Genomic DNA, 144179 nt, shown 5'->3' on the forward strand with positions numbered 1-144179 from the left:
CACAGGAGAGCCACACAATTGTGGGGATATAGATATGGACGTCGAAGAAGGTAGGATAAAGGATGTACCTTTAACAACAGCTGAGGAGATCCTTTTTGTAGATGGTTCACGCAAATATGTGGAAGGATCACCCTGGACAGGGTGGGCAGTAGTAAATGACAAATTAGAGACAGTAAGGTCAGGAAAGGTTGACGGAGGTCTATCCGCGCAAGTGGCAGAACTAGTGGCACTCACACAGGCACTAGAGTTATCTGAAGGCAAAACGGTAAACATATATACAGATAGCCGATACGCGTTCGGAGTCATACATGACTATATGACAACATGGGGTAGAAGAGGGTTCATAACCACGGGAGGAACTCCTATTAAACACCAACAAAGAATTGAGGCATTGTTGAGAGCTAGCGAGAAACCTTGAAAAGCCGCAGTAATCAGAATTAAAACGCACCAGAAAGAACCAGGAAGAGATAACACGGACAGGTTAAATTTAAAAGGGAACCAAGCCGCAGATAGAGCAGCACAGTTAGCCTTAGCACAAGAGACAGTTGGCGAGCTGTCAATAGCAGCAATAGAACAGACAGGAGACTAAATAGATATTCGGGACTTACATGAGGATACCTCGAAAGAGGAAAAGGAGAAGTGGGAAGCACAGGGAGTGGTCAAAGGGACTGATAACGTTTGGAGACGGGAAGATAAGGTAATAGCACCAGAGTGCATACATGCGGGTAGAGAGGCCATGATAACTAGTATAGGAAAGGAATGGTGGTGGAAAGGAATGGGAAGAGATATAGCCCGACGCTGTCACCGATGCGTGACGTGCATGCAACACAACCCTGGTCGACCCATGAAAATTAATATGGGACACCAGCCGAGACCAAAGGGACCCTGGGAACATCTGCAAATAGATTTCACAGGGCCACTACCATGGCAAAACCTATTATAGAACATAGAACAGTACAGCACAGAACAGGCCCTTCGGCCCACGATGTTGTGCCGACCTTCATCTGAAACCAAGATCAAGCTATCCCACTCCCTACCATCCTGGTGTGCTCCATGTGCCTATCCAATAACCGCTTAAATGTTCCTAAAGTGTCTGACTCCACTATCACTGCAGGCAGTCCATTCCACACCCCAACCACTCTCTGCGTGAAGAACCTACCTCTGACATCCTTCCTATATCTCCCACCATGAACCCTATAGTTATGCCCCCTTGTAATAGCTCCATCCACCCGAGGAAATAGTCTTTGAACGTTCACTCGATCTATCCCCTTCATCATTTTATAAACCTCTATTAAGTCTCCCCTCAATCTCCTCCGCTCCAGAGAGAACAGCCCCAGCTCCCTCAACCTTTCCTCGTAAGACGGACACTCCAAACCAGGCAGCATCCTGGTAAATCTCCTCTGCACTCTTTCCAGCGCTTCCACATCCTTCTTATAGTGAGGTGACCAGAACTGCACGCAATATTCCAAATATTGTCTGGTTATTATAGACTAGTTTACCAGGTGGGTAGAAGCGTTCCCTACTACAAATTGTACTGCTACCATGGTGGCTAGAATATTGGCAGAAGAGGTAATCCCTAGATGGGGAGTACCCCTACAAATCGATTCAGACCAAGAGAGGCACTTCACTGGAAATGTGGTAAAAATAGTGTGCCAATTGATGGGGATGAAACAAAAATTCCACATCCCTTACCACCCACAGAGTTCTGGAATGGTGGAACGTATGAATAGAACACTTAAGAATGAACTGGCTAAAGCCATACAAACATCGGGAAAAATGTGGACAGAGGTATTGCCCACTATACTAATAAGGCTAAGAGCTACCACAAACCGGACAACTGGATTAACCCCTTATGAACTAATGACAGGACGGGCGATGCAATTACCAGAAAGCATCATAACAGGTGGGACCGATGTAGGTCCATTAAAAGATAAAATCAGGAGATATGTTTTGGAAGTAAGCGCCCAACTAAAAGAGATGCGCAAATTGGTAAAAGACAATCAAGAAAAAAGAGATGCACAGAGAGAGCTTGAAATGCTCCCTGACGTCCCAACAGCGGGAAGTCACGTCCTAGTAAAAACATTACCTGACAAACCAGGTTTGCACCAAAATGGAATGGGCCATATGAAGTTATAATTAGTGGAGACACCTGTGCCTGTATAGGCATAAGAGGGAAAGGTATATGGAAACATTGGACCCAGCTGAAATTACACAAAGAAATACATGAATGAATGAATTGACCGGATTGCTTTCTTCAACACAGGCAAAGACTGCAAGCAAGAGCAACTGGCGCGTTTGGGTTGACAGTATAACTTTTGTAAATTGTATAACCTACAGTATTAGGATTGATACTTGCTCGTTGCGGATATGTATATAATCGCGTCTGTAACTGTATTACTTTGCGTTGTTGCGACTGTAAATTTGACTGGATTGGAGGATAACCTATTTTACAAAGCCCATATACACTTACATGGGAATCGAACTGTATGTTACCCGTTAGCACAACCGGTAGAAGCCCTATTTGTAGCCGCCCCTGGGTGGACCCCTCATGACTTATATACAGTAGATACATCAGATGCACCCTGTAAGGGACAAATTGGCAAATATAAAAGAGGTATACAGGGGAGATGTGTGGAACTTGTAAATCCCACAGATCCTGTGTGCAGGGGGCTCCAACAGGTGGGAGGAAGGGCTTGCTCAGACAATGCAAGCTATCCGCTTTGTTTTATGGGGCAGGGATGGGGATGTGCCTATGCCTTGGTCCCCAAGAATGATCCCTGCGTGCAGACAGTTTGTCCGTCAGCATTGTCGGGTTAATAAGGGTCAGTTTACTTGCACTTGTGATGAACAGAAATGCCTGAATGTAACCGCGGGAAGACAGCTCATTTGTGGACAGTGTAATGGGACTCATGCAAGCTCAGCCAAATGGACATACCCATTTGATACTTACCAGGTGGTGGGATCAAATGGGGAGTCAAGTAAACTGAGCAATTGGCAGTATAAACAAACTCATAATCGGGACACTAAATGCTACTGGGCTAAGAAGGGATATGTGTTCCTCTTCAATTGTACTTACACAACAGAAACACCAAACCTCCCAAACCTTTTTGCAGTAGGAACAATAGGACCACTCACTGTTCCATGCCCTCAGAAGGGGCATATCCGAAGGACAATAGTGACCCGGGCTATCAGCAAAGAATTCTGCGCTGATTGGGAAACCCCGGGCACAATGGGATCATCACTGGGATACGGGTGGGGGGGGGGGGGGGGGGGGGGGGCAGCAGGAGTAATTAGTGCAAAAAACAGGAATCATATTGTTTGTGGACTAACAGTCCTGGGAAACAGCACTTCAAAAGCACTGGAGGCTGTCAACCAAGAAATGGCTGAACTGAGATTATACGCACAGCAGACACGATATGCAGTGGACTACCAGTTAGCACAACAAGGGGGAGTGTGTACAATCATAGGCAACAATGTCACAGATGAATCCTATAACATTACCCAAGTCATCAATAACATCAGAGAACAACTTGATAACTTCAGACAGGGACCGAAGAAAGGAAGTAGCTGGCTGGAATGGCTAGTGGGTGGATCCTGGGGTTCTTATTTATTGCATGGATTGGTCATACTCATTTCAATTGTAATTGTCTGTTGCCTAATTGTTGGATGCCTTAATGCCTGTTTTAAACTAATGATAACACGAATTGTGCCAGGAACCAGTTTAACCATCAAGGAAAAATACATGATGGAAATCCCTGAAGATGCCAGAAGAGGCAAAGGAGGAAAGAAGATCGACCTCTACATGTGAAGATGCAGCTGTTGGTCTGGGGATAATTAAAATCATAATCCTGACCAAAAAGGTGGAGTGTAGTGGGGAAATTAAAGAAACGGTTACCTGGCACACAAAATGGTTACCTGGGAAGAGACATTAAACAGACACTGGCTTTTAGCACAGTCATTTAAAGTTAAAACATGCAGTAACCGAAATGCTGCAGGAAGCTAGTCAGAGCTTGAGGCACTTTAAAGATAAGGGCAGACCCAGAAACAATAAGACTGATAAGATCAGCCACAGATGGGAACATAAATACATAAATGCAACAAAACCAATCACTGAATGTATAGATCGAAACCAGTCATTGATAGAGGAAATGTACCCATTCTATGAACAATGCTATGTTAACTGCCCATGTCTGTACCTGTCTGATTGTAACGATGTGTTCACTATCGATCACCATGATCTGTCTACTCAACTATAATGATGTGTTAAACGGCTAATGTCCGGACTACCTATTGCCTGAAAGGTATAAAAATGATCAACTGCTGTTATATGATTGAGAAGGTCGCTGCCAAGTACTGCGGAGTACCAGTGCTTTCTCCCGAAGCTTCGTATCCGAAATAAAACTGTGTTATTGAACCTCCAGTCTGACTCCAATGGTAAATTTCCCACAACAGCTGCAACTCCATGTAAGAATGTCCGTTATATTGTTAAAGACCGATGTAAGATGTGTACTTCCAGTCTCCAGACTTCACTTCTTATTGTTATCATTGTCGGTCACTTTTTCAGGCAATGTTAAACTATGAATCCACTTCGGCCTGCATGCTGATTGCATCCTCATGTCAACAGTGGTGCCGTAGGCCCCCTATTTCACTGCTTCTGAGCCTTTGCTAGGTAAATGAAACATGTCACTTATTTGTTCCAGCCTCTTGTTTGCTCTGCTTTACTGCTTGTCAGCCAGATAATTTTTTTTTTTAAATGGTCCATTTTCTTACTGAACCCTACTACTTTCAATTTTAGGCAGTCCTCAATTCTCCTGGGATTTGAAAGATACTCTGGAGATCAGGTTAACGAATTAATGTTAATGTATTACTGTGTTATTGATATTCATCCGTGGTTTAATTAGCTGATCCCTGAAGTGATAGGGGCTCCTACAAAATGCATGAGCAGCTCGAATGGGAAAATTGATTGTGGTTCAAGTTGAAGATTGCAAACCAGCACCCCCTGCTGGAAGTGTAGAGACATGACCAATATTGACTGTGATGGCTCTTGGGGTCAAATAGCCTGCCAACAGTCATCATCATGACACCTGCTTGCATCATGACCAACCATTTCACAATGGGACAGGCATCAAAAGGCACCCGGCTCCCAAGTCCTTGCAACTATCTTCCAGCAAAGAGTCCCCAGGTGAGAATAACTGAAGAGGAAGTTGGCCAGAAAGAAAAGTTAAACAAAGGATTACAGATCTAACTCCAATTTATTTTTCAGGACTTTAGCAATGCCAGTATTGTACAATGTCTGTTGCAAAAGCAAAGGGTGTCAATGGGGTTGCATAAGTACATGGGACCTGAGCAAACCCATTCATAGTTTTATTTACATTTTGAGAGACAACCCTGTCTTTCAGCCTCAATGGCTATTGTAAATAAATTAAAGCAAATAAGCTTGCAGGCAAAGCCTATATTTTCTCAAATTTATTGACTAGGAAAATATATTATTGACAAGGATAATAGTATCTGACTATATGTCTCTTGGTTTGGTTTATCAAAGCTGTCAACAGGGTATTTGTTTTCCGTGATAGAATCTGTTAAGTGGCTGCATGACATACACTGATTTAGATTTGGGCCGAGATGAACATTTCCTCTCAGTGAGTACATTGTTACAGCAGGTTAAAGGTTACTGAACTGTGCTTGTTGGCTGTATTTTAAGATTGGTAAGGTAGTCAGTAGGTGTCAGTGGTCATGACCAGGTAATGAAAATTTCTGGTGACAAAAATGTTTTCAGTGAGGGGTCATCGCAAAGTTAATTTCTGCCATCTTTTCCCCACTCTAAATTCGACATTTGAATAGACTAGTGTGTGTGCGGGAAGGCTACGATTAATTTATTGGGTAACATAGCTGTTCAACCTAATAGATTTCAAAACAAAAAAGAACAGGAATGTCTTTGTCAATTGCTCAAAGTTACATTTAATGTATGCAGATATATTTCTGCTATATATTTCCTCAAACTATTAAAGTGAAGGATAAAAAGATAAATTATGAATGCTAAAAATCAGAAAATGATCTGAATCACACCAGAAATTTACCTTTCCAAGGTCTTGTCTGATTTCCGATGTATTTTCATTACTTTCTCCATTTATTAAAAGATAAAAACTGTTGTTGTAACTATTTCTGGATGAATGTTCACATTAAATTTCACTGCTTGTTACTTTAATAGAGGCATTTATTTTATATTTGTTAGTGTCTCCATTAATTCACCAGTGGAGAAGGCATCTAACATAGCCAAAAGATGATTTTTAACCGATAAGGTTTATAACAATTTCACAAAGCAGCAAGTCACTCTGGCCTAGAAACTGGCATATGCCCGAATAAAGTGGCCCAAGGAAATTAAGAGTTTAGGCCTCTTCAACATACTGAGCTGAAAGTGAAAGCCGCCAAAGTCCCAGAGGACCATAGTTTGCTCTTCCCATTTATGAGAGCGCTGACTGGTGGTGATTTAACCTGAGGGTCTCCACTCCTCAGGCAAGGGGCACAGTTGAGAAGGTGGGGCCTTCATGAATAACCTCAGTTGGTACAGGAATTGAACACACGCTGTTGGTTTTGCTCCGCATCATGGACCAACCGTCCAGCCAACTGAGCTAACTAACCACCCCAATGAGCTAGGGCACGGGTTGCATCTCCACAGGCACCAAAGCACTCTTGCTCCTCTTTGCTCTCTTGAAAGGGATTTTTTAAAAATAAAATCACTTGCCTTTTATTGGTGCTGAAGATTCCTGCCTCATTCATCATCAACGTTTAAAAAGGAGTCCTTTAATAGGTTTAAGGACTGTAACTTAAATCTCCAAATATCCTTTTGCGTTAGGCATCCACCAGGTTTACTCAGAAATAAATGTGTCACAATTTTAGCAGAGACCAATATCTGTGGAGATTAGGTGCAAGTTTTTACCCCTGCATGTTTGTTCATAAACCACTTTCGTTCTTTCAGCTGATAGCTATATAGTAAGATTAATTTTATAAATGAGCACTCCTGGCAGGGAGCCTCACCTGCCAGGACCACATGTCAGGCATTGTACATGTGTTCTCTACAATTTTTCACCTATGGATATTCCTTTGATGTTATTCTTGTACTTACTAGACCAAGTCATAGTTTACAAGTTGTGGCCTGACCAGACCACTGTGGCCTCAGATTTATTTTACATTAATACACCATAATGTTTGTGCTATCACTCACAGATCTTTTTCAATCTGTCTCTACAATTCAATTCATATTAATACAAATCAATTCAACACCATTCATTAGCAAGGAAGTAGGAGCTTGGAACTTCTTTGTCACTGGGATTGCGACCATCTGTTCAATTACTTCTATTCCTTCCCATCTTTCCATTGCTCACCACCCCATAAACTCCCATCTGGCCTAGCAAAGAACCCACACTCTCTTCAGCAACTACTCCATACCCTCTGAACTCATGTTGTCTATGAGGCCCAACTCCTAGTTAGTTCTCGCCTCTTCCCCATCTACATGTTGTCCCTCTGCACATCTGCAGATTCTGAATCACCATCCACATGTATGCTGATGACAGCTAACTCCATCTCTCCTCTACTTCCTCTCAACTTCTCCACCATCCCTGCATCTTTAGATCATTTGCCCGATTGCCAATCTTGGTACTGCAATTTCTTTCAGTTAAATATTGGGAAAACTGAAACCATGGTTTTCAGCCGACCACAAACTTGATGTTCTTCCTAATTCCATACCCGAGTCAGGCTAAACCTGACAGAACACACCCCATCCACCATCTTAAACTTTCACTCCTTCCATCACCGGTGCACCATGATACACCAATGCGTACCATCTGCAAGACGCACTGTAGCAATTTGCCAAGCCTTCTTTGACAACATCTTCCAAAGCAGCAACTTTCATTTCCTCTGCATCAGAAAGATCACCCACTCCATCTCTGTAGCACTGCCCACATCCATACCTGGAACATTGTCTACCACGGCTCCTACCTCAGCTCTTGTGCTGCTGAAACCTCATCCATTCACTTGTCATCTTCAAACTCAACTATCCCTATGCCATTCTGGCCTGCCTCCGTCATAAGCATAAACGCATCCAAAACTCCGCTGTTTGTATCCTATCCTGCATTATCCCTTCACCCTGTTCTGACCTACATAGCTCTTGTCCATTCAACATGTTAAATTTAAAATTCTCCTGTTTAGTGTTAATATGTATTAATGATGTTGATACCATGTTTAAGACATTTCATCCCCTTGCCCTTCCTCATCCCAAATCTCTTATAGCTTAACACACCCTCCAAAGAATCCTTTAACTCTGACCTTGTATCTCACATTCCTTCAGTCATCATTAATGGCTATCTACTAAGTCCGAAGCATTGGCATTTCTTCCTTATACTCTTCTGCCTCCCCACCCTTATGACCCTTGTTAAAACCGAGTAATTTCAGGAAACTTTTGACCACCCCTCCTTGTATCTCATACTTTAACTCAATGTCTATTCTGACTACGGCGCTGTGCAAAACTTTCAGACAGTTATTTATGGTGAAATGGTTATATAATTGCAAATCGTTGTTGATCCTCTTAAAAAGCATGATCCTACTTTAACTTGCAATGTTCTTGCACCTACATGAAACAAATTTCAACTATTACAATGCTGCCCACTTGAAAATTTGTTCCATATTCTTGCAACTCATTGGATATTTTATTAGACTTGTTTGTCCCACCCGGAGACTGATTATCATTTATAAATCTGATCAATTTGCATTGTATTACCAAATCCAGGTCACTGGAAATAGTAAGAGCCCCATAACTCATCTCCAAGTCACTTTGCTTCAGGTGTCTTCCAAACTAGCATTGCTCTGCTACCGAGGACCTATTGAAATTTGGACATTCGTAACAATGAGACTTTCTCAAATGGCAAACACTACAAGTGGGTTATAACCTTGAACATACTGCTACCCATCTGCTATTTTCTGCCCAACCAGGGAAACCCACTGAATTGATACATCCCCTATCATTTTGGGTACTTCCACAAAAATATTGCCACGAGCAGTACAATATGTACTTCTTTCTGATTCAAACGGAACAAAATATTCAAAACCTATACTGTATGCACAAACTAAAAATTAATGTCATAATGAGCATGTCACTAAAAAACCTAAAGCCCTGGGGCCTCCTTCACCCCACATGCAATAACAGCCTGCAGCAAAATCCAATACTTACCTTGGTTTTGAGTCGGGAATTACAGTTCACGGTAAGATTTGGGTCTTCTGCGCATATGCCAGCAGGGAAATAGTCGCACAAGTGTGGTTAGTGGATTTTATGTTCTTCAGGCCAGGAACCAAGGAAAAATACAAGTGAAATGGCTCAAAACTGCAATTCCGGTAACCTGAAACAAAGCGCCATTCCTGAGGAAGTGTCTCAGGGAGCAGGACAAGGGAAGGACAGGGAGAGGGTCCCAAACCACGGAGAGGGTCCCAAACCAGGTATTGGGGCAGACAGAGGTGCCAGAAGAAAGTGATCAGTGACAGATGCCATTGAGTCAACATAAACAACAGAAGCAGAGATAAAGGCTCCAAGTTAAAGGAAGAGCTGCAGGGAGCAAACTTGAAGCAAAGTGGGCTTGAGAGAAGCCCAGAAGATCTGAGCCAGTAGCCTAAGATTGTCACTCCATGGAGTAGTGCTGTTTCGCTTGACACAGCCAAAAACCTCAAAGTGTGCTTGGAAGGTGAAGCTTGAGTGTACTCAGAAATCCAGGAGGAAGGAAACTCGGAAGGAGCGATTGAAACACTGGAGGTGGGTCCTTGTTGAAGCTGTCCGAGTGGGAGTGACACTTGAAGAGAATTCCAAGGCGGGTTCTTCAAATGTGGAGAATGGAAACCCTCATGAGAAAAACAAGAGACCTGTTGGCTCATAATGTGACAAATGGGTGGGATGTTGAAAAATCCATAGAAACTGTTTTGGTCTTATTTGTCATTTACTTTGGAGTTATTTTATATGTGTCTGTAGAGATACTGCTTGGGCAAAAGGAAGAGTGAATATTGGAATCATCTTCTTGTGTTTGTATTGAGAAATTTTCCAACCTTTTTGTCTTGTGTAATATAATTCATTTTTCTTATTTAATAAATGTTTTATTCTGTGTGTTAAAAGTTCATCAGCAGACTCCTGTGAACTTTTTTTCAGTTACTTGCCTCCATGGTTTCTTAAAAAAAACAAAGTTAGGATCTATCAAGCCAGGTTTCACTCTGGGATCTGACTTGTCCACTATTAACATCAACTGAGATTGTAACAATGGCCTGAAGGATTCCAACATGAAATGTTATATTTTCATGTGGCACATGTTCTGTTACTTCTCTTCAGTTACAAATAAATTTTATAAATTGTCACAGTACTGCCCATTGTGCAGCAAATCTCTTAAAATGAGGACACAAAGAACCTTAAGCATGGGAAAAGGCTATCTGGCCCAGCAAGACTGCTTCATTTTAGTTGCAAACAATCACATCTTCCTGCAGGTATGAAAGATGTTTCCTGCACCAATAATCTTATCAAGGTCTTTGTTCAAAATAACCAAGCATTAGTCACCCTCAGGCTTAACTTTCCAGCATCTTGATGGGTCGCCTAATGTCTTCAAACCATGTGGTGTATAAATACCAAAACCCACTGTCCACATACCATCCAATATAAGGTATTTATCAGGTAATGTCCTAGCCCTCACTGCTTTTCATTTGTTTCCTATCACCAACATAATTGGCTGAATTTTGCCATTTTTTGGTAAAGTGTGAGGGAAAAGCAGTGTGTAGCTCACCGGCTTTTGCCACCATATTTTCAAACACTTTGCCAAAAAAAGAAAAGGTGGCACGTCCCATGATGTCACACTGTTGGAGGGGGTTCTGATGAGCCCACCCCACCAGCAACTACAGCTCCCAAAGGGCAGCCCAAAGTAAAAAGAATAATTAAAATAGAAAACAAACAAGGACCCCATTGAAATGAGATCCTCCTCCCAACCACTCCCCCCTTGCCACTGCCAGGGGTGCAGTGCCAGGGAAAGTGTCAGGCTACTTCCCAGGCATGACCCTCTTACTCTGGGAGCTGCATTTATCTATGAGAAGCCCCTGTAAGTATATGATAATGTATTATAATGGTGCTCCTGTAATTGCATGGCAGGATCCCCAATATTCTTGCTAGTCCCCCCTGATACTGAGGGGCAATTTAACATGGCCAATCCACCTAACAAACACATCTTTGGACTATTGTTATGTTACTGGTGTGGGGCAGGGACAATTGAGTAGGGAAATCCCACTGGTGTGGGAAAGCCATTTTGGGACTGTGCCCCTGCTGCCAATCCTGCCCACCAAATACTGGGGGGCTCACAACTGCTGCTCTTCTGAAGGTTAGACTGCAATGTGTTTCACCCCATTAAACTTAACGCCATCATTGATGGAAATGCCTTTAGCCATTATGGCAGAGCAACATTCTGTTATTTCCTTCCTAAACCTTCTGCCTTGCTCAGACTCCCAGATCTTCAAAAAGCTTCAGTACCTAATTTTCAATTACATCTTTGGTTACCTCGCCCATCTTCTCTCAATATCATCTTGATATTCAATCTATCCCCTTTGTGAAGTGTTTTAGGTTGTTTCATAAGACCTTATTGCTGTTCCTTTAATATTGTTTGATTTAACAAATATTATGGTAAAAGTACTACATACGCAAAAACAATTAAGAGTCATGCAGTTTCCATACACTACAGTAAAATATTGCAAACATTATGCATTTTCAATATAACTTTGCCGTCATCGAACAGGTTGCAAATATCAGTTCCTAAATAAGTTTGTTAATTAGTTCAAATGAACTTACACCTACCCACACAGCTTTCCAAGCTTAAGTGAATTGTGCACTGTAATTTTATAATTCAATGGGAAATCCTTTTTGGCATTCACAATTCATCATGCAAAAACTGAAACTAGTCGTGGATCTAAGCTGAAAATAGACAATTAACCATTTAAGGAAGCAAGTGAAATCAGTAAGTCCTTCCTACACAGACTTTCTTTACAGTTCACGATGAAAAATTCTTCCATTCATTCCCTCTCCACTCGACTTGGTTAATTATTTCTTTTGTATTATCTGCGTTTTTAAAAAAAACCTTATCTGCCATTCTGTCAGTTTGTAACCAGGACTTATCTTCTATGAGGTCACCTGACCAAAAGAGCCAATCAAATATTTAGAACAGTCCCTTATTCCTCTGATTAACCCCCATCATGATCTGGCCTGTGCAGTTTACTGCAGCACTGACACACATCCTGATCAGAGTTCAGTAACAAGCATACCATCTTAGTTTTCCAACTCATTTGATTTCTTTTTAATAGAAAGATTTTTAAAAAACTAGACCAGAGCCAAAACTGTTTGGAGTGAATTCTCTGAAAGGAGTAATGTCTGGTAGTTCTTCTTTGGTTGCTCCCTGCAGTTCCATCAAGCAAACTGCTCCAGATACATGTAAGTATTTTCAAACATTTATTAAGGTTTGATGTGTTACATAGAAGACTTGAAACATTAGAGTTCTGGTTAAATAAACAAGTTTGTGATACTGCACTCTGAGATTATAAAATCGTGTTTTGGTAGCAGATTATCTTTGAATTACAGAACATTTTATACTCAAGTATGTCAAAGTTTATGAAAAGTAGAACTGAATTTTGGAATAGTAGGATGTCTGGGACGGTGACAAACATAGAGATTATTCATTTTTAAGCCATTATCATGATAGTAAACATATTTTATAAAGATACTCCAGGAACATTGCCAGTCCAAGTATAGACAAAAATAAATAAAATTAAACCTGAATGATCTATTTCAATCTTACCTGGCAAGATAAGTAGTGGCAAAATGTAAGATACTTTGATTCTGAAAGTGAACTTTGGAAAGAAATGGATCATTAATAGAAAGATTGAAAGAACCAGCTATGCTTTTGGAAGCAGACATAATGTTGTCAAAATGTTAGATTTGAGAACTGTGTCACATAATACATAATAGACTCACAAATTCATACTGTACAAATCATCTCATTTACAAAGAAATGTAGTTTTCACTATTGTACAGTTTAGTTTAAGTGACACTATGGAACTTGGAAGAATTAAATTTGCTTTGCATGTTTAAAATTGTTCCAAAAGTTTCTTTAATATTGTCCTTATAAAAATATATATAGTTATGCAGACATAAACAATGCCAATGAAGTTTTAACACGGCTTTGGACATGTTTCAAATGTCTTTTGTTTAAAACTCCAACTTTTAGAATGCTCAGGCACTTTGTATTAATATGCAAATAGTACATGTTTGCCACTTGCTTGTTTTTTTAAGAAGGAAAATTACATTGCAATAGCAGTAGCAAAAATGAATCAATAGAAAACACATTCTTGAAAAAAGGATTAACAGTGTACATTTTTAGAGAACTATATGTACAGCACCAATAAATAACATACTTTAAACATAGTTGTCACAAGTCAACTTTGTTATAAATATACTGTTTCAAAAGAGTACTTAAAATAATTATAAATAGGTAAGCAGATAATCAAATGCTTTTAACCTGCTACAGATATTCAAATAAGTAAAAAGGACAAATGTAAGTGATCACCATTTGTTTTACATGAGCTCAGAAACAGATTAAATTATGTAATATATTGCCAAATTACTTTATTATGGAGGTCCAAGGAATTTATACTTGTTGAACTCATGCATTTTTCAGGACATTTTTGTATTTGCTTTAAAGAAACCATTTACAATGTTGATTTGAGAGGTTCTGTTATTTGTCATGCACAACCAGATATATCAGAGTTAACAACTCAAGAAAGTAGTTTTAAAAGATGAATGCCCTCTATGCTTCACAATATGTTTATTGTTTACAAATATTTCTTAAAGTAGAAATGCTTGTTCTGGGTTAATGGAGCCTCAAGTTACAACATTTCAAGGATATTGGGGTGGTTGTGATTAAATTTGAACTCCCAAAGGTATTGTTTACATTGAATCTTTTTATTGAAGAGGTGGGGAGGGTTATTTGTTGTGCATGTTCAACATAACACATCATACCTCATAAATTGTGTTTGGAAATAATAAATCTTAAGTTTGATCAAAATGCATCTCCTTATTGTGAGATTGAATATCTCTGTATTACACGTATAATCAGTAGAAGAGTATCTATTAGATGCCTCATATTCTACCCAAACTTTACATCTTTATTCAAATAGATGTATTCAATACTGAAGAAAATGTCAGTATTTAATTTTGCAGCACATATTTTCCAAATACAGTTGTATTAAACTATTCTCAAATTATTATAAACACTTACATGCATATTCATGTTTATTTAAAATTTAATTTTGTGGGAGACCAACACAGGGAGGAGCGATCAGTGTCTTTCTAACATAGTAGGAAATGCACAGTGGATTACTGTTATGTAAGAAGTGTACTAAAAATATTAGCAGTAGTTATGCAATGAGATTCTGTTAGCGACTGGTCCTGTGCAAAGCTCTCACATCTCTATTACGTGCTTGGTTTTAAAAAAAAGACTTCAAACATATTTTGACAGTCAATTTTTAAACAGAATTGGAAAGATAACTGCACAGAAATTTCTGACCAGGCTTTGTATTCTCTGAGGGAAATAATTTAACTATAATTTGTGAATGAATTACCACTGAGCTACATTGACATGAGAATGCTGCACTTAATGTACTGTAGCAACTGAGCTGATTAACATTTCAGAGTTCACTGGGATAAAAGATTTTTGGTTTCCCAGCTGCAACTACATCAGTGTCCCTTGTTTATCCTGTTTATAAAATTACATCAATAACAGGATTTTCAACAAATAAATATATGTTTATTTAAAAGTTAATGCTAATAGTTACATTTCATGAAATTAGTTTGCTAAAAGTTTTGTGATCATTTTAAAATATATACAAATATTATATAAATACAGCATTACTACGTTATCCTACTCAGAGCTGTGAACCAATTGTTGTGAAATGCACATTTCCTTTTTCAAAAGATTTGTTGTATGAAGAGCTTTGAAGTTTGACTGAAATGTGATTATTTTTATTTCCATTACCTTTTTTGATATACAGGAAAGTTTGAAATGTGGAGGAGTCCCTGCTTACATGTGTAGTCATTGTCTTTTCAACCACCCTCTGTTACCAACATGTATTAAGTGAATGATTTTGCAAAAAGATTAACTAAAATTATTAGCAAATATTCTGATAAATCCCTTAATCTGTTTGAAGCAGCAGTTTAAGTTTGTCTCAAGGATATTTGAAAACATTCTATACTAAGCTGTCCCTTCTCTACTAATGATGCACCTAGAGTAATTACTGATCATGTTCATATTATCAAACATGAGTTCAAAATTACCTGGTTGAAGATTATGTCCAATGTATTGCTGGTTCTGGCTCTTCTTAATTCTTTCAAAAATACCTAAAATAAATAGTAACTCTTATTTTTTTTAAATATAAAAGATAATGCATTAGGGATGAGAACAACAACAGCTGTTGGAATGTTGCAGTGGCAACATTCATGTTTCTGTGCTGATGATCTAACTCGATGCTTGTAGTTCTGGGGGACAGAGATGGGAGACAAAGGCAGACAGAAGAAGAGAGGCCACTGAGACAGAATCAGAAGTGAAATGAAAACAGCATCCAGATACTTCAGGAATAAAGCCAAAAGATAGAGCAGGACAAAGCTCAGGATATTACAGAGCCAGCAAAATAGAAAAATGTAAATAAAGACACAATAGATGAACTGAAAGAAAGTCAAAAATAAAGAGAAATAAAACAAAGCGAAGAAAATAAAAGTAATGGAAAAAATAGATAAGGAATTAAAAGGCAGAAGCAACAAAAGAACACAATAAACGTTTTTTTAAAACAGAGCGATAGCTAAATATATTGTAAGCAAAGGGAGAAATGAAAGAGTGAATCTCAGGAAGAAAGCAGATTCATGAGAAGAAAGAAACACGAGAGGGAAGAAATTAAAAAGTATCATCACAGAAAGGTATAAATTACTTGACAGCCACAGACTTGTTTATTAAATATTTCAAGAATTTTAAAATGTATTTGCCTTATTACCCCCTCATCAATCATAGGACCATTAACACAGCATTTAATGAATAATAGATAACAACCTTACAGTTCTGTTGACTTTAAAAAACTTGTCATTTTCATGAACTAGCATTGAAAGTTGAAAATCTGTGAAATTCTTTACAAAAAAGTGTTTGCTAGGTATCAAGATAAATGCCAAGCACAACTAAGAGTATAAAACAAAAATTATAATCTTATACCTAAATTGTAATATCTACTGACTGTGACCAATCCTGGGGATTAGCTGCACATTCAGGATCAGTGGTATTCTTTTAGCAATATCAAAAGACATCATTTGTACCGTGTTGTAAATGTCATTACAAATCATTGGTGATGTCAAAAACAAGACTCAGAGGTCAAACCACCCTCAAAGAACTAACCAGTTCTTCTTTAAGAAAACTCCAAGGAAAGAAAGCCATTTTAAAACTTAATTTAAATGTTCACATGTGAAATCATCAGAATAATTAGTTTAGAAACTAGTCTTGTTCTTCCCATCCACTATTCTCCATCAATCCACAGCCCTTACTTCAATATGAAATTGGTCCTCCTCGTGTTTTTTTTAAATTTCCAAATCATTCTAGAATTCAGATTTTAAAATAATCAGGAAATAAAAACGGTATCAGTAAAAGTGGCTATGAAACTATCAGATTGTCATAAAAATCCAACCAGTTTACATGTGCGTTAGGGAAGAAAATTGCTGTCCTTATGGAGTCTGGATCATGTGAGGTTTGATCCATATCAATCTCGTTGACTCCTAGTCGCCTTCTAAACGGCAAGACATTCAGCAGTATCAAAATAGAAGACCTATTCCAAATTTGTCAGAGCAACTAGTGACAGGCAATGTTCAAAATGAAAGGCATATTCCCACTTTCTGAGAGCAACTAGTGACAGGCAATTAATGTTGGCCTTGCCACATCCCAAGAACCAACCCCTGGTGTGATTTTCTTTTTATGCTGTGCTTGAGTGTGGGCCATTGGAGAATAAAATGCATGTCTACTTACTCAACTGTAGCAAGGAATAAATGTCAGGAACAATGTCACAGTGACCACCTGAGCGCAAGGTACAAGAAATAAATACTATTTAAAGCCACTACACTTCATTTCTAAGAATTCAAAGCCCGCCTGACGCTCAGCTCAGATATTGAGCGCTCAATCAGAGCCAGCTGGCAGTCGGTCGCGAGCTGCACGCTGATTGGCCCCCAAATGTATCAGTGAGCGCGGCCGGGGAGAAACCTGGCGCCTGATTGGTGCATGGGGCTGTCAGTCACGGCGGCAGCCATCCAATCAGGACGGAGAGGGGGAAGGGAAGGCACCCACTCTGAACCTCTTACCTGTGGGCGCGTGAAGGCAACCTGGGCAAGTTTCAGCGGCGGCATCAGCCCAAGGTCCAACCTCAGCCACATTGTGGACCGGCGGGGTGGGGGGGTAGCTGTCTGTCTTCAGTCAGCCTAAAGGTCTCAGTAAGGTGGATTGGTCACTATGTAGGGGGATCAGGTAGCAGAACATGTTGGGGGTAAATTAGATCTAAGCGCGAATCTTCCTTCCCAATGCCGTCAGAGAGAAATCTATCCTTTAAAAGTGAAAAAAAAATCTCCTAACTGCAGACACAGTTTAAACCAAGTCACTCCCCCGGAAATGTTTTAGTTTCTTACCAGAGACTTAAAGTTACTGAGGGAAGCAGCCTGAATGAGTCCTTCTGAAACATCACATTTAATATTTAATCTCTTGTGCACAATGACCCCAATTAGCCGCCAGGTTTCCCTATTTCCTTGTTTTAAAAAATCCAAATAGGGTTTCAAGTGAATTCTTGTCTTGATAAGGGCGCTTCTTACTTCAGAATGAACAATCCTTCCACATTTAATTCTCTAGAATAACAATACTGCTTAAAATGTAATGGTTTAAACGATAGCTGGTGTCAGTGTGGTTATACATGTGTCTCGCTGCGGTGGCTGCCTGATGCACGGGAACATTTTTGACAGGTTGTAAATCGACGCGATCCTGGTCTGAGAAATGCCATTGAACTGTTCCAAGCGAGCACAGAAACTGCACGTACAGTCAGCTGGTTAGCGAAGTTTTCTGTACGGATTTGTGTAGCTGATCTTGGTTTTAATAAAGTGGTTTTTTAAAAATTCAGACAGATCTTTATTCACGGCTTGGTGCTGACTTCAGGCAGTGTAGTGTTTGTTGTGTGTGGATTTCTGAATTGAACAGGTGTCTCTGAAGCCGAACGTAAAAGGCGTCAGCTTTACTTCTCCAGTGAGTTGCTCGGGATTTCGCGGGACGAAATTAAATTTTGACATAGTTTTCGAAAAAATATCCCACAATAATGTGGGGTTCACTCATGGTATTTACCAACTTTCTGTGTAGAATTGCCCTGCAATTGTAAAATACACAGAAGGATTTTGAGTTAATGAAATGCCATCAGATTAATTTCGGGACAATTTTCTGTCAAACTCCTGATATTTACAAAATGTTGCATTGATCCAAATGATTATTTTAGTTATTGATTACTGAGGAACGTTTCGGAGCAACGGAGCACAGTCAACTTATTTTGCTTCAGCTTTCGGATCCATTTCCATCTTCGTGTTTTAATATATTGCAATAAATTCCAAGTGTAACCTGTTATTTGCCCTCGATTTACTTTTTGGCCTGATTTTTCTGATCTAATCTATTTGACGCGATTGCCTGTCGCTTCATTCTAATCACCTTTCTTTTACTATGCTGCAGTAATTCCTATTAATAAACAGTGCTGGTGCCCGTTACACCACCAAACCATGTAACCCGTGTGAATGTAACCCACTCACTCATGTTGCATCCCAATTACTCCGTCTTTTCATCCAAAACAAAGAGAAGGGGGTGGGGGGAATATCTCTCATTTTGTTTCCAGCTACATGATTTCAACGTGTAAATGTGTAATGAATGTAGTATTCGAAATAAACTTCCGTTTCAATTTCTTTCCATTCTATCGATGAATAAGTTAATTCGGCGAAAGGTTGCACTTGTAACAGGGTCTTGGGTAAATTGTCCAGTTGCAGCATCTTTCGTTTCTAAAGATAAATGCTGATCCCAAAGCATAGTACTGACTGAAGCTCACCCATGACTGTGTTAAAATTACCCCGTTCAAAAAAAAGATAAATACGAAGACAATGAATTAAATACTCTACTTTGTCCAAAATGTTGTCTTGAATTTCGACGCTTTACTTAACGTTGCAGGGGTGCAATAATTAAGCATTAATATTTAGGAAGAGAATTGGCCTTACAATTCTTAGCATGTTCAAAGACTAAAGTAATGGAGTATCCGCGACCTTATTTTATCCGTGTTATTAATAATCGGAGCGAAATGGTTTATTTAGAACCGAACCGCTATTATTTTCGGGAACACCAGGGTAAATATTAAACGAGTATCATTCCAACACTGAATTTAGGTTGTTCCTTAAATGTATGGTATTAGGCCAGGTATTAACCCTGACACTAATTATAGTCAATAATATGAGCCCAGGCTCAGGCTTACTGGCATATATTTTCAATGGGTTCATTATAGGAATAGGTACATGGCGCTCAACGCTTCTCGTAAGACTCGCGCGTTCCATTATTAATTATAGGAGAAACACGGCTCATTAACCGAATATTGTCCGACACGGGCGATTACTTTTCTTGATAATTGGGGGAAGGATATAATTCAACTTTTTTTTCCAGAGGAGTAGTTAACTAGTAAGAATAAACCAAATCACCTCTCAGTTTCCAAAAAAAAACAATTTGGAGGAGGTTTTCGCCGTCTTTGCATCTTGCTATGTTCTGAATTTCGGGTTCTTCCGCATGGTTTGACTTTTTTTTGGCGTTTGTCTTCCTGATCAATTCCAGCCTGTATTTTAGTGTGAGTTTTTCAGAGCCTCAACTCCCTTTTTCATCCAGTGCACGGTCTCCTCCTCCGTCCCAGGATAAGCAGAACATCAACATTTTAACAGGTTTTAGCATCTATTATTGTTAGTTGCTTCGTTGCTGGACAGAATGGAGTTTGTATTAACGATTTTATTGAGTGGTTACTGATTTAATTAATGTATATCGCATTAAGAATGTATTGAATGCAAGTGCCACTCCATAGGCATCAATCTATTAATAGTTTGTGGAAAGCTAAAGGAGAACGCGATTCTATCACAATATTTGTTGATGTTAAAGACATCTTTTACAAACAATGCTGTGGAACGCGCTGATTTTTTAATTTAAAATAAAATAAAATTAAGTCTCATTTGCTTAATGATTAAGATATTTGAATTTAACTTTGTGTTATCGCTTTATAAATGTGAGATGGAGAGTACTCCTGAGGAAATGTACACAACTCCCCCCCCCCCAATAATCATTTGTTATCGATGCTTCGATAGGAGCATTTCTCGGTTACGTCTGTGGGCTGGTCAGCGTCTCCATGGCAAACTGATGTGTGATTTGTGAGCTTTCTATAAATTACAGTCTTCGGCAGCGTCAGAAGCAAAAAGGCATTTCTTAAAATCCAGTTACCTCTGAACTTCGGTCATATCGGGGACCACCCGGCTTTGACCCCCTTGTGTGTGTGTGTGTGTGTGACAATTGTAGCAAAAAAAAATCACTGCCGAACCTAATTTTTATTCCTTCTGTTCAGCCCGTCAATTCAAGGTGATGGACTACGTTTATGATGATGATCTGGATGAACTGTGTCCAGTTTGTGGAGATAAAGTATCCGGTTATCATTATGGTCTACTGACCTGTGAAAGTTGCAAGGTGAGTTTAAACGGGCGCGCTGTTGGAATTCGGAAGGTACTTTCAATCGCGATTTTGGGTTATTTCACAAACTCTTACTCAAGTTATATCATCATTTCAGACCCAGCAAACGGCTGGAGGAATGAGGGAAACCCTATTAATAAAGTTAATCAATAAATAATAGAATAATAAATTAATAAAACGATAAACAAAGGTGCAAAGAGATACCAAGGGGGTTGTTATTGGCGCGGATTTCTTGGTGGGGAATGCCTGGGCAGAAATGTAGATGATCGATTTGCGTTCCGCTTTGCTGCATGCTGTACCGGGGTTCATTTCTCTCTGCGTTAAATAACTTTCAAACTTCTCTCCCTTAGGGATTTTTCAAGAGGACCGTTCAGAATAGCAAGCGCTACACTTGCACCGAGAATCAGAACTGCAAAATAGACAAAACACAAAGGAAGAGATGTCCATATTGCCGTTTTCAGAAATGTTTGACAGTGGGGATGAGGTTAGAAGGTAAGATATACAATCATAGAATCCCTACAATGCAGACGGAGACCATTTGGCCCATCGAGTCTGCACCGACCACAATCCCACCCGGGCCCTATCCCCTTAACCCCATCTATTTACTCTGCGAATCCCCCTAATACTAAGGGGCAATTTAGCATGGACAATTAACCTCAGGTGTGCAATTTTTAAAAATGTTGTTTGAAGTGATTTAATTTAAATATCTGAATGAGCTTCTTCACCAGTGAATAATGTTTGGGTGCGTATTTGAAAGCAGGTTTAAGTTAAGGTGACAGTTATATACAGGGACTTGCCAGCGACGCTCACATCACATGAAAGACTTTTTTTGGCAATAATATATTGAAAGGTGTATCAAATAGAGGGTAGATTTTTTAAAACTTAAAACGCCTTTAGTGAGATAAGATTTGATCGCATTCACATTAGCTGAAATAATATGACATAAATATATTCAAATACAGATGATATCAACCAGATTTCTCCTCAATACTCACTAGTCGGAGGCTCGATTTTCCCGCGGATTGGTCGATTTTAATGAATTGGAGATCTGAAAGAATTTATTCCCATGTACATTAATGGATTGGTGTATTCTATTAGCGAGGCTCTTTGCGAATATTTACAATGGAACCTTCTGGCCTGATCTAGTAGGCCTTTCGGAGAGTATGAATGGAAATGATGAGTAAGGTGTCGCAGATGTTCAATGTAGGCGTCCAGAGATAGACTTCAGTATTTTTATATTGTGTTGTAAAATGGAAATTTTATATGATCCAGAAATGCACACCGTGGCTGGAGTTGTCCAACCGAGCTGAGTTAGGATCAATGTTTGATTCACTTGTATACTTTCCAGGAAGTTCCTCTTCAAAATGTATTATTAATTGTTTGCATGCAGTTTGGGGGGTGCGGAGTGTTAATTGTCTGTTCACTACGAGAGAAAATGTGAGACTGTGTGGATGGACAGTGAGATGAACAAATTGGCAATAGGCTCCAGGTCATCAGAAAAAGACTGAATGTAGACATTTTCTGACATGTATTTTAAGAATTCCACGATTGAAATTCAAATGCAAATGAAGCAGCTCCTAGAAAAAACAACTTGGAGATTTCTTAAAATTAAACTTAAATGGGGCAATTAAAATAACACCATGTTCAGAGAAAATTGAATTTTGTCCTTTGTTATAATAAATCACTCAACAGCAAAAGTATTGAACTTGTTATATCACATTTCATTTTAAAAACAAGTGGTTTAATGTTTATGACACTAGAATATAGAAAAGTCAAGAATCCCTACTTGTGAAAAAATATGCATATTATATAGTGTTGAATCACATACTTGACTATTTTAAAAATAATTAAGATTTGACTAGCTATGGAGAATTCAGGGAAGTATTTTTGAGTAGTGTTGATATATTTGTAGTTTTACTGAAGTGATATGCCAGTGATAATGTGAATTGCTGAAACTGAATTTACATTGGCACCAATTAAAGTTTTAAAACAGGCCATTTTTCTTGTTAGGTTAGGTTGTGACTGGTTTGATCTATTTTCCCTGTGGTTTTTGAAGGTCACTATCTATATCATCTCTGATGACCCCAAGCATGTAAAGCATACAGACTGCTCTAAATAAACTCACTTTGGAAAACATACTGCAAGACTTTACTATACTCTGGACATATTTGACTTACCAATTGGTGGCCCACTACGTTTTATTTGAATTTTCTGTGCTTCCTGTAACCTCCGAGGACAAATTTCAGAGACATTTGTGCTCATTACAGTAGCTCCATCTGCATTCAAACCAGGACAGGAAACTGAGAAACAACTCAAACCTGTGATGGCAAGTTGATGGAAATGCTTTTCTAGAAGGTTGTGATGCAATTAGTCAGCGGCATTAGTTCATCTCAAAGTGCAATTTTACTTTTGTGAAAAACTATCCTCTATGTAAGAATGTTAATATTCCACGTGGCTGGTGACTGTGTCTGAAACACAGGTACATAGGTGATATTTGGAACCATTTTATAGCAGTGAAGTTACATGTCAGATGTTACTCTTAAGATATTGAAGGGAGTATGAAGTCTTTAGCTATGAATAAGGCAGGGTGTTTAACAATCTACCTGCTCAAGATTGTATGGATAATATAGCTGTGATTTCCTTAAATTTTTATTTGGTAGATACTGCTCCCCTTTGATATTCTACATTTCTTTGTAGAAAAACATAGCAATGTATCTAGATCGCTTAATTTCTCTACTTTGGGTTCAATTTTAGCACTGTGTCATTGCTTGGATCACAAAAGCAACACACATCAATTTTAGCAATGATTAAAGAAAAGCAGCTAACTTGTTAGTGTGAGTGAGTCGAGAATTTCAAGTAATTCTAGATGTATTTAATTTGTCATGCAAAGTGGCCACAGTAAGAGTCAACAAACTGAGGGACACAGATTGTTACTAATGTTTTAATGAAATTAACAGCAAGGAGAGGATTCATGCTCCTTGAAATGACACTAAGATTTTGCATAAATAATTGCAGAAAGTTCAAATCTAGGGTATATTATAATTAAATTGAGAAAATGCAGCCCTGGTTAAACTTGTAAAGAGCTGGCGTGATGTTGCAGGCAGTGGAGAACTTTCCCCTAGTGCAGAAAATCATGGAATTGATGCAATGTGGGGGTGCAGTTGAAATGATCCACTGAGAAACTCATTTTGCCTTATTGAATTGGACTTTGTATCAATCCTTTATCAAGTTGCATCAATAGTGGCTGTTGATCTGCCTGAACTGACAGTATTCCTTCTTGCAGCCAGGGGGACTGAGTATGGTGATGGAAGGCCTCTGAATAGGAGAAAGTGAAAGATGATAGGGCTATAAAAAACAGTATTGAAAAGCAATTCTGATCATGTATTGTAAATGCAGACTCGCATTTAAATTTGCACACTTTATTGTAAATTACAGTCTCACTTCCCCCTTTTACAAAGACAAAGTGTTATTAAATGATACAGAAGTACAAAACATTGTCAGGCACGCTTAGAAGGACATTTAATACATTCGTAACATAAACTGGGATATTTCAGTTATTTCTGGCCCTGGGAAGTACTGAACAGAGTCCTTGGAATTAGTGAAAGGAAAACATCATTCATTTCAGCCAGGGATTCAGAGAGGCATCTGTGACCTAATGGCATGAAACATTCTGACCTTGCTTTGTGTTTTATGACATTGGATGACATATCTTTCTTTAGTCAGATATAAGTTGTTGAATTGCTGAAATTAACCTAATCAATCGTTTTAGCTCTTTACCAGCACTAGATTTCATTGTAATTAACAAACAATGTATTTTGTTGAACTAATGTCACAGCATGAGAAAGAAAAAGGATTCAGTTTTAAGGCAAGTATTTCTGTTCTAAATAATCAATATCTTGCTGATATTGATAATGTTTTACTTTCAATCTCCAACTTCAGTACAAATGAAAATCACAGGGTTTATCTTGATGGTTCTGTAAGTATATCTGTTGAAGTCAGTGGTGAAAAGAGCAGTGGACCTGTTGATGCGTTGCAGTTTAGGAGACTGACATAGAGAGTGTGATTAAGTGTAAGTTGGGGTGAGATAGAGGCATGGGTAGGTGCTATTATAGAACTGGGATTAGGTGACTTTGGTGATGGAGGTGGTTGCTGGGTTTGAATCACTGTTCAGGATAGAATAGGACAGTGACAGTTTTACAATATTCGATTTCACCTGAAGAAGATGAATCGGGGCTATGGCGGGAAATTTCTGACAGGAACTGAACAGGATCCACAGGGTAAAAACTTGACAATTCATCACCAATCAGACAAATAGATGTTTGGTAGTACAGAATTTGAGTGTTGCTGAAGAAAGAGACATGTTTTGTTGAAGCTTTTCATTTTGCACTCATCAGGACAATTCACAAGAATACAAATCCAAGGGTGACAACAAATTTATACTGTATGAGATGAGAGTGCTGATTGGTTGGCAAGTGCACTCTGATTGGTAGGGGCGTTGCCACAGATAACGCACCAGTAGATAGTGACTGACGGATAATTTAAACCAGGCAGCTTGACTCTGGTCAAAGCATTGCCCTGAGGAATGAACCTGCAAATGGTTGTCACTTAAATGGGTGCAATGTGTGTTCTTTGTCTGCAAAGAACAGACAAATGCACCACACTGAGAGCTGGACTGATGATCTTAAATTGGTTATCAGTGTAATTCTTAGCATACTGAGGATTATTTAGCAAATGTTGTCCAATCACAGAATCAAATCTAATGTTGGGGGTTGCGTTTTGAGTTTTGCAAGCATGGGCTGGTTGAATACAGTCTGTACCTTGCCTGTTGTGAACAATCTACCAATTTTTGGGATGTACGGCCTACATAACGAGCATCGCACTCACGCTGAAAGTGACATATCACATTCCCCATTTGTGTGTTAAGCAGAATGTCTCTTTGGCTTGACAGCAGCATCCTGTTAGTGTGAATACCATTCATGTGGCATGAAACAGCTCTTCACCTGTTGCTCAAGTCTTTGAAATACCTTGTCCTTGCAGGATAATCTGAGGTAGGCTGGGCACTTTTCAGCACCAATGAGTTAAACAATGAAAAGCCTCAACAACAAAAAGTCCTTTTTTTTTCAGCATTACTATTTAGACAGTGTCACTAAAAGGGTTCCTGAGTTTGACTGCAGTACAGATTGGCTAAATTCACATTAATGACAAAGGTGTGCTTTTCTCAGATCATCACTATGGTTGGATGGCATGGTGGAAATGTATCCCCCGCAAAGGAATCATACAGAGGGAATCTATTCACCACGAGCAGTATAAACCTTTATAAAACACTGGTTACGCCTCAGCTGTGGAGTGCTGTGTTTAATTCCAGGCAGCGCACTTCAGAAAGGGTGCCAACGCCTTGGAGAAGTGCAGAAGAGATTTATTATCAAGGTGACAGGTAATAGGCACTTCAATTATATGGAGAGACTGGAAAAGCTGGGATTGGTCTCTTTAGTGAAGAGATAGTCAAGAGCAAATTCAATGGAAGTGGCAGACGGCATGGTAACCAGAGGAGACAGATTTGTGATTGGTGAAGGAACTAAAGGTGACATGAGGAAACATTTTTTTTACAAAACCAGTTGTTATCTGGAATGCACTGACTAAAAGGTAGAAGCAGACTCATTAAGATTCGAAAATAAATTGGATAAATACTTGAAGAGAGAAAATTACTGGGAAAACGGAAAGAGCAGGAAGTGAGATTATTTGGATAACTCTATTAATAGCCAATAGATGCACGATCGGCCAAATGGTATTCTTCCCTGCTACGCTGTTTCATTCAATGAAACTATGATTACTGAGACAGTATAGAGGGAATCTATGCATCTGCTGGATTATGGGATAATAATCAATTCACAGCCTGCATTATCGGAATAGTATAGAATTAATCATTTTTCATCTTTGCGTGTTTGGGAAAGTATAGAGTGAATTTATTCACACCTTGCTTTATTGGAAAAATATAATGGTATTGGGCACAATCTAGCGGCTTCGTTTGCCATGGCACAAATCCCGTTATGGCCATTAAATCCCCCGAGAGGGCTAAGATTGGGTTTGTGCTGGTGAGATCTTGATTTGAGATCTTCCCCGTCCCCAGCCGGTGATGGGCTCAGGTTTATCCCCACCTGATTTCCATGAATTTAAATATATTTCAATATAATTAAAGGGCTTGATGTTGTAACGTCTGCCCACAATGTATCCTCCCCCACTCCCGGCTGCAATGAACACATCCTCCCCACCGCGTGATATCACGTCGGCGCGGATCACTACTTGTTTTCAAAAGCAAAAACCTGTTGTGATGACCACACCGGGGGTCTGGAGGTGCCTGGAGGCCCTAGGACTTAAGGGACAAAGCTAGGCAGTGGGCACTGCCAAGTGGGCACATGAAGAGGGCAGTCCCAAGGGACTCTGGCATGGGGGTAGCCCTCCTCCATTGGGGGGGTAGGTTCCCCTTGTCTGTGGTGGGGGGTGAGAGAGAGCCCCAACGACTGCCAGGGGGTGGGTGCCCCAGTGGGAGGGCGCCCACTGGTGGGAATCTATTCACCCTTCAACTAACTTACGTTTTGTTCTTAATAGATATAAAATCGGGAAATATTGTCTCAGCAGCACGGTTCCACCTCAGTGCTGAGTGTAAAAATGGCCGAACAAAAAGAATACAAATCCATGGGGCTCTCCTGTTTTTCTGCAATTTCTGTGGCTTTCCAATAGCTTCATATCCATGAGCCTGTTGCTAAAAATTAAATAATGAAGAAATAACATTTTTAAAATATATTTTGAGAACACGACCAGATTTATTCACAATTACATTTCATGATTGATCAGAATGCAGTTTTGAATCCCAAACATGAGATATAAATACAAGGTTTGTTTGTTGCCAGCTAGATGTTTGACATGCAAAACCATCAGTTGCCAAACCAAATAACTGAGAATTCACATAAGCAAGGCTTCACTTAGCCTGACAAAGGGTAAATACTCATTGAGACACCAAAGCTTGTAGAATGTAGGCTCAGGTTGGCAAGTCTTCAATCAGTGATTGATTTAGGTTTAATTTCTCATCACCAGGCAGATAGCTTGTGACTGACTTGACTCCAAACAGTTCATGCTTACTTTGCCTCATGAGCAGCAAAACTATTGGTCATTAGATAACTGTCATTTCAGACCTCAGTTGATGGACAATAGGCATGAAGAACATACCACACTAAAAAAATGTGTGCAGTCACTGTTATGTTCTTGACCATATTCAGGATATGAATACCTCACCCATTGAACAGTGTTTTACTATTTGGAGGTGGAGCTACAGAATTAATTGCTTATCTTTCTGTTATTAAATCAAGGTAGTCACAATGAGTCTTGGAGAAATGTTTGCACAATTTGCCTTCATGCAACTATTTCCAAGCTAGTCATCTAACTTCACCACAGTTAGAAGAAACCACAAACAATAGCATGCATTATGTCACAATGATATTCTAGATTCAACAATCAAATAGTGCATATGAGACTTGGGCATCACCGTTAACTTAAAACATGGAAGGAGCTTTGGCAAAGTTACATACCACTGTGAGGTTGACTCCATCTTTCAGGTACAAAATTATTCTGGTTTTACTGTTGTAAAATAAAAACACGTTATCAATACATACAATTAAATTATACTATACTTATGCAGAATAATTTATTAGTGAAATATGAGAAATGTGTAATTATGCAATATATGTGTAAAATCTACAGTATTACATAGATCAAATATACAAAACATTAAAAAACTGTATAAAGGCTACACTTTGTACTTTCAAAATGTACCATAATAAACATTTTGTACAGCTGATCAAATTCTGTTACACTGTAGAAGTGTGTAAAACATTACACATAAACCCAGACTGTTGTTGAGGCCAACAATAATTTTAATATTAGTTTTAGTCTTGTTTCTGGACCTCAAATTTTAACATTATTTGATTATAAACCCACCCATGACCCTCACTACTGACCCTGGTAATTATTTGCAGGGTATAAGATATGACAGCCATCCGAGAGTAAGGGATGCAAGAACTCCTCAGTTCTGGGAACTCAGTTCCTCAGTCCACAGAACCTTAAAAATGGCAGCATAGGTGGAAAAGGTGGTGAAGAAAGCATATGGCACGCTTGCCTTCATCAGATGGGACATTGAGTATAAAAGTTGGCAAATTATGTTACAGTTGTATAAAACGTTGGTTAGGCTACATTTGGAATACTGTGTGCAATTCTGGTCACCACACTACCAGAAGGAAGTGGAGGTTTCGGAGTGCAGAAAAGGTTTACCTGGTATGGAGGGTATTAGCTATGAGGAGAGATTGAATAAACTGGGATTGTTCTCCCCGGAAAAACAGAGACTAAGGGGCAAACTGATAGAAGTTTACAAAATTATGAGAGGTATAGAAAGGTAGAATAGTTGGAAGCTTTTTCCCAGGGCAGAAATGATAATTACAAGGGGGCACAAGTTCAAGATAAGGGGGGAAAGGTTCAGTGGAGATGTGTGGGGGAAGTCTTTTGCACAGAGGGTGGTGGGGGCCTGGAATGCACTGCCAAGTGAGGTGGTTGAGGCAGTTACATTAGCCACATTTAAGACTTATCTTAACAGGCATATGAACAAATGGGGAATAGAGCGATATAAGCGGTTGGTTAGATAGGTAAACGTGACCGTTGGAGGGTCGAAGGGTCTGTTCCTGTGCTGTACTGTTCTTTGTTCCTTGTTCCTGGCATCAGAAATCCATGGCTGATCATCCCTACTGCTGTACCACTGGACTTGTAAAGGGCTTACCAAGACCTGCAAAATCCCTGATATGTCCGAGCAGGAATGCACTGATGTTTGTTTCCATAACCTTAAGTTTTGGACTAATCCTATTCTAGATTTATGATCCCAAACATTAAGCATATTTTAGTCTGGGGAAAACATTTAAACAAACATTCAGTTTTCATTTTTAGTATTCTAGTCCTTGTAAGATTATCTTCCAGAATGTGTACTTCAAATACAAGTATAAGAGCTGAAATATAAGTATAAGAGCTTTTAGAAGTATATAAAAAGGAAGAGCAGTTAAAGTAAATGTTGGTCCCTTAGAAGCAGAGGCAGGAAATAATTTCATGAGAACTAAGGAAATAGCAGAGGCATTGAACAAGTATTTTGTGCTTGTCTTCGCAGTAGAGGACACAAGTTTATTATCAGAAATAAAGGGTAACCGAGAGGCTAAAAAAATGACGAAATTAGAGTAATTAATAACGGTAAAGAAAAAGTATTGGAGCAACTCGAGGAACTGAAATCCAACAAATCCCTGGGACCAGATGGCCAGCACACTAGGGTTCTGATAAAGATAACTGTAGAGATGCTGAAAGTGCGAGCAATGATTTTTCCAAAATTTCTAAAAATTAGAAATGTTCCCATCAGAATGGAAGTTGTTATAAATGTAACACAATCTTTCATGAAAGGAGGGGGAGAGAAAACAGGAAACCCAGGCCAGTTAGTCTAACATCTGTGAAACTATTATTAAAGAAAGCTTAACAATGAACCTAGAAATATATAGCATGATTAGAATAAGTCAACATGGTTTTACAAAAGGGATATCCTGTTTGATGTATTTATTAGAATTCTTTGAGGATGTAAACAGTAGGGTAGATAAGGGGAACCAGTAAATGTAGTATACCTGGGTTTTTAATTCTTTAATTGGATGTGGGCAACACTGGGTAGGCTAGCATTGGTGGTTCATCTCTAACTGTCCTTGAAAAGATGATGGTAAGCTGCTGTCTTGAGCTGGTGCATTCCATGTGGTGTGGTTAGATGCAAGTGCTGTCAGGAAGGGAGTTCCAGGATTTTGTCCCAGCAGCAGTGAAGGAATGATATAATTTCAAGTCCGCATGGTGTGTGACTTGGGGCCCGATTTTACCATTTTCATTCTAAGTGCTGAATCTGGGCGCAATTCAAATCCCACTTGGAAATCTGCTTTCAGGCGCCCCCATTAGCACTTAGCCTGAAAACAAAATCGCGTGTCTTAATGGTGCTGTGGGCGGGGCTTAGTGTGCCCGAAACAATCGGAGCTCTGAACTATGCATGCACAGTTAGAAAAAAAATTGAAAATCGTGCCACTGTCACATCGCTCCCGGGCTGCAAAAAGCAGATAAAGCGGCCCGAGAGCGATAGCCCCCACAGACATCATCCCCACCCTTACAACATAACTGTCCCCCTTACCCACGCACACCCTCCGCTACCCAGACCGATTGCAACACCCTGCCCCCTTTCTCCCCCACCAATTGCCCACAGAATGGCAGCAGACCCTCCTGCCCCCCGCACCACCCCCACCACCCCCCGAGATCCATCTGGCCTCCCCCACCCCCGAGAATGATCAGGCTCCCCCACCCCACCCCCAGAGAAAGTTCGGGCCTCCCTCCCCCACCAGACAACGATCGGGCCCTCCCTCCTCCCCACCAGAGAATGATTGGGCCTCTTCCCCCACCCCCGCACCAGAAATACATCTGACCCGCCTCCTCCTCCGCCACCCCTCCCCCCAACCAGAAAATGATCGGGCCTCCCTTCTTCCCGCCCCCCCCCCCCACCTCATCAGAGAATGGTCTGAAGGTTCATTGAATTGGTCCTGGGGATTATCCTCTGAGAGACACTCAGGGGTTTAAAAGAATGAGAGATAACCTCATTGAAACATATAGGCTGGAATTCTCCAGCCTTTCACTCTGACGGGATTCTCTGGTCCTGCTGTAGTGAACGGAGATTTGGCTGAGCACCAAATTCTCTGTCCTCATTTGCAGCCATGGAAGGGCATGAACGGCCGGAGAATTCCGGCCATAATATTCTGAAGGGGTTTGATACGGAAGTGCTGGGAGGTTGTTTCCTCTGGTCGCGGAATCTAAAACACAAGGGGCACAGTCTCAGGAAAAGGGGCCAATCATTTAGGACTTGGATGGAAAGGAATAACTTCACTCAGAGTTGTTAATTTTGGAACCCCCAGATTGTTGTGGATACTCCACTGTTGAACATATTTAAAGCTCAAATAGATTTTTAGGATATCAGGGGATGTGTGGAGTGGGTGAGAGAAGCTTTGACTGCATTGAATGGTGGAGCAGACTTGATGGGCCAGATTCCTGCTGCTGTTTTCTGTGCTCTTCTTTCTTATTATGATTGTTATTTCACATATCAACCAGCTCAAAAAAATCTTTAAATTATGATTGACAGGGACCTGAATGGATAGAATGAATTTAGGGAATTGAATTTCCTTTCCCCTTTCCATTTCAGTACAAGTCAGGTGGAATGTACCTGAAGTTCACTCTGTCAAGATGGACCTCAATCTACCTATTCCTCTGGTCAGGCATGGTCACAATGTTCCCCTAGGGCAGAAACATCATTGGAAATGTATTTACTTAAATGTCCTGGCACAATGGTAATGATTGTCAGCTTCAGGCCCTATGGGTGCTGTCCATAAACAGCTGCTTGAGAGTTCCAATGCTTCTATCGTTGCTATCTCTACTTACCTATTTAGCATTGGAGCAGCTCTCCTGCAGCCTTTCCTTGACTTTTCCAATCTGGGCATAATCTCCATGGTTCACTTTTAATGAGACCTGCTTAAAGGAAGGGAGATAGGAAATTAATCTGGGATTTGAGCATTAAACAATAGTCTTAACAGCAACAAGGCATAGTTATCCTGAAGGGTATTGTTCAATTTCAAACAATTCGAATCTTAAATCACATCCAATCAGAGATGCTATTGCTTAAAATAACTGTTCAAATCAAGTACTTCACAAATTATAATTGTAATTGTCACTGAACTAGTAATCCAGAGACCCAGGTAAATGCTTTGGGGACCCATGTTCCTGGAACCCCGGGACACATAGGAAACATCAAAAATAGAAGCAGGAGTAGGCCATTCAGCCCTTCGAGTCTGCTCCGCCATTCACTTTGATCATGGCTGATCATTAAATTCAATATCCTGATCCCCCTTCCCCCCATATCCCTTGATCCCTTTAGCCCCAAGAGCTATATCTAATTTCTTCTTGAAATCACATAATGTTTTGGCCTCAACTATTTTGTGTGACAGTGAATTCCACAGATTCACGACTCTCTGGGTGAAGAAATTTCTCCTCACCTCAGTTATAAAAGGTTTACCCCTTATCCTCAAACTACGACCCCTAGTTCTGGGCTCCCCCACAATCGGGAACATTCTTTCTGAATCTACCCTGTCTAACCTTGTTAGAATTTTATAAATTTCTATTAGGATTGTATTCATGAGAGGGGATCTAACACATTTTATTCACTAATGCCCTTTAGGGACGGAAATTTGCTGTCCTTACCTGGTCTGGCCTACATGTGACTCACAGCAATGTAGTTGACTCAAATGTCTTCTGCAATGGCCAAACAAGCCACTCAGTTATATCAAAATGGCTAGAAAGTCGACAAAGAGTAAAACCAGACAGTCCACCCAGCATCGACTTTGCCATTGTTGTTTCCAGTGCCTAACCCAGCCCTGCCGACCCTGCATAGTTCTCCATACTAACATCTGGGGCTTGTGCCAAATTTGGGAGAGCTACCTCACAGACTAGTCAAGCAACAGCCTGACATAGTCACACTCACAGAGTCATACCTTACAGATAATGTCCCAGATACCACCATCACCATCCCTGGGTATGTCCTGTCCCACTGGCAAGATAGACCCAGCAGAGGTGATAGCACAGTGGCATTCAGTCAGGAATGAGTTACCTTGGGAGTCCTCAACATTGATCCCAGACCCCATCATGTTTCATGGCATCAGGTCAACCTTGGGCAAATTTACTTCCTGCCAATGAGCACATATCACTCCCCCTCTCAACTGATGAATCCGTATCCCTCCATGTTGAACGCTACTTGGCAGAAGCACTGACGGTGGCCAGGGAGTAGACTGTATTCTGGGTGAGGGACTTCAATGTTCATCACCACGAGTGGTTTGGTAGCACCACTACTAACTGAGATGGTTGAGTCCTGAAGGACATTGCTGCTAAAGGGGTCTGCAGCAGGTGGTGAGGGAACCAATGAGGGACAAACATACTTGACCTCATCCTCACTAATCTGCCTGTTGTAGATGCTTCTGTCCATGATAGTATCGGTAGGAGTGACCACCGCACAGTCCTTGTACAGACTAAATCTCATCTTCACATTGAAGATATCCTGCATCATGTCCTGTGGCACTACTCCCGTACTAAATGGGATAAATTTCAAACCAATCTCTCAATTCAAAACTCGGCATCCCTGAGGTGCTGGGAACCATCAGCAGCAGCAGAATTGTACTCACCACAATCTGTAACCTTGTGGCTTGGCATATCCCCCACTCTACCAAGCCAGGGGATCGACCTTAGTTCAATGAAGAGTGCAGGAGGACATGACAAGAGCAGCATGAGGCATAACAGGGCAAATCCAACCGAGCTAATTACCACCCCATCAGTCCACTCTTGGTCATTAACATAGTAATAGGAGTCATCAACTGTGCTCTCAAGTGGCATTTGCTTAACAATAACCTGCTCATTGACTCTCAGTTTGGATTCCATCGAGGTCACTCAGCTACTGCCCTTATTACAGGCTTAGTTCAAACATGGACAAAAGAGCTAAACTCCAGGGGTGAGCTGAATGTGACTACCCTTGAAATCAAAGCAGCATTTGACTGAGTGTGGCATCAAGGAGCCTGAGCAAATTCTACGACACAACTCTGAGGAACTCCTGTGATAATATCCAGGAACTGAGATAATGGGAATTGGGGGAAAACTCTTTGCTAGTTGGAACCATGCCTCGCACAAAGGAAAATGGTTGTGGTTGTTGGAAGTCAATCATCTTAGTTCCAGGACACAACCACAGGTGATCCTTGGGTAGTGACCTAGGCCTAATGATTTTTAATTGCTTCATCAATGACTTTCCTTCCACAATAAGGTCAGAAATGCAGATGTTCACTGATGATTGCACAATGTTCAGCACTTTCATGACTCCTCAGATACTGACTCCTCAGAACTGGGGTTATCATTTGACCAGAAATTGAGCTGGGCCAGCCAAATAAATACTGTGGCTACAAGAACAGAGTAAGAAGTGGCCAGAGGCTAGGATTCCTGTGGCGAGTAACTCACCTCCTGACTCCTCAAAAACTTGTCCACCATCTACAAGTCAGGAGTGTGGTGGAATACTCTCCACTTCCCTGGATGAGTATAGCTCTAACAACACTCAAGAAGCTTGACAGCACTCAGGACAAAGCAGTCTGCTTGATTGGCACTCCATCCACAAACATTCACTCCCTCCATCCCTGATGCACAGTCGCTGCAGTATGGTATGTACCATTTACAAGATGCACTACAGGAGCTCATCAAAGCTCCTTTGATAGCAACTTCCAAACCCAGGAGTGCTACCATCTAGAAAAAGGACAGCAGATGCTTGGGAACACCACCACCTGGAAGTTCCCCTGCAAGCCACATACCCTCTTGATTTGGAAATATATCGCTGTTTCTTCACCGTCGCTGGGCCAAAATCTTGGAACACCTTCCCTAACAGCACTGTGGGTGCACCTACACCTCATGAACTGCAGCGGTTCAGGAAGGCAGCTCATCACCACCGTCTCGAGGGCAATTAGGGAAGGGCAATAAATGTTGGCTTAGCCAGTGAAGTCCACATCCCTTAAACGAATTAAAAAATAATTATATTAAATATTAGGAAAATGCTGCGGATAGTGAATAATGCCACAAAGTGGGCTCTAGGAGATAATGGTGGCCATATTTCTCCCTTTGCTTTTTAAACATAACACCCTATTCAAGGAACAGCTACGTCACCACCAGAAGCACAAGTTGGAAAACAGAGAAGGTCTCCAAGTTTTGTCAATCTACATCATTTGTTTCACAATCTATAATCTAAAAATGATTTGTTAGAAGACAAATTTCCGAGCAATAGGTTGTGAGAATCTTCAAAATTTCACCTGATCTTGAAAGATCTATGCCACAGTTCCAGATGTTTGGTAAGTTTATATTCTGGTCTCCTCCTCCATACAATCAGCCAGTACTGAAAAACAAAATGAAAAAGTACCATGCAGCAATGATATTTGCAGAATAGTATATGCAGCAGCCACAGTTATATTGCATCTATGCTGCAATTATTTTTCAATGGCATCTACAGCTGTCTCCAATCCCAGGCCACATGTGATCAGTTTTGGCACTGGTCCTCCTGTCCTTAACATTTCCGAGGCTCCGATAAGATTCCAGCCGAACCGTTGAATCCTCCAATGAGCAGCAATCATTGTATTGCAGCTGTGAGAAAGAATCTCCCAGAAAGAGAGTCCACATTCTATAGATAAATGAAGGGAAGACTTTTTTACACATCACAATGTCCTAAGTAGGGCGGAGATAACTCATACTTTTCTGAGGTTCTCTCCAAACAGAGAAGATCCCAGCCACAGCAGGCAGATTCCAGCCTTCCTAAGGCCACAATCCCAAATATCCGAGAGCCTCCGAGAGGATGTCATGTACCAGTGAAACAGGTCATGGATGATGTTCATCCCACTGTGATCTGGTTGAAATCAGATACGTGTTGATTTGTTTCTTCATATTTGTATGATACAGTGGGCAGAGCAAGGATAACAGAACAGATGTGCTCTCTAATCAAGCTACTCACAGCATATTTTCATGACCAGTAACCCTCCCCCATGCAACTCTGGACTGTAGCCATTCAGAGCTATGTTGAGGCATATCTGTGCCTTTCTAGTTGGAACGGACATCCATGTCCCTTGTGTCTGAAATGACCTCTTTACAGGTCTACCAAGCAAAATATTACTCGATGATGCTCTCAAATCTGAAGATATGTAAGAGAAATACGTTAGAGCTTTCCTCAAGTCTGATTAACATGGTTTACTTTAGTTATTTTGTGTAGAATATTCATTAAAATGTTTAAATAGGTGCATAATGAAAATTATTCAGGCAAACAGTTATGTGAATAAGTAGTTACATATGTCTTATTTCCCTGTAGAGTAAGATTTTATATACCTGTATTACATATATATAATGTACACTCACTGTCATCTTATGTTTGCCTAATCCATGTCCTCTTACTGATTCTGTAAACCCAGTGGACTGAGCTCTGCAGGATGCCATTAAACACAATCCCTGTGTCCACATTAGGATTGCCATTTGAGGAATATTAAGGATTAGCACCAAAACTGCACATGGTATTTCAAATGTGGCCTCATGCAGTATCTATACGAGGTTCTACCAGGCCAAGTTGTGAAACTCTGGTGCCTAGTTCAATTGATCAGCCTATTTGCCTATGAATTAATTCTATCCTTGCTCAATTCGAACAATAGCCCCTGGGTAGTCATCAGGAGTGTCATCGACCTTGCACAGCACCAAGGCCACTTGTGACAACCTGTAACTTGTTGGCGAGGATCTCCAAACTGGAGATTGAACTTTGGATGTTCGTGGTTTAGATGACTCAGTCCCATGACAGAAAATCATCTTTACCCACTAAACCATTGGGAGATCTGGTTCAATAATTAATTTCGATTGAAATCTTATGGGCTCATCATGCAAGACACTTGATTAACCTTATTGCTGTTGAATAGACTGAGACCCAGACCTGACAGAGCAATATTCCTTCAAATAGCAGTAAGAAATATCAGAGGCATCAGAATGTGGTTATCAAATGTTATGCCAGTCACATGATCTGCTCTCGACCGTGAATGCACAATACAAACTCTTTTCATTACATTAACAAGGAGCAGCATAATTTAAAGATCCTTAGCTTGTTCATGTCAATTTATTTTGTGTTGGCCAACTAATGTTGTTCCTTATGCATTGTTCCATATTCTAATGTTTTTAGAATTGGTAAGTGGATATGTTTGTGTAACTCATTAGAAGTCATCAAAAGTAATTGAAATTGGAAAGAGTTTTCAAATCCAAAATTGGATTAGGTGATTTCTATTTGTTGCAATTAGGAAAAGGACAAACATTCATTTGCTTTTTTTTGTGAATTCATGTTAATTCAATGTCTAAGAATCGTACTCCTCAGCTCCTGGAATTATTGAACATTAAATCAAATGATACAATCATTAGATTCAATAATCTTAGAATCCCTACGGTACAGAAGGAGGCCCTTCAGCCCATCGAGTCTGTACCGACCACAATCCCACCCAGGCCTTATTCCTGTAACCCCACACATTTATCCTGCTAATCTCTCTGACACTAGTGTCAATTTAGCATGGACAATCAATCTAACCCACACATCTTTGGACTGTGGGAGGAAACCAGAGCACCCTGAGGAAACCCACGCAGACACAGGGAGAAAGTGCAAACTCCACAGAGACAGTGAGCCGAGGCCAGAATTGAACCTGGGACCCTGGTGCTGTGAAGCAGCAGTGCTAACCACTGTGCCATCGCGCCGTGCATGATGATGATGATGGTAATAACTTATGAACTGGAGCCTTTGCAATGTTCTGTTGTGTATACAATGCGACACCAAACAAATCCCTGGAGACCATTACTGCACCCAGTGATCTTCAATCTTTATCTAACATCCAGACAATATTCATTTCCATGTCTTCGTGGGGGTCCCTATTTACTTATATCAGATGATCTATTAACATGGTTTATCAATGAAATAACCTCTGGCCACACAATCCAATTGCTGTTTTATGATAGGTCCATCTGCATATCAAACAATATAACTCAAAGAAGTTGCTCACTCAGCATTTTGTTGCAAATCACATATGGAAAAAATCTTAAAGAGAAAAAGAAACAAAATAAGAACGTTCAGAAGCTTTGCCAAAAAAAGTTGAAAGGTTGAAAAAGTCAGTTTATCTTAGTTCTAGGGGAAAACAGTGATATTTTTCTCTTTTTGATACTAATTTTCCTTCATCCCTACTCAGAGATTACTTGATGAATTTAGTAATAAATATTTGCATGTCAAACAATTTCATAAAGTTTTGTTGACTCCTGAACTTGTGAATCTTTGAAGATTCATGCCTGGTGTACTCCTAATATCATGTGTTTGAAATAGTGTACTATCCTAATTCTTTCTGCCCAGATTGAGTTGATGAGTATTCTTTTTGCTTTCTTAACTAGCTGTCCGTGCGGACAGAATGAGAGGAGGAAGAAACAAATTTGGACCAATGTACAAGCGGGACCGAGCCTTAAAACAGCAAAAGAAAGCCCTGATACGAGCAAATGGCTTTAAGCTAGAGACTGTTCCTCAAATGGTGTCATCGGGACAGACTGACTATCCACATTCAACTGCCATGCATAATATACATTCTGTGTCCAAAGGCATGCCACCGAACCCAGCCACTTTACCAGCTACAGATTATGACAGAAACCTATATGGAGCGTCATCAATCGGCATGTCTGTGCCAAACCATGGAGCACTGCCAAACTATCAGTACACATCGTTTCATAACCGGACAATCAAGTCTGAATACCCAGACCACTACGCAAATTCACCAGAATCTCTGGCTGGCTATCCCTATCCAGACACCTATCAATCCAATTCTCCTACAGTCCCACAGCTGATTCTAGAGCTCTTACGGTGTGAACCTGATGAACTTCAAGTCCAAACTAAGATTTTGACATATCTACAACAGGAACAGGCCAATAGGGGAAAACATGAAAAGCTTAGCACATTTGGCCTCATGTGCAAAATGGCTGACCAGACCCTCTTTTCCATAGTTGAATGGGCACGCAGTTGTATATTCTTCAGAGAACTTAAGGTAAGACAATCTTCAACTTGATTAGTGTAAGTTGTTGCTGAGGAAGTAATCAATCATGCTATTTTGCACTTGACTAATTATATTGAGTACTGTTTCTTACATTTTCTACATTTACTGATTCTTTTACCAGCAAATATTATACAACAGGGTTCCAGTTGGCAGGGCTGTATCACCCCCTATATTGATAACTGCTGTTCACAGTTCTCCAATATCATGCCAGCGGATGGCATGATTTGATCGGAGTCAGACTGTGTCAATTATCCTGTCACAGATATGAAAAGGTTGTCTTCCTGCAGTCTCATTCGACCTTTTACAGAGGTTGGAGTGGCAGCCATTTGGGACAATGGTTCCAACTCACAGGTTTCTGACTAAAGGTCAGATACTGAACCACCTAAGCAGCTGGGCCACCTGCAAGTTTTCTCGAACATGATGATGTTTAAGTGTTCTGCAACTGAAAACTTTGTGCTTCATTTGAGATAATGACTGAACCAGTTTTGAATGTTTGCTTCTTTTCTTATTTCATTCAGGAAATGATTATCATTGAATCCTAAATATTCCTTAAAGTACCATTTGGCCTTCTGGAAAAACAAATAATTTTAAAACCATTGGGCACCTATGTAAAATATACAAAGAAGTGGACTTTAAAAGCAAGATGTGTTTTTAGCATCAAAATTTAACAGATCATGTATTAAAATACTTTATATTCTTTATATGCTTGGAAAATATACTTTTGATTCTTGGAAAATATACTACAAATCAAAGTGTTTTGGCTATTCTGGTATCCTCTTACTGATTGAAGAGATTTTCTTGTTCATAGAAATTGAAGTGTGGAATCATCACTTTCATTTAATGAGTTAACCAGGTCAGCCAAGATCTACTAATGGTTCCATTTTCGATCATTTCTTTTATTTTATTTAGATGACTATTTGAAAAACTATTTCAGGTCACTTTTTGTGTAACTTGGAAAATGAGTTGCCAAGCTGCCAAGAGGCATGGGAATGAAGACATTAGCTGATATTTATTTGCAAATGTGAAGAATCAGATTTAGAGATCGTCATTACAGCAGAATAATAAAAGATACAAACTGATATCTCAAAGCAAATATCTGGCATTTCCAAAAAGGTAGTGTCATTATTTCAATACGTTCCAATACATAATAAGATACTTTGAACACTTTTAGCCTTGGTACATGCTATCTAAAAATTGGTTTCGGCTTAAATTCTTAGAAACTGAAACTGGTAGTTGTTATTGATAGATACAGCAGTGTAGTGACTGTTGTTCTATAGTTTGTTTACTTTTCTGAGTCCATACCGTGGCTTAACTAATCAAGCACAGTGAGCATCCATAGTAAACAGACCCACATAATTGAACACTACAGTAATTGTGTTACTGGATTACTTTCCAGAGGCTTGAACTAATAACTCAGAGAGTCAAATATCATCACACAGATTTGAACTGAGTTGTAAACAACTTGAATTTTTGTTTAAAATCCGTAAAAACGAGGGCATGGTTATGATGGGCCAAATTACTTCCCACTGTGCTGTAACCCATGCAGACACAGGGAGAACATGTAAACTTCACACAGACAGTCACCTGAAGTAGTGTTAACCACTTTGCCACCCTAACAAGATCAAACAAGATTTGACACTAAGCCACAAGGAGATATTAAGACAGATGACCAAAACTTGGTCAAAGGGATAGGGCTATGGGAGGTTACAGAGGTAGGGAGAGATGAGGCCACTCAAGGATTTGAAAGCAAGGATGATAATGATAAAATTGAGGCACAGCCAGACAGGAATCCACTCCAGGTTAGCGAACAGGACATTATGTAACTTTGGGTACAAGTGGCAGCATTTTAAAAGGTTGAGTTTATGGAGGGTGGTAAGGTGAGAGACCAGCCAGGACAGCATTGAAATTGTCAAATCTGCAGGTGACAAAGGCGTGGATGAGAGTTTCAGCAGCAGATGAGCTGAGGCACTGTGAGGACAGATGTCATTATGGAGATGGATGTAAAGAAGCTACTTCTATAGTTTAAGTAGTGGTAGCCTTCAGTTCTTAAACTGAAGGCTACCACTACTTTCCTTAAGCAATTAAGGACTGGTAATAGATGCACGCCTTAAGGTGATGCCACATCTCAAGAATAAATATTTAACAAAAAAAGGAACCCAACTAATTCAGCAGGCAAGAGGGGATTTTCAAAGTTTCATTTGTGATTTAAATTGGTTAAAGTTTGACTAACCTAATGCACACGACTCCATTTGTTCAACGCTGCCGAAAATCCCTGTCACTTTTCCCACTGTCAAGACATTCTACCTTATTTTCTGCTAAATGTAAAAATAACTACAACAGGTGAATCAGACAGACTTCCTACCCTTTTTCTAATTCCCAAATGACGACTTCTTCCTAATGTTAGCTCTTTGGCTCAAATGCTAGCCATCACTGCTCCCATCTTCCCCACAGCATCAAAATAATTATGTTCCATGGCACAATATATTTCATTTAAGAATGTTGCTCTGATCATGTTGAATCTTCTCTGATGCTCACACCGTGGTTTTCTGGTATCTGATATGCTGGGCTTGTTAATGCTCTATAAGCCGGTTCTTCCACATCTTCACCACTTAGGATTCCCCACGAACGTGCCAAACTTTCACGACAGGCTGCTCACCATTGTAGAGCTAATAAGTTTTAAAAACATTCCTTCACGTTTGTCCTGTGTGGTTATCACGGCAAGATAGTAAAAGGAAATCTGACTGAAATTAGATTACTTTAGAGAAATGAACCCAAATTGTCCTTGTAGCTTTCTTCATTGTTTGTTTCCTGGCAATACTCTGAATGTGGCAATTGTTGCAGGTAAATTCATTTAACAGCAGCTGGCTGGAAGTTAATGTATTGCTGGGGCAAATCATTGAGATTGTTACAAAGTCTAAAGTGGAGACAACGAAGCTGAAGAACAATCAAAGTGACAAAATAATCTTACCTATCTCCTTTTGGATAATGATTTAAAATACATCACTTGTCAAAGGATAGGCATCGATGCAATAACTAGTGGTGTGAAGCATGGTGTCAAGTGAAAAACGTAATTGAAAGATGTCATATTGAGAAATTATAGTTGAGAAAATTCTATCTGCGATCTTTGGGAGAAAATCAATACTGTCATATAAGGGCCACATTAGCAGTGGACAGAGCAGGCAAGGTCACCTCCATGTTTGTCAGATTCTACTTGCAGCTCAAGTTGTTGCCATCTTTCATCAAACCTCTTGATAAAGAACTATAGCTGGAAATTTAATCTTGGCAGCTGTGGAAATTCGCTTTAAAATAAATAACTCCAACATAAACAACGGTGACAGGACGTAATATTTTTACAATGGACTTTTGTAGAGATGCCCTATTTAAGAAGCGATATGATTGTGCAAAGTTAATTTTGGTAACTAGGTAAGTGAGATAATCTAAACAATGGTGAAACTAGGCTCTGTACTCCATTTCCCCTATTCTACTTGACTGTTGCACTGTGATAACCATATTTCAATGCCTCTGTTTCCTGAATTAAAATGAGCACCTACTCTTTTAGGGGAATCTCAACTAAAATAAAATACTTAAGTGTATCCTGTACTGTGCAAAAGATAACTCAGCATTTTATTCTTCCAGTAAGTTGTTTTTGCAGCGGGAAAATGTTGTAACATTAGGCGTGATGTGACTCGTGGGAACGGCGCCCATTTTCGCGTCCATTCCCATTTTACCAAGAATAAAAATTTGGCACAATCAGGAGCCTGCCCAGAATGGGCACAATGTCAATTTGCATTCATCATAATGTAATTAGTGAGCTTCACTCCCAATCGTCCCAGCTCACCTGCCTTAACCACCTCGTTCACTGCAGCCGGATCGGTCAGGAAAGCACCTCATGTATAAAAGTCGCATTCAAGTACTTGAGCAGTGATGGTGAACGAAGAGGTAAGTCTCTGTGTTCAAACTGCTCCGACTTGCTCAGCGGGGTTGTTTTGTGGCAGCTATGTTGTGTTTCAGCTGGGCGGGCTGCAAGTGTGCGGGTGATGGGGGACTGTTGTTGTTGTTTACAGGGTCCAACCTCAGACTCTCAGCACGGACCCGGGTCAGAGCGCTGACTCTGGGTCCTAGTGCTGGCAGCAGCAAGCACTGTTGCAGATGGGGGATGGGCTGGAAACTCTCTGAAGGGGCAGTACTGCAGCGACAGGACTTGTCAAGCAGCGCTGTCTGTGGCCAATACTGCATGGGTTCTGGGTGTGTGTTTGTGAGGGGGAATGGAGGGGGCTATGTTGCCATTCTGGGACCTGTGGGGTGGTGTGGGGATTGTGTTGCTGGCGGTCAATGGGGGTATGGCGAGTGTATGTTGCTGGTGCACTGTGGGATGGGGGAATGGAGGGTCTGTGTTGCCGGGGCAGGGGTGAGCAGAGTTCTTTAACCTCTCCGTCTGTCTCTCCCCTTCTCTAAATGCCCCCTCAGATTCATGAGATGGCTTTTGCGATGCAACCCATTGATCTTGCTGTTCTTTTGGTTGCTGCTGGAGCTGAGGAGGAGGAGCAGGAGGGTGAATTGCAGACAAAGGAGGCCCAGGCCTTACCGCTCGCAGGAGGAGAGGGAGATGGCCACCGGATGCAGGATGTGGCCACCATTCACCCCGAGAGGGGTGGTGAGCAGGAGAAGGAGGGAGTGGAGACCCCAGCAGTTCCGCACATGAGTGTCCTTTGAGCAACTGTTGGACATCGCGTGCCGCTGACAGCTCCAGAAGGAGACAGTGCGACACCTGTGCCATTTGCTGCAGGACCTGGCACCTCAGAGGAGGGGGAGGGGGAAGGGGGGGCACCCACTCCCGGTGGTTGTGAAAGTGACAGCCGCCTTAAACATTTATGCCACTGGGTCCCTTCAGACCACCAGTGGAGGCCTCTGTGGCATTTCCCAACCATCCGTCCACAAGTGTGTGAAGGGGGTCACAGATGCCCTGTATGCCCAGGCTGGCCAGTAGATCAAATTTGACCTGGACCAGGCCCAGCAGGAAGCCCGGGCTGCAGGATTTGCAGCCATCACGGGGATGCCAAATGTGCAGGGGGCTATAGACTGCACCCACGTCACCCTCAAGGCCCCGGTGAAGAATCCAGGAAGATTTATGAACAGAAAGGGCTTCTACTCAATAAATGTGCAGTTGGTGTGTGACTATCAACTGGATATCATGCACGTCTGCGCCAGACACCCCTGCAGCATGCATGACAACTTCATATTGAGGAGCTCCAATTAGGTATGGTGATGAAAAAATGTTGGTCAAACCAGTAAAGTGATTTGAGCAAACATTTTAAGATTGCTCTAGATTATGTAATGTTTCTATGCTGCAGCATTCTATGATGCTATGGCTTTATGTCACATGGACTTACCACGGTGGTTGGTTTTCATGCTGTCTTGTGTCAGGAAAACCCAACAATGATTCAGGCGTAGGTTTGTCCATGTGAATCCTTGCAAGACATTCATTTGCTGGAATTTTACCGCCTCATCCGCCCGAGGCTCGTAAGATCCCGCCCAAGGCCAATGGAGAATGCTGTTTTGCGAGCCTCACCTGCCCCGATTCTGGGGCAGGCATGCCAGAAAAATTCCGGCCATAATCTTCAAAAAGATATCAAGAGAGACAGTGTGTGGAAAATGAGCCACATTGTTCTAGTCAAATCGGGAAAACCAGAGGCCCAGTCAATTCGGAATACAATTGTATGGACGTGCGATGGATTATTCTCCCTTCATGTTAAACTAGATGAAGAGTTTTATTTCAGGGTAAACAGCAAAAAAACTCTTCAAACTTTCTTCTGTTACTAAGTTGTCAGCCTGTCTAAGAAAGGCCATTGAGGTAGAACGTGGAAAGCGAAAATTACATTGAGGCAATATTGAGATTTGAATTCTGTTACATCTTTGCGTTGGCTGCATGTAACACTAATTCATGATGAGTTTAATGCTATCACTGCCTGCAGTATGTTTGATGCCAATATGCCATTACTCTCTGTCTCTTAACTTACCAATCATACCAAATAACTCTTTGGTGGTAGTTTTATACTGGATAGATATAGCTTTATGTAGGTTGTTATTTAGTTATTTTCATTATTTTATGCATAGTGACTTGTAAGGGTAGGTATTGAGTGCAGCTTTGACTTTGCATATTCTTCAAGCCTGGCGTTGTGGCTGGGATGTTACAGATCCATTATGTTGCAACATGTTGAAAAGCCACAGCTGTAAACCGGTATGTGGCAAATATCCCTCTTGGATATTGGCTTCATGTGAGGCAATAATGCAAAGATTCTCACTTCAAACCATCCAGAATGAATAAATTGTTTCTTATTTTATCAGTCAAGGTAATTGAGGAAACAGAGGTCTTGCCAGACATAAAATATTGTAAACATAATTTGTTTTCCTTATGACGGAAGTTGAAGTAACCGAATGAAACCTTGCTGAATTCTGGGGTTAAATATCAGATATATTGTTCAAGGTGATTGTCAAAACATTCTCATTATCAAACCAGCCATCTAAATACTGTGGCTACAAGAGCACGGGCTGGGAATTCTGCAGTGAGTATCTCACCTCCTGACTCCCCAAAACCTGTCCACCATCTACAAGGTATAAGTCAGGAGGGTGATGGAATACACTCCATTTGCCTGGACAATGGCAGTTCCAACAACAAGAAGCTCGGTACCATCCATGACAAAGCAACCCGCTTTATTGGCATCTCTTCCTGCACCTTTAGCATTAATTTCCTCCATCACTGACACACAATGGCAGCAGCGTGTACTATCTACAAGATGCACTGTAGCAACTCATCAAGGTCTCTTTAACAACCCTTGCTGCGTAAAAATCATAGAATCATAGAAACCCTACAGTGCAGAAGGAGGCCATTCGGCCCATCGAGTCTGCACCGACCACAATCCCACCCAGGCCCTACCCCCACATTTTTACCCGCTAATCCCTCTAACCTATGCATCCCAGGACTCTAAGGGGCAATTTTTTTTTAACCTGGCCAATCAACCTAACCCGCACATCTTTGGACAACCCTTCTCGGTTGGGGGCAGGCTCCCCTTGTGTCTGTGAGGCGGAGTCTGCTGTATCTTTTGGGGCGTTGGTCCCCCATGTGTGTGTGTGTGTGGGGGTTGTTGCTGAGTTGGCTATTGGATACTGGGGCATCCTCGGAACTCTCTTCCAAACAGTGCCATGTGGGTGTATCTACACCACGCGGACTGCAGCAGGGAGGTGGCTCACCACCACCACCTTATAAAGGATGGGCAATAAATGCTGCCCTAGCCAACAACACCAAAATCAGCGTGAATATGGCTCACCCTTTGATATAAAATCACTTTTTTGTTACCATCTCATTTGCTCTGAGATGACAAGATGGCTTAGTGGAAGAATATCTAAATCTGCTTTCTACCTCATTTTTATATTTGTATGTTACATTTGAGCTGTGATTTTGTGCCCATGTTCATCATATGGCAAAATATCGCGAGATTTAAAAAGAGTATCTTGCCAGCGTGAATTTGTTTTTTGAATCCTCCCACAACCCATTGGTGACATTGCAAGATTCCTGCCCAGGAAGGTCAGGAACCTCATTTCAATACATTTAAATAGAATCAGTGAGCTTCCCCGCTGTATCGCCTTCCCACACATTAGGATTTTGTCACATCAGTGAGGTTTACCACTGCTTTTTAAAAACGGGAACCAGGCGAATGGAACCCGCCAGGGACACAAAGGTAAGTTTAGCCCCTAGGGGGAGAGGGACATGCCACGGCAGTACCCTGGCATTCCCCCTGGGTCAGGAGGCAGTGCCAGTGGTGGCACTCTAGTGGGTGGGTCCCCCTTCTCGGTTGGGGGCAGGCTCCCCTTGTGTCTGTGAGGCGGAGTCTGCTGTATCTTTTGGGGCGTTGGTCCCCCATGTGTGTGTGTGTGTGTGGGGGGGGGTTGTTGCTGAGTTGGCTATTGGATACTGGGGCATCCTTTAAAAATGGGGCCCTGATCTTGGGATTCCCGGGTGCCGATTTTTATTTTCCAGCCCCGCCTTGCCAGCGTGACAGCCTGAGCTGCAGCTCCAGATTTATTCTGCACAGAATGCTGGATTATCTGGAGCGTAAAGCCTTAGAGCTGCACACCAGTTTCCTTGCATCAGCTGGCACTCTGCGTAGAGAATGGAAAATGTCTCTCTTGGTTTTTTAAGTTTAACAATTCTCACTTGTTTGCCTCAACTAATTCTAGGAAATTAGCTTAAATCCTTGAGGATTGCATTCAGTTTGGTTCACTCTAACCTGAATCTAACTTGATCTGCTCAATTGATCTGCATTGCTTGAAGCAGTTGCCATGTGATCCGCCTATCACCCGAAGGATAAAGCTCTTATAATCAAAAGGTAAAACATTTGAAAAGCTTACACTGAAGCTTTAACCAGCAAACTGTTTTTTTTTTGGCTTGACAGTATTTCTGTCTTTATAGACTTCATAGAATCTGCAGTGTGGAAGGAGGCCATTTAGCCCACTAAATCTGCACCGACAACAATCCCACCCAGGCCGTATCCCCGTAACCCCACATATTTACCTTCCTAATCCCCCTGACACCAAGGGGCAATTTAGCATGGCCAATCAACCTAATCCGCACATCTTTGGAGTGTGGGAGGAAACCAGAGCACCCGGAGGAAACCCACACAGTCACCCGAGGCCGGGATTGAACCCGGGTCACTGGCGCTGTGAGGCAGCAGTGCTAACTACTGATTTGATTTATTATTGTCCCAGGTATTAGTATAGAGTGAAAAGTATTTTTTTCTTGCGCGCTATACAGACAAAGCATACCGTTCATAGAGAAGGAAACGAGACAGTGCAGAATGTAGTGCCACCATGTGTCTTTTTCCTGTTGGTAAAAAAATTAGTGCAGTTATCAAAATGTTTTCTGCCCAGTGTGTATCTTGTCACATTCGGATAGTATTTTTATCTGCATGATTCAATGCCTTTTAAAAATTCTTCCCTATATTTTTTGACAGCCTGTGGTAGTATGGCCCCATTTTAAAATATATTCTTTGCAGTCAATTTTTGATAGTGCCTTTCTCAACCCTGTGACCTGTGTTTAAAGACAATCAATCCTGGTCTCATTCTCTATTGACAAGTTAGCAATCAAGCTTTAGGAGCACTCGAGAGCAGTCCAGTTGAACAAATGGTCACACAAAGTAATTTGTTTTAAAAATAGGAAATAAATGCAGTTTAACATAGCATGTAGTCGAGGGTGGGGACAGAATGAACTCACTCACGGATTTAGGCATAATTCCTATCTAGTGAACCCCCTATGCTGAGATTAAAAGAATGTTTACTTCCTGCCATTCTACTTAAACATTTTCAAGGATGTTTGATAGGCACATAAATTCTGTACCTTGTGATCTTTATTCCACACATAAAGGTGAGGCAGATTGGAATCTTAGGTTATCCTCACGAATGAAGCAGCTACTGTAATTTTTAAAAATTGTGTTTTTTTTTCATTATAGTCTTATAGATCACTAAGCTTCAGAGAAAGGAATGGATCTTATATTGGGCTTTACCTTGCTGTAAAAATAATGGTTGTATTAACAGCACACACTGTTATGAGTTTGCAAGTCAGAGTTACAAATCTTCAGAATTCACAGTTGATTCACGTCACTCCGTTGCTTGCCCAGTCTCCCCATTGCCTTTAAGAACTTGCTTATTAATTGTCCATTAAATTTGCTGCAGGAAGTTAAATCTGGCATCCGCATAAAGACATTTTTAATAATGAGGTATTACCAATCAATCTCTTCAGCCCAGAAAGGGAACAATTTAAATTCTGGAGTCTCATTCCTTCAGTTTAAAAATTGTTCTCGGAGATTTTTCAAAAATTATACATTTTTAAATTTTTCGTACTTTTTCTAAAAAAATTTTCTCTCTCCTAGTCCATTCTTTTTCTTCTCTTTATTTCTCTTTTCTTTGCCCAATTCAGGAATTCAGATAAAATCCAGCAATTTAATGTTCACAGATTAATTGGGTTACGATAATAAATTTTGATCTGGACCAAGGGCTTTATTTTTTTTGAGTTTGATTAGTTACTGTAATCCATCCCCTTTTTATTTTAAATGTATTTATCTCATTATTCATCTCATCATTCAATATCATATCTATCTGTTCTATCTCACTGGTAATTATTTAACATAGTATTTCAGCCATCTCTCTGTGGTGTTCTCATGTCCATTCCTTAATAGTTCAGTTCCCATCACAGCCTTGTTTTTTTCAATTCAAGTGCCTGTAAAATATTTTGCTATTTTTGTTTTATGTGCCTTGATAATTTAATTTCATAGTTCCTCTTTGTCCTCCCAATTTTTTTTTTCTCCTAATGTCTTTGTATTTTCTTTCATCATGCACTCCTCTGCTGTTTGTCTGCCTAACATCTGCCTCTTTCCTGAACCTCAGTTGTTTTCATATGATATTCATTCATGGAGTTCTGGCAACTACTGTTTATTTTGTTCTTTCCTTTCAGGGGAATATATTTTTCCTGCACTCTATCAAACATCATTTTGAATGTTTTCCATTGTTGTTCTGTATCACTGTTTCTCTATATTGTTGTCCATTTTGTTTTACCAAGTTCTATTCTCAGCCTCTCAAAATCAGCATTCTCCAATCTATTAACTTGTTTTCATTATACTTAGGTCCTTCTCTAACATCATCTTAAAGAATATTATCTTATGATCACTATTGCCTAGAGGTTCCCCTCATTTTACTACTTGCCTGTTCTGCCTCATTCCCTTTACCAGATCCAGTAGCGAATCTTCCCTTCTTATTGGGCTAGAAAGGAGTGTTGTACACGTGACTCCATTCCCCCTTACTCTTTTGGCCAATTAATATCAGAATAATTGAAATTCCCCAATATTATTCTATGACCACAATTATACACGCCTCCCCCCCCCAGGGTTTTCTTTTAGCCATCCCAACCATGCAATGATTCTACGCTGGGATGGATAAGGCCTGTGACAGGAAGACCAACCTTGCCCCAGTTGAGGCCCTTAAGTGGCCAATTAGTGGACACTTAAGGGCCATTTCCCATCAAGCCTCAGTTTTTAGGCTGCTGGAAGGATTGAACTTCTCAGTGTGGGAAGCCTGAAAATGTACAGACTTACATCTCAGGCAGGAAGTGGGGGTGAGCGGTAAGAGCTACCATCAGAAGTCAGATGCTCCCATAAAGCCTCTGGACCTGCCAGGAAGCGAGACCCCCCCCCCCCCCCCCCCCCAACACCTGAAAAATTCAGGCCCATGTTTTTTTTTACCTAATTCCTTAATTCATCGGCATATTTCTCCTGCCCCCTCATGGGTGGTCTGTATACTACACCTTTATAGTGCGATGGATTATAGTCATAGAGTCATAGAGGTTTACAGCATGGAACAGGCCCTTCAGCCCAACTTGTCCATGCCGCCCTTTTTTAAAACCCCTAAACTAATCCCAATTGCCCACATTTGGCTCATATCCCTCGATACCCATCGTACCCATGTAACTGTCTAAATGCTTTTTAAAAGAAAATTGTACCCGCCTCTACTACTACCTCTGGCAGCTTGTTCCAGACACTCACCACCCTCTGTGTGAAACAATTGCCCCTCTGGACACTTTTGTATCTCTCCTCTCTCATCTTAAACCTATGCCCTCTAGTTTTAGACTCCCCTACCTTTGGGAAAAGATATTGACTACCTACCTTGTCTATACCCCTCATTATTTTATAGACCTTTATAAGGTCACCCCTCAGCCTCCTACGCTCCAGAGAAAAGAGTCCCAGTCTATCCAGCCTCTCCTTATAACTCAATCCATCAAGTCCCGGTAGCATCCTAGTAAATCTTTTCTGCACTCTTTCTAGTTTAATAATATCCTTTCTATAATAGGGTGACCAGAATTGCACACAGTATTCCAAGTGTGACCATATCAATGTCTTGTACAACTTCAACAAGACGTCCCAACTCCTGTATTCGATGTTCTGACCGATGAAACCAAGCATGCCGAATGCCTTCTTCACCACTCTGTCCACCTGTGACTCAATTTTCAAGGAGCTATGAACATGTACTCCCAGATCTCTTTGTTCTGTAACTCTCCCCAACACCCTACCATTAACTGAGTAAGTCCTGCCCTGGTTCAATCTACCAAAATGCATCACCTCGCATTTGTCTAAATTAAACCCCATCTGCCATTCGTCAGCCCACTGGCCCAATTGATCAATATCCCGCTGCAATTGGAGATAACCTTCCTCACTGTCCACCATGCCACCAATCTTGGTGTCATCTGCAAACTTACTAACCATGCCCCCTATATTCTCATCCAAATCATTAATATAAATGACAAATAACAGTGGGCCCTGTCACTGGTCACAGGCTTCCAGTTTGAAAAGCAACTCTCCATAACCACCCTCAGAAGCCAATTTTGTATCCATTTAGATACCTCACCCTGGATCCTGTGAGATTTAACTTTATGCAACAACCGATCATGCGGTACCTTGTCAAAGGCCTTGTTAAAGTCCATGTAGACAACATCAACTGCACTGCCCTCATCTACCTTCTTGCTTACCCCTTCAAAAAACTCAATTAGCATATTAGATGGGTTTAGTGATGTTTCACAAGTGGGCAACAGGGTAAATGCATCGTTGTGTGTGGTCAGGAAGGTCACAGATTTGATCCTAAGTTAGCTGGTCTGGATGGAGTATTGGATTGTGCCTTGACTAAAAGGCAAACAGACACTCTGCTGTGAGGATGTTGGTTGAGCACAGATTGGTCTCAGTGATAGCTCTCCTTGGACTGAGCATGGACTAAGTCCCACTGTTGGTGCTCACAGGTTAAGAATGGAAGAGACTGCAGGAATCCATAGAAGTGTGGTGGCACGGTGGCATAATGGTTAGCACTGCTGCCTCACAGCACCAGGGACCCGGGTTTGATTCCCGGCTTGGGTCACTGCCTGTGTGGAGTTTGCACGTTCTCCCCATGTCTGCATGGGTTTCCTCTGGGTGCTCCGGCTTCCTCCCACTCTCCAAAGATATGCAACTCAGGTGGATTGGCCGTGCTGAATTGTACTTAGTGTAAGGGGAACTAGCTCGGGTAAATACATGGGGTTATGGGGATAGGGTCTGGGTGGGATTGTGGTCGGTGTAGACTTGATGGACTAAATGGCCTCCTTCTGCACTGTACGATTCTATGATACTGCAGCAGAAGTAGCTGAACCTGAACTACGCCAGGACTAACGAAGCAGGAATGGAACTACTCCAATAGGAGTAACTAGCCCAGATAGAAATACTCCAGAAGTAATTAATCAGGAGTAGGACTACTGCAGCAGAAGCAACCAACTCGGAATGAAACTATTCAGATTGGAACTACACCAGGAGTAACTAACCCTGAGTTTGATGCTCCAGCAAGAGTAATAAATCTGGAGTGGAGGACCGGTAGCAGGAGTAACTCACCCAGTGCGGAACTCCTGCAACATGACCCACTGTCTTCAGCAGAGTTGGAGAGGAAATAGGATTTAAATTATCAACCTGAGATAAAATGATTGAATTTGCTTTAACTGATGTGTTTTTTTCTGTGTTTTTGATAGGAAATTATTAAAATTGGTTTAAATGCACAAGGAACTGATTTTCACAGACCTGGAGTACATAATAATCCTAGTCAGAGTGTCCATCTGAGAATAGCAATAGTTCAGTGTGGTGGAAATTGACAAATGTACAGAGGCAAGTAGTTCTTGCTCTGAGGAACAGAGGAAGTAAGGTGTGTTTTAATGGTCCTTTTGACATTAGCTCACAGCCAGTGCTGAGATCAAGGCGTACAGCAACCAGATTGGAAACAGATTTAACTTCCTGGGATATATTGTTTCATTTAAGGGACAGTAATTCTGTCACTTTACAACTGACAAATGAGCAAGTAAGGCCAGCAGCGAACACTCACCCAATGTCATGCAATTGAGAATTACTGACTGAACTGGCCTTCAACAAGGAGACTAATTTCTGCTGCTGAACAATAGGGGTTTGGGCACTTCTGCATTTACTGGATATGCAAGGGAAAACCTACAGAGGGAAGAGGAATGGGTTAGAGCAGACACTCATAAATGCAAATATGAGTTGTGGGATTTGCAGTCTACATCACTCAACAAAAAAACAGCTCTCTCACGCATGCTGTTGTTAGTTGAAGGACTAAACCAAACTGATATCAGTGTTTTGTATCTCATATACAAAATGTGTTCATTTTTTGAACTGATTGGAGTGATCGCTGCATCACAGCTGAGAAATGACTTCTGAGAAATATTCTAATACAAAGTTGTATCATGGCGAAGGTACAGGATTGCTACGAGTGAGCTGCAAAATTCATCATTCAGTAATTTCAACCAGGGTCTGGAGTTCCCAGTACATTGCACAGTATCTTAGGGGACAATTTGCCCAAAATCGGACAAGTCAGCAAAAAAGCAGGCAGATTTTTCAAGTGTAAATGATATCCAGTGCAAACTGAGTTTCCACAATCTTTTGCGTTGTTTCTGAAAAAAATCATCGTGCTGGAAATTGAAACTTCCTCCAAAACTAACCATGTCCCCAGAATTAAACAATCACAATTCAATTTCCACTAACTATTGTGCCTGTTTGCAGGGCTTTGAGGAAGATCTGCAAATTAAGCTGATTCTTTAATGCGCAAGTTTACCAATAGGCACAATTTAAAAGCTTTTGGTTTTATTATATATATTATATATTTATAATTTACTAAGAATCAGCATTTTGTACTCCAATATAAGTAACGGACGTTCCTTTTTAAAAATTATTTTCGTGGCAGATTTTACTAATGGCAACATACAAATTGTTTTGAATGGAAAACTGAGAACAAAGAATTCTCAAAACTATTACTGATGTGCCTGAATCACGGAGTACATCCAAAGCTGGAACCCTACCCCACTTACCAGAAAAAGTTGTTTCACTTTCTTATGAAGTGGGATGAATGATTTGATTTAAAGTTATCTAATCTGACTGAAACTGTGTCGCTTTATTCTATTCTTCCATTGGAGGTGGGCATGTTGCTGGCATGGTCCATCCCGAATCACAGTGCTGTTAGGGAGGGGATTCCAGGGTCCCACAAAAGTGAAGGAACGGTGATGTAGGCTGGACTTTTCTGACCACTTCCCACCTGCGGGATCTTCCGGTCCTGCTGACAGTGCACGCCTGCAGCACGTTCCCCGGCAGTGGGGTTGGTGCAAACAAAGGGAAACTCCGTTGACAGCAGCGGGGCCTGAAGATCCTGCCGCCGGCTGGTGGGCTGCCTCCACTGCGGCGAAACATGCCGTGGAAAATCCGGCTATCGTTCCAAGTCCGGATGGTGTGTGGTTTAGAGGGGATCTCGCAGGTGTTGGTATGACTTCATGGGGGTGGATATATAGTACAAAATATTCTAACGCTGCACCCCTTGGGTGAAGGGTAATAATTAGCACTGAGGTGGGAAACCTAATTTATCAAATGCTGTTTCCCGGACAAAAGGTCAAACTTATTTAAAATGAAGACTTAGATTTCAGCATTAATGTTTAAAAAAGAAACTGATATTGCACAGGAAAGCATTCTCGTGGGCAAAGTAGTCTATGGGAGACAGTTGTTACACTCTGAAAACTTAGATACTTTAAGCTGGATTTACCTGCACAGTAACATTCGTGCCACACAAATGCCAGGCAATGACCATCACCAATAAGAGACATTCTAATCATCGCCCTTTGACATTCAATAGTGTTACCATCCCTGAATCCCCCACTGTCAACATTCTTAGGCTTACCATTGACCAGAAACTCAACTGGACTCGCCAGATAAACACAGTGGCTACAAGAACAGGTCAGAGGCTAGAAATAATGTGGCGAGTAACTCACCTCCTGACTCCCTAAAGCCTGTCCTCCATCTACAAGGCACAAGTCAGGAGTGTAATGGAATACTCTCCATTTGCCTGGATCGATGCGGCTCCAACAACACTCAATAAACTCAACACCATCCAGAACAAAGTAGCCTGCTTGATTGGCACCACATCCACTGTCAACACCACCAATGCTCAGTAGCAGCAGTGTGTACCATCTATAAGATGCACTGCAGCCAATCACCAAAGATCCTTAGACAGTACTTTCCAAACCCACAACCACTTCCATCTAGAAGGACAAGGGCAGCAGATAAATGGGAACATCACCACCTGCAAGTTCCTTTCTAAGCCACTCACCATCCTGACCTGAAAATATATCGCCATTCCTTCGCAGTCGCTGGGTCAAAATCCTGGAATTCTCTCCCTAACGGCATTTTGGGTCAACCCACAGCACGTGGACTGCAGCGATTCAAGAAGGCAGCTCACCACCACCTTCTCAAGGGCAACTAGGGATGGGCAATAAATGCTGGCCAGCCAGCGATGCCCAAGTCCCATGAATGAATTTTTAAAAATTGGCCCTGGCCAAGAGCAGGATTGTAGCTAAAATACAGCAAAATTAAATGGCCAGGCCTGCCATACTCTGAGCTCCATTTTCCTCCCCCACTCCTTCCCCATCATCAGTCCATTACATATGCCCTGCTGGTGAGGGGAGAGCCCAACTACCCAATTTGTTCTCCCTTATTACTGCTTATTGTTTATGGAAGGTGATAGTGGGGTTTGGGTCGCAATCATAAATTTTTAAAAGTTAGGATGTCATTGGCAAGACCAGCATTTATTGCCCATCCCTAACTGCCCTTGAACTGAATGGCTTGCTAGGCCATTTCAGTGGACATTTAAGAGTGAACCACATTGCTTGGGTCTGGAGTACGCCAGACCAGGAAGGGATGGCAGATTTCAGCTGGGTTTTTGCAACAATTGATAGTTTCATAGTCACCACCACAAAGACCAACTTTCAATTCCAGCTTTATGAATTGAATTCAAATACCACCAGCAGAATTTGAACCCCGTGTCCCTAGAGCATTGGGTTGGGCCTCTAGATTTCTAGATCAATGATGTTACCATGATGCCACCTCAGCAGACACCTCCTCTCTCTTAAAACCAGGTCTGATCCTTCAACAACACATTAGACTGCACAACCACTGTTGCCAACTTGCCTGTTCAACATCAGGTCATGGATTAATCACAACTTCCGCAAAGTGAACCTTGCAAGGTCCAAAGTCTTGTTTCTGGCATCTACCATCAGCTCCTCTCCCTCGTCACTCACTGAATTTGAAACAGGTGGCAGAGATTTTAGCATCCTGTTCAAACCAGAGGTGAGCTGCAAACCCCTAACCTCCACCTCTGCACTATCTGCTTTATATCATCTGTGAAACCTTTGTTCTGTGCCTAGGGAGGGTCCTGTGCCTTTGTCTCATCATTGGTAACAGATTCTTCAGATGCCTCAGATCTCCTCTTCAGCTCAATTTTTAAACTATTTCCCATCTCCACATTTCTCCCATCTTTAAAATCCATCTCAAGTTCCTCTTTACCTCCGCCATTGCTCAATGTTAATTTCCCTACTCTTGACCATTTACTTTCATTGAGAATATAAGTTGTTTTATCATCATCTCCAACAGCACACTGGGCATTTTTATATTCATTAGGTAACATCACCATAGTCCCAGATGACCATAGGCTGTTCTTATATTCATTATATCCTTGTTGACCTATGTATATATCAATTGAACTATATTTAGCGCCAATGCTTAGCAACTGAGCTGCAAACTCAGTCCATATACAACATGTGGTCAAGCTGCACTAGGAATGTGAAGCGGGAGATGTAGTGAAGTGTGAGGCAATTGGCACTCCCAACTCCTTCGTGATAGTTCCAATTTTGAAAGGTCTCTTGATATTAGTGGGATTCCAGGCACTTATGGCAATCCTCTGGAGAGAATCAGAATTATTACAGTTGCATTATGGTTTCACTCAGCATCAGCACAATAAATCTATGAAGGTACATCAGATTAAGCTACCCTGGTTTCACCTGATGCTCCTGACAGCAAGCTCCACAGCAGAATTTTGAAAGGATCGCAAAGGGTTTGTCTTTTTGTGCACGTGCTGCATTTACATGAACAACTTTCACCTTTTTGTCACTTAATTCAGTGTGGTGGCATCAAGTAGCGACAACAGTAGGTGAGCAAAACTGAAATTCAGGGAGGAGGCACTATTCACGATCTGAGTGAGCCAGAAATGAGCCATGAATCCCTAAAAAGATGAATGTTTGTATTCTCCTCCACCAGGCTAGCCCAGATATTGGGCTTTGATGACACTAAGGTGTTAAGAAAAAGTGATGCTTCAAAGGGCAGTGATATTTGGCACTGTTGAATCAAAGTTTGCTCTTTAGTCTGAAAGATGGTGAATTAATATATTTGCCATGAAGAAAAGCATTGCGGCAAGGTACTGAGAGTAATTAAATGATGTAGAAAGGGGAGCAAAGCAAAAAGTGTCCTTTGAAGAGATTAATTCAAATTCAGACCAGAGGAAGACCACACAAGAAACATGAACAACGGCAAAAAGAGAAAGTCATCCAGTTCTTCCCTACTGAACCTCTGCATGAAGTTAGTGACCTTAAGTTGTGAATTAAACTTCACAAACTGTGGTAAGTTTGGCATCCTGTTTTGTATGTTTGACAATGACACTGTAGAACTATAAATATGTTACTTTTCCAAGTGCAATAAATGTATCATTTAGTGTAAACTGCTACTTATTACAGAGCAATGTAAAATTGTCTTTATCTGTGAGGAAGTGAAGATTGTGAGAGTAGAGTGATGCCCTTCTAACTCCATTATTCCCTTCTTGTCTATTGGTACTCTTGTTCCATTTGTGGTGAAGCCACAGTCAGAGATCAGCCCCACCTCCAGCAGCACATGCCCAGCTCCAGTATCTGCAACAACATGACTCCAGCTACATTGACCAGCACATTATAACTTTGCCAGAGAGACTGTTAGCTTTCCTGCATTAGGAAAGATTTCAGCATGACCGGTGAGGGAGGTGAAATGGGCTGCCCATTTCATGCTCAGGTGTTGTAAACAGTAGTCGCAAGAGCAAGAGAATGTGGATTCAGGAATAGGTTAGCAGGGTAGGACCATCAAAATTTCAACAAGATATTACCAGGCACTTCCACAACTCCGAGAATAAAATATAGTTCAGAACCCCTCTTTGAGCAGCATGGAGTGCTCAGGCCTGAATAGATACAATGCTTAGATACAATAATTGATACTGTCATATGAGGAGAGACTAAGTCAGTTAGGATTGTATTCATTGGAGTTCAGAAGAATGAGAGGGAAACTTATAAAATTCTAACAGGACTAGACAGGGTAGATTCAAGAAAGAATGTTCCTGATGGCGAGGGAGTCCAGGACTAGGGGTTACAGTTTGAGGATAAGGGATAAAACTTTTAGGGCTGAGGTGAGGAGAAATTTCTTTACCTTGAGATTAGTGAATCTGTGGAATCCACTACCACAGAAAGTAGTTGAGGCCAAAACGTTGTGTGATTTCAAGAAGAAATTAAATATAGCTATTGGGGCTAAAGGGATCAAGGGATAATGGATAATGGCGTGGTGGGGGGGGGAAGAAGGGATCAGGATATTTATTTTGATGATCAGTCATGATCAAAATGAATGGCGGGGCAGGCTAGAAGAGCCAAATGGCCTATTTTTGCTTCAATTTTCTATATTTCTATGTTACTCATTATTCCATGGTCATGGAAAAAGGGTTTCAAGGAATCATGTGAGAGGGACGAGCTGACACATCTCAGAGGGTGAAAATGGGGCTAATGATTTGTTATATTCTCTTCAGGTTAACTCTTGAGTCCTAAAATTACACCTTGCAGACTATTGGAACATTCTGCTGAAATAACTAACAGAACAAAAGAATAATTTATATGGACATGCTCTTCCCTTGTGTCCCTGTTCACTTCAGATAGGCGTACACCATCACACTATATTGTTGTAAAACTATATATATATATAAATGCTTTATATTTATTGATTAATCCCGGATGTTCAATACTTCCATGGAATGAAAATGGTGTTTATGAAAAATTAACTTGTTCCTGTATTTGGAATACTCTATAATATCAACAAGCAATGAGTTTCTGGGTGAGAGTAATAAGTCACCTCTGATCTCAGGAGTACTTAATTCGTTCAACGTAGACAGACGGTAACACATTTATCACGATGAAGTCTTTTTTTAATCCTTAGAGTTCTGACATCTTTTGCTCACTTCAATATCTGCACATTTCTGCTTTGCGCTATCTCAGACAAATGTGTTTCCCATATACTTCTAACACTGACCATTACAAAGCAACATTATGTAAATGTATAGACTGCAAAACATAGCTTAATTCACAGAATTCTTCCAGACATTGAGCAGAGTGTGATCTTCATTCCTTTCTCAGTGTGTTAAAATGCTGCTGCAGTCTGGGGTAGTCCAGTCAAGGCCACAACAGCAGAAAAATTATAATAAGTGCCTTTCTCTTTTCCTTTTTCTATTGAGCTCCAGTTTATATTTGTCTTTTTTTTCTGGGATATTGTTTGAAAGCGCTGATGAATAGGAAAGATATTTCCATTTAAGGTAGACTTACTGACTCAGTGTCTTATTGATGCAGTCACAGGTGCAAAAACACAATTGAGATATAAAAGGAGAATTGCTGCCTGCCGCACATTCTGTCTTCTCTGTTGTAAGAGCAAATCCATTATCTGTAGGAATTGTGTAGATGGAATGTCTGGAGGGAAGGAGGACAACAGACAAGAGAAAGCAAGAGAAACTGTTAGGAGAAAATATAAGATAAGCAGAAAATATTCCCAAATCAAACGCGCTTTGAATAATACAATATTACCATTTTCAGTTGTCAACTTGAATTGTGCTTTATTGGTACTATTTAATAGGGAAAATATGAAATTTGATGCAGATAGAGTATTTGTGGAGTTGCATGTATTGTTGCATCCTGTTGTACCTTTGCTGTCAACCTTGCAGCCAACGTGGTATGTGCTTAAAATATGCTTACTGTTCAAACTGCACCAAGAAGACCTTTACCCTGATTGGCATCTTGACCCTCTCAATTCACAGAGCTACCCTCCCACTCCTGGCCAATGCCTTCCCTGATCACCTCAAACCACCACCACCCCTTCAGTGGCGGGCAAGACAGGAAAAATCAGCTCATTGAGAGGGAAGGATTTTTACTGTGCTGCACCTGAGCCAGAGGTGACTGACATGGCCATTTGAAATGAAAAGTGTGCTATTCACCAACACCCTGAAAAGGACACAACATTTATAACAAAAGGAAAATAAATAGACCTTCTTTAAAAAAAAATTCTAGCTCTTTAATTTGATACAACTCATCGATGTTGTGCCTGTGTAGAATAAAAGGTTAAACAATGACAATCATAAGTAATTATTTTCCCAAATAAAGCAATGTTTGTCTTTAAGAATTATGTACACAGAATCGTAAAATTGTATTGCACAGAAGAAGGCTCTTTGGCCCATCATGGTTCTGCTAACTCTTTGAACAACCTATCAAATTAATTCTACTTCCCTGCTCTGTCCCAACAGCACTGTAAATATTTTGGGGGCAAATTTTGCCTAATGTTTACGTGCTAAAGTGGTGGCCTAGAGTCTTGAGCTGAAAAGCAGGTTTAGTCTATGTTTAGCGCGCTACCTTGGTTAAGGAATTGAAATGTATGTTAGGAACAGCCACCCAGAAGCTTGTTTAAACAGCTGATTGCTACTTTATTCCTGTGAGCTCTTAATAAATAGGCTGCACAGTATTTTGGTGGCTGGTAATGCCCTGTTCTAACAGCTGTTCGAGAGTAAATACGACATTAGTGTTGATTTCAAGCACTATTTAAAGGGATATTCACTACCTAACTGAACACTTAATCATTTCATGATCGTTGTTGCTGGAACTGTGAAAGGGATTTTTGTAACACAACAGGAAACTTTCTGTGACAATTTGTCAAGACCTCAGCCAGACTCAGAGACTTATTCTGGAAATTCTCTTGAGATCATCATCTTAAAAAGAGTAGATCCTGTTCTACTCCACCTCCCGACATCAAATAGGAGCCTCCAGGAGAAAGGGAGTAGTTGGCTATCTTGCCCCAGGTTTCCCTCAGTATGGATGAGGAATGGGGGCTGGACATGGTAGCAGAGTCCCACCAGCTGCCCTACGAGAGGACAGGACAGTAAAGTGGTACCTTTCCCTGCAGATTCAGAGCATCCGTCCTCAGTGCCACATCTGAGGACCTCTGCATCCTTTCTCACTTGGTCCCTGAACCAACCTGGAACCTGAAGCTTTGTGTCACCCGGCCTGTTCCACACCTCCAGTGGGACTGCTCCTGTTTGTTAAACCTGCAGTTTTCAAGTTAAAGTTTATTTATTTATTAGTGTCACAAGCAGGCATACATTAACACTGCAAAGAAGTTACTGTGAAAATTCCCTAGTCGCCACACTCTAGCGCCTGTTTGGGTACACTGAGGGAGAATTTAGCATGGCCAATGCACCTAACCAGCACGTCTTTCGGACATTAGGGCATAAGGACACATTCAAATCAGGAATTAGCCTGAAAATTGTTTGCTAAATCTGGGTTTTCAAGCACAGCTCTCATTTTACACCTGTTCTCACCCCTTGGCTAGAATAATCCCCATTCTTTTTAAGTATATATTTTGTTCTCTTTTGAAAATTATTATTATGCTTCCACTGCTCTTTCAGGCAATGTATTCCAGATCGGAACACCTTGCTTAGTTTTAAAAAAATCCCCCTGGTGTTTTTGCAAATTATTTTAAGTCTGTCTCCTCTTGTTACTCGCCGTTAAGCCACTGGAAGCAGTTTCTCCCATCTCCTCATATCAAGACTCCTCGTAATTTTGAAACGTTCCTTTGTTTGTATAGTGACGTTATTGAATTACATACAGACTCGGTAATGATATATCAATGTGCCTATGTTTATGTGAATGGAGGAGAGGGAAGGGAGGATTTCTTATTGTAAGTGCAGCCTATTAAAGTGAAAATTAATGACTTACTTGGAGTTAACCCATTCAGGTGCATTACCTTGAGTTATATTTCAAAACCAAAATGTTATTATAAACAGCAGACAGAAACCTGGAGCTTAGTTTAGAATGCTACTTCAAGTGAATGTATCTGCAAACTCATTAATATTATAGTTATTTAATATATTCATCAGCAAATTATCTTTGTATCCATTTGAAATTCATTGGTTGATTGCGTTGCACTGTTTCCAGCTCAGCAACTTGCAAAGGTTGTTAAGAAACCATGGGACTGAGAATCTTTGTACCAGCTCCATAAGCATTAGTGTTAGCTTATCCAAGGTAAGGGCAGGGTCACATCATTAACATGTGGTGGGTTGGACCCTGTGACAACTGCAAAACCCCCTCCCAGGGAAGGGCTGGGAGAAGGAGGGCAGCAGATAGCAGCACTGGCAAGCCAATCAGCCAGTTTTCTTTCAGCCTGCATCACCAGTTAAGAAGATTCTTTTCAATTCATTCCATCGGAGGCTGATATGAATAGTAGATTTGCAATTTTTATGGGGGCCAGACCATTGCCCTCTGCATAGTGATGCAGTGGTTAGCATTGCTGCCTCACAGTGCCAGGGACCCAGGTTCAATTTCGGCCTCGGGTCACTGTCTGTGTGGAGTGTGCACGATCTCATCATGCTTGCATGGGTTTCCTCCAGGTGCTCTGGTTTCCTCCCACAGCCCAAAGATGTGCGGGTTAGGTTGATTGACCATGCTAAAATTGACCCTAGTGTCAGCGGGATTAGCAGGGTAAATGTGTGGGGTTACGGGAGTAAGGCTTGGGTGGGATTGTGGTCGGTAGAGAGTCGATGGGCTGAGTGACCTCCTTCTGTACTGTAGGGATTCTATTATTCTAAAGCAGCCTGAACTGTGGGAGCCTCCTGACATTCTGTGCAAATGGCTGTAGGGAAGCCAATGCTGAAGGTATTCCTGGTATAGGAATTCACTTGGCACCATGGTCTGGGTGGGTGGAAATCCTGTTGACCCCCAAGCTCCTGCATGAATCGTCACCTCCGTTAAGTTGCCTGTGTTCAAGCTGTGCTGCAAGACTGCAGCTGGGCCTTAGCTCCCCCGACTGGTAAGTCAATCAGTGGATCAAGCAGAACATCAGAGGGAGCAAATGGAAATGCTGTCTGTTGAAAAGTGTTTGCGTTACCTTTGGTGCATTGTGAGTCGGTTATTGTATCCAGAGAAAATGGACAGGTAGCCACCTCCATTTGATCTGCAGGAAGGTTACATGAAATTGAAGGCACTCTTTCAGGGGCTGCTTTGGTAACAAATACTGGGATCAGTTCCCAGGATTCCCAACCCACCCCCTTTCCTGAAGCATGATGCAGGGAGAGCGGGAAGAAAATTATTCAATGAATACATTTGAAAAATAGTATTCAAGATATCATAATTAAGATTCCTTCTACAAAACATTTAGTATGTTGCAAACCCAATATCACTAGAGGTATGTACAGAATCATTAAGCATTTTGTAATTGTATTATTGTGTGAATAAACTTTAAAATTATAAAATTGTAATGGAGGGGGTAGTTTCCGTGGTACAAGTAAATGGCTGCTGTAAGTCTACGAGATGAATTTAAAGAATTAAGAGACATGAACAGAAGATCTGTTTTGTTCTTTGTCTTGGTATGAACTTCAGAGACACACATTGTGTTACATGCAGGTGGTATGGGGAGAAACTTGGCAAACCCGTGTGTCTGTGCAAAAGCATACATGCCACAGGAATGAAAGCTGCTTTCTTTGCCCTCTTTAATTGGATACTGTTCTCTTATCAATATGGCGGCTCCCCTAAAACTCTGCACACACAATTCATACATGCAGCAAACACAGTCCCACAGCATCCTTTCCAGTTATTATCAGTAAGTGGTGGGAGGTTGATGAAAAAGTTGGAAAACCTGTGAAAGGGAATTTTTCTCAGCTGCCAAATGAAAAATAAATACTGTTTGCATGGCTATCACTAACACAATGTATCATTCAGTCGTTGCAATGATAGCTGTGCTGCCGAGGACAGTACAGTTATTAACACAAGTGATAGAGGCGCAAAATAAATCTGCTGGTGATTAAAAGAGAATCTGCACCATTGGAAAAGACAAGTACAAGTAGGGCAACAATGCTTATCTGACTGTTTTATATATTGACATGAAGACATTCTACGATTGTGTGCTCTTAAAGCTGCATTGACTATTTGAAGTGAACACACTTTTTTTACTTAGTTTACCTGTACCTTTGGTTTAAATTTCAAGTATGAAGAAGGTTTACATCTCGTTTTAACAGAGAGTCTAATGTTTACGTGTAAGAACAAGAAAGTGGAGAGTAAAGCACACATCTTTCAGTTTGGCAGCATTTTACAGTTATATTCTACAGTTCCGCTGAATGAAATTTCAGTGCTGATGCCAGTGGTAACTCAGTGTGTTTCCTGCTGGTGTCGGCAGAGCAACTGAGGTGGGATTCAACCACTTTAAAACTGAAAAACAAATGCCCCCCGCGTGAATCGCGCTGAGCCAAACGCACCAGGCATGTGACGCTCGCGAATCGGTGTTCAGCTGACATTCAAGAATACTTTCTGCTTTTCCTTCTCTCAAAATAACTGAAGGAAGAATAACCCCGTCTCGCATCAAAACAGGGAGCATTGGGACCAATCTTTTTTGAGTTATAAGTGTGGATTTACCTCTGACAGTCTCTACTGCAGCAAGAAGCCAGGAAAAAAAATAATTGAAGCCTGTAACTGAACTTCTCCCCAAAGATTTAGTTCATTATAAGACTAATTAGATGTTCCATGCAATCTCCATTTAAAATATGTAATGTAACTGAACCAAAGCTGTAGTTTTCCTCATGACAACTGCACCTCAAGGGGTCTATCTTTCACACATACTCATGATAATAGAATGAGGTGTCATAGTTGTACATAGTGCAAGAGCATCAGGGTGGCACAGTGCACGAGGGTTTTGAGTTTGTATACAATAAAGCCGAGATATAGATTAGCACATATAAAGCCTCATGAGTTTCCAATCTCATCTGATCACTGGAAGGCAAACACTCCCCACGCAGGGAGAGAGAGATATCGCAATACCACAACCTTGCATATCTCCTGGTGACCAGCTCACCATCTCACTCGTAAATGCTGAATGATGAGAAAACCATCATAAAGACACTTGCATTCTTACATAGCACCTTATCATGTCCTCATCATATCCCAGAGTGCCAATGAATTACATTGAAATGTTATTATCTTAAGAAGGCGAACATTGATGAGGAGAAAGCAAAATCATATAGAAAGAGTCTGCTGCTTTAATTAACTGATTTCACATAGATCATAGAATCATAGAAACCCTACAGTACAGAAAGAGGCCATTCGGCCCATCGAGTCTGCACCGACCACAATCCCACCCAGGCCCTACCCCCATATCCCTACATATTTTACCCGCTAATCCATGCATCCCAGGACACTTACGGGGCAATTTTAGCATGGCCAATCAACCTAACCCGCACATCTTTGGAGTGTGGGAGGAAACCGGAGTACCCGGAGGAAACCCACGCAGACACGAGGAGAATGTGCAAACTCCACACAGACAGTGACCCAAGCCGGGAATCGAACCCAGGTCCCTGGAGCTGTGAAGCAGCAGTGCTAACCACTGTGCTACCGTGCTACATGTTGGATCTGGCGTGTTTGTTAAGGGTGGTATTGTCATTACTCTAAGGTCAATTTCAAATCCAAAGTAGCCAAAACAAAAGTCAGAGTTATTAACCTCTATGAGCCAATAAAACACCAAATGAGCTAATGTTCAAATGGACAAGATTCTGCATCCTTATCTCAGAATAATTTGGATGTCTTATTTAACTGATATGAATGGTCCTTCCGAGGGTCTCTTTGGATGAAGTGAGGAGATTGGCTACAGATTTATGGAAAATAATATTGGAGGAGGTGACCATTCAGCCCATCAGATGTCTGCCTGCTGAAAGAAATTTATTTTCAGCCCTTGGCGGTAGTTCTGTAGATCATGATAATTTTAATGGATAACCACGTGCTGCATGTTTTAGAAGCTTTCTGCGACGACACCCCCGACCCCCAATACCAACTTTCTGATTGAAATAATTTCCCCTCAATTTTAATCTATGCTGCTGTTGACCCCTCTGATTTTTAGAACTAGATCCTTCCATATCCACTCCGTCAAGGCCTCCGCACTATTTTATATGCTTCAATTAAATCTTCCCTAAGCCTCCTCTATCTCCAAGATAAAAACTCTAGCCTATCCAACCTTGAAGCTTGGCAAAATTAAAAAACAAACATATGAATAATATAATAATTATAATATTAGTATGAAGATTATGGGTTCAGTGAGAAGCTTTGCAGGCAAGAAAAAGTCAATGGGGTAAAAAAACAATATTCAAAAGCACATCTGCTTTTTAAGAAGGCTCAGAAACTTGGAAAAAAAATGCAGTGTTAAAACAAATCGGGCCAGGCAAAACAAGTGTGGCGAAAAGAGGAAGCACTTCAGGCTTAATGGAGCATGAACTAATTGCATTAACAATGAACTGATTGATCTGCGGTGGGGTTGCCAGTCAGAAAATCTTTTAGCAGCTAACGGATCATCAGTTCCTTGTGTAACAACCTTGACTAATCCCCTCTTTGATCTGCTTTGGAGCTGTCAATCAAAGCAGTTCTAAGAGGTTTGAGAGCTGCTGCGGTTCAATCAAGCTAGAAAGGGGGATCTCCCTTATGAAATTGAAATGCTGTCGTCCATCAAAACACTTCAAAGACTTATGAGAGAAAACAAGGCGATCTCCCTCCTGAAACTGGCAGCTCCTGTCACTCAAAGCACTTCAAAGAGGTCTGGTAACACCTGGAACATCTGAAATCAATCAAGGACACTTCCCACTATAGAATAGAGTGCTGCTGTGAATTTGAAGGCATCCAGCTGCTTAGGAGGCATGGATTCTAATGAGACCAGGCCACTTCAAAGGTTTTACAGAACACAGACAATAATAAAGATTTTTATTGGAAAGATCCCAGAAATCACCATCTGAAGAGTGATTTCCACGTTTTCCAGGGCATCGTGAAGAAGTCCAGCCACAAGAGCCCCATCCCGAGGGAGAGCCCTGAGATCAACCCCTTTCCCCCCAGTCTGGAGCCTCCCAACCCCCAGGTCCCTTGAAGGTCCGCCCCTCTCTGTAGCCTGGCAGTGACAGAGGAGCCCATGGGCACAATTGGAGACAGTATTTACCTCCTTAGGCCCGCTCAGAGTCCACTGCGCCTGGTCTCTGATTGTCAGGAGCAGGACTAGCACCTGTGGGACCTCCTGCTTTGGGGGAGGGAGGGGTGGTGGGTGGGCGTTGGGAGCATCCCAGGAGGCCATTGAATCAGGCTTTCAGCCTGCTAATTGTATTCAGAAGTATTTCATTTAGTTCTGATCAGGAAAGAGCCTGATTTGGCCAAATGCAGCGGGCCAAACTGACAATGGCCCTACACCTGGCAAGAATCTCAATTTGGCTCTCACACCCAATTCAACGGGCCATCGGGAATCCCAGCTGGAGCCAGCAGCCCCAGAGAATCACCCCCAGTATTACAGCAGGGAACACCAATAAACCTTTACTGATGTCACTTTTCACTAATAAGTCTAGGAACATGCTTCAAAATAATGAGAGTTTTAGAGTATAATTATAAACAAATATTAGTAAATGACAGTATAGAACACCAGTAAAGTGCTTCAAATATGTGCATTGTTTGTAAGTTAGATTTTCTTTTTGACTGATGCCAGTAATTAATGGTTTATAAAAGTACATTGTGAATTAACTCAATTTAACGCAAAACTTAATTTTAATTAAGATTACTTGAGAAAGGATATACTGGCACTGGAGCGGGTGCAGAGGAGATTCACTAGGTTGATTCTGGAGTAGGGAAGGTTGACTTATGAGGAGAAACTGAGTAGACTGGGGCTATACTCATTGGAATTGAGAAGAATGAGGGGAGATCTTATAGAAACATATAAGATTATGAAGGGAATAGATAAGATAGAAGCAGGGAAGTTGTTTCCACTGGCGAGTGAAACTAGAACTAGGGGGCATAGCCTCAAAATAAGGGGAAGCAGATTTAGGACTGAGTTGTGGAGGAACGTCTTCACACAAAGGGTTGTGAATCTGTGGAATTCCCTGCCCAGTGAAGCAGTTGAGACTACCTCATTGAATTAAGGCAAGGCTGGGTAAGTTTTTGAACAGTAAAGGAATTGAGGGTTATGGTGAGCCGACGGGTAAGTGGAGCTGAGTCCACAAAAAGATCAGCCATGATCTTATTGAATGGTGGAGCAGGCTCGAGGGGCCGGATGGCCCACTCCTGCTCCTAGTTCTTATGTAATTCATTAATTGTGTTTTGGTTGCATAAATGTAGTCACTTTACCAGTCCATTTATTTGATTATTATGAGCTATAAGCAGCTTTCAGTTACTATCTTACCACCACTGCCAGAAGTGTGGGGGCTTGACTCTACTCTAGCAGCTGATATTCCTCGGTTCCTAAAGCATTGCAAGTCAGTTGATACTATCTCACAGACCTGAGGCTTGTGGCTGGAATAAGTTGTTGTGGTACATTAGAGAGCTTTTCCGAAGATAGGTGCATTAGAGTACTTCATATATAAAGAATCACTTACCTAAGAGCTTTTCCAGGTACTGGATCGAAAAGTATGAAACACAAAACTGGGTGTTGTGTATGCTGAGAATAAACAAATCATAGCGTACAAGCACACTGCGATATTCTTAAAGGGACAGCCATTTAAAGCCAAATTTTCTGAACTGGAGCAAAAGTCCAATTTTAATGAAGCACTTTTAAATCAGCACAATTCAGATGAATTGATTTGAAAATTCTGAAACACAAATCTTTAACCCTTGCACTGTTTCCTGCTTTTACAATGGCTCCTCTTACTGTAGTTCCTCAACCCATACCTACACCAGTGATTAACTAACTAAGAATCAGATTCAACTGGTAGCTCTTGTATTCATTGGACTGGATGTTGACAGGAAAAGGCTCGGTACATTGTGGGGCGACGGGGAGGGGTGGAATTTCTGTCGGGGAAATGCAAAAGTTCAGGTTTCCCTGCATACAGTGGAGTGTTGATTCCACTGTGTGTGTAGTTTTGCTTTGATAGGCCTGTCACCTAGATATTGGTCTGATTGACAGGCCTGGTTTCCAATTGGATGGGATGTACTCCAGAACTGGCTGTTGTCCATGTGGGTAACCTGTAACTGGGAGCGTGAAGGTGCCCGATTCCTAAGGATGGGGTATACCTGATCCTGATGGACTGGTCTAATCGCTGACTGGAGGGTGTGGTCTGGTGGGAGGGGTGGGCCAAGCGAGGCACTTACTTTCTGCCTGAAGCATTCTGTGAGTTTTGAGTTGAGTTTTGGGGTTTCTGAGGTCTGGGAAACTGGCCTTATTAAATTATTTAATTGGCCAACCTTCCTTCAGATAGCATTTTGGCTGTTCATTCCTTGTCCTACTCCCGTTAAACCCAGAAGTGGGCACATTGCAGGGGTTGGGTTTCAGGTTTTTACATTTTTTAACATTTCACCCCTAACATATTCGGGAATTGAGATTCAGCCCAATATCTTAATAACTGAAATCCAATGAACGTGACCTCTCCAGTACAACATGGCCACAGATTTAACACGGCACCTGACGTTTTGAAAACTGAGGTGGGGATAAAATGGGTTTCTTGTCCACTATCAGACTGTTTGGTACAACTGGTGTAGACCAATCTAACCTCCTGCATTTCCAAACAAGGATTAATTTGATGCCAAGATATTTTTCCTCACTTATTATTTATCCGGAATTGTACTTTACTGTAAGTGCATCAAACACAATGTACAACAGGATGACATTTTCATCATCTGCAAAAACTGGATAGACCAGCAAACTGCATGCGGAGATGCTGCTAACTGGGACATTGGGATGTATAGAAAACCAGCTCATGGAGTCTTTGGATTAAATCAAGATGCAACTTTAGCTATGTGAAGATACAAGGTTGCACCTCAAATGAATTTGTGTGGATTTTTCCTTACTCTATTTTTGATGTTCACTGCTCTTATTACTCTCATGCAGCAAGGACCCAGATTCAATTCCGGCCTTGGGTCGCTGTCTGTGTGGAGTTTGTACGTTCTCCCCCTGTCTGCATGGGTTTCCTCCGGGTGCTCCAGTTTCCTCCCATAGTCCGAAGATGTGTGGATTAGGTTGATTGGCCATGCTATATTGCCCTTTGGTGTCAGGGGGATTAGCAGGGTAAATGTGTGGGATTACGGGAATAGGACCTGGGTGGGATTTTGGTTGGTACAGACTCGATGGGCTGAATGCCCTCCTGTACTGTAAGGATTCTATGATTCTACGAATCTATCTAACCTACACATCTTTCGACACTAAGGGGTAATTTAGCATGGTCAATCAACCTAACCATATATATATAGGTTTTTTTCAAAAACATGCTTGATTTTCATTGCCCAATTGATCTAAGACCATGGGTATAATTCTCCCACCTGCACTCTTAAGTGCTCCTGGCAGCGGGAAAACCGGAGTGTTCCCACTAGCGTTAGCAGCACCTGACAGGTGGGATTCATTCCCTTTGGCATGAAAAATATTCATAGTGGGAATCATGCCGGCTTTGCAGAGATTGGGGGGCCGTTTATAAAGGCACCCAGATCTCTGCATTAACCAACAGGCCCTTTCCCCCGCCCCACAATGGACATGGTGAACCCCCCGCTACCAAGGGGAGCCTTCCAACCCCTCAGCACAGAGGGGGAACCTTCCCCCCCCCCGCATCACGGAAAGAACAGGTCACGACACCCTCCCCACCCACCTCCCCCACACCAAGCAGGCTTGAGGGTGACCTGACCCTCTCCTCTCCTCAGCCAGTGCTATCTTTGTCCCTAACTGCAATGTTTATAAACATTCAGCCTTTGATTGACAGGTTGGATATTTTACCAGGTTTAACTTCTTTTCTAACCACAATGTTTACAAAGCACTCAAGATGCATTCAACGGTGAAGGGAAAGACAAGCAAACAAGGCTCTTTGCTAGTGGGTAATTATTCCATACCTGTCAGTCAAAGCACTTCAAAGGATGCAGACATCAGTGTTCACCTTTCAATGTTAAAAGGGTTCGACCCAGTGAAACTGACCATCAAAGCACTTCAAAGGGATTTCACAGCAACTGTGGGCTGTGAGAGAAAGCAAGGAGTTCTCCCAGGTAACCCTGGTAGATCATTCCAAAAGAGCCATCTGGACCAATCCCTATTGTGGAACAGAATGCTGCAGTGATTTGGAAGGCTTCCAGGTTTCCAAGAGGCATGGATATCAAAGTGACCAGGGCACCTCAAAAGCTTTAGAGGACAGAGACAATAATGAATACCTTACCCCAGAATGGTGTCTGGATTCACCTTCCTGAAACTGAACAATACATTTCCCAGGGTAACAAGGGCAAGTGTTGCCACTAGACCCCCATCCCAGGTACGTTCTGGAACTACCTACTGTGCATTAAGCACAGTGTTACAATGTAACCAATGGCAACATACTGTGGTGGTCAGCTGACCCAGTAGAAATAGGAAGCAGATAGGGATTGCAGGGAAGCATGTGTGGCCCAAATGGTTGTGTAATGAAGGATCTTTATTAAACCTTTACTTTGGATTTACTTTGTGAAGTTGTTTTTTTGTTTATTATCGCTTGCTACTGGAGGATTCTTACTGCTGGATGAACACAGCATTCTTAACTGTGTCATAATCCACAGACTCCTGGTCATCAGACAGTTGAATAAAGCTCCAGTGCTTTTCCTACCAAAACACTTTGGAATAGGATTGTTCACATTTCTTGTGGTCACTTTAACTTAGAAGCCATTTTCTCAAAAAGAGACAAAATACATTTCCAGTCTTTCCTCACTGAGTTTAGGCCTAGGTAAATATTCCTTGAATCAAAACCAGGGGTGGAATTTTACAGTTCCATCTCAGTGGGGACTAGGCCATGAAAAGTGGCAGGACGGTCAAAAGCCCATTGACTGTGGTGGGACTGTAAAATCCAGTTGGTGTAAAATTTTGCCCGCGGAGTTAAATCTGATCTATCAGCAAATCTATCTGCTACTCCCTCGTCATGTCATCAAAGCCTTTTCTTATCCAGCTCAAGTTCCTTGGCTTCTCTTTCTCTTTAGCAATTCAAGGTTTTTCCTTTCTTTTACTCCTTGAAACTTGAGGGCTTCCTTTTCTCATGCTCTTTAGAACAATAATTCAAGTTTTCACAATTCCCTTTCTTTCTCTTTTCAAGGTCAAGTTATTTCATTTGTAACTGCATCTTAGCCAACTCGGATTGTGTTCCATCGAGATTATTTTTTTCCTCAATGTTCAAATGTTGAGCCGATATCTCAACTGTTCTGCCTTTCTGGCACTTACCTTTAGCTCTATTTCCAACTCATCTGCCTTTGCTTTTAAATTAATCTTGATTATCCATTGCAAAGCACTCAAAGACAAACCCTCTCTTTTGAGGAAAGCTTCAGCAATAGACATAACGGGGGCGATTCTCCTAGCCCACTGCGCTGCTTAAGTACTGCAGCGGGCTGGGAGACATCAGCGGGGGCCGTTTCATCGGATTCCCGCTGGGTGTCACGGCCTCCATGAGTCTCCGGGAGTAAGTCTCTGGGGGACATTAGCAGGACTGGAAGATCTCGCCGGCAGGAACAGCTGGTAATATGCCGGTCAGGCAGGAACAGAGTTCACATTTTAAATTGACCTTTCATCAGAATTGGAAGAAGTTGGAGATTAACAGTTTTTAAACAAGTTCAGGCAAAGTAATGGGGAAATAACAAAAGAGGGAGGTTTATTATAGGGTGGAGGACAGGATTGATGAAACACTGAACATCATTATGCTGCAAGGCAAAATTACGAAACACTCGGACAAGAATAGAAACAAAGGATGAGACCTGAGCTGGTGCAAATAGTTCCAGCACAATAGCAGAGGGAAGAGAAGCAAGGAAAATCTAGCAAGTTTACCAGGGACAGGAGCACAGGGTTGGTTAGGCTGCCATTCTAAGAATGTTCCAGTGAGGAACTGAGATTTAGGGAGACTGGATTTCCAAAAGTGAGCTGAATACGATGAAGGCCATCAAAATGTTCTCGGATATATGTGGTTAGAGATTATAAAGGAGGAAAAAGGAAAGCTTTTGAGGAAAGCTTCAGCAATAGACATAATGGGGGCGATTCTCCCAACCCACTGCGCTGCTTGAGTCCAAAGATGTGCGGGTTAGGTCGATTGGCCATGCTAAAATTGTCCCTTAGTGTCCTGAGATGCATAGGTTAGAGGGATTAGCGGGTAAATATGTAGGGATATGGGGGTAGGGCCTGGGTGGGATTGTGGTCGGTGCAGACTCGATGGGCCCAATGGCCTCTTTCTGCACTGTAGGGTTTCTATGATTCTATGAAAGCCAAAATAGGAGGCAGTGAGTTTGGTTGGACAGGAGTAAGCAGAAACAATCAATCTAGCAAAGTCCTTCATGTAGAGGAGAGTTCTTTCTCTTTATCTTTTCATGGGACGTGAGCATGCCATGGCAGTATAGTCCAAAGCCGGCCATCACAGCATGCAGCTGCTGAAAGTTATCTTCCAAAGTCATCATCAGATATTTCTACTGAAAGTCAGCAACCTTTCACCAATGCTGCAGACACTGTGAAAGCTCTGCTTGGGAGCACTAAGAAAGGACACAAGGAAAAAGTTAATGTGCAAGAGTGATTAATTTATATCTGTATGAAAAATAGCATGATTTCATTTAGAAATTGGTATGGAATGTTTATGTTGTGGCTTTTACATTTACATTGAACTCAAGAAGACAATGTGATGGTCAGTGACAGAGCATAGGTAAAGTGTTGGTGAATGGTAAAATGTAATTGTGCTAACCGGTATCTCACTCAAAAATATTCCTAATGTGTTTACCAGGCAAAAAGGGTCTACCTAGGTTGCTGCCTCCCTTCCTCTTCTTGTTGATTGTCCTCCTCCTCCGTCATCTAGTAGCTTGACCTGCTCAGTGTGACCTCTTCATTTTCCCAGTCATGTTCTATTCTAAGCAAAAAGCTTATTGGTGCACTAATGCCTGACAGTGACTGGTTAATGCAGGAAGATATTCTTCAGCACTTGCTACACCTCGTCCTATAGACTATTGCAACTTGAAATAACTATGAAAAGCCTCAACCAATTGTAGAATTCTACCAATGGCCAAAAGAAATTAACCAACACCTAACCAGTAAGAACCAAAATCTTCACCAATATGGCTTGCCGCACAATTCACAACAAAGGTGTGTGCATGTGCACTAGACAGCATCTTGGTCCTGAAACAGCACCTTGATTGCCAAGTCGGAGCTCAGTTTCACATCCAAGTTGCCTCCAATCAAAGCAGCTTAATTTGAATTGCTCGATCATTCATTTTTTTTGCAGCTCTAACTTCTCACCTCTTTGTATTACTTACATTGCTCACTTTGAATAAAAAGTTTTTTTTGTCTTCTACATTAAATAATGTTGAATTATCAGAGTAGATTATGACACCATGGGACGTAGAGCAAAAAAAAACTTATAATGTAAATGTGATCCACTGTTAAATTCAAAGTTGTTTTATCAATTAATATGTTTTATCTGTTAATTTTAATTGAAATCATTCAAAAGAAAAAGTGTGATGGAAAAACAGCGGATAAGTAAAATAGAAACCCATGTTAGGGGTGGCCTCGCTGAATGGTGGATCTAGCTCAAGAGGCTGAATGGTCTTTTGTTTCTACTGTTTGTATCAGAAATCACACTCCACTTCCTGGATGACCTGTATGTAACACAGGGGGTGGCACAGTGGTTAGCACTGTTGCCTCACAGCGCCAGGGACCCGGGTTCGATTCCTGGCTTGGGTCACTGTTGGTGTGGAGTTTGCACATTCTCCACGTGTCTGTGTGGGTTTCCTCTGGGTGCTCTGGTTTTCTCCCACAGTCCAAAGATGTGCAGGTCAGGTTGATTGGCCATGCTAAATTGCCACTTAGTGTCAAGGGGACTAGCAGGATAAATATGTAGGGCTCCAGGGATAGGGGCTGGTTGGGACTGTGGTCGGTGCAGACTCGATGGGCTGAATGGCCTCCTTCTGCACTGTGGGGATTCTATGGGCTAACACTATAGGAGATCTAGCATCTATAAAATGGACACAAACCTACTACTGGGCAGGCAGAAAAAATGCATCACATTCATAGAACTACCAATGAACATCTGAATGAGGACTCTTAAATTTGCATTTAACATCGCTGTGTATATAGAATAAGACTGCATTTGTGTAGCAGCTGAATTTCTAACCTGACAATGCAGTATTTTGAATTTTAGGTAGATGATCAAATGAAACTCCTGCAGAACTGCTGGAGTGAGCTGTTGGTACTGGACCATATCTGCAGACAAGTAAACCACGGGAAGGAAAACAGTCTCCTTCTTGTGACAAGTCAAGAGGTAATCAGCTTTCCTTTGGTTCTTCAGCAAAATGATCTCAGATTCATTATTCAACAAATATACTATGAGTGAGATTTTCCAGTTTCACCCACTGGCAGGATCTTCACTGTGGGTTCCCCGGGGGCAGGGCGGTAAAGCCACACAAAACACTGTAGACATTGGCAGACTGGATGATCCCACCAGCGGTCAATGGTGAGCTACCTCTGCCGTTGGAAAACACGCCATGGGGGCGGAAAATCCCACCCCAAAGCTTTCCATGGCAACCTTCATTAAAGAATGCCATGCAAAAAAAATAATTGGTGCTTCAAAGAGAGAAATATTTTTCATGGACTTCAGAACATTCTTTACAGTCAGTGAAGAATTTCTGAAGTGTAACTCCTGTTGTAATTTGGAAATATTAAGCCTGGTATTTAGTTTTAAGCCTAATACTAAGGTGGCTTTAATTACAAAACCAAAATGTTGTCTGCCCCTCTCCCATATGTACCTAAAGCTTTTCAATGATGTCTGATTTTGAATAGATTTGTTTATGCATTACCAGGAGGGATATGTCAGTGAAATCTTTCTCCCCAGCCCCAACCCATTCTTTGTCGAGTTGATCTGATCGAGGCTGGACAAATGTGTTCTTAGGGAATGGAATTTGGTTCTGAGATTTAAACCCTGATTTCTTGTTAAATTCAACCGTTCAAACAGGTGTGATTTTATTAAATAAACAAGAATACAGTTAAATCATATCGTCCAATTATAATAACCGTGAGATGTGTTCATGTTTTGATGAAATTAATGTGTTGGGATTGGGTTGAGGAGGATGGTCTAATACTGGGTCATACAAAAGCAGTTCTGGTTTGATCCTTGTGCTCTTGGGCTGAAATGATGGGAAGGGGCTGGGAGCAGGTGCTATTCTTTGTTTTAATATCCCCAGTCTAAAATATCAGTTTGGATTTTTCTTCTTGATTGAAATCACTGTGAACAACGGGTCAATGATTTGCCACATTGTGAAGCTTTTGACTATTCAGAACCCAAACAGATCATGGTATACTTTTTATAAATCGATCATCATTACTTTTTAGATTAACTTTACGCAAAATGCTTGTTCACATTAATTTGTTAAAGCTTCTGTTGCTTTTAATGTGAATATAAATTATTGCGTTTCAGACATATTAGTTTGTGAAGACAATGCAATCTGGGCAAAACAAAACTATTTTTTTTCTCCAAAGCAAAGTAATCAAATAATCCCTTGGAATCGGTGTGTGTATTTGACTGCCTTAGAAAACTGTTTCTGTATCAAAGAAAAACACTGATCTACAGATATGCCAAATGTGTCCACAAATCACAGTCGGAAACATTTGTGATGGCTTTCCACAAACTTCAGTGTGCCGCAATGAGTCCAGGTCCGCAGTTTCCCACATGAAAGTTGGGTTTAGTGTGCCTGTTTACAGCAGCTGGCTTGAGAAAGTCACCACCACCATTCACAAAGCAGAAAACTAAAACTGCTGTCAATTTTACTTCGAAAATAATTAGCACTTTGACTGAAAAGCAGGAAGTAACGCATAAAGCCAACAAATTGCATTATCCAGCTTATAAAAATTGTGTAACTACTTTGGTTTGCTAAGTTTATTATGGCTGGCAAGCTTTAAAGTTTTAAACATTCTCAAAACAAAATGGAGGCCAATGAACTATTTCCAAATGTCTGACAATGCTAATCTTGAGTTGGTCAGCAAATGATGATCAATGGCATCTAATGGTGTCATTTCCACCCCCCCCCCCCCAATTATTTCTGTTTGCTTGAGGGAAAACACACAATGTAACTAAATCCCTTGTTTTATATGCACCATTTTTTCTTTGGTAAAATTAATGAATGGAGAAATATAAAATCCTTAACTTTATACTTAATAGGAATTGTTTTAACTTTATGTGCTAATATAACACGGTGATAGCAAATCATAGAGTCCCTACAGTGCAGAAGGAGGCCAGTTGGACCATCGAGCCTACACTGACTCTGCAACAGAGCATCTTATCCAAGCCCTATCCCCATAAACCCACGGGGTTACCTTGCTAATACCCTAACCTACACATCTAGGGATATTATGTGGCAATTTAGCATGGCCAATCCACCTAACCTGTGCATCTTTGGAATGTGGGAGGAAACTCAAGCACCCAGAAGGAACCCACGCAGTCACGGAGAGAATGTGCAAACTCCACACAGACAGTCACCCAAGGGCTGGAATTGAACCCGGCTCCCTGGCGCTGTGAGGCAGCAGTGCTAACCTCTCTGGTAAAATAGTGGACAGGTTGGGATAAGTGGGAGGGGTGTGGGAAGGCTATCAGGGGGCCCATAAAATTCTGCCTGAGAAGTGGAAAGCTAAACCAAAATACAGTGTAGCCTCCTGTGGATCACCTTGGAAACAAGCATTGTAAAGCATCGCCCTGCTCTGGCTCTGAAATATAAATGTGCTTGAATATCCAGTTTGGGATTACACTCCAACCTTCTCTGATGATTTGATAGCTGGATTTTTTGGGGTTTGAAAAGGGACAAAAATATCTGAACCCATGGAGGTATGTCATGGATGTACCCAAGGAGGTATATTGGGGAGGCGATGGTCTAGTGGTATTATCACGTGATTATTAATCCAGAAACTCAGCTAATGTTCTGGGGATCCTGGTTTAAATCCCACCGGCAGATGGTGGAATTTGAATTCAATAAAAAAAAGTTTGGAATTAAGAATCTACTGATGACTATGAAATCTTTGTTGGAAAAACTCACCTGGTTCACTAATGTCCTTCAATAATTCACACAGTAGTACCTGTGACTCAGACTCATTGAGAAAGCAGTTAGCCAAGCGGTGCACAGATTATCCTCCAGTTTTTTGCAAGGTTTCAGTACCTTACATATAGTTCTATGTCCAAAAATATCCAAATTGTGAGAATGTTTAGTTCATGGAGAGAAGTCTGCCCGATATTACCCTTACTCTGGAAATAAATCAAAGTGCTTTCCAAAGTAGAATATCAGCCATTGCAATAGGAATTGTGTCATTTCAGTCTTGACAAGTCCTCTGCCAAGGTGTGTGTTACTTGATCTAATGTGTGAATGTTCAGTTCTTCAGCACTGCACTAATGAGTACAGTAAAAGACAGCACAATTTTTTTCTTTTTCCATTCAGGTTGAATTATCTACAATTGCCAATCAAGCTGGAGGAACTCTCATTAACTTGGTATTGAGAGCTCAGGAGCTGGCAGCTAAACTGCAATCCTTGCAGGTCGACAGAAGGGATATTGTCTGCTTTAAGTTTCTTCTCTTGTTTAGTCTTGGTAAGCCACAAACTTTGATCTCATTAATTAGTTGTGAATTGGAACAACAGTTTGAATTGCATGTTATCCAGTCATTTCTCTGAAATTACATTTAGGGTTGCACAGGTGATTTTTAACCAAACTTGTCCGAAGGGAAAACAACTAGTTTGCGTCAGCCATCCATTTTGCACCTGGCGTGAGTTTTCTCTTCACTGAAGTAAATGGGGACTAAAATCCAGCATGTGTAGAACTGGTGTTCTGTTGGATATTGTCAGTTTCCCGCTGGGTAGGTTAAGTTAATGTTGCTCCATTATATTCTCTGAAATGCTCCTGCTCTATTACATCTTCAACAAAATATCAACAGTTAATATTTACCAGCATGGATAATCTGATAAATAAGTTTGTATCAGTTGTAGAGACCCCTGTTCCATTAGCTCAGCAGGAGTATTTTTGCTACAGCTTTGTCCTGAGCCAGTTTGAAATGTGTACTATATGTGGTCCAACCCTGACATTTGTGGTGAATTAATCCTTAAAACAGCATTCAATAATCACTGAATCATGTGAAGATCCTGTGAAATCAGTAGAGAAAATGTTACAAAAACAGAAAATGCTGGAAAATCTCAGGTCTGACAGTGTCTGTGGAGAGAGAACAGAGCCAACTTTTCAAGTCTCGATGACCCTTCGTCAGAGAAAATGTTAATTATTTTAAGCATAGAATCCCTACAGTGCAGAAGGCGGCCATTTGGCCCATTGAGTCTGCACCGACTCTTCGAAAGAACATCTTAGCCAGGCCCATCCTCACCTTCTCCCCATAGCCCCGCGCATTTACCATGGCTAATCCACCTAACCTACACACCTTTTGGATATTAAGAGGCAATTTAGCATGGCCACTCCACCTAACCTGTACATCTGCGGACTTATTCTTAAAATTATATTAAAAAGTTTCAACATCCATTTTTTGGATTTTCAAATAAAATATGAAACCCAATATTTTATGATTTAAACCTGTTGCAAAATGGGTTTATTGCTATAATTTTTGCAAGTAAATTAAAGAAACACTGTTTTCTCTTTCAAAGCAGCCTTATTTATTGTTAAGTAAGTAAAAAGTGATAGTAGAACTGAAACAAATAGCTATGTTGCGGCTTAGCACAATCAGGATGATTATCTTTGTTCTAATGTGCGTCAGCCCGGATGTCTTTTCCAAACCTTTGGATTGCAGACGTTGGATTTTTAAGCGCCAGAATGTCTCTGGTAAAACCAGCTTTGTCTTTGTGCACTTGTCTATTCTTCTTAGACACAACAAGTAAAACTGTGACTCAGAGAGTTTCACTTGATTGCTGAGCTGAAGTTTGTGGGACAGAAATATTAAATCAAGTATGATCTAATTAAAGGTACAAAGTGGAAAAAAAATGTATTTATTCAGATAGGGGCAAGAAAGTAGAAATAGAAGAAAGGGTCCTTTTAGAATTTTTTTTTAAAGAGTTTTCCTATTCTGGTATCAGTGCATTAATTACATAATTATATTCGACAAGTATTTCACTTCCATCTTGCTACCATGATTAGGTAAGCATTAATTTTTTTAACCATTCATGCTGCTGAAGTGGTGCAGGCGTTAATTTGTATTGCCAGCCTTTGTTTGTCCTTCTACGTCTGTGAAGGTTATCTATACTGGATCTATAAATAGTCGGCTTTGAACACTAACTTGTTAGCAAATTTAACTAATTTCAATAAAAAGGGATAAGGGGATATGGGGAACAGGTAAGGAGGTGGATTTGAGACCAAGGAGATCGGCCATGATCTGATTGAATGGTGGAGCAGGCTCGAAGGGCTGAATTTGCCTACTTCTGCTCCTAATTCCTATGCCCTATGTTCCTATGCTAACCCAGTTTTTAACGAAAGAGCCATCTGAACTCTTGCTTTCTGTTGAAATTCGGTGAAATTGGAAATTGTACACGTATCTTTTCCAAGTCAAGAACTGACATCTAAATAATTGTATCACATTTTCAACATACGTGATCAGTAATGTCTCTCAGCAGTCATTGAGTTCCTGTTAAAAATGACTGCCTGTATGTGCAGTCATGCATGAAATAGAAGCTCTGATTTAAAAAAATAAATGTTCTCGTCTTTGAGTAATCTGTAGGCTGTCAAATTATGTTTACTTGAGGGGGCAAAGAGATGCAGATTACTGGAGAAAGAATGTCTAAAAGTTCATTTAATAAATAATGACAGTGTTATCAAGTGATAGTGAAGATACAATCCCTCTCACCATAGTAAGTGGTGTGATGCTAAGGGACCAGCATGTTCCATGGTACCCACTATGCCATCTTTTGCCTGTGCCCTGTAAGAGTGCCTCTCCTGATGGTCAGTCATAAGATTGAGCTAATAAAGAACTTTGCAGCCCAATACATCTATAGCACATCAGCACTGGGAAAATCTAAAGAAAATGGACAATGTGAGATAAAGTTAAAGGCAGCAAAGCCCAAGTTTCAAATGTTCCTGATTTTCTGGGTCTCCCTCTGCGCCAATAACAAAAGTAATATACAGAGATTCCATCTGTCATTCTGTTCCACCATGACCAAGAGTCTGGCACATCTCAGGGAGGGGATTGTTTAAATATTAGAGTTAAGTGCCACATAAGTGGTCGCACTTACAGATATCAACCTAATAGAACTGGTGGGACGTCAGAGGGTCCCTTGCTGCTTCAGGGAAGAAGGCCTGTTCTGGCTGGAGATGGTAAAGAGAAGACCTCTCTTTAGCCACTTCCTCTTGCAGGTCACAAATTCAAATGGAATTTAATCGATTGCTATTTGATCCTATGCCTGCTTCTTGGCAGGGTTCCCATGGAAATAGGGCATATCCCCCAGCTAAGCTTCCAAAAGTAACACCGAGGCAGATCATATGAGTATAATGTGAACAGATTAAGGATGGCAAAGGGAGAAGGTGAAAACCTGCATCTGCTTTTTCACAAACAAAACTTCATGTGCTCCAAAGGGAAAATGCTCCAAAAAAAAAAGAAACCTTTTAGACTATTAACGACAAACGAATTAAGAGTTGTAAAATGTCATAACTCACCTGTAAACTGCACAATATTTAATGGGGATAAATCTCATAGAATTCAGTTGCAGCCCAACCTGGATGTTCAGATTTGAGAAATGGGCTGAGTTGATTTGCATATATAACTGTGTGTCTGAACATTGCTGAATGACCTCTGGGAAAAATAGACAACTTTTAAGTCTCTGTGCAAAAGGACACAGAAAGTGTCAGTCTCCAGAACATTGATCCAGTGCAAAACAGAAGCTTGTGTCAACAAGGAGAACAAATATATATCAGCAGCAACAACCTGTCATAAATGCAGCAATTTTAATGGATAATTTTCACTGTTTAGCTTAATGTAGAAGCTTGGACAATCTGATGATAGAATAAATGACAGAGGCTAGAAAGTTACAAAATCCAAGTGCATTGCTGGTCGTAAACATTATGCAAAAATTACTGGCTAGTTTGAGTTAAAAATTTCCTTGGCACAAAACCATATCTGGATTTTACTAATTATCGATGTAACCCATAACCAACACACACAAATCTATAAATATTGTCGCCATGCGGCCAACCAGCACACGCTGTCTAAATTAAAATGGACATTTTGTTCATATATATATATATTTATATATTATGCGTGGTGCAGTAGGGAGCATTCCTACTTCTGAGCCAAAAGCTCCAGGTTCAAGGGGAGGTGATGGCCTAGTGGTATTATCACTAGGTTATCAATCCAGAAATTTAGCTAATGTTCTGGGGATTCATGTTTGAATCCCGTCACGGCAAATGGTGGAATTTGAATTCAATAATAATACCTGGAATTATGAATCTGATGACCATGAAACCATTGATGATTGTCAGAAAAAAAACACCTGGTTCACTAATGTCCTTTAGGGAAGGAAATCTGCCATCCTTACCTGGTCTGCCCTACATGTGACTCCAGAGCACAGCAATGTGGTTGACTTTCGACTGTCCTCTGAAATGGCCTAGCAAGCCACTCAGTTGTATCAAGAAGGCAGCTCACCACCATCTTCTCAAGGGCAACTCAGGATGGGCAATAAATGCTGACCACCCAGCAATGCTATGTCCCATGAATGAATTTTTAAAAAATCTCACCCTAGGGTTCGATGGCCAAGGTTCATAATGCAGCCAAACAGTGTGTCAACCTGCAAATCTTTCCAACATGCCAATGGCTGTTGATAAGAGCAGGTCATCCTTGATGTGGAGTGGCTCATCTCAAACTATAAGCCTCTGGGCACAGATTAGTGAGCTATTCTGAGAATTACTAGCTATGCAAACAGACAAAAGTCTGCCTTAGTCACCACTAGGTGTGGGAAGAGAATTGGAAAAAATGTATTTATTTTGTATGTGTTCACATTTGTTTTTCCCATTATAAATTCTTACATCCACATTTATAATGTAAACTGTCTATGTAAACTTCGGTGTATATAATTTTTACACTTAGTAGTTGAGATTTTACACTTTGCATTCTTCCTTTAGACCTAGCTAGACATTGCTTTATTACTGAGTAGCAGCATACCCTCTACAGGGAGTTGGGGAAGAAGAGTTGCAGTGGTTTAGCTTCATTTAGCAGCTTGACTTAGAGACTGTTCAGAACACCACTGTAATGTGTACTAAGCCAGCAGAGCTGATTATGGAGTCCAAATGGGTAGCCAAAGGCCTTGTCCCATTTCAAAACCATAAATAGAACATAGAACATAGAACAGTACAGCACAGAACAGGCCCTTCGGCCCACAATGTTGTGCTGAGCTTTATCCGAAACCAAGATCAAGCTATCCCACTCCCTATCATCCTGGTGTGCTCCATGTGCCTATCCAATAACCGCTTAAATGTTCCTAAAGTGTCTGACTCCACTATCACTGCAGGCAGTCCATTCCACACCCCAACCACTCTCTGAGTAAAGAACCTACCTCTGATATCCTTCCTATATCTCCCACCATGAACCCTGTAGCTATGCCCCCTTGTAATAGCTCCATCCACCCGAGGAAATAGTCTTTGAACGTTCACTCGATCTATCCCCTTCATCATTTTATAAACCTCTATTAAGTCTCCCCTCAGCCTCCTCCGCTCCAGAGAGAACAGCCCTAGCTCCCTCAACCTTTCCTCATAAGACCTACCCTCCAAACCAGGCAGCATCCTGGTAAATCTCCTCTGCACTCTTTCCAGCGCTTCCACATCCTTCTTATAGTGAGGTGACCAGAACTGCACACAATATTCCAAATGTGGTCTCACCAAGGTCCTGTACAGTTGCAGCATAACCCCACGGCTCTTAAACTCCAACCCCCTGTTAATAAAAGCTAACACACTATAGGCCTTCTTCACAGCTCTATCCACTTGAGTGGCAACCTTTAGAGATCTGTGGATATGGACCCCAAGATCTCTCTGTTCCTCCACAGTCTTCAGAACCCTACCTTTGACCCTGTAATCCACATTTAAATTAGTCCTACCAAAATGAATCACCTCACATTTATCAGGGTTAAACTCCATTTGCCATTTTTCAGCCCAGCTTTGTATCCTATCTGTGTCTCTTTGCAGCCTACAACAGCCCTCCACCTCATCCACTACTCCACCAATCTTGGTGTCATCAGCAAATTTACTGATCCACCTTTCAGCCCCCTCTTCTAAGTCATTAATAAAAATCACAAAGAGCAGAGGACCAAGCACTGATCCCTGTGGCACTCCGCTAGCAACCTGCCTCCAGTCCGAAAAATTTCCATCCACCACCACCCTCTGTCTTCGATCAGACAGCCAGTTACCTATCCAATCGGCCAACTTTCCCTCTATCCCACACCTCCTCACTTTCATCATAAGTCGACCATGGGGGACCTTATCAAACGCCTTACTAAAATCCATGTATATGACATCAACTGCCCTACCTTCATCAACACACTTAGTTACCTCCTCAAAAAATTCTATCAAATTTGTGAGGCACGACTTGCCCTTAACGAATCCGTGCTGGCTAAATGTGTAACAGTACAGTCATGTGAGTTATTTTAATGGGTCTGGTTAAGTTAATATTTGCCACCTCCTTTTTTTCCCTTCCCTCATTAGCTTCATGTCCAATGGTATTCTGATCAATTTAAAATAAGTTGGGAGTGAAAGTTAGCTTTGGCAGGATGCATATCAGCTGCCCATTATACATCCTGCCTGATTGCTCCATTTGCAGAGTTCCCGGACTTCCACCAGTGTGATTGAAGGGATTGACAGTGGTCTGTCAATGCTTGAAATCAGTGGAAAGAAAACTCACGTGGGGTGTATAATGGACGGCTGATGTGCTAATACCTGTTTTGCACTCTTGTTGAATTGTATTTTACTCACCCTGTCTTCTTTCCCCCATTAGTTCTTTAGTGATGAAGCGTGGTCTTCATTACTATCATCCCATCTGGAATAGGGTGCATGCCTGTTGTACCAGTGAATAGATCTCTGCCATGTTGTGTGCTTATATAACTTGTGGCTTCTGCAGAATTTCTCCTACCTCATGTTGTTTATTCAACAAATTCCCTTGTATCATTCAGGTCCATGGACGTCAAGGGCAGGGGATGTATCTAACATCCATGTTATACAATGTGATACAGAGGTCAGTTTTCCTCAGGCCTTTGGGAATGCCCCTTATGTAACTGTGACAACTCCAGTGGTTCAGATCATATTAATATAAAAGTAAAATACTGCAGATGCTAGAATCTGAAACAAAAACAGAAAATGCTGGAAAATCTCAAGTAGGTCTCTCAGCATCTATAGAGACGTTGGGGGGAATTTTCCCATCCCGGCCACCACGGGAATCATAATGGGTGGGGGAGTGGGCCATGCAAAGGTCCGTTGACCACAGGTGGGTTTTTCTGGTTTTGGGGCGAGCATGGCTGGAAAATCCCGCCCGTTGGCTCTATTCTCTCTCCACAGATGCTGTCAGAGTTGTTGAGATTTTCCAGCATTTTCTGTTTTGGGGATCAGATCATCTTCTTTTGTTGGGACCCTTGGTAAATAAGCTTACAGCTTACTGCAGACTCAATTTCTCAGACATGCATCTTGCCCATTGGCCGATTAGGAATTCCATTTGGAATTTATGGAGTTTCACTTGTACATTATGCGGTCATCACGTCACCTTACTTGTTGAGTTTACTGATTTCGACCAGGTGGTCAGAGGTGTTGGCAATGCTCTGTCAATACTTAAGGCTTGGATCCACCTCAACACTTGACCCCAAATCATTGGGTCTATGGGTCAAATTAAGAAGACCCTCATACTGTAACTTGACAACGTGCAAGTTCTCGGTTGATGAAATAACTTGAGTTATAACATACTCATCAATCGCTATTCAAAATATAAGTCTCACTGCTAGCATTAAGTTGCCTAGTTTTTTTAAAAAACATTATTTAAATTCTGCTTTTCCTTCCTTTGGATTCTACATACACATAATCACTGCTTTGTTTTTAAGATAGGCAAAATACTTTTCCCTAGCTCCTACCAATGGTACCAGGAAGTGACTCTCCATCCAATTTCTTTAAAACTAGATGTCTCATAGAAAAAGGAGAACTGCCATTAGATTATGTGTCGCACATGCATTATATCATCAGACCACAAACACCGCTTTATAATTACTACAAGCACCATGTGTAAGTCAGAAGTCTATGATAGCGCAGCACGTGTTCTACGTATACTCCTGCCATAGCCATGAATTCCTCCCCCTTCCCCCGCACTTTTCAGTATTGGAATGATGATCCAAGGGGAGCAAGAAGAGAATCTTTTTCCCAATACTATAAATTCATGCGATTGAAATTATTTAACATTGCTACAAAATTTGTCAAGTCACTGCTGTCTTGCTTCATGTTTTCATTCCAACGATGTATTTTTTTGCTCTTGAGTTGCCCATTCTTAAGTTGTGAACAGTGACGTGGGGAAGTCTGTTAGCGCGTCGGAAACCCAGGAATAGGTGCAACAAGTTTGCCTTTTGACCAGATCGCTGTATTACCCCATATCATTTCTGGATTTTCTGACCATTTAGCATGGTTAGGTGTGATAATGACCTGCATGAGTCAATTTCCAGTTCGATATTTATAAACGATCATTCCAAACATGCAATTTGATTGAGGTTGGAGTTGGGAACAGAGGGAATTGGCAGAATGGAGTTCAGACATTCAAAGGCTGCACCTCACCTCAGTCACGTCTCCCTGGATGTGCTGCTGGGAACTGTCAGGGCCCATCGGGGTGCTTCCTTCCATACTAATGGGAAGAAGAAGGCTGCCAATGAAATGAAGAAAGCCTACCTGGAGGATGCCCATGAGATCAGCAGCAGGAGGATGGTGCAATGGCTTTAATGCCAAAAGGAATCAGGGAAGATCAGTACAGTTGCAAATTCATTTACATCCTGATGTATCAACCTCCTTCACTCCACCTTGTCAAGCTTACTCCAGACATCAACGTACCTTGCAGGTGCAGACTCGATGGGCCGAATGGCCTCTTTCTGCACTGTAGGGATTCTTTATATGCCCTGTTTATGACCACAAGTCCTCATTCACCTGATGAAGGAGCTTGAGACTCTGAAAGCTAGTGCTGCCAAATAAACCTGTTGGACTTTAACCTGGTGTTGTGAGACTTCTTACTGTGCTTACCCCTGTCCAATGCCAGCATCTCCACATCATATAAAAATTCAGCCCATGTACTCACTTAGTTCCCTTTCCCACGACAACCCAGATATTAATTGTAAGATTGTTATGAAGCATCACCTCGGAAAAAGCTATTATTGAGATACAAGTAGGAAAATATGCTTTCAAATGACTTTTGTGTGGTTTTCTTCCAAACTCACACTAAAATTAAAGGCTGCACATGAAAAAAATAACATTAATCGTTAAAGCATTTTTTTAATCACCAAAAAACATTAAAGTAGGGCTTTTTTCCCCTCCAGTCAGGGTCATTTTCACCAGATTTTACCCTTTTCTATCTGAAAACATTGTGTTGAGGTGTTTTGTATTTTTCATAGAATCAGCTGCTGAGGCAGGTTTTTATGCTGCTCGCAAGACATAATTATCTTCACAGTGCACAGTTTTCACATTCAGCCCTACCACCGCGTACACAAAGCAAAATATTTACAAAAGACTTGCATTTGTTGTCCATATTGATTTTTCTCCCAAGCAGGTAAAGAGTTTTAATTAAAATTAGAATTTTACAAAAAGCAATAGTTATGAAGAAGGTACATGTCAGCTTTGTTCTAAAGATGCATTTAACAGAACCTTAACAGATTGACCTATCGTTCTGTTTCCTGCCTTTCAATCGTGACAATCCTTTCCTGGAAAAGGCTTTTATGACTTACATTCTCTTAAGCAATTGCAATTTAGCAGCAACCTCTTGTGAACAAAGACGCCTCCAAATAATGTGAACAGCTAAAGGGGGAGAAATCATCTGAAGCATGTTGACAATCGTGAGAATGAGCTTTGTATAAAGTGGTGGGGGGTGGGGGTGGGGTGGGTGCATTGCAACTGCTTGCTCCGGGTTCGCGTGATGTAGAGGCTTCTGTGAATTAATATTTATTGTTGTCCTGGGGAGTCCGGGATGGCGGGGGGTGTGGGGGGGGCACACGTTTGAATTCAGAAATCCATAATTATTATTGAAAGTTGTTGTTTTAACAGTCACCTCACTGGGGTTATCTGATTTTGACCAACCTCAGGGCTCCCCAACTCTTTTTGGCCTTGCAACAGAATGCAAAATGGATATTGAACAATTGGATAGCCGCTGAAAGCAGGCACAGGAATTGTGCTAAGTGACTACTGCCCACCTGTTATGAAATGCAGGTAGCATGCCATCTTAGTGCTGCCTACTCATTGACATGATTTCTGCAATGCGGCCAGCATTAAATGCCTTCATCAGTACCGGGTCCAAAATCGCCAGCACCACTTAAAAGGGGACCTGCACTGTGGCTGGAGTAGGCACTGGGAGTCCTGTGGGAGCTAAATCTGACCTGGAAAGGACAGAAGAATGGTTGAACATGGAAGCGAACAGGCACACAAGGTTTCTTTGACATTGCACTGGAGATCTTGGTGGAAGAGGTGGGAAGGAGTAGAGACATTCTGTCTCCGCAGAGAGTTAGGAGGACTTCCAGACACATGGCGAAATGGCTGTGTGAGCAGATAGCTGTGGAGGCCAATGCCAGGGTGTTAACCCCCAAGGACCTGAATGCAATGCGGTAATGAGTCCAATGACCTCACATGAGTGGTCAAGATCAGTGAATCCATCTTCAAATGCCATATCCCACTGAGTACACCAACAGATTCAGATACTGTTTGCTGCATCACACCACCTATTACTCCCCTACCACCAATCTCTATCAATCAAGACATAGCTAACATGTAAATGTTTTACATGTTCACATATACAGCACTCTTGCAAGCCTCTCACTCAGTTTGCAAACATTGCCATCTATTCAACCATGACAGTCATATTGTATGATGCTCACTGGCACACTTCCCTCTCTCTTGCAGGAGAAGCTTGTGCATAAAGAAGGCAAAAGGAGCTAACTGGAGGGAAGTGGGACACACCTGCATTGCTCTAACCTCCACGGAAGAGGCTATGCTGGCCATGATCAGAATGGGCATTGCTGAGGCTGTGGCTAGTGGTGGGGCTGAAACCATTGGTTGTGGCAGCATCCTCTTCACATTTCGCTTCCTGCCCATCATGCACTCTCTCCTGAATTACAAGCTGCAGATGGTCTGCGCATCTCTGACTTTTCCCTCTCCCTTCAGCACATCAGCCTTGTGCCTTTTTCCATTCAGTTACCGAGGAGTTGGAACTAGTCCATGCAGTGGAGGATCAGCAAGAGGTCAGTGATGATGAAAATACACCATCACCTGATTTCACACTTGCAGCCATCAGCTGAGACAGAGGGCCCGATTTTACCATTACGTCACGCCCGGAAACGGGCGCGAAAACGTGGTAAAGTCAGGTGAGAGGCCATTAACGCGATCCGCACCCGTGTCCGCGTAGATTGCCACTTTACCGAAACCCGGGAATGGCGGCGATTCGATTCGCACGCAAAACAGGCGCAACGGCGATTTAAATACCTTTGCTGATCGTTGTCTGGTGGGGAGGGAGGAGGAGGCGGGTCAGATGTTCCTATTGGGGAGGGGTGTGAGTGAGGCCAGACCATTCTCTGGAGGGGGGGATGAGTGAGGCCAGATCGTTGTCTGGGGGGGAATGAGTGAGGCTAGATCGTTGTCTGGGAGGGCGGGGAGGGGGGGGGGGGGTGAGTGAGGCCAGACCATTCTCTGGGGGGGGATGAGTAAGGCCAGATCGTTGTCTTCGGGGGGGGGGGAGGTGGTGAGTGAGGCCAGATCATTGCCAGGGGTAGGGGGGGTGGTGAGTGAGGCCAGATTGTTGTCTGGAGGGGGGTGAGTGAGTCCAGATCGTTGTCTGGGGGTCGGAGGGGGTGTGTGAGGCCAGACCATTCTCTGGGGGGGATGAGTGAGGCCAGATCGTTGTCGGGGGGGGGGGGGGGGAGGAGGGAGACGGGTAAGAGGAATCTCAGGCACGGGGGTGGGGGGGGGGGGCAGATGGATCTCTGGTGGGGGAGGGGCAGATGGTTCTCTGGTGGGGGGGCAGACGGATCTCGAGTGGGGGAGCTGGAGGGTCCGCTGCCACTCTGCGGGCGATCAGTGGGGGGGGAGGGGGCAGGGGTGGCGATCGGTCTGGGTAGTGGGGAAGGGTGGTTAAGGGGGACAGTGATGTGTGTGGGTAGTGGGGGGGTGGATAAGGGGGACAGTGATGTGTGTGGGTAGTGGGGGGTGGATAAGGGGGACAGTGATGTGTGTGGGTAATGGGGGGGTGGATAAGGGGGACAGTGATGTGTGTGGGTAGTGGGGGGGGTGGATAAGGGGAACAGTGATGTGTGTGGGTAGTGGGGGGAGTGGATAAGGGGGACAGTGATGTGTGTGGGTAGTGGGGGGGGGTAGATTGGGGGACAGCGATATGTGTGGGTTGTGGGGGGAGTGGATAATGGGGACAGTGATGTGTGTGGGTAGTGGGGGGTTGATAAGGGGGACAGTGATATGTGTGGGTAGTGGGAGAGGATAGATTAGGGGGTCAGTGGTGTGTGGGGGGAGTGGATAAGGGGGACAGTGATGTGTGTGGGTAGCCGGGGAGTGGATAATGGGGACAGTGATGTGTGTGGGTAGTGGGGGGTTGATAAGGGGGACAGTGATGTGTGTGAGTAGTGGGGGAGGATAGATTAGGGGGTCAGTGGTGTGTGGGGGGAGTGGATAAGGGGGACAGTGATGTGTGTGGGTAGCCGGGGAGTGGATAATGGGGACAGTGATGTGTGTGAGTAGTGGGGCGGTTGATAAGGGGGACAGTGATGTGTGTGAGTAGTGGGGCAGTTGATAAGGGGGACAGTGATGTGTGTGGGTAGCCGGGGAGTGGATAAGGGGGACAGTGATGTGTGTGAGTAGTGGGGCGGTTGATAAGGGGGACAGTGATGTGTGTGAGTAGTGGGGCGGTTGATAAGGGGGACAGTGATGTGTGTGGGTAGCCGGGGAGTGGATAATGGGGACAGTGATGTGTGTGAGTAGTGGGGCGGTTGATAAGGGGGACAGTGATGTGTGTGAGTAGTGGGGGAGGATAGATTAGGGGGTCAGTGGTGTGTGGGGGGAGTGGATAAGGGGGACAGTGATGTGTGTGGGTAGCCGGGGAGTGGATAATGGGGACAGTGATGTGTGTGAGTAGTGGGGCGGTTGATAAGGGGGACAGTGATGTGTGTGGGTAGTGGGGCGGTTGATAAGGGGGACAGTGATGTGTGTGTGCACCATCGCTCCTGCTTGTCGCTCCCAGGCCGCTTTCTGCGGCCCGGGAGCGATCTGACACGGGCGCGCTTTTTCCAATTTGTTTCCCAACTGCACCTGCCCAGTTCAGAGCTTCGATGGTTTCGGCCATGCTTAGCCCCTCCCACAGCGCGAATGGGACTGGAGATGGCTGAGAGCGTATAGGGGCGCCTGAAAGCAGATTTCTAAGTCGGATCTGCATTATGCTCAGATTTGGCACTTAGAATGAAAATGGTAAAATCGGGCCTAGAGTGTGTAACTTAGAGAATGAGGAATCTACACCTGGTGAGACACAAGCCGGGGCAGGAGGTGAGGAGAGCGCAGGTATCTGCTTGTTGACAGGTGAGGTCGCTTACAAGTTCTGCTGCCAAGAACTGAAAGGAACACTTTGATGAGGCTACGTAAGAAAGCTAATGGATTTACAGAACAGAATGCTAGGTGCACGAGGAAGCCAGCCAGAAAGCTTGCATTCAGTATCGAGAAGCATGGAGGACATTGCGAAGAGGCTGAAGTCTATTGTCCATTATGAAAGTGGTGTGGCGGGGGAGGGGCTGGGGGTTCTGCTGGCGTGCACCACGGGAGAAAATGGTGAAGCCGGCGGAAAATCTGGCGAGGCCAAGAATGTCGGGGCACAAAGATAGACATAGCCCCTGAGGGAGAGGGACATGTCTGGCACATTTGAAGTGTCAACCTGGCCAACTGGCACTGCCAGGGTGGCAGTGCCAGGGGGCAGTGCCAGGGCGGCACTGCCAGGGGACAGTGCCAGGGCAGGCCCTCTGGAGAGCTCCATTGGGAATTAGCTATAAGCTTGGGGGGGGGGGGTGTTTGCCCTGGTGATTGTGGGAGGGATTTTCCCTTATCTGTGGGGGCAGGGGTTGGTTATTCCAGTGCTTGTGGGGGGTGGTGGGGTTGCTCTGGTGCTTGTGCGTGTGTGTGTGTGGGGGGCGGGCGGGTGGGGATGGGTGGCAGGGAGGTTGTTTTAATGCAGGTCAGGCTATTCTCTGTGGAGCAGGTGTTGCCAGCTCTTATCAGGCCCTGACCTAATAAGATAGACATAGCCCCTGAGGGAGAGGGACATGTCTGGCACATTTGCAGTGTCAACCTGGCCAACTGGGTGGCAGTGCCAGGGCGGCATGACAGTGTTGACCTACCAACCACAGAGTATCAGAGAATCTGGAGAGAAAACCTGGCTGTGCTGCTGGACAGCTATAAACCAGCACTTTGTGCACAGAGTGCAAAATTCTGCCCGGTATGTCAATGCCGGAGGACCTTCCAATTGGCTCTTCGGTCTCGGGGAACCTGCTCACGGTGCTTAATGGACTTGTCATTGGTCTTTCCTTCAAAATCTGGAACATACTGTGAGGAGTCAGGACCTGGAACTTGTTCTGAATTTTGGCTTCTGATTGCAGACTGAATATCCAGCCCAATGTCTAACTGCGGCTTAAGCTGTGATTTGTAACATTTTACCATTAGCTATTTGTTTTGGTGCGCTATGACCCCTGTAGAATCTATGATTCTATCAATAAAGCCTTGGACCCCATATTTTAAAAGTATGTTCTCTTTTAACAATTAGTTTGTATGAATTTTTAAGTCTCTCTTCCTCTCTTCACTTGGGCCTGAGTGTGAAAGCTGCCACTGTTCCCCCCCCCCCCCCCCCCACCCCCCCTTCCAATCCGGTGAACTGTACAAAATAATAATATCACTAACAGAGAATTTGAACTTTGTAAAAGTATAATGAATTTGGGTTATCATGACAATTGAGAAACTTAAGTATATTAGGATCAATTACATTTTAAATTTTTCATGAGGAGGCTGGAGACTGTTCCCACTTGTAAAAGGATCAAGAATGAGAGGACACAGATTTAAAGTGATGTGAAAAAGAAGCAAATGTGCTGTGAGACTGTACTAGCTGGAAGTGTGGTGGAGCCGGGTTCAATCGAGGCATTCAAGAAGGCATTTGATGATTACTTGAATAGAAACAATGTTCAGGGGCACAGGGAAAAAGCAAGGGAATGGCACTAAACCACAATGCTCATTTGGGGAGCTAGTACAGGCACAATGGGCCAAATGGCCTCCTTCAGAAGTGTGAAAAAAAATCTGTGATTCTATGATAGGGACGGCACGGTGGCACAATGATTAGCACTGCTGCCTCACAATGCCAGGGACACGTGTTCGATTTGGGTCACTGTGTGGAATCTGTATGTTCTGTCTGTGTGGATTTTCTCCGTAAGAGTTTTAACACCAGGTTAAAGTCCAACAGGTTTATTTGGTAGCAAATGCCATTAGCTTTCGAGCCCTGCTCCTTCATGTTTACCCCAATCCAATGCCGGCATCTCCACATCATGGCTTTTCTCCCACAGTCCAAAAGATGTGTTGGTTAGGTGCATTGGCCATGCTAAATTCTCCCTCAGTATACCCAAACAGGCGCCGGAGTGTGGCGACTGGGGGATTTTCACAGTAACTTCATTGCAGTGTTAATGCAAGCCTACTTGTGACACAAATAAAAAATAAATTTATATTCCTGAGATTGAATGTGTCCTGTTACTAAAGTTGTGTCATATCATTTCTTTCCCTAACAGATGTCAAGGTTTTAGAGAATCGACATCTGATTGAAAGTGCTCAAGAACAAGTCCATGCCGCCCTTTTGGACTACACCTTGTGCAACTACCCACAGCATGGGGACAAATTTGGACAGCTGTTGCTGAAGTTACCTGAAATCCGTGCAATAAGTATGCAGGCAGAGGAATACCTGTACTACAAACACCTGAGTGGGGAAGTGCCATGTAACAACCTACTGATTGAGATGCTTCATGCCAAGCGAGCTTAAGGGCTACTGTTGATCTGTGAACTATACAACCCCCACTGTTTCCCAAAGGCAGGTTGTGGATTCTATACATATATATATATATATATTCCTTTATATTATTACTAGAACAATTACTGTAATTAGTAACAAATGATTTTTAAAAATACAGAACCTACTTAGTCATGGAAAACATGCAAAACAGTATGTACAAAGCTTTTTCAAATGTTGACCTTTTTTCCCCTTTCATAAAAAGAATTTTGATTTTATCTTAAAATGGCTGTTCCTTACTGCATCAATGGGAACCGCGGACCAGCAAAAGAACAGCATTTACAGTTTATAAAAATTGTACAACACGGTAACTTTCTAACTATGATGTTACATGAAGCATATCCATTGATTGTTACCGAGTGTTCGGGATTACAATTTTTGCTTGTTTCTCTTGAGATAACAATGCCATTTAAATGCTTCAGATCATAGTAAAAATGAATGTAAAATAATATGCAAAATTAGAGTTGGCACAGTAATATTTTCAGAGCCTTCAGCCACTGATAGCTGAGTACCAGGCTAAGAACAACTGTGTCTTACTGATGAATCATCTGAGTTTGCTTTCTACACTTCTACAAGAAACTTGTGCACACTTGTACTTTAATATTTGAAAGCTGAACGCACTTGTATTTTTACAGAGAGTTGCAAGCAGTTAAGAGTATTGTATTTGTTATTTTTATGTTCCAAGTGTGGTTTTTTTTCCTGAGAGAGTAAATTGTGGAAAATGAGAAAATTACAGTAAAAAAATGTTTTATGGAAATATTTAATTAGTAAACAACTGCTAATTCTGTCATATTTAACATATTCTTTTCATAATAGCTATACTGTATTAACAGTATTTCTGTATTGTGTTTTCTTGCATGTTTTTCCTCTTTTCCTGCAGGTGAAATAAACTGATCGCATTTGTACACCAGTGATGTTCCTATTTATAACTCCTAAGTGCCAACTAATAATTTCAAGTTATCCAACCCAATAGATAAAGGAAGCTTTGTTCCCTTCACAGTGTCATTATGTTAACATACATATGACTGTTCTGTGGGAATTAACAACATTGCTGCTATCAATTGGAATGATAATGTATACATATGAAAAATTAAAACTGCAGAAAGGCTGTGGGTGCACAGATTCTGCAGTTGATTGACACATTCTGCTTAAGATTGTAGACACTGTTCATTCTGAGTGAATAAACCACATTAGTACAACTGGTATTTTTAACAAACCTACCATTTATTAACAAAAATCTGAATCCTTAATGAAACAAAACATTTTATTCCATGTAATAGTATCATAAGACAATTTCTTATTTTCCAATCACTTTGTTTCAACATGGCAGTGTTACAAAAGAGGGGGTTCTATTTTTACACAATGGCTGATTGGAGTTTGGGGACATATTGAATTTTTTTAGTCATTATAATTATTGAAGGTTTGTAGCTAAATATTTATATTCAGTCATGATAGTAATGTTTATGTCAATGTGTCTAAAATATTTTGATTTGTTTTTATCCCTCAAAGGAATCATAAAAACACTGTCTGGAAAGAAGGTCCATAAAGTTTAGGCATTAAGGTGTCACCTATGCTTATAATCATTTCCACTACAAGAAAATATTATTTTCTTATAGAAAAAATTCTAAATCCATTACATAAAAGGAATTGGGAAAGAGAGAGAGGTTCCCATTTTACCTACGTCTGCGAGGAAAATCTCCTGAAGCCGTAGATGATTTTGTTACTTGATTGGGATTTCCGCACACATGAAGCACACAGAGTAGTACGCTTCTCCTTTGTGTGTCCTCCATATTTCACCAATAGCTGCAAACTGCTGTCCTTTCTTTTCTGCAAAAGACACAGCAATGAGCTTTTGTCTCCCAAACTTAATGGAAGAACTGTGATGTTCTCTGCTGATTGTGCAGCTGTGAACTTGGGTTTTAAGTTTATTTTTTAATTGTGCAATTGTTTTAAATTAATTCATTTTCGCAATATTTTCTACAGCTCTGCAGGCATTTCATCGATAGATATGAAACTGTAGTCATTAGTCAAGAGTAAGAGAAGTGACAGTGGGCGACTCGTGTATTCATACCTTCGTGACAGAATTTTGTTCGAACAAAATGACCTGTTAGCCGTAGTGAAAGAGCTTGTAAGTTACATAGGAGAGTGACATACACATTCCTTTCAGAATTATTATAGTATATTGTTACTCCTGTACACTTCATATTATGTATGTGTCAACTGGAACTTTAAAGCTTGGCTAGTGATTGGTAAACCATTCAGGGAAAATAATTGGTTAAATGATACAACTTACAGTATGGTATGAGAAAGGAAGGGCCATATGAAAATAGATATTCAAATATTCTCACAGAGGACAATCAGTCTGCTGAATTGAAATATCATAGTATATTTATTGTGATTTATTTTTATTCAATCTTTTTTACTAACGACTTAGTGGTTAAATAAATCAAATCTCCGTAAATCACAATGTGATTTATTTTTAGGTCATGTCTCACTAAATTTGCTTATATATTCTGATTTATTATTTTATTGCAACTTTTATTTTAGATGCTTCGATGCCTGTTCTGTACTGAATTAATTATATTTCCACTGCTGCAGAATATATTGTATATAGCTCTGAATACTCAATATGTAACTCTAGAATTTTTGAGAATTTGGAAAATCGATAATGATGGTAAAGATTATTCCAGCAAGACTTTTTTCCTGCTTTTTCATTGTTGTCTTTCAGCTGAAAATGAACTCTTACTGTGCCATATAGCTATTGACCTCAATCTCGTGTTGAGGTTCAGTGCCTGAACTTTTACTGATAGTTATCAAACATTTTGTTCTGAATACATTATTCGCATCTCTTTTCTGTACCGATCAGAAATAAGTTGCCAGTTTTTCAATTTAGCATGAGCAGCCATGCTCCAATATAAAAAAGTACAGTGAAACATAAATCAGCTATTACAAACTAACTGTTGAAACTAAATCCCTTTCCAAGTCAATACGGTAAAAATTAATACCTTTACACAAAATTAATTTTCTTCCCAACATTGTTTAACATTTTGACCACATCTTTGAAACATGTAACATGCAGTGTCATATATAAAACACATATTTATTTCACTATGTCAACTGTATCGAAAGACAAAAATATATTTTTTAAGAGTTTCACGCCATGTTTTGATGTCTCTGTTCATCAGGGGTGTATTTCAAATATGCTATTATCTTGCAATAGATGCAGTTAATTTAAAATAAGAAGTTCTCTTGAAATCAAGGTTAAATGCTTTGACTTCAAGAGATTGAAATGTTTACAGGAGAGGTAGGGGGAGGGATGTAATGTTCCTTAAAACAAGTGTGGGGTGGCAAATAGGCGAAGGGATCAATGGTAAAATAATAGAGTGGTACTGATGGGCTGAATGGCCTTTGTTCATTTGGACTTTAGGAAAGAACTTGGTCTGTCTGAAAGATCGATATGTCCTTCAATATTTATTCCTAAAATAAACCCAAGTGCAATTCAATTATTCACAATATATTTCCATTTGTTTGAAATGAACTGAAATATAACTAATTTCCAAAGTATGTTTTTTTTTGGATTTAAGTTTTCAGAAGATTTCAAGGATTAATTTAGAGCCATTTTTTGTCAAAAGCTAAAATAAAATTGTCGTCAGAAAGTAGTTTCTTCTGTACTTCCCTTTCCTCATCATGTACCAACATTGCTTGACGTTTATTTTTAACGATTAATGCCATTGTAAATTGCTGTGAATTAACACGTTATAACAAAAATATACAATTAATTATGTTCAGTTAAAGTAAATGCCTTTCAAACTCCCCTAAACATTGAATGCAGAACTTTAAAATGGATCAATTCTGGCAGATTTAATGAAAACTCAAGCCATTAAATAACTCCACAATCACCCATCATTAATGGGTGCAGACTCGGTGGGCTGTATGGCCTCCTTCTGCACCACAGGGATTCTATGGTTTTCTTTCTTTGTTGGTAATTTCTACCCGTAGTCCTTTTTCAACATTGATACTAAATGGAGAGGAAATGGCAGGATCAGATTAAGTAATGGGTATCACAAACGCATTAGATATATCAGGACTTTAATGCTCAGGAAATATTGAACAACTGGCTAGGATAAACAACTAATGTGTACAAGTGTTTGCTGCATCACAGGTGATAGATGTAACTGATGTTGGAACACATGAAATATAACCAATTTCTGAACTATATTTGGTGTTTTATGGGTTTAAATTTTCCAACGATTTCAAGGATTAATTTGGTGACAATTTTTTGTCAGAAATAAAAATAACGTTGTTTTCAAAAAAATGTTTTCTTTTGTACTTCCCTTTCCTCATCATGTATCAATATTTCTTGATGTTTTATATTTAAGAACGCATTAGAAGAAAGCAATGTTCTGCAACTGCTATCAGCATAACTATGCCAAAAATGTATTCTGAGCAACGTGTCTTAATGCGTTGAAACATTTTATTTAAGCGCAACAAATCCAAAAGATAAGAAACATTGACTAGTTATAGTGTTTATTAGGATTTCATACATATATTTTGGAAAACAGTTTTTTAAAGATATTTTGAAATGGCAACAAAGCAGAATACTTAATTGACTGCTAAGAATATCTGTAATTTAATCACTGCCACAAGTGACTGTGTTGTGACATTTTCATTAAAGATGTATTATAATAAACTCTCTTATGTTTTGCTTTTTAAATGTGCATAAATTATCATTATGAAGAACACATATTACAATACTACAATATTTTCTGAGAAGGCCACAATAGAGTTCAATTTCTTATGATATGTCCTGGTTCTTTACAAACATGCACCCACTCATAATGTTCAATGACTTTACATCTGTGAGTGTTACTTCACATAAATATCAAATAGATTTGGACAAATAACAACATGGGGCTGAACAGATTAAAAGTCAGGGCTCCACTTCTCCTTTCCCCATGTTTACGCAAAATATTCCCAAATGACCCTAACCTGTATCAATGTGGAAAGCAATTTTGTTGCAGTGTTTCAGAAAATTAGTATTGGCAAACTGCTAAAGTTCGGCGAACATTCTGTAAGCAACCCAAAGAAAGAATAAGTGCAGCAATCCACCAAGTCACCCGCAGCAAGTTATGAAACTTGGTTAAAAATAATTTTATGGGGTGGAAATTGGCATGAGGCCATAATGTTTATATGATTCCTATGGAGATGCTATGTAATAATATTCTTGGTGGTCTTTGCATGTTGCAAAAAACCTTCTGTGCCTTCCTTGCATAGCCTCTGATAATTTGATGCTCTGTATCAAGAATACCATAAAGTATCACTTTCATGCTATGTCCATAAATCATAATTCAGATACCAGTCACAGGACAAGTTTCAGGTCTCCACAAATGGCTGAACATTTATACTAATTACAAGTTCCATTTTGGAACGATATCCAGGGGGTGATCTTACCAAAAAAATTCAAAGTCCCGAACAAGTGTGAAAAATGGGAGAAATTCGTGCATTTCTTTGGCCAACTTAAAAATCGAACCCTAACTGACTTTGTCAAAAAAATCAAACCAAACTTGGAATCTGCCAGCAGGGGGAGTAGGTGGGGCCCAAATCGCCTGAAAGCCGGCTGATAGCAGCAGAGGGCGCAATTAAGTGTGTGCAGATTTCTGTGCTCCTTGAGCACAGAAACCTGTCACTGCCTCCTCCAGCGAAAGCTGGCTTCTGTGGCCCACCAACCCTCCCCCACTAGAATGGGGCTCTGTAGCTGATCGCCCCCCCCCCCCCCCCCCCTGCTGCCAGACCAATCGCAGCTGGAAAACACTACCCGCATCCACCCCACCTATCTCTGTTGCAGAGTGCGCAGCGGTGCCTCCCCCAAATGGCCCGCACCCCCACCCCTGGTCTGGCCCCGCCCTCTCAGGTCCTACCCCGTTGGCACTGCTCGGTGAGCACTGCTAGGGTGCTAGCTCTGTACTGACCTCCCAGGGGGGCCTCAATGATTTCTGGTTCTACTGGCAAGGCCATCACAACAGGTCCACGTCGATGGGGATCATATGTGATCCTCACCAGAGAGAACCTTCACCGGCGAGGCCACAGAGGTGAGTGAGTCTGGACCATACTGTCCCGGCTCACTTGTAATATTTAAATGCTATTTAACATAGCATTTAAATATTGAGATCAGCCTCACGCCCGAAAAGGATGCAAGGCTGATCTCGCCGGATATCCAGTGCCGGTAAGATCGTGGGAGGTGAGAAATTGGACGTGAACCTGATTTCTTGGCTCTCTCGTGATCTTACCAGCTCACCCCGCCCATTGGCCAGTGGGACGAGAGGGTAAGATTGCACCCGGAGTGTTTGATCCAGCATTATTATAGATGCATTACGATTGGTAAGAAGGTCACAACCAGCTTTTTAAAAATTCTTTCACAGGTTGCATTTATTGCCCGTCCCTAATTGTCCTTGAAGAGTCTGTACTTCGGGCTCTTCCTGACACCACTGGATTGGACGGAGTTAGATGGTGCAATGGTCTCAAAATGTTAATTTCTGCCCCATTCCCAATCTCGTGCTCACCTGCCAATTCTGCAAGCAGAATAAAATCACATGGTCTAGTAATGCCTGACGTCACAGCGCCTTTTACACTCTCACAATTCACACCTACCATGTTAATCTTTGGTTACTCAATGTGCAAGCCAGATAGGTCTGAAGTACCATTCCTGGGTCTGTCCTTGAGCGCAGTGAGAGCACAGGTTCAGGGCATTTAATATCACTCTGCCTGCTTGACAGTGTTCAGAGCTCTGATACATTCATGGAAGGACCTGGAGTACAGACATGCAGGGCCCGATTTTACCATCAAGTTGCACCCGTTTTTGGGTGCAAAAACTTGGTAAAGTCGGGCGTGAGGTGAGTAGCACGATCCGCATCCGCCTCCGCGCCCGTTCCCCCTTTACAAAGGCCCGAAAATGGCTGCAACCGGGACCGTGCCCAAAACGGGCATTTGCATGCATTTAAATTGACTTAATGGACTGCAAGCCCAACCTTACCAGCGCTTCCCCTTTTACCACCACATTCACCCATCCAGAATCAGCATGAAACAGACATGCTCCACAAAAGTCTGGTTTGGGCGCTCCAGTTGGTGAGGAGCTAAGTGCCGAGTGTCCGACGGCTCTCTGCTTGAGATCTGTGGGAGTGGGGGAGTGGGGGGGAGTCCGACGGCTCTCTGCTTCAGATCAGTGGGGGGAAGGTGGGGTCCGCTGCCACTCTGCCTAAGATCAGTGGGTGGGAAGGAGGGTCCACTGTCACTCTGCCTGAGATTGGTGGGTGGAAGGGGGGGAGGGGCCCGCGATTGGTCTGGGTGGCAGGGGTTGTGGGGGAATAAGGGGGTCAATAATGTTGGGGGGGGGGTGAGGCACTGCCTGTGGAGGCCAGGGAGAGGCATTAGCTGGCCCGGGAGGGATGTGGCAGCGGAGCCTCATTCTATCAGTTTTTTTCTGCGCCTGCGCAGTTGGAGGTGCCGGTCAGAGCTGCAGGATTTTGGGTGCGTTAAGCCCCACCCACAGGGATTTGGAATCGCTGATATTTTTTCAGGCAGAGTGTGTATGGAGGCACCTGAGAACAGGTCAAAAAGTCGGATCTGAAACACTCCCAGTTTCAAGTCTGCCCAGCACTTAGAATCAAAATGGTAAAATAGGGCCCGCAGTATCCAACAGTTCACCTAAAGTCTTCTGTAATTTTTAAGACATCATAACCAATTCACAGCATTAGTAGATCATTGCTCTAAATATAAGTGTATAACTAGGATTGATTTCAGTTTAGTGGCTTAACTGAGTGTATTATAGACATGTTGTCAAGGCAAAGGTTCTTCAGAATGACTGTTGATGTTTGGTGAAAATTAGTGTCACCCTTCACTGGTCCATGCAAAATAAGCCAGAAGCTATTTAATTTCATGGAATAACAGCAGATTTCATAGAATCAGAGAATCTCTGCAGTGCAGAAGGAGGCCATTTGGCCCATCGAGTCTGCACCAACAACAATCCCACCCATCCTCATAACCCCACGTATTTACCCTGCTAATTCGCCTGACACCAAGGATCAATTTAGCATTGCCAATCCACGTAACTTGCACATCTTTGGACTGTGGGAGGAAACTGGAACACCCGGAGGAAACCCACGCAGATATAGGGAGAATGTGCAAACTCCACATAGACAGTGACCTGAGGCCGGAATCGAACCTGCGTCCCTGGTGCTGTGCCTCAACAGTGCTAACCACTGTGCCATTGTGCTGCCCTAGATTTGTCCTGACTGGCTTCTGCTGGTGTTTATGCTCCATCCAGGCCACTTGACACCCTGTTTTGTTTAACGCTATCTGCAAAACCATCTATTCCTTTCTCACTCATGTTTATCCAGCTTTCCCTTAAACGTATCAAAGCTGTCCACCTCAACTACTCCTTGTGGTTAACAGGCTATACATTCGAACAACTTTCTGGATAAAGAGCTTTCTCCTGAATTCCCTATTGTGTTTATCAGTAACTATATTAAGTTTATAGCCCTGGATTTTGGTTCAGGAATATGCCTGCAAGCAGTCCTTTGTACTGCTCGACAACATTCAGAGTTCTGGTACATGCGGGGGAGGACATGAAATATCAACATTTGGAAATATTTTCATTACATTAACCCTATCAAATCTTGCATAATCTTAAAGCGGTCACCGCCTCAATCATCTCTTTTCTATAGAAAAAAACCAACCCCAGCTGGTTCAAACTTTCCTGATGGGTATAATTCAAGGTCAAAACAAATCCCTTCCACCTAAAGGACATGCATATCCCAGAATCAGGAACGTTGGAGTGGTACAACTCAGACCTCTAACATCAAGTTCAGTTACCCAAAGCATGTCAACACTATTAAACAATTTTCTCTCAATAAATAAAGGTGGGGATGAGCAAACAGATTTGGCCCGTAAGGTCTTTGGAGTGGCGATCATCAGCGGATTGCCTTTCTGTAGAAACTTACCCTCACTGGAATTCCAAAGCTTCCGTGTTGCCCGATCTTCTTGACTCAGGCCAGGGGAGGAGTGTAAAAGGAGCGCAGCGAAGGAGGACATGGCCCCTTTTTACAGCACTAGCTGCCGTAAAGCAGGTGAGTTTAGAGTGAGACGATAAGTTTCAAAGGTAAGTGAACAGGATGTGGAGTTTCAGATATTGCTGGGGGGGGGGGGGGAGAGGTGTCAGTTCGGGTGGGAGGGGGCAGGGTCAGGTTGGGGTGGTGGGGGGCTGGTGGGTCGGATGGGTGTCAGGTCGGTGGAGGGAGGTGTTGGGTCAGGTCCGGACATGGTGGGGCCCGTGTTCAGGTTAAGAGGGTGGTTGTACGGGCCAGTGTGGGTCCAGCCATGTTGGGTTGGGTGTCAGTTGGGGAGAGAGAAATCCCGTTGAGGGGGTGGGGGGAACGTTGGTTTCCGAGGGGGGTTGATCAATATTTTGCAATGGTTTGTTTATTGAAGAATAAGTGAGAAAAAGCACCAGAATGTTGAATGGAATCAGTCACATCATTTGCTTTGATGCCTACTTGGAATATTGCAGCATAGAATTACCCATTTCGCTTTCACTCATCTACTGGTTTTTGAGAAACACAGCTAAGGACATTATTGTAAACCACTTTATCACAAGAATAAAAGGATTCTCAGGTTAAAATCCCCTACATCAGTCAATTAACCTGAGAATCCAGAAGTCACATTGCTCTGCCTCTATCGGAAATTGTCTTTTGTTTAATTTCTCTCCAGTGTTGCCTTCTGAAAACACCTTCTGTCCTCTGTGTTAGAATGTGAACAGTTAGAACTTTTCCACGCTATGTAACTGTATCGTAGCCCATCACACTTGATATTCCTGGTCCAAGGCAATAAGGACGATCATTTTTACTATATGTAGTTTAGTGAGCTCCTCCACCTGTCCGGTCTCTTGGACGTTCCTGGCCCTGCCTGATGTGCACCAGTAGCTGTGTAGTGCTCACCAGAAAGTGGCCCTGAAGCCTGTCTCTGCTAAATCCGCCCACTGAAGTGTATGCCTCTGCACTGGTGGATGGTGCGGGCACTGCCTGTGATGTCTGCTCGGAGAGGAGGAGGGGAGAGGGGGGGGGGGGGCGTTGATTCCTGAGGGTTCGGCCTCATCAGGTGTTGCTCCTGCGAGACAAGAGTCATGGTTCAGTGCAAGGGAGGGACAAGTATCTGGGCAGCTTGGAGCTTACTTGAGGAAGGTCATATGGATGTAGGCTTGTGGATCCTCACTTCCGTGGTGCACACCGACCTCACAGGCACTCAGAGCTCTCTCGTGTGCCTCTCCTAAGAGCTCCATCATTCACTCCTCATAGGGGGTTTGGAGGCGCAACTCAGGAATTGCCCCACCTGTCTTCTCTCGCTGTCTTCTATTATGGGCCATCTTCTCCTGCAAGGGCAGGAGGGGATGATTGAAAGGTTGATGGCTGGTGGGCCGGGGGGAGAAGGGGGAGATGTTGTGGGGGGAACAGGTGGCGTCTGCTGGCACCGTGCCTTGATAGGCAGGGTTTGTGACAAGGAATGCAGAGGGATTTGAGGACGATGCTGGGATGCCGCGGGGTGTCAGGGAGTGGATTGATGTGGGCATTCTTGGTGTATCTGGGAATGGGCTTTTGTTAACCTGAGATTCACACAGGAATTATTGTTGAATACAGTTGCTCTTCAACTTTTGGAAGTTGGTATCTGGGGTGGAATTTTCCCCCAAAAAATGACTGAAGGTGTGATCTTACGACCCCATCACATCTGCAATTTGGCGAGGCGAGGTGGTAAGATTGGGCAGTAGTAAAAATAAGAAACACGCCAGATTTTTTGCCTTCCCCCGATTGTACCGGCCCTGTTTTGCCGATTTAAATGTTAATGACATGTCCCCATTGGTGGAAACACACATGATTCCCGCCAGGGAGAACTTTGACCGGCAAGATGGTAACGGTCAGCGAGCGCACACAACAGCATCCGGGACTTGTTAACGACATGTCATTAATATTTAAATCGGCAAAACAAGGCCGGTACAATCGGGGGAAGGCAAAAAGTCTGGTGTGTTTCTTATTTTTCACCTACTGCCCAATCTTACCATCTCGCCTCGCCAAATTGCAGATGGGATGGGGTCGTAAAATCACACCTTCAGTCATTTTTTGGGGGAAAATTCCACCCCAGATAACAACTTCCAAAAGTTGAAGAGCAACTGTATTCAACAATAATTCCTGTGTGAATCTCAGGTTAACAAAAGCATGAATGAAGTTTCAAAGGCAACTGGACTGAGGCTTGGGCAGAAACAGGCGATATTGTGGAAATGGGAGTAAGTAACGTTTGTGATGGAGAGGACGTGGGGTTAGAAGCTAAGCTCTGGGTCAGATCGGATGTTGAGGCAGTGAACAGTCTGGTGCAGCCTCATGACAGTGAGCACAGTGGCTCAGTAACAGTGTATGTGGTGGGGTCTAATGACAGTAGCTACACTCTTTCCAGTGTTTACTTGGAGGGAATGTTGGTTCATGCAGGACTGGATGCCGGGTAACAGTTTGACAATACAGTGAGAATGGATGAGTCAGAGAGATGATGGTGAGCTGGAGGAGAGTATCACCATCTTACAGGTGCACCTTGTGTTTTTCAGGTGATGCTGCCAAAAGGCAGCAAGCAGATCAGAATAGATGGTTTGAGGACTCGAGAGGTAGTGGGAAAAGAGGAGGTTGCAGGAGAATTTCGAACTCTGGATAGCAATATCCATAGGTCTGACTGAAAAAACAATTTCATTCAGTTGGATGATGGAGGAGAGGTGTTTGAGGAGGATTGTCTGCTCAACCATTTCAAAGACTCCAGCCAGGTTGAAAAGGATTAGCTGGCATGGTACTCCATGATTGCTGTCATATAGGATGCTATTTGTGATTGAGGAAGTCATGTGTCCAAATCAATGAACCTAAAGATACAAGAGCTAGGTCTGCAGTCAGGCTGGGCTCCTTCACTCTGTCAAATACCTTGAATGAGTTGAGGGTTTGGCTGTAACTCTAATTGCTCTTGAACCAAGTATTGCTTTTCTTGTCCTCAAGACCAAATGTGACAGACTGACCAATTCGACCTGAACAACAGGAGAGCAGATTGCAGGTTGTTTTAGTGAAGATGTTGTAGACTTGGCACACCTGACATCAACTCATTTTGATTTCTTTTTGTGAAGTTTCTCTGTTTTTATAATGTCACAGCCATGTGAGGAGGGGCAAACTTGATTCTTCTGGTGGCCTGACTTCTGCCCTTTTGAATTCAAATCGCTGTCCTTTAGCTACTTCAACCTCATGGGAGTCTATCCTGATCTCTCTTACTTCCACTGCCTGAGCTTCAGCCTTTTTGAATCATGGTGGCTCCTCATCAGCCACTCTAACTGTCATGAGTTCTGTTGTCCCTTGTAGGTCTTCCAAGCCTCTCACTGTTCCCTGTACTTCGGCATGTTCCTGTTCTATTGCCCCCGTGTAGGTGTTCCGAACCTCCCTCGGTCTCTGTACAGTATTCCTATAGAGTCCTGCTGGTATTCTACAACCCGTTCAGCCTCTCTGGATTGTCTCTGACTTTTCGGAAGTACTATTCTCCAGCTTGTCCTGGCTGCCTTTACCTCCCTGCACTGTTCACATTGTCTCATCGCCCTTTCTTGCTGTCTTCTTTGGAAAGCTTCATCTTTATCTTGCTGTCTTCTGTGGAAAACCTTTTCCTTCTCTCCTTTATCTCTCTTTCAAACTCCATTCATCTCAGTTTTAGCTATATTTTCGTTATTCTATTGTTTTCTCTTCCACTTGTCTCAGGTTTGGAATCTAAGTCTCCAGCTGATAGTTTGAACATTTCAAATCTCCTGGTTTTCAGGCAAAACTAACTCCAATTCCTTAGCTATACTTTTTTTAACTCCCCGATAGGGAGAACCATTAAATCCTCAGAGGTAATTTCTACCTGCTCTGGAAAGGCACCGGCACCAAGTGTGGACATTTGTGAGAACTGTAGCAGTGTACACAAGAAAGTCTGGCCTGGGCTTTTTATGTTCATATCTTGGGATTAACTTAGTTCCCACTTTCCATTTCCCTCTTCGTGTGCCGATTTGAATTGTCTCTGGATTTAATTCTGGGTGTTAGCAGCCGAATCACAGTTATGGCCACGTGACGAGGACTACGATATGATTCCCCTCTGACGCCATTACAAATCTAACCACAACGTGGTTTTCCTGTGACTTTAGAAGGATGGAAGAATTTTTGCAATGTCTGCGCTTACCCTTTCATGTACTGATTGCAAAGACACAAGTCTGACAGGCTTTATTGAGATTTAGAAAAAAGGGGGTAGATTTTATTGAGTTAAAAACCCACCCAGGTAGTTAGCAAAATATTTAAAAAGGTAAAATCTGCACTTCTTGAATTTTCACATCCCACATCCACACAAGCATGCAAAATTTACAAATTGTACTGCAGATAGTTACTTTCTTAGTCAAATTAATGTTCAATGCTGGAAGATAAAAAACATGAGTGTTCAGTGTTTATGGGTCCTTGGCTGGTCACTGTGGCTGCAGCAGAAACGTTTCAAGTTCCTTTAGATTCCAGAAGTTGAGTTGAAGCCCGTGTAACTGCAATTGCTGGAGATAATTTCTCTTTAGTCTGTCATCTGTCTCTTCCAAAAGTCGATGAGTTTTGCATCTGAGGTACTTTTTGATGGGAAATTCACTATCTCTGTGCCGGATTTTTGAACTGTAAGAGATAAGGTCTTAACTTGTCTTTTGGTTCCTAATGTTGTTCACAATCACACTTTAAGCTTGAAAAAAAATGAGAAACTCTGATGTTATCGCTAATAGACCAGTACTGCAGTATTATTGGCTGTGTTTGCCGTACCTTATCAGGCCATCCCTGGATCACTTGCAGTGAGAGCATCTACAACTCCTCATCTTTAATGGTCTCATCTTTAATTTGACTGAGATTTGATGATGTTATATTCACTAGGTGATGAATCTTTGTACACAGAACTTCTTTCCATCTGGTCAGAGAGCACTTTAACACCCAGTGTTACCTCATTTACCTCAAGGTTTACTGAAATCACTAGCAGCTCTTCACAATTGCTCAAGCTCAGGATAGCAGGGCCATCTGTTTCAGTAACATCGAAAATGTGATTAACACCTTTGTCTTGTGTGTCCCTCTGATTTGTGTGGCCTGAATCTTCCGTGAAATAGCAATCACAGTTGGGTGGCCAGGGATAGGGTTAGTCCAGGGAGATGTCATACAGGGTGAGTGGGTAGTCGGAGGGTGGGGGAAGGGCACTAGAAGTTAGAAGTGGTTTTAATTCTTCTAACTTTTTTCTGGGTAAGCATTACTGTAAGACAGACAGAACTATCTGAAGTTTGCTATTTATATCGTCGTTTTGGATGGTTCCTTTGCAATCCTTATTTGCGGACATGGGGTAGGGGTTCCCAGAACATCTTTAGGGTGCACCCCAGGTACAACACTTTGGAACTTGGAGGTTATGGGCCAACAACTTTGCCTTTGTGTGTCCCTCTGATTTTGGTTGTTACTAACTGTCGAATCTCAGCTCCCTTATGCTGCTGGCATGACATTGCTTGGTTAAGTAACTGCTTTCTTTGGAAAATCGTTTTCTTCTAAATTTTCAGGCAAGATCCTCCAGTACAGTCTGAGTAGGATATGAGTTTCTACGCTCCAGTTTATCATTTATCATAGTGGACTTTTCTCTCACCTTCTTCCTGATCTGAATTCTGTGAGCATATTTTCTCAGGGAATTATTGTATCTATGTCTATCGTGTTCTCAAATTCATCATCATCTTCCAGGGTATGGATGCTTTGATTTATTTTCCTGTCCATGCATCCAGTTGCTCTAGTTCTGGTGCCTCGTGTCCCACCTTCTACCTTTGTTCTGCACATCTTTGCCCAATGATTGGCCTTTCCACAAGCTCTGCAAATTGATCTGCAGGGTGGCACAGCGGTGGGTGGCACGGTGGTTAGCACTGCTGCCTCACAGCGCCAGGGCCCTGGGTTCGATTTCTGGCTTGGGTCACTATCTGTGTGGAGTTTGCACATTCTCCCCGTGTCTGCGTGGGTTTCCTCCCACAGTCCAAAGATGTGCGGGTTAGGTAGATTGGCCATGCTAAATTGCACTTTAGTGTCAGGGGGACTAACTAGGGTAAATGCATGGGGTTATGGGGATGGGGCTTGGGTGGGATTGTGGTCGGTGCAGACTGGATGGGCCGAATAGCCTCCTTCTATGATTCTGTGATCTATGCATGGAATATTCCCTTCTGTCTGTGAATTCAAGTCATCGCCCACTGCTCTCTTAGGTGTACATTCTTTCAGTGCTGCTGCACTGCATCAACCCTGTCATCTTTCTCCTAGGTAACCGAAAGCGAGCTTTCTGGACAGTCATTGTCCTCACTTGTCTGTTCCTCCCTTTGTGTGCTCTGGCAGTGTCTACAGCTCTTGAATCTTGTGAGTTCATCTTTCCGATTAAAGCTCTCTGTACTTCAGTGTTTGCAGAACCCTAGCTTTGTTAATCTATCACCTGTGTCTATAAACTTACATTTTTCAATCATGTTACAAAGTTATCAATCAGCCTGTCTGATTCCTGTCTGAGGCCTTGCATTTCATATCGGTAGGTGCGATGGTTCGATTTTGGCTAAAGGTGGGTGCTGAATTTTTCAATGATTTGTCTGGGTCCTTGCTGTCCTCTGCAGCAAGCTCCCAACTTTTAAATAAATTTACTTCCATATCTCCTGCCAACAGAAGGATATAACTGATCCTCTCTCCATTGCTGGTGCCTTTTAGTAAACTATTTAATGTCAATCCACACTTTTAAACTTCACCAATGCCTCTACAACATCATCAGCTTCCCAATTCATTGTGGGCTGTCGTTGTGAATTCATTGCTATGCTGGTTGGCATTTCACTTTCGCGGCACGGTAGCATAGTGGTTAGCACTGCTGCCTCACAGCGCCAGGGACCCGGGTTCGATTCCCGGCTTGGGTCAAGGTCTGTGTGGAGTTTGCACATTCTCCTCGTGTCTGCGTGGGTTTCCTCCGGGTGCTCCGGTTTCCTCCCACAGTCCAAAGATGTGCGGGTTAGGTTGATTGGCCATGCTAAAAAATTGCCCCTTAATGTCCTGGGATGCGTAGATTAGTGGGTAAAATACATAGGGGTAGGGCCTGGGTGGGATTGTGGTCGGTGCAGACTCGAAGGGCTGAATGGCCTCTTTCTGTACTGTAGGGATTCTATGATTCTAATTCACTAAGCTTATTGCTGGCGAATGTGGGTTGATTTTCCAAAGCAGCACCAAATTGAGATTAAATATTCAGGTTTATTCACAGACACTTGCTGCCACTATGCTATGTGTTTATGTTGTCTTTTGGCCAGTCGATCAGCATGGCAAGCCGATAAGATCGGACAAGAGACTGAAAATTGGGTTTGTGCCCGGTTTTTCACTTCTCGCGATGTTACTGGCAATTCAGCCCGAGAAAGGGCACAAAACTGATATCAATATTTGTGACCCTATTTACATCTAATTAATAAGTCCCAGACACTATTGTCCAGGCCCATTTGCACTTACTTGCTCCCCGGTTGAAGTCAGGATCACGTATGGTCCCCACCAACAGAGACCAGACACGTTGGCCTTGCTGGTGGGATTAGAGGCCAATGAAACTCGTCGGGGTGGCCAGGTCAGAGTCAGGCAGTTTCCCTTGAGCAGTGCCAGCCTGGCACCCTGACAGTACCCACAGGGCACCGTGGAGCTCCCACTGGACACCGAGCAGTGCCAAGGGGGTGGGGCCTGAAGGGAAAGGGTCTGAAAGCAGTGGGGCCTGAAGGAGCAGAACCACGATAGGGGGGTGCTCCGCACTGGGGACGGGGGGATGGGGGGCTGAGGTTCGGCTGGAGCAGTGATTAGGGGGTGATCAGCCAAGGCAGCGATCGGGGTGGGAGGAATCAGCAGGAGCGCAATGGGGAGAGGGAGGGAATTGGCCGAGGGAGTGAGCGGTGGTGGGGCGGGAGGGAGGGAGAGGGGAGGATCAGCTGGGGCGGCGATCAGCATCGTCCAGGGCAGCGATTCGGGGACTGGTGAGAGGGGCGATGTCCGTGATGGGGGCAGTGGGTAGTACTCTTTTTTTTCCTAAGTGCCATATGATTGAGTCTGGGAGCTCACCAAAAAGATTGGTTTGATTATCTCCTGTTCTCATGCTCGTTCGGCACTTACAATTATTTTGGTAAAATTGCCCCCTTTATGTCTAATTTTGCAGTGCTCTCAGGTACAAAGGAGGACCAGGTTGAACTGGTTCTATACACATCACACAATTATCTTGGGCAGTTGTGACATGTGACCACTGGAACATTTACACATATCAATTAGTTCCTCGCTATTTACAGAAAATACAACAATATATGACACTCTGCATATCTGAATATTGGGAGCGCAGGCTGGTCTCACCCAAATGACTATTTATGTGGTGAACCCTCTGTCTGAGATGGTTAATTCTAATGTTGACATTCTCCACTCCTGAGCTTCCAAAAAGGAATACTATACTTAAATTGCTGCTCCTCCACCCCATACCCTTCCAACAACGAGCAACCTGGTTTAATCAGGCCTTGGTTAAAATCCAAGCGGGTTCCCATTGATGTCATGGGATGCCAATTTCTATTAATTTGTGGGGTGCTCATCGAGCCTGATGAGCACCCCATTCATTGCCAAAACAGTGATGCTAAAATTCAAAATTAGCAGCATGGAGAAGAATCATAGAATCCCTACAGCACACAAGGAGGCCATTTGGCCAATGAGTCTGCACCAACTCTCTGACAGTATCTTACCCAGGTCTTCTCCCCACTCTATCCCCATAACCCCACATTTTTACATGGCTAATCCATCTAACCTACACATCATGGGATAATAAGGGGCACTTTATCGAGATGAGTGAAGTGACTCAGAATTCCCTCTTATATTTTGTCCCAGTGGATCAATTCAATCAGGCACAAACTAATTTTGGCACATGAATCTGATTCAATCGAACAAATTGAAATAAAATGTTGATGCGTTCTATAAAAGGGTGAGTGATTCACCCCACCAGATATCGCCCAGGTAGAGAAGAGGAAAATCTACCCATTGGGTACAGATGTAATGGACCTCACAAAACATGACCTGCAGCACCTCATGACAGACTCGTTTTGTCAGCACATGACTTTAGTTTGATTAGTTGGTCATTCTTGGATATCTATCTGTTCCCTTCTAAGGCTAACATCCAACACTGGGGACATAAGTTTTACTGTTTGTCTAACTGCAAATGCTGACCATGCGCATCCAAAATAGGAAAATGTTCACTTTCTCAGCACTGAGATCTGTCAGCTAGATGAGCACAACATGCACACAATAAAGTCACTACATATTAAATATCAATAACTAGGCATGTGTGTACTGACCAAATTGAGGACAAGTCAATGGCTAAATGATAAAAGCGAAGTATGAAAGTGGAAAACATCTACTCTGGCCTCAGTTCAGAAGGAATTATGTTACTTCCATTGAAATGCACCATTTAAATTTCTACAGTTGAATTAAAAATAACAATCTACTGTATTTCTGACTAACATTCGGGAAGGTAGTGAAAATCTGAAAATCCATTGGAGTGGCATCACAGCACAAATACTGGGATGTGCCAACCCTAGACTCTGTTGCCAACCCTACCACAGTTTGCCAAGGGGAGGTCACTTTGCCTACCTTTGGTGGATGCCTACAGCATTGAGATCGCATCTGGGACATAGTCTATTTCACAGTAGTCTTGGACACAGTTAAGTCTAGAGAATAACAGTGCTGACAACGTTTGGGGACCATTATTTGTAAGGAAGTATCAAGAAGAATACTAAACCCCTAAGAGATTCTCAACCACCTGTCAAACATATTGAATAAATATAGCTTCATATAGACATGGGACCTCTTGCCTGTGCCTTGAGCAACAAACATGAGAAGAAATAAAGCCTTCTAGAAAAGGTAAAATGAAAAAATAAAGCTCAAAGAACAAAGAAAATTACAGCACAGAAACAGGCCCTTCGGCCTTCCCATGACCATTCTGCCTGACTTAACTAAAACCCCCTACCCTTCCGGGGATCATATCCCTCTATTCCAATCCTATTCATGTATTTGTCAAGACACCCCTTCAAAGCCACTACCTTTTCCGCTTCCACTACCTCCCTCGGCAGTGACTTCCAGGCACCCACCACCCTCTGTGTAAAAAATCTGCCTCGTACATCTCGTTTAAACCTTGCCCCTCACACTTTAAATCTGTGCCCCCTAGTAATTGACTCTTCCACCCTGAGAAAAAACTTCTGACTGACCACTCTGTCCATGCCTCTCATAATCTTGTAGACTTCTGTCAGGTCGCCCCTCAACCTCCATCATTCCAGTGAGAACAAACCAAGTTTCTCCAACCTCCCTTCATAGCTAATGTCTTCCATACCAGGCATCATCCTGGTAAATCTTTTCTGTATCCTCTCCAAAGCCTCCACATCTTTCTGGTAGTGTGGCGAATAGAATTGAACACTATATTCCAAGTGCGGCCTAACTAAGGTTCTATAAAGCTGCAACATGACTTGCCAATTTTTAAACTCAATGCCCCGGCCGATGAAGGCAAGCATGCCGTATGCCTTCTTGACTACCTTCTCCATCTGCATTGCCACTTTCAGTGACCTGTGTACCTGTACACCCAGATCCCTTTGTCTATCAATACTCTTAAGAGTTCTGCCATTTACTGTATAAATTTGTTGTTTTAATTTTTTTAAAAGTAACTAAACTGTTCTAACATCAAAATAATATCGAAATGCATTATAAAACAATTATCAACCTGGAAGCACTTAACAGTTACTATGAGTTGAAATTTCATAGAAATTAGATTTCATAGAATCCCTACAGTGCAGAAGGAGGCCATTCGGCCCATTGAGCCTGCACCGGCAACAATCCCATCCAGGCCCTATCCCCGTAACCCCACGTGTTTAGCCTGCTAATCCCCCTGATACTAAGGGGCAATTTAACATGGCCAATCAACCTAACCAGCACATCTTTGGAGTGTGGGAAGAAACCGGGAACATGCAGACATGGGGGGAACGTGCAAACTCCACACAGGCAGTGATCCGAGGCCAGAATTGTACCTGGCGCTGTGAGGTAGCAATGCTAACCACTGTGCCACCGTGCTGGCCAAATTTGTCTGGGGGCAAATATCTTTTCTAATGTCACTTTTGCACTGCATCTAATTTCACTTTTCATTGCGATCAACTATAAAGGCTATTGGATGGAGTGCAAAAATAGTTTCATAAGGTCTTAACAATCATTTTCCATCTCCGTCTATAAAAAATGTCTTTATTTAAAAATATTAATCTCTCGATGTTGGTCATCATGTAGCAGGTACACGTCACTGCAAGCGTGGGTTTCATGTACTTATTGGTTTTGGAATTCAGGACTCATTGTAAGGTGCAGCCGAATTTAGTTCCTTCCATTACAATAGGAAACCATTAATAGTGTAAATTGGACATACCTGATACTCTGAAAGCTGTCAGTTGAATCTCCTAAAAAAAAATTTATACAATGAAATATAACCAAAAGTAACAGAATTTGTAACACAGTCATAGCATATTTTCTACAGTCAATTATAACAACTAACTATGGCTCTTAGCTTTGGGTCTTCCCTGCATTTGGGAACATCTTCCCAACATAGAATCCCTGCAGTGCAGAAGAAGGCCATTGGGCCTATCAAGTCTGCACCGGCTCTCTGAAAGAACATCATACTCAGACCACCCCCCACCCACCACCTCCCGCCCTATCCATAGCTAATCCCCCTAACCTACACATCTTTGGACACTAAGGGGCAACTTAGCATGGCCAATCCATCAAACCTGCACATCTTTGGACTGTGGGAGGAAACCGGAGCACCCGGAGGAAACCCACGCAGATACAGGGAGAGCGTACGAACTCCACACGGACTCAAGGCTGGAATCAAACCCAGGTCCCTGGTGTTGTGTAGCAGCAGTGCGAACCACTGTGCCATTGTGCCGCCCTATGCATGGATAGTGATGATAGAGGCTCCAAATCTCTTTCCACCGGGAATCTTTCCTGTGCTTACTGCCTGCATTTGGCGTGTGCTGGAGGATTTATGGGTTGATACTCAACCTGTTCCGCCACATGATGAATGCACCTTCCTTGGCCATCAAGACCTGGGTTGGAACTCAAACCCAGATCTTCTTGCCCAGAGGCAGGGATGCCATTGTACCACAAGACATCCCAAATCTATCCTATGAGAATCTTTCATTATTTTGAAGAGCTCTATCAGGTCACCCCTCAGTCCTTTTGCCAGAGTAAAGGAGCCTTATCTTGTTCAATGTTTGCAGATAAGTATAATCTTTGATTTTGAGTACCATTCTAGTAAATCTTTTTTTTTTGCACCTTCTTCAATACCGCTATGTCCTTTTTCTAAGATGAAGACCCAGGGCAGTTTGTGGTACTCCAAGTAAAGCCTACCAAAGATATATAAGGTTAACATAACTCTTCCACTCTTCAATTTTATCCCTCCAGAAATGAATTCCAGAGGTTTGTTTGCTTTTCATGGCCTTACTTGCTGCATTACTTTTAATGAATTGTGGTTGTGTAGCCCCAGTTCCCTTTGTTCCTCTTTCGACCCTTTTCCCCCCAAAGTGCTCCTTATTGTTCCTATCAAAATGGACCACCATACACTCATCTACACTGAAGTTAAAGATATTCAATTCTAAAAGTATCCAATACAAAACATAACAAGCAAATTACAAAATTTCAGAAAACAGAGTTTAACTTTTAATTAGTAGTGTTGTTAGGAATAGTGAATTGTTCTTAGTAATGATATGCATTATAGATACCGTGCGCAATAACATGTCAGAACTCTACTGGGAAAAGAGGGGTATTGGAATAGATTCAATATAAACACATTTCAGCTCTGATAGGAATGTTTCACTTTCTCATTTTCTTTGTTGCACAATCCAAGCATAGTTGTCTCAGGCCTTCTAACATCAATTCAACATTTACAATGGGTGTCGTAAGCTTTCAGAGGTCTGACATGTGATGCGTCTTAAAAGTGTTATTTCAAATTAATCTTGAAGAATCCAATTGTCTAATTCAAATCAAAAAGGGTTGCAAAGAGCTGAAAATGTGTGATAAAGGAAATATTTTAAACCAAGTTTATATGATGTTGAAGCTGCTCTAGACACAGTGCTTCAGTGCAACTGCTTCTTGTCGCCAAGGTCATTGGAAAAGCATTTTATACTTCTGCTTTGCTTAGGTTAAAATTTTCTGGTGTGACAGCCTTATATAATACACCAATCATGGTATTTTAAAATAAATTAGTAATTCAGTATTATTATAAAATAATGCTTTAAAATTGACTCCTTTGTCAGAATATATTAAGGCATATTAAGGAATATATTCATGTTGCCATACATTAAGTTCATCTTTCTCTACACCCTAGCTACTCCTGTAACATTATATTCTGCACCCTCTCCTTTCCTTCTCCCCTATGTACTCTATGAATGGTATGTTTTGTCTGCATAGCACACAAGAAACAATACTTTTCAATGTATCCCAATCCGTATGACACTAATAAATCAAATCAAATCAATTCAAATCAAATCAATAATTTTCAGTGCAGTAATAATGAGTTTCACATTATTAACAAAGAATCATAGAAACCCTACAGTGCAGAAAGAGGCCATCTGGCCCATCGACCACAATCCCACCCAGTCCCTACCCCCATATCCCTACACATTTACCCGCTAATCCCTCTAACCTATGCATCTCAGGACACTAAGGGGCAATTTTTTAGCATAGCCAATCAACCTAACCTGCACATCTTTGGACTTTGTCAAACACAGTAGTTTAATAAAAGATGAGATGAGAACAAAAATATTTTTAAGAGCAACTTGTATTTACATAGCACCCTTAATATTGTAAAAAAAATTAGAAAGCGCTGTAATTGTAAAAAAGAACGCTGAGTTTAAGAATGAAACGTTAGGAAGGATGACCAAAACCTTGAGTTTTGAGAGGGTATTCCAGAAGATAGGGCCATGGCCACAAACAATAGGATAATAGGAAGGGGTTGCATAAAAGGTCAGAGAAATGAAGAGTTTGGAAGGAGCTACCGAGAAGGTTACAGAGATAGGAGTAGCAAGGTCTTGGCTGCAGAGTTTTAATGAGTTGATGTTCAGGGGGGGTGGAGAATTCACAGACGACACAGAGAGCTTTGGAGTAGTTTGGTCTGAAGGATGGACGAGGGATTCAGTTGCAGATGGGCTGAGGTAATGGGAGAGGCGGATGATGCTACATATGAAAAGTAAGTGATCTCTGTAATGGAGAGCTTGAGGTTGAATGGTATGTTAAAGTTTCAAAGTCTGGTTGGCCTGCTGTTGGTCAAGGGGGTAGGTTGAACCATTGGAAGTGGTTTACATTTTATGCCAGGAACTGAAGACAATGGCTTTGCTTTTCCAAATGTTAGCTGGAGAAAATTCCAATTCATTCAAGATTGGAAATGAGATAAAAACACTCAGAATCCACAGAGCCAGTGGAGGTCCAAAGAGAGGTACTGGAGAGATAGAACTGGGTGTCATTAGAATACATGTAGAAGGCAATTTCATGTGTGTAATGTTGTTGCCAAGGTGAGTATGTAGATGAGGGGGAGGATTGGGCCAATGGTAAATCCAGAGGTAACAGTGCAGGAGAGCAAAGAAAGGCCATTTCTGAAGATCACCTGCCTAATTGGATAAGATGAGAGGTCACACGACACCAGGTTATAGTCCAACATGTTTATTTGAAATCACAAGCTTTGGGAGTGCTGCTGCTTCATCAGGTGAAGTTGGACTATAACCTGGTGTCGTGTGACCTCTCATCTTGTCCACCCCAGTCCAGCATCTCCACTTCATGGCCTAATTAGATGAGTAAGAATAAAATTTAGTGAGGGTGGCCTGACTAAGCTGCACAATGGAAAAACAGCATTGGATGAAAAGGGTGTGCTCGACCATGTCAAAGGCCGCAGGAAGCCTAAAGATGAGTGATGTTTGCTCTCCTGAATGGTCTTTGTGTCATGTCTGATTTTGGCAGAGGCAAGTAAGGATTGGTAGAGTTTGATGTGATTGTTAGATCTTGTGGTGAATGGCTGAAACAGTTGCCCACCTGATATACTCAAGTCTACGCTCCTTGAATTTGAGGGTGTGAAAATATGTTCATTCATAGAATCATCAGTGCAGAAGGAGGCCATTTGGCCCATCTAACCTGCGCCGACAACAATCCCACCCAGGTCCTATCCCCGTAACCCCACAGATTTATTCTCCTAATCCCCCTGACACTAAGGGGCAATTTATCATGGCCAATCAACTTAACTCTTTGGACTGTGGGAGGAAACTGGAGCACCTGAAGGAAACCCATGCAGACATGGGGAGAACGTGCAAATTCTGCACTGACAGTGACTCGAGGCCAGAATTGAACCGGGTCCCTGGCGCTGTGAGGCAGCAGTGCTAACCACTGTGCCACCGTGCTGCCCTGATCATCCCAGGGGGAATGATCAGGATGTGAGGGAGTTTAGGTTTTTTTGGGGACAAGAACATCAAAGATGGAGGTGAGCTGAGCGGTTGAGCAAGTTGACAACTGCAGAAGCATCATGACACATGGAAGACTAAAGGTGGGATTACTAGTGTACTAGTAAATGACTTGGAGGAGAGTTTTGTACCAAGAGAGATACAGAAGAACATAGGCTGAAATTTTCCAGCCATTCCTGCCAGCAGTATCTTCCAGTCTCACTGATGGCGACCTCTCTGTGGCACATTTCCCGACGGCGGAGTATGGAGCATGCAAAACCCCAAGACATCAGCGTCACCAGGAGGGAAGGAAAACCCTGCCCATAGGTTTGGAAGGAGCAAGGCAGATTTTATGAGTACAATGATTTGTTAGTGACTAAGAGAATAAGAGTAGAAAGGCCAGGAGAGATAAAAAGGTTATAAGTGTGAAGTTGCATGTATTTTTAAGAAAACGTTTTCAGCAAAAAAAATTGAATTGGACCTATATCAATTTATTATTTCATTCTAATTTATGATTGAGTGGAAAAAAGTAGCCATTCTAAATCTCTTTTATAAAACACGATGTTACACATTTTAATTGGAGTTAAGAATAATCTAGGAATGTGATGTGTCAGAAGTGGCATGAAATTGGATTGAAAAGTTCAAATCAGAGGGAAATAATCGAGGGAAACAATCTCTTTACTAAAGAAGTTCCATTCCAAAAGTGTCCACAGATACTTACACAAGTGCGGCAAAATACTCCTAGCCAGTTAACAAATGTAATACCACACCAAGCCTGATCATGGGATGTCACCTGTTGCTAAATGGAATGGTAGAATGGGCAGCACGGTGGCACAGTGGTTAGCACTGCTGCCTCTCAGCACCAGGGACCCGGGTTCAATTCCAGCCTCAGGTGACTGTGTGGAATCTGCGCGTTCTCCCCGTGTCTGCGTGGGTTTCCTCCGGGTACTCCGGTTTCCTCTCACAGTCCAATCCAGTGCGGATTAGGATAATTGGCCGTGCTGAATTGCCCCTCAATGTCAGGGGGACTAGTTCGGATAATACGTGGGGTTATGGGGATAAAGCCTGGATGGTCAATGCAGACCCGATGGGCCGAATGGCCTCCTTCTGTAGAACTGTTGAATTCTATGATTCTATAATCGGGTGACATTCCTGTGGTTGTAAAGGTGGTGAATGGCCAATCTCAGTTATGTCACCTTGGAGAGAGGCCAAGAGGAAGAGGAAAGCTTGCAGAGTAACAGCTGACAGCAAAGCTTCTCGTGATCCTTCTGAGTGGCACTGGCAGACACCATAAAACAGGCTGCTTGGCTGAGCCTCTTGGCCAGTGAATGGAGCCAAGAGAAAGATCCTCGAGATGGGACAGGAAGATAATTACCACTGCAAATTGCTGTTAAACGAGTATAATTATACAGAGTTTTCACAGACTATGCTTCAGAAATTTACTACTTATTGCTCTTTGTTTGGCATTTCCATTATTTTAAGCAAGATAAATCTGCAGTTGATGTTACCAAATGGAAAGCATGTGAGAAACAAATAAATTCAGGGATCAAAATGATCAGGCTCGGTCAACACTGCAGTACTTTGAGTTGTAAAATATGTACGACAAATTTGAAGGATAAAATAGCTCCACTCCCAAAAAGATAAAAGCAAAATGGAACACAAATATGCATATTGAATTTTTCCACATTCTGACAGTGCAGTTTTTTGTGCATTTGAAATTCAAGGCAGAGATACTATAAGGAAGATTTAATTCCCAAATATTGCCATTGGGCTTAAAACCTACGAGTGATTCAGAACAATAAAACAGTTTACTGTAGTCACCATTTGATATCTGACCAACTGAAGCTAGTAGCCAAAGATTCGTTACTCATCCTTCTTGGTTTTCTTTCATCTAGATACTTCACTAAGAACTGGAGTCATCAGGCTTGTTCAACGTACCAATTTAAATCTGGAGCATTCACATGAATAGTAGGCTCGGATTTAATGAAGCATAACGGTGAGAGGTATTTATTTAATTCAAGGGGCCACACTGATGGGCATTGTTGCTGAATGGTATGCAAGGGAGATCAAATGCTCCCTCTGGTGTCAGACTAGGTAATTACTTACGCTGCAAAGTTAGTAAGGCAAAGCCCCTAGTCAAATAGTTGAGTTATGTTGGTATGAATGATTGGAGATTTCCTAACCCTAATTTTATGTGGTGCTTAATATCCATGATATTAATTTCTCCATGTAACTAGGATGCCATTGCAATATGCCTTGCTTGCCCACTTCTTGGTATGTGACAATCTCTATCCTATCTGATCTATATAGGCTGGGCGGATAGGTTTACCAATCTAGGAAACATCACATCTCATGTGTAGCAGTGATCTGAAAGAAGGCCAATGAGTATTTGAGCAGTTCACAGAAGGCACGGCCACGTTTAATACTTCAATTCCATGAATTAGGGAATGTCCTTTTGGACGATGATAACTTAACCTTGGAAGACACAAACATGGCTGTCCAAATTAATAAGCCATGTTAAATTCAAAGAGGTTACACGGAAATGCATCCTCAGACTCAGGGTTGCAGATAAAGCATTGCCCAAGCAGCACATGGGCAAGGGTTATGGACAAAAAAACCTCAGCAGTCTCGTGAAGATGTGCCCCCTCAGTCAAATACCTTAAAAATCATGCCTAAATTTTGGAAGTGCTCATCAATTCCCAATACCCTGCCCAACTCTGGATAAAGAGTGCAACCCGTGAATAAAGTGAAATCACTTTGCAAAGATGTGCAGGTCATCGAAGAGGACGTCATCAGTTTGACATGAGGAGGAGCCTCTCCGAGAATGAGGTACAGCATGTGTGTACCACCACAAGCTGTAAAGCACCTGGTCATTGTTAAAGATTGTTCAGTCGAGATCATGAGCATCTGTGTTGCTTCTCTTTGATGTTGGTGTGAAAGTATCTATTTTAAGCAACAAACTTTGCCGTTGGTATTTTTTTGCAACTTTCTCTCACTCCTGCAGCAGACACTCTTCGAGATTACGATAATTGAGTTATTCTTGTTTTGGGAATGATCGCAGTTACAATATGTGAGACTCTTATTCCCCCAAGGAAAATAAAACTTACCTTGAGTTTAATCGGTAGTCAGAGGCTGGCATCTCAGTTCCTAATGGACCTCCGGGTTTCTTGTTTATTCATTTACGGGATGTGGACATCGCTGGCAAGGCCAACATTTTTTGCTCATATTCAGTTACTCTTGTGAAGGTGGTGGTGAGCTGCCTTCTTGAACTGCTGCAGTCTTTGTGGTATAGGTACATCTATAGTGCTGATAGGGAGGGAATTCCAGGATTTTAGCCCAGCAACAGTGAAGGAATGGTGATATATTTCCAAGTCAGGATGGTGTGTAACTTGGAGGACAACTTCCAGGTGGTGGTTCCCTTGTATCTGCTGTCCTTGTCCTTCCAGATGGTCGAGGTTGTGGGGTTGGAAGGTGCTGTCTAAGGAGCATTGGTAAGTTCCTGTAGTGAATTTTTTGGATAGTGCTCACTGCTGCCACCATTCATCAGGGGTGGAGGGATTAGATATTAATCAAGCATACTGCTTTGATCTTGATAGTGTCAAGTCTCTTGAATGTTGTTGGAGCTGTACTCATCCAGGCAAGTGGAGAGTATTCCATCATGCTCGGGATTTGTGCCTCGTAGATTTTGGACAGGCTTTGGGGAGTCAGGAGGTGAGTTACTCGCCACAGGATTCATAGCTTCTAACCTGTTCTGGTAGCCACAGTATTTATATGGCTAGTCCAGTTCAGTTTCTGGTCAATAGTAACCCCTCAGGATGTTGATAGTGGGGAATTCAGCTATGATAATGCTATTTAATGTCAAGAGACGGTGATCAGATTCTCTCTTGTTGGAGATGGTCATTGCTTGGCATGAATGCTACTTGCCACTTGTCAGCCCAAGCCTGGATATTATCCAGGTATTGCTTCATTTGGACATGAACTGATTCAGTATCTGAGGAGTCGTGAATGATTACAGGACAACTAACTCTGCACATGCACAGAAGAAAATAAAGAAAAGTGAAACTGCGTGAAATGGGAGACCTTAAGAGGAGCATCATTCCAGAGAAGGTGCCCCAAAGAGTAGGATACAGGATGGGGGCCGGAGACAGACAGAAAGTTCCAAACCAAGAAGAAATCTCTGAACTAGGAGTTGAGACAGAAAAAAGTCTCATAAGAAAGCCCAAGTCAAGGGACAAGGATAGGAATCTGAAACAGGTCCTATTAAGTAAAGTTAAAGTAAGGAACAGAGAAAATGGCTCCGAGTAAAAGAGAGCAAGCTGCAGGGAAAAGACGTGAAGCAAAATAGGATTGAGAGAAGCCAGGAGATCCGTGAAGGCCACCGATGGTTGGTGATTCTTTACTATAGGCCTTTGGAACAATGGTGTTCTGCTTGGCATGGTCGTATATTGGAAGGTGTGTTTGGAAGGTGAAGCTTCAGTGTACACAGAGATCCAGGGAAAAGGAACCCTGGAAGGAGAGATTGAAACCCTGACAGTGGATCCTTGTTACCGAGGTCCCAGTGGAAGTGACCTTTGGCGGACAATTCCAAGGTGAGTTCTTTGAGCATAGGGATTGGAAGTCCTTTTGAGAAAGGCAGAATTTCAGTGAGACCAGTTGGCAGTGGGTGGGGTTGGAGGATTGATGGGAGATCATAGAATCTGCCTTAATCTGTGACCTGGTTTTGGTTTGTAGTATGTGCAATTACTGTTTGCCTATTTGCTTGCAGGTACCACATACTTACCCTGAACATTGGAGTATAAAATAGATACTCTGTGCACTGCAGAGGCCACCAGCATGAATATCATTACATTTGAGGGGGCCTATTCCCACTGGAAAGGCTGAAATCAGCGCGCTTAGTGGGCCACTGTGCATGTGCTGATCTGTCAGTGTTGAGATCGGCGCGTGCGCAGTGGCCCCCGCGCTGATGGCCTCCCGATTGCTGGCCAGCTTCATAGCCGGCCAGCTCCATGACTTCCGCAATGTCGGCTCTCCGCTGTTCCCCTCCCCCCCCTCACCCCCCATGCCACGATTGCTGGCCCCCCGACTGCTCCCGGCCCGCCATGACCTCCAGCATCCCCACCTTTGCTCACCCCCACCCCCCCCCCCCCCCCCACTGACAGTAGCTCCTCCAGCAGGCTGACTGCCCGCCCCCCCCCCCGACCCCTAGATCGCTGGCCTCCCTGCTTCCCCAATTGATCCTGTCTGCAGAGTGGCAGCGGGACCCCTCACTCCCACCAAGCGCCCCCGAGGCCCCGCCCTTATGCCCCACCCCTTGGCATTGCCCCATGTCTGATGGGCAGTGCCAATGTGCCCTCCAGCATTGGCACTTTGTCCTTTGGGCACTGCCAGGGTGCCAATGCCCAGGGGGCACCACTCCTATCACCTGACCCTCTAGGGGACCCCGATTGCTCCCCCTTCACTCCAGCAGGGTCGGGCCGCTAGTTCCCCGCTAGTGGGGAACTACTGTAATTCCCTGTTGGAGTAAAATACTCTGGCGGGGTTGGAGATGCTAGAGGGCCTGGAGACTTCAGTCCCCGGCGGGCTAATTGCATTTAAATAATATTAAAATGACAATGTAAACAATCTTTGTGCTTCCCTGCCGATTTCCAGTCCGGAGCTGAAGCTGCTGGAAATCCGGCGCTGGGAGAGCAGGGGGGAGCAATTGGGGAGTGCCCCCTGGGCATTGTCACCCTGGCAGTGCCAGCCTGTGCCCTGGCATTGCCCAAGGGACAAAGTGCCAATGCGTGGGGGCACATTGGCACTGCCCATCAGGCATGGGGCAATGCCAAGGGCAGGGCATGGGGCAGGGCCTAGGAGACACTTGCACCAACCCTGCTAATCAGCCAACCCAAGAAGCTCCCAGCCCGCTGTGCCAAAAATGAGCACAGCGGAGTGGGAGAATCGTAGCTAAGGTCTATGAGGCAATGGCTATAAACAGCCGTACTGTGTATCAGTGTGCATGTATGTAAGATAGCTAGACCATTTACAATTGCCACATCAGAAAACCCAATCGTTTCCATTTAGGTTATCTTCGCAAGGTCACAAAAGTTCGATGGTGGCACAAGGTTAACAGGAATGCATGGAGTCAAGCTATTACTGCTCACCACTCTGACCTTCAAGTAATACCTGCTCTGTGATAAGGCTGTTAATATAATGATTTATCTGTGGTAAGACACTACGTGATTATTAATTCAACTGGATGTCCTTTTAAGCCATTTAGAGCTCGAATGTCCTCTGGCAATGACGATGTCCTAGACTATAGGGAAGACGGCTATCTGGCAAATGTGCTCTGTTGACCTGAAGCTTCCTGTTAACATGGTAAAGTAATGAAGCATTGATCGTGCACAGCCTTCATGCTTGTGCATACTGAAGACCTGCTGATTTCCTCTGTGGTGGCTTGGAAGGATGAGTTAGCCCAAAGACTAAAATACTGCGGTGATCGCAGTAAGAGAGTCGTGCAATGTTGCTCTGAGGAATTCGATGATCTCCTACAGGGCTGCTTGGAGTTAATGGACTGGTCAGTATTTAAAAACTCTGCAACCAGCCTGAACAAGTACGCCACTACAGTAACTGACTACATTAGTGACTGTGTGCCAAAGAAGCAAATCCGTGTGTTCCCCCGCCGGAAACCATGGATGAACAGGGATATCCACTGCTTGCTGAAGTCCAGGTCTGAGGCGTTCAAGTCAGGCGACACTGACCTATACAAGAAAGCCAGATACGATCTAAGGAGATTCATCAAAGATGCCAAAAGACAGTATCGGACCAAGCTAGAGTCCCAGGCTAGCCACACCGACTCCCGCCGACTATGGCAAGGTCTGCAAGACATAACAGGCTACAAGATGAAGGCATGTAACATCGCCGGCTCCAAGGCACTCCTCCCTGATGAGCTCAATGCATTCTACGCCCGTTTTGAGCAAGAGGTCAGCGAGAGCATGCCCTCCACCCTGGAAGCCCTGGATGAACCTGTATCTGGGGTCACCATTGCAGATGTCAGAGCAGCTTTCTTGAAGGTCAACCCATGGAAAGCGATTGGCCCAGATGGGATACCCGGACGTGCACTCAGATCCTGCACGGATCAGCTGGTGGGGGTATTCACAGACATTTTTAACCTCTCTTTACAACAATCTGAGGTCCCTATCTGCTTCAAGAAGATGACCATCATCCCGGTACCTAAGAAAAACCAAGCAGCGTGCCTTAATGACTATCGGCCGGTGGTTCTGACATCCATCATTTTGAAGTGCTTCGAAAGGTTAGTCATGGCACGAATCAATTCCAGCCTCATGGACTACCTGGATCCACTACAGTTTAACTACTGCCGCAACAGGTCCATAGCAGATGCCATTTCCTTGGCCCTGCACTTAACCTTGGAACACCTAGATAACAAGGACATCTATGTCAGACTCCTATTTATTTACTACAGCTCAGCCTTCAACATTATTATTCCCACGAAACTCATCTCCAAGCTCCGTGGCCTGGGTTTCGGCACCTTTCTCTGCGACTGGACTTCCTAACTCACAGACCACAATCAGTAAGGATAGGCAACAGCACCTTCTCCACGATAATCCTCAACGCTGGTGCCCCACAAGGCTGTCTTCTCAGCCCCCTACTATACTTGAACATCTATGACTGTGCGGCCAAATTCCCCTCCAATTCGATTTTCAAGTTTGCTGATGACACCACCGTAGTGGGTCAGATCTCAAACAATGACGAGACAGAGTACAGGAATGAGATAGAGAATCTGGTGAACTGGTGCGGCAACAATAATCTCTCCCTCAATGTCAACAAAACGAAGGAGATTGTCATCGACTTCAGGAAGTGTAAAGGAGAACATACCCCTGTCTACATCAATGGGGACGAAGTAGAAAGGGTCGAGAGCTTCAAGTTTTTAGGTGTCCAGATCACCAACAGCCTGTCCTGGTGCCCCCATGCCGACACTATAGTTAAGAAAGCCCACCAATGCCTCTACTTTCTCAGAAGACTAAAGAAATTTGGCATGTCTGCTACGACTTTCATGAACTTTTACAGGTGCACCATAGAAAGCATTCTTTCTGGTTGTATCACAGCTTGGTATGGCTCCTGCTCTGCCCAAGACCGCAAGGAACTACAAAAGGTTGTGAATGTAGCTCAATCCATCACGCAAACCAGCCTCCCATCCATTGACTCTGTCTACACTTCCCGCTGCCTCGGCAAAGCAGCCAGCATATTTAAGGACCCCACCCACCCCGGACATTCTCTCTTCCACCTTCTTCCTTCGGGAAAAAGATACAAAAGTCTGTGGTCACGTACCAACTGTCTCAAGAACAGCTTCTTCCCTGCTGTTGTCAGACTTTTGAATGGACTTACCTTGCATTAAGTTGATCTTTCTCTACACCCTAGCTATGACTGTAACTCTACATTCTGCAGTCTCTTGTTTCCTTCTCTATGAACGGTATGTCTGTATAGCACGCAACAATACTTTTCACTGTATGTTAATACATGTGACAATAATAAATCAAATCAAATCAAATCTGCAGACGTATGCAGATGTCAGTTTACAAGCAGATAGCATTTCCTTTTTGACAGATGTGATGGAGTCTGAGCACATGGTTCCTAGAGACCAGCAGCTGTGGACACAGTGCACCAGTTGTCACCACATCTGCATTTAGTGAACCCTGCCCTCATTAATTTGCCATCTTTATCTAAATCAAGCAGTGCTAGTGCAGATGGACGGTCCACCCTCTCCACTTCATACGGTGCCTATTGCAAAAACAGCTGCAATCAATGAAAATCTATGAATGTGCTGATGTTTAGTTGGAAAAAAATATCCCTCTCCTCAAACAGTGCATGTCACCAATGCAAACAAAAATAACAGGGAGGATACTGCTAATGAATTTACTTGAAATCTTTAAGAATTCCATCTGAGTGGGCAGGCCACAAGAATTGTCATTCACCAATGTTATATGACTGATCTTGATATCAGTAACAGATTTTGCCTTAAAATCAGGTATTCCAGCAAACGTAATAAAGTATTTTCATTTTTTTCTTAAAAAAAAAGCAATGACGCTTTGACCGGCATGTAACACACAGCTGAAAAAATAGTCTTCACCCTGGGATGCCAGGCTGGGTTATAAATCTGATTTCACGTCCCAATCTTGTAGCCACCAGCGAAACTCCCCCGAGAGAGAGGCCTTGTAAAATGTGCCCTTATATTCTTATTTTATATCTGAATGGATGGCATAAGGTTGTTTGAACATAGGAAAGATCATATATTTATTTTCACTCCTGTAGGGTGCAAGGAAAGAGATTTCTGTGAAATATCACAAAGTAGAAATGATTTTCTCTATCTACAGCTTGGCTGGTCATATTGAATACAGACCCTTAGTAAGGGACAGAAGAACAAAGTATACAACCGCAGTAGTTACAGGTTTTGTTTGGAGTCACATGGTGATGTTGGTCCTGATCCCAGCTGTGTCAAATTACAATTAACACAAATTGGGGTCACAGTAGGTTTAATTAACACTCATTGAAAGAGCGCTGAAACAAATTCTCAAATAAATGGCACATCTGTTATGGATTCCATTTGATCCCCTTAGAGCAGTAACAAGTGAAGTTTAACACATCACTAGTTGCACATCGAACTGAACACTCAACGATGAAGTTAATAATAAATTCACACCTTACAGTTCCAACGATTCAGACAATTCATAGTTACCAAAAAAGCCACTTGAAAAATCAATAACTACAGATTTGATCATACCTGATGTATGCGTATTTGAAGTTATTTCCCATTAGAAAGATTTAGTGCACTAGAAATCGAACAAATTTACAGAACATAAAGCCATCGTATAATTTTTTAAATTATGTCTTTTAAGAAATTTATCTTTTGTGGACCCTATTGATTTCAGAAGCGTATCCATTCTTCAAAATGTTTCATATGCCAAGTGGTCAGTGAACATGATATTTCACTTGGTTTTCTTCCTCAGAGTGGCCTTTACAGTTTATGTGTGAGGGTCATATAAACAACTAGAATTATTTTATATACACTGAATGTATTCTTCAATTCTTCTCACTGGTGTCTCTCTTTGACGTGCTCTTGTTGCTGTTTTGCCTCAATTACTCTTTTCATTTCCAGTTGCTACACATCTTCCCGCCTTCTTCGCATCTAATGGATGATGCTTGGTCTCCCAGATTTATGTGTAACCATAATGGGGGCGATCTTACTTTCTCATCCTGCCAGACGATGGGCAGGACGAGCCGGTAAGATTGCAAGATAGGCAAAAAATCGGGTTCGCACCAAATTTCTCGCCTATCACGATCAATAAACACTTAATATTCAACCATTCAAGATTCAGAGCACCATTTGGGGCCCAATAAACATACAACATGACGCTGTTGTATTTGCACAGTAAATACAAACTAAATTCAACATAGAAATTTAGAACTGGTCAGGAGTGATGTAAAGATTAGTTTTGAAGTCAGTTAAGATCCATGCTTCAGAATTCAGATACAGGAAGCTTTTTATCTTTCAGAGATTCGTCTAGGATGTGCAAAGTGTTAATTAGTGCCACTTAATCTCTCTCACGCTGGAAACCAACACCAGTGCGGAGACTCATTTCTTCAGGATTCAATTGTTGTTGGAGATTTCAAAGCTGTCAGATCTTAAATGTAATTTTTAAAAACATTTCATTTCTGTTTCTTTCTATTTTTCTTAATCCAAACTTTCATTTCTTCTTTTTATTTATCTATCTGTGCATGATTTGACATTGAATTCTCCCAGTCTACGTTACACATCCTTCTCAATCCTTACGTTATTAATTTCACAGTTCCGCACTCTGGTTAAAGGGATTCGTATCCTGTCCCAGTTAGCCTCGCTGTGACAGAATCAATTTGCACTTACAGTCACTTGCCAGGCAACGTTTTTTTTTTAAACTTAAGTGGTCCCATTCGATGCCCTGATACAACAAAGCCCTGGGACATTACTTTCACTTAACCTATACTTTTTGAACAGCTTTTCTATGGTACAATATAAATTCTGAAGAAAATAAAATCTATGATGGAGCAAGAGGAGTGAAGAGATGCAGGAGTACAAATACATAAATCACTAAAAGTAAAGATGCAGGTTAATAAATCCATAAAAAGAGCAAACACCTGGAGAACTGTCTACAGATCTATTCGTCATAATATAAAAGGGCACTTGGAGGGGATGCAAAAATATTTATAATTGAAGGTCAGATTTAAATAATTTTAGGGCAGCACAATTTTTATGAAATCCTGTTCTTTTTGGGTAATGATTTAATTGAAAATATTTTCTTTTGATTAAACTAAGAACAGGATAAGGGCAGAACATATTGTTGGGAAAGGCAATACTTGAAACTCATAGAAATGTTAATACTCATGTGTTTTATGAACTTGAACCAACATTAGAAAGAATTGATTTTCTCCGGGCATATCAATTTGCTCTCAATATGCCATGTACATAAATGCACCGCGATGATTACAAAGGAGAAATGCTGAAAATGTCAGCGTGACACCTGTAGAAAAAATGTGAAATTAGTTCAGATTATGTTGAACCTAGGCCACGATAACTTTGAGATAAGCAAATCCTTTGCTCTTGTTTACCCTGAGCCGGGTTCAGCTTGTTTTTTTTGAGAGGCTTTTCATGAGGCAAGCGTACAGAATATAGAAGTAGTCCTAAAACTATACTTTATAGGTTTTATGCAGAAAAAGGATATTACTTTTGTTCACAGTGGAAGAACTGTTATATCTCTAACCGCTATAACATGTCTCGACCAAGCAGCTTGGTTTAGAAACTGGGTGTAGGGAATAACCCCTGCTCTAGGAAGTCTAAGCTCATGACTCACCTGACACTGGGCCTCAAGCCTCATTTATGCCAGCCAGGTAACTTGCAGGCACCCACTAGGCTTGTATATGCCTTTAAATGGGCACAGTGGTTAGCACTGCTGCTTCACAGCACCAGCGACCTGGGTTCGATTCCCAGCTTGGGTCACTCTGTGTGTGGAGTTTGCACGTTCTCCCCGTGTCTGCGTGGGTTTCCTTCAGGTGCTCTGGTTTCCTCCCACATTTTGAAAGACATGCTGATTATGTGCATTGACCCGAACAGGCGCTGAAGTGTGGCGACTAGGGGAATTTCACAGTAACTTCATTGCAGTGTTAATGTAAGTCTTACTTGTGACTAATAAATAAATAAACTTTGTCATTAAATTTCCAGGCCATTAGTTATCTCTTGACCACTGCTCTGCTAATGTCTTCAGCTCATTCTAGGAAGGTTAATTTTGTGAAATAATGTTATTGAGAATTTAGAGTAATATATTTTTGGTACCATAGTTACAAACTATTCTCTTTTTAATGAGTCAGTTTTAGTGGCTGAATTGTCAATGAATGTTGATTGTCAAGTTCAATCTGCCCTTTCTCCATCAATTGAAGCCAACTTTATGAGGACAATGACCGATGAAGACCATAAGAAACCAAAATCAGATTTAGGTATTTCCCAGGAATTGTGCAAGTGAAGCTATCAAATAATAGTTTGAAGGGGAGAATCCGGATAAAATGCTGATTAAAATTAAGTTAGATTCAATGTAATCACATTGAAAAGTAATGACAAGTTCTCTGGATTACAAAGTGATTTGGTTACAAAAACTACTTTTCGAAAATAGGAAATTGAAATTCTATTGCAGAGAAGATGAGGAGGTTCTGCAATGAGACACCACTCTAATCAGCACTGCAGCATGTCTGAAATGAGGTAAGGCAAAGTTTCACTACACAGAAGACTATTACTGGCCCTACATATCCCTGCCCCATCGTGCATGGTAACTGCGAGTATCCTTCCAGCAAACAGCACGGTGGTAGGTATCTACATTACTATTGATTCAGACCCCAGGAATACAGATCCCCGTGGATACTGACAGGTAGGGCTGCAGAAATCATTTATAGCATCTTGTTTGCTGGGGCCAATCTGGTCCCTGACTTGAGCACTTAATTCAGGCTGACACTTAAGTGTCACCTTCTAGATGAGACAATAAACCAAGGTCCTATTTGTCCTCTAACATGGATGTTAAACAACTCATAGTACTATTCACAGGTGAACAGGAAAGTTGTCCTCCCAGTATCTTGGCCAATATGCATTCCTCAGCCACAATAAAACTCAAATTATCTAGCAATTACTTCATTGCTGTTTGTAGATCCTTGCTATGCATTTCTCTGCATTCTAATAGTGACTGTGTTTAAAACTACCCGGCTGTGAGACAGTTTGGGACGCGCTGACATTGTGAAAGATGCTCTCCACATGTAAATTCATTCTTGTAATTCTTGATTTATGTTGTATCATAAGAGCATGAGAAACGGGAGCAGGGATAGAGCATATGGACCTTCAACCCTGCTTCCCCAATTAATACGATCATGTTCTATCTTAACTCCATCTTTCCACAAAATCCGCACATCTCTTAATTCCCTTGTCATTTCCAAGGCATGGAAACGTTCTGCTGTGTATGCTGTATTGCATTGTAAGAAAAGCCATATTAAAGAGATTGAAATGGTGTCGGCTTGGGGGCAGATGTTCCTCAGCTTGGCATGTTGGATTTCCTGTGAACAATAAATTGGAAGGAGTGGGATTTTCCGATCCTTCTGCCAGGGGGACAAGAAAGGTGACCCCCACCTCCCCCCCCCCATGATGGGATAGGCAAACCCGTGCAAATGCCATAGACATCGCTGGGACTGGAAGATCCCACCGGCAGCCAATGGCAAGCAGTCTCCTCTGCCAAAAAGCCAAGCCTGAGGTTTGGGCTGGTTACCCGACAGATAAGCACTTTGCTGTCCCCCTGTTTCCCTGATCCAATATGCCCAAGGTGTAAGAACAGGAAAATCTGCCCTCACACCTTATGCCTCATTTTTTTCAATGTACAGACAAAATATTGCAAGTATTCCTATGAAAGAGAAAAATTCAAAACTTAAAAAAGGAAACATTATAAACCATTAACTGAATAAATAAAGCATGATTACATGGAATTTACAGCACAGGAAAAGGAATTTTATCCAACAGTCTATCCTGGTGTTTCTGTACCTCTGCCACCCTGTTTCATCAACATATTCTTCTATTGGACCAACACAAGTTTAGCAATAAAATGAAGCAGAATTTGTTGATGATATATATTTACACAGCTGCACTTTAATCTCCCCAGGTTTCTTGTTACATGCATTTTAGTCTTCAGTAGCTAAACAATAGTGCATTAGCGATTAACTGAATGAGAAAAAAAGTTAATATTGTGTTTTTGAAAGATAATACAGACAATATATTTAAAAGGCACTAATTTTTCAAGTAGCAGTTATATAAATAAACAACATTTTAAATTTCCTCCAACTAAATATGGGGCAGACTGAAGCTTCTGCGATCCCCAACTCCATCTCTCTCCCTGGTGTTTGCAACCTTGGTGTCATGCTATTCAATGGCAATATATTCTTGCCATCACAAAGTCCCGTTCTGATGAAAGGGCACAGATCTGAAACAAGGCTACAATCTTGTGCCTGACTTTGCAGTGAGTGCAAATGGCGACATGGGTAGAAAATCTCAAAAGCAAGATTCTCGCCGACGATGCTATCTTCCTCACCCCCTGCCAGTGTCATAATGTGTTTAATGCCCAAGAAGGTCGGGGACATCATTTGATGGCATTATTATATTATTAGCAGGCAGTTCCCCTGAAACCTCCCTGCTCACTGCAACGTCTGACTGTTCTGGTGTGACGTCAGATTGGCGCAGTTTGCAATAAGTTTTTAAAAACATGAACCTAGCGACCTCACCTCCAAGGGTAGGGGTGGTGGGGGCACGGGTTTGGGGGGGTGGGGGAGTGCAGGTTGGGAGGGCGCAAGTTGGGGGGGGCCATGGGGCACTCGGGGTTGTTGGAGGCTGGAGAAACCAGCCTCAAGAGCAGGGTAGCAGGGGATCTGGGGGCCGCCTCGGGAGAGCTGATCCAGGGGAGATGCTGGAAGGGGGAGGGGAGTGGCACAGGCACTGGGGCAGCAGAGATACGAGCAGGGATGGGGAGCAGTTGTCGATAGACCACCATTGGCATGACTGAGTGGTGGGGGTGGGGGGAGGGGGTTGTCCCCTTAAGGCAGGAAGGACTCAGCAACAAGAGGACAATGAAGCCACTTGTAAAGCTCACCTATCCTGAGGCTGGGCTCCAGAGCTGAAGGGTTTCTGCCTTCTTGAAGGGCCCAAAGCACTGGGCTGGGAAGTCTGGGCAGCTGAGCTAGATGAGTGGGTGGGTGTCACAGCTTTGGAGGCAGGGGGAGCTGCCATTGATGTAATCTGTTCCTGTTAACTTTAATATAGAGCCACGGCATCATTGAGCTCACCACTGCCTGCCATATGAGGAACCCACTCACCTATTAACATTCCTTAGCTTTGACAGATGAGACAATGATGCCCACTCACTCAGTTCTTGCCACTCACTAGTTAATTCTTGGCACAATGGCATCCCCATTCAGTTAATTCCAAGGCTTGCCCGCAGCTTTCACCAAGAGGGCTAATAGACTGCATCCGAGACAAAGGCCAAAGGTTTTAGGGCTCACCAGACTGCCCAGCTCCCACACGTGTTGTTGCAGTGGCGTCCTCACAGGCCAGTTCCCCTGCAAGAGGTTTGTGCCTACGGTTATACAGTTAACCCATGGGCCTGAAGCATTCACGTTTCGTGAGACTTGAGGGCTCAAGAGGGTCTCTGAAGTAGATGCTCCTCTATTATGCTAAGGAGAGGCTAATGTAGGGTCTTGTCCAGTGTGGGAGATTGCAAAGGAGTGGAGCTGTGTGTGTTGGCTACACAGCAGTCAGTGACCATCGAAGGACATTCCTGGGATTGGATGGGCATTGGATAAGGGCATAGACTGGACTTCTCACTCAAATTCTTTCTTCCCATGCACTTAGTAGAGAGAGATGCACATGCAGCCAGGAGAGTTGCCAGAAATCCATCTCGCTGTGAGGCAAGAGAGGCAACGCCTGCACCAACACGTGGCTCCCCAAAGACAGGAGGAGCTGAACCCTGAGGAGGCAGGGGTGGCAGGGCTGGCACAGCTGCCAGAAACTGGGCCACAGAGAGTGGCCGCTTGGAGGTGCCATCATTGGCCTCGAGTTTGCAGGTGGCAGCTGACATTTTTGGAGATGAGTGCCTCTTGAAAGTCAACTTTCTCCAAGGTCAACCCACGGAAAACGACTGGCCCGGATGGGGTACCCGAACAAGCACTCGGATCCTACACAGATCAGCTGGCGGAGGTATTCACAGACATCTTTAACCTCTCTTTATAACAATCTGAGGTCCCTATCTGCTTCAAGAAGACGACCATCATCCTGGTACCTAAGAAAAACCAAGCAGCGTGCCTTAATGACTATCGGCCGGTGGCTCTGACATCCATCATTATGAAGTGCTTCGAAAGGTTGGTCATGGCACGAAGCAATTCCAGCCTCCTGGACCACCCGGATCCACTACTGTTTGCCTACCGCAACAATAGGTCCACAGCAGACGCCATTTCCCTGGCCCTGCACTCAACCCTGGAACACCTAGATAACAAAGACACCTATGTCAGACTCCTATTTATTGACTATAGCTCAGCCTTCAACACTATTATTTCCATGAAACTCATTTCCAAACTCTGTGGCCTGGGCCTCAGCACCTCCCCCTTCGACTGGATCCTGAACTTCCTAACTCACAGACCACAATCAGTAAGGATAGGCAACAACACCTCCTCCACGATCATCCTCAACACCGGTGCCCCACAAGGCTGTGTTCTCAGCCCCCTACCATACTCCTTATACACCTATGACTGTGTGGCCAAATTCCCCTCCAATTCGATTTTGAAATTTGCTGACGACACCACCGTAGTGGGTTAGATCTCAAACAATGACGAAACAGAGTACAGGAATGAGATAGAGAATCTGGTGAACTGGTGCGGCAACAATAATCTCTCCCTCAATGTTACAAAACAAAGGAGATTGTCATCGACTTCAGGAAGCGTAAAGGAGAACATACCCCTGTCTACATCAACGGGGACGAAGTAGAAAGGGTCGAGAGCTTCAAGTTTTTAGGTGTCCAGATCACCAACAACCTGTCCTGGTCCTCCCATGCTGACACTATAGTTAAGAACGCCTCTACTTTCTCAGAAGACTAAGGAAATTTGGCATGTCAGTTACGACTGTCACCACAGAAAGCATTCTTTCTGGTTGTATCACAGCTTGGTATGGCTCCTGCTCTGCTCAAGGCCGCAAGGAACTACAAAAGGTCATGAGTGTAGCCCAAACCATCAGATGACTCACCACATGCTGATTCCAACAATACCAGCTCCTGAACTGGTGACTGTGTGTCAGATCAAGTGATTATTGGTATAGGATCGGTTTAAACATGGGCAGTTTTAAGTGGTAAGGACTGTATGAGCCACTCTCACTGATCATATCTCAACAAGCCTACATTATTTTTGGCTAAAGGGATCATAAACTAATGTTAAGGATCACATAATAAAAAATTCACTTTGTGTACAGGGAGAGGAAAGCGACGCAAGTACAGATGGTGGCTTTATTGAAAATAAACTATAACTAACTGGGGGAGTACTTTACATTAAATAAACTCCCTCCAGTTTTACTCCCTTTTAATTCGGTCCATTAACAGGTCAGATTCATTGGATGAATAAAAAGGAATCGAAATAGACGGCAGGAGAAGCATTTTGGTAAATCACGATTTTAAAGGTTTTTAAAGCATTTTTAAAGGTTAGTTGTTGCTGAGACACTTCAAATTGCTAATAAAAAAAGTTAATAAAAACATGTGACTGGCTACAAAAAGTAGCCTCAAATGACTGAATTAACTAGCTCTGTATATCTCACGCATGTCCGTTGTACTACCAACAAGTAAGAAGTCTCACAACACCAGGTTAAAGTACAACAGGTTTATTTGGTAGCAAAAGCCACTAGCTTCCAGAGCGCTGCTCCTTTGTCAGGTGAGTGGGAATTCTATTCACAAACAGGGCATATAAAGACACAAACTCAATTTACAAAATAATAGTTGGAATGCAAGTCTTTACAGGTAATCAAGTCTTAAAGGTACAGACAATGTGAGTGGAGAGAGGGTTAGGTACAGGTTAAAGAGATGCGTATTGGCTCCAGCCAGGCCAGTTAGTGAGATTTTGCAAGCCCAGGCAAGTCGTGGGGGTTACAGATAGTGTGACATGATCCCAAGATCCTGGTTGAGGCGTCCTCATGTGTGTGGAACTTGGCTATCAGTCCCTGCTCAGTGACTCTGCGTTGTCGTGTGTTGCGAAGGCCGCCTTGGAGAAAGCTTATCCGAAGATCAGAGGCCAAATGCCCGTGACCACTGAAGTGTTCCCCAACAGGAAGAGAACACTCTTGCCTGGTGATTGTCGAGCGTGTTCATTCATCCGTTTTTGTAGCGTCTGCGTGGTCTCCGCAATGTACCATGCCTCGGGACATCCTTTCCTGCAGTGCATCAGGTAGACAACATTGGCCGAGTTGCAAGAGTAGGTACCGTGTACCTGGTGGATGGTGTTCTCACATAAGGTGATGGCATCCGTGTCGATGATCCGGCACGTCTTGCAGAGGTTGCTGTGGCAGGGTTGTATGGTGTTGTGGTCACTGTTCTCCTGAAGGCTGGGTAGTTTGCTGTGGACAATGGTCTGTTTGAGGCTGTGCGGTTGTTTGAAGGCAAGAAGTGGGGGTGTGGGGATGGCCTTGGCGAGATGTTCGTCTTCATCAATGACATGTTGAAGGCTCCAGAGAAGATGTCATAGCTTCTCCGCTCCGGGGAAGTACTGGGCGACGAAGGGTACTCTGTCCACCATGTCCCGTGTTTGTCTTCTGAGGAGGTCGGTGCGGTTTTTCGCTGTGGCGTGTCGGAACTGTCGATCGATGAGTTGAGCGCCATATCCTGTTCTTATGAGGGCGTCTTTCAGCATCTGGAGGTGTCTGTTGTGATCCTCCTCATCTGAGCAGATCCTGTGTATACGGAGGGCTTGTCCGTTGGGGATGGCTTCTTTAACGTGTTTAGGGTGGAAGCTGAAGAAGTGGAGCATCGTGAGGTTATCCGTGGGCTTGCGGTACAGTGAGGTGCTGAGGTGACCGTCCTTGATGGAGATGCGTGTCTCCAAGAATGCAACCGATTCTGGAGAGTAGTCCATGGTGAGTCTGATGATGGGATGGAACTTGTTGATGTCATCATATAGTTGTTTCAGTGATTGTTCTCCATGAGTCCAAAAGAAGAAAATGTCATCGATGTATCTAGTGTATAGCATCGGTTGAAGGTCCTGTGCGGTGAAGAGGTCTTGTTCGAACTTGTGCATGAAGATGTTGGCATATTGAGGTGCGAATTTGGTCCCCATGGCTGTTCCATGTGTCTGAATGGTGGACTGGCTGTTGAAGGTGAAGACATTGTGGTCCAGGATGAAGTGGATGAGTTGTAATATTGCATCTGGAGATTGGCAGTTGTCAGCATTGAGTACTAAGGCAGTTGCAGCAATGCCATCGTCATGGGGGATGCTGGTGTAGAGTGCCGAGAGCAAGGTACGGAGCTTGGCTATCAGTTTCTGCTCGGTGACTCTGCGTTCTCGTGTGTCGTGAAAAGCGAGTGGCTTTAGCTACCAAATAAACCTGTTGGACTTTAACCTGGTGTTTTGAGACTTCTTACTGTGTTTACCCCAGTCCAACACCGGCATCTCCACATCGTGACTACCATCGACACCGCAAACTGCCGGCTCCAAGTGGAGATGATCTCCAAGATGATCGCGCATTTCGGCACAGGCATCAAGTTTCTACAAAGATGCAAGAAAGCAGACAAGATACTGAAAGGACTACAGATCACGAACCCACTCGGGGTCAACCTATAACACAGACTATGCTGAGAGACTTTGCCGTCGCACCTCTCTCACACTCCTCAACCACCTCATACATCAGCTCTACAGCAAACGCTGCATCCTGGAAACCAAGATAGAGCCCATATTCTCAACTTGCGCTCAGGGCGCAGACCAGCTGCAAAACTCTGCCAAGCAGACAAGACAAAGGAACTACGCCATCTACATGCACACCAAGAACAGGAAATTTGAGAACCTTGGCATCACCACTGGCAGCAACCAAGCCTCCCCGGTACCACAGTAGAAAACAGTACCACTGCAGGGAAGTCCATTGTCAACTTGTCGGACTACACATTTCAACCAGATGAAATCGAAGTTCTCAGCCGAGGGCTCAATTTCTGCCCCACACCAAAATAGACCCCATCAGTCTCGCAGCAGACACAGAGGAATTCATCAGGCGAATGAGGCTGCGGGAGTTCTTCCACAAACCCCAAGAGGCCAACATTGAACACAATGAGACAGAACAGCCGACAGAGAGATCCGCGGTGCAGCAACCGAAGAGGAAAGAGTCGAATTGGACTCTTCCGGAAGGCCGCTGCCCTCGACTTGACATGTATGCCCAAGCCGTCAGGAGGTGCGTAAATGCCAGATTCATCAGCCGCACTCACAAGACAGCCCCGAACATTACCCAAGCACAACGCAACGTCATCCACACTCTCAAGACCAACCGCAACATTGTCATCAAACCAGCAGACAAAGGAAGGGCCGTCATCATACTGAACAGAATGTATTACTGCAAAGAAGTGTACGGACAACTGAACAACGAAGAACACTACAGACAGTTACCCGCAGATCCGACCAAAGAGCACACTCGTCAACTCAACAGACTGATCAAGACCTTTGATCCGGATCTTCAGAGCACCCTCCGTGCTCTCATCCCACGTACTCCCCGCATTGGAGATCTCTACTGCCTCCCAAAGATACACAAGACAAACACACCCGACCGTCCCATCGTATCGGGCAATGGGACCCTGTGCGAGAACCTCTCCGGCTACGTCGACGATATGCTGAAACCCATTGTACAAGGAACCCCCAGCTTTTGTCGCGACACTACGGACTTCCTACAGAAACTCAGTACACATGGAACAATTGAACCAGGAGCACTCCTCATCACAATGGATGTCTCGGCACTCTACACCAGCATCCCCCACGACGATGGCATTGCTGCAACTGCCTCAGTACTCAACGCCGCCAACTGCCAGTCTCCAGATGTAATTTTACAACTCATCCGCTTCATCCTGGACCACAATGTCTTCAGCTTCAACAACCAGTCCACCATCCAGACACACGGAACAGCCATGGGGACCAAATTCGCACCTCAATATGCCAACATCTTCATGCACAAGTTCGAACAAGACCTCTTCACCGCACAGGACCTTCAACCGATGCTATACACTAGATACGTCGATTACATTTTCTTCCTTTGGACTCATGGTGAACAATCACTGAAACAACTATTTGATGACATCAACAAGTTCCATCCCACCATCAGACTCACCATGGACTACTCTCCGGAATCGCTTGCATTCTTGGACACACGCATCTCCATCAAGGACGGTCACCTTAGTAGTTTACTGTACCACAAGCCCATGGATAACCTCACGATGCTCCCCTTCTCCAACTTCCACCCTAAACACATTAAAGAAGCCATCCCCTACGGACAAGTCCTCTGTATACACAGGATCTGCTCAGATGAGGAGGATCGCAACAGACACCTCCAGACGTTGAAAGATGCCCTCATAAGAACAGGTTATGGCACTCGGCTCATCGATCGACAGTTCCGACGCGCCATAGTGAAAAACCGCACCGACCTCCTCAGAAGACAAACACGGGACATGGTGGACAGGGTATCCTTTGTCGTCCAGTACTTCTCCGGAGCAGAGAAGCTACGAAATCTTCTCTGGAGCCTTCAACATGTCATTGATGAAGACGAACAGCTCGCCAAGGCCATCCCCACACCCCCACTTCTTGCCTTCAAACAACCGCACAACCTCAAACAGACCATTGTCCACAGCAAACTACCCAGCCTTCAGGAGAACAGTGACCACAACACCACACAACCCTGTCACAGCAATCTCTGTAAGACGTGCCGGATCATCGACACGGATGCCATCATCTCACGTGAGAACACCATCCACCAGGTACACGGTACATACTCTTGCAACTCGGCCAATGTTGGCTACCTGATACGCTGCAGGAAAGGTTGTCCCGAGGCATGGTACATTGGGGTGACCATGCAGACGCTACGACAACGGATGAATGAACACCGCTCGACAATCACCAGGCAAGAGTGTTCTCTTCCTGTTGGGGAACACTTCAGCGGTCACGGGTATTTGGCCTCTGATCTTCGGGTAAGCGTTCTCCAAGGCGGCCTTCACGACACACGACAACGCAGAGTCACTGAGCAGGGACTGATAGCCAAGTTCCGCACACATGAGGACGGCCTCAACAAGGATCTTAGGTTCATGTCACACTATCTGTAACCCCCACGACTTGCCTGGGCTTGCAAAATCTCACTAACTGGCCTGGCTGGAGACAATACGCATCTCTTTAACCTGTGTTTAACCCTCTCTCCACTCACATTGTCTGTACCTTTAAGACTTGATTACCTGTAAAGACTCACATTCCAACCATTATTTTGTAAATTGAGTTTGTGTCTTTATATGCCCTGTTTGTGAATAGAACTCCCACTCACCTGACGAAGGAGCAGCGCTCCGAAAGCTAGTGGCTTTTGCTACCAAATAAACCTGTTGGACTTTAACCTGGTGTTGTGAGACTTCTTACTGTGTTGACCCCAGTCCAACGCCGGCATCTCCACATCAGTACTACCAACAGCAACCTCCTTAAACAGAGAAAACACAATAATGGATTCAAAGTAAATTGTAAGAGGGAGAACCTTCAATATGAAGCATTTCACCCTCAAATCCAGTTTGTAAAAAACACCCCGTCCTGCAGCGCTCTATCTTGCAAAAAAAACCTTGACTTTTTATTTCTGTTGTCTCCTAATGAGCTGCCATTTCTGATCACACAATCATAAAAGCCACTCATCTCATGTCAACTACTATGCCAATTAGCGTGCACCCTGGAAAAGGTGCAGCGCAGATCAATATCTTTTAATGTCTTGAGTATAAGTAAGGTGTCAGTGATTGGCACACACCAATACCAAGTGTTACTAAATTTCCTAATACATACAACACCTGACCATCAGTGCCACATTATGTGAGAAGATACTGACGAAGTCCAGAGACTCACAAGAAGGAAGAAAAAAATCAGAATGATAATCCTCCCTGGATTAACCTCAGGTAATTTCTAGCAGTTTACTCGAAGCAACTGTCTGACAACTGGCCATTAACCCTTTCTGCTTAACTCAAAAAAAAAAGGGGAAATCCAATCATCCAGACTGTCCCCCAAAATAAAAACACTACAGGAAACAACATATCTTCTGTAAAATTGATCTTCAAACACAGTTCATCTCAGGCTAATTAAAGCATTAACATGTATGTTGACAACACTCAGCGCTATCTCACCACCACCTGCCTTGACGCTCCAGTCTCGGTTTTGTCACACTGCTTGTCTGATAACCCGTATTGAATAAGCAAACATTTCCTCCAATTAAATACTGGGAAGACTGAAGACATTGTCTTTGGCCGCTGCCGCAAACTCCATACCTTGGCCAACGGTTCCATCAGTCTCCCTAGCAACTATCTGAGGCTGAACGAGACCTTTGGTATCATAGGTGTTGCATTTAACCCCAAGGTGAATTTCTGACCACATATGTGCCCCATCACCATGATCTACTGCCTGTACTCCCTCCTCATGTCATCATTCAATCTGATCCTACCTCAGCTCATTTGCTGCTGAAACACTCGCCCATGCTTTTTAATCTCAAGACTCAACTATTCTGATACTTTCCTGACCAGCTTCCTATTGCAGCCGAGAGCTCATTTAAAACCCTGCTACCCTATCCTAACTCATACCAAGTCCTGATCACCTATCACCCCTGTGTTTGTTGACCTACATTGGCTCCTAGTTCAGCAACATCACAGTTTTAAAATTCTTTTTTAAAAAATCCCTCCATGGCCTTGGCTCTCCCTATTTCTCTAACCTCATCCAGCCTTCCTGATCTCTACCATCCTCCAATTCTGGCATCAGACACATCCCCAATTTCAATTGGTCCACCATTCAGATGCCTGCTCCCCACGCACACTCTGGAATTCTCTCCTGAAAGCTCTCGAATTCTCTCCCTAAATCTTTTCTTTCTTAAGATTTTCCTTAAAACCTACTTCTTCGACCCTACTACCTCCTTTTGTGCCTTGGTGTCAAAATTTGATTGATAAAACTCTTGTGAAGTGCTATGGGGCTCTTAACTACATCAAAGGCACTATACACAAGCAGTTTGTCGATTCCCCCCTACCCTGCCCTCTCCTGAAGAATGCAATTGATTCCATAGGCTGTGGTACTTCAGTATTTTATCAACTGGCCCTCATGATTTGATTTGATTTACTATTCACATGTTTTGGGATACAGTGAAAATTATTGTTTTTTGCGCACTATACA

The 144179-nt window shown here is 42.5% G+C and overlaps 1 protein-coding gene across 1 annotated transcript; it reads left to right on the plus strand.

Annotated features, from left to right (window-relative positions):
* Positions 1-20753: 20753 nt before the first annotated feature.
* On the plus strand, positions 20754-95059 carry LOC144503089 (nuclear receptor subfamily 5 group A member 2-like). The gene is made up of 6 exons (XM_078227589.1): positions 20754-20861; positions 21215-21356; positions 38976-39616; positions 75977-76096; positions 79254-79401; positions 94812-95059. Exons 1-6 carry the CDS (start codon positions 20760-20762, stop codon positions 95057-95059), a joined length of 1401 nt encoding a protein of 466 aa, XP_078083715.1. The 5' UTR covers positions 20754-20759.
* Positions 95060-144179: the final 49120 nt, after the last annotated feature.

The sequence above is a fragment of the Mustelus asterias genome, chromosome 13 (assembly GCF_964213995.1).
Source record: "Mustelus asterias chromosome 13, sMusAst1.hap1.1, whole genome shotgun sequence".
Lineage (NCBI taxonomy): Eukaryota > Metazoa > Chordata > Chondrichthyes > Carcharhiniformes > Triakidae > Mustelus > Mustelus asterias.

Excerpts from the sequence above, each read along its gene's own strand:
- LOC144503089 (XM_078227589.1), top strand. The coding sequence starts at position 20,760 with ATGGACTACGTTTATGATGATGATCTGGATGAACTGTGTCCAGTTTGT. Across the intron at positions 39,617-75,976 it reads TATTCTTCAGAGAACTTAAG|GTAGATGATCAAATGAAACT; the intron begins GTAAGACAATCT and ends TTTGAATTTTAG. Across the intron at positions 79,402-94,811 it reads TCTTCTCTTGTTTAGTCTTG|ATGTCAAGGTTTTAGAGAAT; the intron begins GTAAGCCACAAA and ends TTTCCCTAACAG.